The sequence below is a fragment of the Elgaria multicarinata genome, chromosome 1, assembly GCF_023053635.1.
Source record: "Elgaria multicarinata webbii isolate HBS135686 ecotype San Diego chromosome 1, rElgMul1.1.pri, whole genome shotgun sequence".
Taxonomy (NCBI): Eukaryota; Metazoa; Chordata; class Lepidosauria; order Squamata; family Anguidae; genus Elgaria; species Elgaria multicarinata.
Genome location: NC_086171.1, coordinates 7,219,653 through 7,325,239, shown reverse-complemented (window position 1 = coordinate 7,325,239; position 105,587 = coordinate 7,219,653). Strand labels below are relative to the sequence as shown.

Sequence of the window (105,587 nt, the reverse complement as noted above, 5' to 3'; positions counted from 1 at the left end):
AAGTGCTGTATGGGAGCTCGTGGTTCAGTGTATAGGTGCGTACCTATTTTCACCCAATCTGTGAGCTGAAGTGTCCCTGCCTCGGGATACCAAGGACATTGCAACCCTATTTCATTTACTAGGTCACTTACATGACTGAGGGATACAGTTGTACAACCTTGCTCTTTTAAAATTTTATGTAGCTCTTGTGCATGAAGCTTCTGCGAAGCTGACAATTCCCCCCCCCCATACTCACGATAAGGGAGCGTAGGAACGCTGAGTGGCGCCAAGGCTATTCCAGCCGATGAGCAGGGGGTTTCCTGGATCCGATCACATCGGGGTCACCAGATGTAGTAAATAACTGGCAAGGAGTCCAACTGCATGAAGATGAGGCATCCCAAACAGGCGGCCCCATCCTGGTTTTTATTAAGAACTAAGTGTTTACATTTCTTGTGTACAAGCTATGATTGGTTGTTAAGTACAGCATGTTAAATGCATGATTACCTCGTGCACAGGGGGTGCACAGGAGGTGTTGGTTAGTGTGTGTTCAGCATGAATATACCATATAAGGGTTAAGGAAATACGTGATCATAGCATACTGTATTGTATTCTGTGGCCCTTACGTCAGCACATTCCAAGGCATGGCCAGCAAGTGCCAAGTCGTTTCTTAGCAAGGCTTTATCTTAAAAGTGTTATCCTTGTGTTCCAGCACATCTCAGCATGGTATGCCAATACTGAATGTGTGCCAGAGAGGGATAACAATTTCCCCTACACAAACACCCCAAAAACACCAGGTAGATGGAGAGGCAGAGGAAGGCAGGCCGGGTGTCGTCGTCCTCCACCCCGCAATGTTGGCGTCCTGAAATGCTCCAGGCAGAGCCTTCCTTCCCACAGGAGAGTGAAACGTTTGGTGATTTCACCTTTAACAATAGAAAATCAACCAACCGGAAAACTGTCAGGGTGTTGTCTGGAGCCCTGGGGGCAACAGCACACCTTAGAGGAGGAAGTCATGGCGATCAGTACAGAATTGCTCCCTAATAAACCAGCTGCAGGCAAGGGGTGGGGACCAGGCTGGTCAGTTTCATCCAGGCGGAGGGAGAGATCCCCGAGAGAAAACCCTCCAGCCGTACCTTTCGGGTGCTGCCACCACCGCCCCTGCTTGTCCTCCTCATCCTCGCCTCATGCCCTGTCTGCTGCTGCTGCTGCTCTTCGTGCCCGGCACGCCTTGCTGCAACTGTTTCTGTGCAGTCCAGCTGGCTACCCTTCAGACGGGGCCTTTTCGCGTGCTCTTGCATTGCCAGCGAGATCTTGGCTCGGGGATGAGGTGGCCTGGCCCAGCGTGTCTAGCCAGAATTTCCTCCTTCCAGTGGCCTGGGGACAACAAGGCCAAGGACTGCCGGGCCAGGGGCGCACGCCTCCGTTTCCCATATTTCCCCGCCACCCTACACTGCCTGCGTGGCACCCCTCTCAAGTCTCCACCCTAGGCCGCTGCCTAGTTGGCCTAATGGTAGCACCGGCCCTGCTTGGCACAGCCAATTCCCCATGCCATGAGCTGTTCCCTGAAACTCCCTCCTCCTGGCCCAGAGGCCGCAGCCAGACAGAGCAGAACTAACTGAACAGGACCGCAGCCCTTTGGGGCCGTCCTTCACAGGGAGTGTGCAAGAAATCGCTGGTGTGATGGAGCCCATAAGCAGGTGAGCCAAGAGGTAGAGGAAACTGTTCTCCTCTCCGAATTGCAAAATAACATGGTCCCTCTTTTGGACTTCAGCGGTTATTTTATTTTTCATAACCCCACACATAAAAGAGACACCTTTGAATATGAGCTAATATTTTACAAAATGTCTTCCACTCAGAACTTCACAAAGTAAATAACTATCAGCCAAAATTATTATGAAAGCCAGGTTTAAATCCCTTTGCCCCCAGGCTGTATTATGATTAAGGGCATGTCTAGATCAGGCGATATCCTGGTGATCACCCTGGGATCATCCCTGTGTGTCCATATGATGCACAGGGGATCCCAGGCAGGGAGGGATTATCCCTCCCTTTACAGCTTTAATCCCAACTTTTCCCGTGGTCTTGGGATTGTCCTGAGACCATGGGATGTGTGGGCTGCCATCCCAGTTTCTTAACGGCTCCTCGCGAGTAAACGTGAGGTGCCATGAACCAGGCATGGAGATCTCCAGGTGCTCCATGCCCATAAGGGGGGCAGGGGGAACAAGATTTTTTTTAAAAAACAAACAAACACCAACAACTAACCTTTTCTATGGAGTGTTCGTACACTCATTTTCAATAAAAGAACCAAAAAACAAAAATGGTGGATGCCACGTCTCCTTCCTCCTGGGACATCATGTGCCGTGTGTAGACTGAGGGGGACCATCTCACGATCATCATATCGTGGGAACCTCCCCCTCCCCTCCCTAGGTCTAGACATGCCCAAAGACTCTGTATTTATAGAACAATAGTTTTATTAGGAAAAAAAGAATTACCCTGAGTTTAACTGCGAAACCATATATTAGTTAAAAAAAGCCAGGTTTGAGAGGGCAATCCTTTGCATATTTTCTTGGAAGCAATTGAAAGGGCTGACTCCAGGGCACTGTGCAGAGGATTTGAGCCTAAATGACTTTCCCCTTAGACTCTCAATCGATATTTGAAGTGAATATCATGAGATGGCTTTGCAGTTCCAAAACCAAAGCTTCTTATATCTTTCATAGGCATTTCTGCTTCTGCATTAACCAGTTCCATGTCGAAGTAGGCCATCATCAAGAAGACAAACATCTTCATTTCATTAACAACAAAAAATCGGCCAGGGCACACTGAGGATCCGCCACCAAAAGGCATACTGTGATACTTTAGCTTTTTCCCATTCTTATAGAACTCCTTTTTTATGCCATCTGGGGTCACAAACCTGTCGTATTTGAATGTGTGAGGGTCAGGGTGGATTTCTGGATCTGTTTGCAGTGCAAGAAAAGGCAACAGAGCTAGATCATCACCTTTCCGGAAAATATACTCTTTGCCATCGGCCATCTTAATATCCATTTCCTGCATCACGGTTCTGAAGAGAAAAACAGACCAGTTTCCTCTATTGCACTGTCCACAAGAGGAGTTTTGATGATATCCAAGGACACGTTGATGAAGGGGCCGCCTGTCTTGTCCTCCAGAACGGTCTCTCTTAGAACTCTGTCCACTTCTTCCCTCGCTGCCTTCATTGCTTCTGGATATTTCAGGAGATACAGAAGAATCCAGAAGGTAGCTATGACAATGTTAGTTTGAGATAGCCAGAGAAGCAGCAGCTGAAGTTGAGTCCACATCTTTTCAGTAATCCCAGATTGAGCCAAATGCCGAACAAGCTCAGCTACCCAATTGCTGATGCCTTGCATTTGATACAACTTTTCTACTGAGAGAATGTCCCAGAATTACTTCTTCAATCTCTCTGTCTCCTTCTTCCTCAGAGGATCGATGGTGCCGGTGACAATATGGGGCTAGAAACGGTCAAATTTCTGAAAATTTTCAGACAAGTTTCCACCTTGGGTTAATGCATTCTCCTTAGTATTTTCTTTGCTGTCTATATCATTGTGTGGCTCATTGCCAAACAAAGTCAGAAAAGAGGCTTGGAAGACAGTTTTGTAGTTGAAGTAGAGGACTCCCTCCTGCCGCCAAGATCTTTTCCCCTCACCGAATCCTGGCTGAGAAGCATCATGGACTTCAACTTCTCCATCATCACCTGGTTCAGGACAGGTAGATACTTCCCGCCGAGATACTTATCACTGATTTTTTAAAAAATATGTAGCTGAGATTCTGTGCAGTGGAGGCCAAAAACATTACGTGACACCATTGATGTAAATTTATTATAACTCAGTATTTGTTTTGATAACTTCATTAAGGGTTCATAAGTAGAAGGATTAATCACAAAATGCATGTAATTGCCTCCGAGCAAAACTGTGAAAATATCCCCATGTTTCTTCAGCATCCTTTCCAAAAACTCTTCAGGGCTCCGAATGAAACTTAGCCCGTGTCCGAGCCATGGAAGAAAGCCTTTGTCCAAGGGGGGTTCCTTGGGTTATACTTATACTTTATTTTATTACGGTCTGTTTTAAACCTTTAATTGAAAGGTAAATACAAACATTTTAAACGCCGTTTATTGCAGATAATTTCATATAGAACGTCTTCCAGCTCCCTGATCCTGTCTTTACATTCAAGTGTTAGAATTTTCCATATAAATGCAACAGAATTAGGTGAAAAATCCATGTTCTGCTACTTCTGTGTAGGTAACTAGGCAGAAGTGTCCCATGTTCAGGTGCGTTCTCAAAATCTTTATTATCCAATTGTAACATTTTTGGACGATATTTTTAATAGGGGTGTGATCCGCTCCGATTAGGAGCGTAGAAGCAGTAGCGGATTGGCCTGCTCCGCCTTACCCAGAGGCGGAGTAGGAGCAGACCGCGGACCCCCTAGAAGCAAGGCGAAGAGAAGCGGCCATTTTTCGGAGCTCCTAGTTCAGGCGGAGCGCTCCGGTCGCCATCTTGAAAACATTTCACCATAGGATTGCATTGCGGCAAATAATCGCGCATAACTATGTTCTTTTTGAAGCTATCGTTCTAGAAATTCTTGTGCTCAGAGAGTCGTGGATGGGGGTCATTTTGAGACCACTCTCACCTCTCTGCGTTGTCTGGGTCGCATGCTATATTTTTGTGAAAATCGGGTCAACCGCGCGGCTCAAACGGCGTTTTCGGCTTTTCGCCCATAGGATTGCATTGAGGGAAAGACTCGGGCATAACTGGGTTGGTTTTTAAGCTATCGTTCTGAAAATTCTTGTGCACAGAGAGTCGTGGATGCGGGTCATTTTGAGACTACTCTCAACTTTCTGCGCTGTCCGGGTCACGCGCTAGAAGTTTTTTAAAAATCGGCGGGAAAAATACCTTTTTCAAAGGGCTGAGGGGCAGAGTCAGCTCCCGGTCATGATGATCCCAAAGTTAGAGGAGGGCATAGGCAAAACAGGTAACTTGGGATTCTGGGAAACTTCTCTTTCTTCATCTGAACGGGCTTTTCCCCGTGTTTTTTAACACAGTAGCCCCACCAAATGCACAAACACAACCTGAAATCATATACTAAGCCAAGAATAAGAGATAGAAACACAGCACTGCTCCCCACCCTAACTTTGGGGAACAACTGAAAAGATGTGGTGCAAGGGGATGAGCTCCCCTAGGGCATCTCATTGTGGACGTGCCCCCACTCTCTCCTGCACTGGAAGGCCATTAGAGCCTTCCAAAGAGAGTAAAACGGTGGAGCAATGCCTATCATGAGTTGAAGTGAATGTTCACTTTTTAGTGGTGGAGCGATGCCTGTTATGAGTTGAAGTGAGCGTTTACTTCTTAATCTCAGAGCTGTTGGTGGCTGTCTTGAGTTGAACTGGCAGCTGCTTCCCCCTCCCCCGGGCACGTCCCCCTATTGCTGGTAAAAGATAGATATAGCCTTTTTAAAAAAAATCTTCTTGCTGTTTATTGAGCAACACTGCTGCTTTTAATTCCACCCCTCCTTTGTTTATTTATTGATTTATTCCATTTTATATGCATTACTGGCTTATCCTTGGCTCACTTCCTTATGCCCCCAGAAATGCCAGCTGCATGCCTGCCTGCCTTCCCTCCCTCCTCCCCTGCCCACCTCGCAGGGATGTTGTGTGTGGGGTGCCCGATTTTCAAAAATTCGCCAAAAATCAGGCGATGATGGGATTGCTTTGAAACTTGGCGTGCATGTGTATATCCCCATGAGGTGTCATGGTGCCAAACATGAGGTTTCTAACTTGAACAGAAAAAAAGTTGTATAATTTTTTAGCTTTCAATGCAAGCCTATGGGGGGGGAAACGGAGCTCCGGATCCGGATCCGGAGCTCCGGGTGGAGCGGAGCGGAAGTGGGCGGAGCGGGGGCGGGGCGGAGTGGCCCGATCCGGAAAATGGCGGATCTGCAAGTGAAGCGGAGCGGGGGGTCCGTGCACACCCCTAATTTTTAACTGTTTTAGAAGTAGGAGCTGTTTTAGAAGTATGATCAAGCACATACACAGTAGCTTAGTATGTTCTGGTTTGTGCATAATACCAATTTATGGATTGTGTAAGAAACATTCTTTATTGAAATGTTTTTTGATGGAAGAGAAGAATAGAGGAGCCTTATTGACTAGCGCATCGTTTGTCATTCTGGTTGGCACATTGGGGAACGTTCCTGCGTTATTTATTCATTACATATTTATACTGCCCAGCAGCCTAAGCTCTCTAGGCAGTATACAACTAAAACCATAAAATCCATTTTAAAACTTTAAAATCACATAAGACCAGAATAAATTACAGTTGAGGGAAGGCTTGTTTAAAAATATTTGTTTTTAGGAGGCGTTTAAAAGTTACTACATTTTCAGCCTCCCGAACCGCACGAGGGAGGGTTTTCCAGAGGGTGGGTTAATGAAGGTGGATGGAAAATGGAAGTGGTGGTGGATGGAAAGTGGAAGGGGTGAGCGGATGGGAGGCAGCGCATGGACTTGCTGCTGCATGATTCTAACTGTTAGTTGTTAGGGTCGTATTACTTGTTGTAATATGACCCTATGCTTCTCTCAAATGTACATTACACCTCTTTGATTCAAATGCGTCTGCTGTTTAAAGGAGCCCTGGAAAACTGCAGGAACTTCCACCTCATTGCCCCTCTCCTCTCATGTAATGCAGCCCATATCAATTGCACCAAAGAACCAAGGAGCACAATAGCCCTGGGTATGTTAGCAGAACCACCTCCATTTTTAACAGGAAACTGTAAAATCTCCATTGCACACCAAGCAAAATGTCATAATGCCCTGTATGAGAATGTCTCCTTGTGTGCATCCTTGCATCCTTGATTACTAATATAAACAAGAGTCCTGGCTCCAGCTGTCTGTGTCGAAGTTAACTCTCTGTAACTTACTGTCAGGCCAAAGGTATTGTTTACAGGACTGTTTAGCATAATTAGCTATGCCTCAGTGTTATGTTCTGATTGGTTAATGCTGCTACTGGGCCCTGCCCCTTGAAAGCTTTAATACTGTACCATATTCCCTATGTCTTTTGTCTGATTGCTCCCTTTGAAGAGACCAGGCCTTGATTACTAATCAATAAAGCGCTTTTGAACCCTCTGTCGTTGGAATGGTGGAGTCGTGCTTAAGGGCTGTTTGGATCTCGTCCTTGGGTGAAAAGAACATTGATCTAACAAATGGCGCCTGACTCGGATCTACCCCAAGACGGATTCATGCCTGCCAGTGGAACCTAGATTGAGGAGCGATCGCCAAGAGAGATTTCTCTTGCCTCTAGTAGGTTGACATGCACTGTGCAGACATGGAGACCGAATTGACGGGACCATTCGAGCCAAGGTTACAAAATCGACTCCACCCGACAGATGGAAGGGAACAGGCAACAACAATTTGCAATCAGACGTGATTAGAAAGGGCGAAGACGGGAGACGGCTATTTGGTGAGTGAAACCTTTAATCCCATGGACCCTGACGGGAAATGGAGGGAGTGGGTGTTCACAATTGACCTCAGAAATGGGAAGCTTATAGTTCGTATTGGAAAAGAGTCCCCGAGCCCTTTGGTTAAAGTTGTTGTCTTTGGGAAGCTTTCATTGAAATTGAAAAAGAGGAGTTTGAAACTGTAACAGTGTAACAATGAGTTAAAAATGTTTGTGACTGTGAATGGATGTCTTTTTTATGTTAGATTGTGGATTTTTTTGAACTTGATCCAAAGTTAATTTCAGCTGTGTCATTGGAATCAATTTGCAAACATAGAAATGTAATTGAGTAAATGTACCTCTCAAAGGATCGCCCTTTAGTTTTGGAATGTGAATTACAGAAAAGTTGATGTTGTGTTAAAGTGAAAGAAAAAAAAATGTCAGTTTGTGTTTTCCACCCGGCCCAAGTGAAAGAAATTTGAAGTTTTTGTTTTCCTTCTCCTCCCTAGTGTTTTTTTTGCTTCTCCTATGCTTAGCAGCTAGAGATAAGCAGTTTTATTTTCAGTGAAAGTTTTTGTTTTAGATTTTGAAGACTTTGTGTATTTTGTCTTTCACAAACCTCAGATAATTAGAAAATGTAGAACCCCATTTTCACGGAAGAAATGTCTTCCATAGCTTTGAAGATTCACGGCCTGAGTTGAAAAGCTCAAGTCCTTGTACAAATAGTTTTGCCAACCGTTTTGTCAAAATGAGAGAAAGAAAAAGTATGTTGTTAAAAGTGGATAAGAGAAATGTCTGAAAAAGAGAGAGAGAGAGAGAGAGAGAAGGCTGTGCAGAAGAGATAGTTTGAAAGACTTTTAAAAAGGTTGTTTTGGTTGTTTTGAAAAGAAGTTGATTTGAAGTGAAGTTGATTTGAAGAAGAGTAAAGTATGTGAATAGCAGAAGTGAAGAAGAGGAGAAATTGAAATGTAGTGAAAAAGGAAAGTGTTTGAAGGTTAGTGTACGTGGCATGGTTTTTGACCAGAAGGAAAAGGGGGGTGAAGAAGCCCTGCCTTGAAAAAGTTAGTGAATGGACAATCTTGTGTCCTCTGCTGATGAAGATTGGAAATACTGAATTGCTATATTTTTGTGTGTGTTTTGAACGTTGTGTTCTGAAAATTGCCCAGTGGCTCTTTTTTGGGGGGCAGAGATATTCTAACTTTGGCCTAATAGAACTTTTGAAATGCTTTGAGCCCTGAGCCTGAGCCCTAAATGCAACTACAATTGAAGCCTAAAAGCACCCCTGTGTTCTTGCATCAGTATCCTTTGAAATTAGAAGCCAGAAGAAGAATACAGCTATTGCTTTTTAAAAAATGGACTTGTGAAATGATTAAAGCAATTAAAAACTCCAGCTTGCATTACTGTGTTTGCACTACCAGCCTCAAGTGTGCTGTGCCAAAAACGTGGCACAGACCAGTGGAGTACAGTGGAAGAAGCTGACACCTGAACCCTGCCTGCCAGTCCAGATATGAGATCAACCTCTTCGTGGACCCAAGGCTTGCCTCATTGAATCCTGCCACGTTGATACCTGAACTACAAAGAAGAAGTTCCAGAGAATGCCTTGAAGTCTTGCAACTTGGCACCAAACCTCGCCCAGACCTATATGATGACCTCGAGTTGTTTACTGATGGATCCAGCTACAATTGTACAACAAGCAGCTGAACTCGTAGTATGCACAGAAGCTCTGATGCTTGTTTCAGGCAAAAGACTATATTTACTGATTCAAAATATCACATGGACAGATTTGGAAAGAAAGAAGATTTGTGACTGCCCATGGAGCAGTGACCCATGGAGAATTAACAGTTGATCTGTTAAAAGCCCTGATGTTGCCAAAAGAATTGGCTAATTTGTCTACAAGCGAGCTGCCATAATTGGAGCTAGCCCATTTCTCAGTATTTGAATCCACCTTATGAAAAAGAAGACTTGGAATTAGCACAATAACTCAAAGTTTTCAAGAACCCAGAAAGATGGGATTTGTTACCCCTGATGTGCCAAGAATCATCATGACCACCCTGTTTAAAGACCAGGTGTTTAAAGACCTCACAAGATGGACATTGATCAGACTCTTCAATGACTGAAAGACTTTTTTTTGAGAACCATGATCAGCCAAGGAATATAAATGCTCAGTGAATTGTTTTTACTGGCCTCATTTGTAAATGCATCAAAAGAGAAGCCTCTGCAGACATGGACTTGTTATCTTTTTTTTTAAGAATCCAGATTGACTTTGTTGAAATGTAAAAGTTTTTTCTGAACACCTACTGTTTTGTTCAGGCCTGAAACCATAAAATCAGATCTAGAAAGCTATTTTACTTCTTAGGTAGTGTAGAACATGGTACTTTTGTCCTAAAAATAGGCTGGCATCTCATGAAGATTCCAGTCTGGTAGGCAGATAGAGTTAATAGGACCCTGAAAAGAGACCCTAGCAAAAATTAAATTAGAAATTTCCTTGAAATGGGTGGATGTATTTCCAATTGCATTGTTAAAGTCAGAAAAAGTCTTAAATTGTTTTCTTTTTAACTAATGTTTGGCTTTTCCTCTCAGTCTTTAGTGGGGGAATAAGAAAAAATAAATAAATAGGAATTGGGGAATGTTTTATTCCAAGAATATGTAATTGCCCTGCAGTTTTCTCTTTTCCAGCTCCATCGTTACCTGCACCTTTCCAGATTGTCCTTAGAAGAACCCTGCTTGTTCCAGCCTACCTGCTTAAAAGTAGGACCCCAGGATTGAGAAAGCCCTTGCTGCTTTGTACTTGTAAGTGAAATTATTATAGACACATAAATGGACACATTGTTCTAGAATAAAACATTTTCATCAACCTCTGCCTCCTCTGAGTAGCCGGAGCTCAGAGGACACAGGCAACGATTATCTGCCTTCTGGTGCACCGGAAGCCACCAGCAACACAGGCAAAGAAACCAACACGGAGCAACCTAGGTACTCAACCCAACATTTAAAAGACACTAAAGTTATCTTACATGTGTGTGAAGATTATGTAGCTGTAATTTTGATAATTGTTACTTTAGTAGTTCTAAGTGTTTCTTTAATTGCCATAGCAAATGTTTTTAAGAAAGGATTTGTGCCTTTTACCACTCATAAGTGACTTGGCTTCGTTCCACAATTGCCAAATGTTCTTTGCAAAAGCTTATCTTCCTGCCCTGCAAAAGCTTGTGATCACCACACAAGCCAAAATATAAGATAATTAAAGGTTCAGAATTGTGTACACATATTATGATTCTACCCAAGGACTTTTAGAGCCCTACGTTAGTTGTAAAAGAAAGTTAACAAAGAATCATAGAATAGCAGAGCTGGAAGGGGCCTACAAGACCATCAAGTCCAACCCCCTGCTCAATGCAGGAATCCACCCTAAAGCATCCCTGACAGTTAGTTGTCCAGCTGCCTCTTGAATGCCTCTAGTGTAGGAGAGCCCACAACCTCCCTAGGTAACTGATTCCACTGTCGCACTGCTCTAACAGGAAGTTTTTCCTGATGTCCAGCCGGAATCTGGCTTCTTTTAACTTGAGCCCATTATTCCGTGTCTTGCATTCTGAGAAGAGATCCTGGCCCTCCTCTGTGTGACAATCTTTTAAGTATTTGAAGAGTGCTATCATGTCTCCCCTCAATCTTCTCTTCTCCAGGCTAAACATGCCCAGTTCTTTCAGTCTCTCTTCATAGGGCTTTGTTTCTAGACCTCTGATCATCCTGGTTGCCCTTTTCTGAACACGCTCCAGCTTGTTTGCGTCCTTCTTGAATTGTGGAGCCCAGAACTGGACGCAGTACTCTAGGTGAGGCCTAACCAGGGCCAAATAGAGAGGAACCAGTACCTCACGTGATTTGGAAGCTATACTTCTCTTAATGCAGCCCAAAATAGCATTTGCCTTTCTTGCAGCCATATTGCGCTATTGGCTCATATTCAGCTTGTGATCTACAACAATTCTCGTTTGTAGTATTGCTGAGCCAAGTGTCCCCCATCTTGTAACTGTGCATTTAGTTTCTATTCCCTAAATGTAGAACTTGGCATTTATTCCTATTAAGTTTCATTCTGTTGTTTTCAGCCCAGCACTCCAGCCTCTCAAGATCACTTTGAAGTTTGTTTCTGTCTTCCAGAGTATTAGTTATCCAATATGGAGTAGTTAAAAGAGGGATTTCTTGCATTGTATTTTGTTCCATTGTAATGATTTTTGTTTATCCTTGCTTTTTGCCTTCCCTGTATTTTGTCTTTTATGAAAAGTCTTGCAAAGTCTGTAATCCACCATCAAATGTATTTGTATTGTGAAGCCTTAGCCACAGATGATCTAAAAGAAGCTAGCAAGCTTGAGTTTTGTATTGCTTTAAAGGGGGGAAATTGTTAGCAGAACCACCTCCATTTTTAACAGGAAACTGTAAAATCTCCATTGCACACCAAGCAAAATGTCATAATGCCCTGTATGAGAATGTCTCCTTGTGTGCGTCCTTGCATCCTTGATTACTAATATAAACAAGAGTCCTGGCTCCAGCTGTCTGTGTCGAAGTTAACTCTCTGTAACTTACTGTCAGGCCAAAGGTATTGTTTACAGGACTGTTTAGCATAATTAGCTATGCCTCAGTGTTATGTTCTGATTGGTTAATGCTGCTACTGGGCCCTGCCCCTTGAAAGCTTTAATACTGTACCATATTCCCTATGTCTTTTGTCTGATTGCTCCCTTTGAAGAGACCAGGCCTTGATTACTAATCAATAAAGCGCTTTTGAACCCTCTGTCGTTGGAATGGTGGAGTCGTGCTTAAGGGCTGTTTGGATCTCGTCCTTGGGTGAAAAGAACATTGATCTAACAGGTAAACAACATGATATCCCTTAATATAGAGACACTCTGGGAGTATTTTTTAAAAAAGACCAGATGAAAACAGTAGCTGGCAGGCTCTCATCACAAATTGCATTTTCTAGCCCCGGGTCTAGATGTTGTCGGACTGCAACTCCCATCTCCTCTCTTGACTCTCTAAGGCTGATGGGAGTTGCACTATAACATCATCTGGAGGGCCATACATCCCCCAGCCCCTTTCCAGAGTATTGCATGAATGGCAGTTTTATGAGCATGGTCTTAAATTATTTTTAATTCTGACTGCCTATCTATCACCTCTGGTGGTCTTCAACTCCTATATAAAGTTGCAGCTTTTATATTTCATCCTTTTATTAAAGCTTAAATATTTTATTATTTGTAGCCAACACTCCTTTCAAAGAAATGCTTCAGCACTGTTCTTGGTGGCTGCTATTGGACAAAAACAAGTATGTTGCTCCAGAAAAACAATTAAGGTAGGGTGACTATATTTGGGAAACCAAAAAAGAGGACACCTAGTGTGTGTGTGGGGAAGCAGCTTTCTGAGCCCTGCAGAAAGTACGTTATTCCCCCGCCACCTTAAAGAACCCGATTGGAGTGGAGGAGGGGAAAGGATTTCATTCTGCACCACCACCATCCACTCCAATTGGGGCCTTTTCTATAATGTCCACGAATGACCCACTTTCCCCTTTAAGACCTCAATTGGAGCTCAGGGTGGGGAAATGATGTGCCTCAAGAAAGCATGTCATTCACTCCTGCCATGCTAATGGCAGCCTTAAAGGGGAAGGTGTGTCATTCCAGGACATTGTTGAAAATTATAGAAAATACCCCTGACACCATGGAAAGAACAAAAACCAGGACAAATCCGGGGAAATCCTGACAGTTGGTCACCCTAATTAAGGGCCCAATCCTATGTATATTTAGATAGAAAAATGTCCTACATCTCCCAGCATTTCCCAATCAGCCATGGTATGTAGGGGAGGCTGGGAGTTGTAGCACTTTTTTCTGTCTTAACATGTATAGCATTGTGCTCTAAATTTCATTTTATGAAGTTATGGAGAGCACAAGAAAAGATCACGCAGCTCTGGTTATACTGGAATGTAACAATTTTACGTTTAACTCAACTAACCTATATTTTAAAATGAAACAAGTATATTTTTGTAAGTTATATAGATTGACAAAGACGACAAATATTTTCATTATAGTGTATATGGCTCAGCATAAGCTAAATAAAATACAAACTGTAACACAGACATTTTAAAGATGGGTAGAGCAAATTTATGGGTGGTGGGGAAGACTTTAGGTCTTGATTCTGACTGCTGTCACCTGGCACAGCTTTACTCCTAAGAAGGAGCTGAATCATACAGGAAGTCCTCCACACAATATATTTATGCTCGGCTGGGCCCAGGCTTCTTCCCGGCACCCAGGCCTGCAGCTGCGCCCGCCACACGCGGGGTTCGCCTCGGCTGGGCCCAGGCTTCCTCCCAGCGCCTGGGCCTACAGCCGCGCCCAATGCACGGGGTGGGGTGGGGAGCTTGATTCAGATCGGCCCAGGGACTTCTGAGAATAGCTCCCCTCCCCTCCCCTCCCCTCCCCTCCCTGCTTCAAGCGGAGCCCAGGTGGACAAAGCAGCAGCCCAGTTCAGTTCATCAGGAAACAAGGTACGTGGCTGTGGCGGGCTTGCTTCCTCCCTCCTGCTTTATATGGTTTTAAATTTTGTGTATTAGTTTTTAACATTCACTGTTTTAAACTTTTGTAAACCACCCAGAGAGTTTTGGCTATGGGGCGGTATATAAATGTAAATCATCATCATCATCATCATCAACAACAACAACAACCCTGTGAGGTGGGTTGGGGAGTTTGTGACTGGCCTAAAGTCACTCCATGGCTGAGTGGGGACTAGAACCCGATTCTCCCAGCTGCCAGTCCAACACTTTAGCCACTACACCGCACTATGATGATGATGATGCCTTGGGTGAGTAAGTATTGTATTTTTGATGTTATTTTATTTATTTATTTATTTATTTATTACATTTCTATACCGCCCAATAGCCGGAGCTCTCTGGGCGGTTCACAAAAATTAAAACCATTCAAAGTATAAAACAACAGTATAAAACCATAATATAAAATACAATATAAAAGCTCAACCAGATAAAAACAAAACAGCAGCAATGCAAAATTACAAATTTAAAACCATGTTATTTAAAATTTATAGATTGTTAAACTATTGGGAGAATAAAAAGGTCTTCACCTGGCGTCTAAAAGCATATAATGTAGGTGCCAAGCGAACCTCCTTAGGGAGCTCATTCCACAGCCGGGGTGCCACAGCAGAGAAGGCCCTCCTCCTGGTAGCCACCTACCTCACTTCCTTTGGCAGGGGCTCGCGGAGAAGGACCCCTGAGGATGACCTTAGGGTCCGGGCAGGTACATATGGGAGGAGGCATTCCTTCAGATAACCTGACCCCAAGCCGTTTAGGGCTTTAAATGTTAATACCAGCACTTTGAATCGGGCCCGGACCTGGACTGGCAGCCAATGAAGCTGGAAAAGGACTGGCGTAATGTGGTCTCGGATAATGTGATATAGGCAACAATGGCAGTCCCTGTTAGTAAGCGTGCTGCCCTGTTTTGCACCAGTTGAAGTTTCCGAACCGTTTTCAAAGGCAGCCCCACGTATAACGCATTGCAGTAATCCAAACGAGAGGTTATCAGAGCATGGATAACTGTAGCTAAGCTATCTCTGTCCAGATAAGGGCGCAGTTGGTATATCAGCCTGAGCTGATAAAAGGTGCTCTTTGCCACTGAGTTCACTTGTGCCTCAAGTGACAGTTCTGGATCCAAGAGCACCCCAAACTACAGACCCGATCCTTTAGGGGGAGTGCAACCCCATCCAGGACAGGGCAAACATCACCTCGCATCACCTTTTATTGTTTGCCTTGGGGGGTGTTGCTGTAGATTTTTATTATTTTGCCTTTGGTGAGTGTGGGATGGATTTATCCCCCACCCAGTTAAGTATGTGTGGAGTTTTGGGTTTTTTTTTAGATTGTCTTGGGGAGGTTGTGGAGTTTTTTTCATGCTGGGTGTGTAGGGGTGTGTGGATTTTAATTTTTATTGTCTTTGATGAGCATATGTGAGGTGTGTATTGCTGTTGTTATTTTACCTTGAGTGTGTGTGTGAATGAATTTTTATTTTTGACTTAAGGCTCATCTACACCAAGCAGGATATTCCACTATGAAAGCGGTATATAACATGCAGAATCTACACTACTGCTTTATAGTGGTATTGAAGTGCACTGACAACTGTTGGGGCCTATTGACATGTACCATATACTGCTTTCATAACTGCTTTTATAATGTAATATCTTGCTTGGTATAGATGTGTCATGGGCCCCAACAGTTGTCAGTGCACTTCAGTACCACTATAAAGCAGTAGTCTGGCTCCTGCCTTTTATACACCACTTCCATACTACTTTCATAGTGTTATATCCTGCTTGGTGTAGATGAGCCCTATGTCTTTGAGATTATGGTTATTTTACAGTATGGCTTTCTTTTTATTGTACTAGATTTTTCTGCTTCATTTGTTAATATGAATTTTCTGCTTCATTTGTTAATAATGCTCCTTCTCTTGCTGGTGATGGTGATAATGGATGCTGATTCTAATATTAATAATCCTCCTTCTCTTGCTGGTGATGATTGCTGGTTGTGGTTGTTTATTATGTTACAAAAATAAAGAAATGGGTTTATGTAAGTGTTAATTCTTTTTTTAGTATTTAGTATATTATTATAGTAGTTGTGTGCCTTTGGCACTCATTGGTTGCTATCATTAACTTTTTGTGAACCACCCAGAGAGCTTCGGCTATTGGGCAATATAAAAATGTAATAAATAAATAAATGTGACTGAGGCCACGCCCCCTTGGGGGCCGGACATGTTGAGTTGGCTCCGCCTTGGGGGTGGGCATGCTGGGGTGGCCATGCCTCCTGAGGGTGGCCATTTTGTCCTCCTTTTTGGTTTCCAAAATATGGTCACCCTATCATATATGTTGACTTCAGCAAAGCTTTTGACAAAGTGCCCCATGATATTCTGATTAACAAACTAGCTAAAACAGGTCTAGATGGAATAACTATTAGGTGGATTCACAGTTGGCTACAGTATCGGACTCAAAGAGTACTTATCAATGGTACCTTCTCAAATAGGGAGAGGCAACGAGTGGGGTACCACCGGGCTCAGTCCTGGGCCCAGTGCTCTTCAACATTTCTATTAATGATTTGGACGAGGAGGTGCAGGGAACGCTTATCAAATCTGCAGATGACACAAAATTGGGTGGGATAGCTAATACCCTGGAAGACAGAAGCAAACTTCAAAGTGATCTTGATAGGCTGGAGTGCTGGGCTGAAAGCAACAGAATGAAATTTAATAGGGATCAATGCCAAGTTCTACATCTAGGAAATAGAAACCAAATGCACAGTTACAAGATGGGGGATACTTGGCTCAGCAACACTGCAAACGAGAAGGATCTTGGAATTGTTGTAGATCGCAAGCTGAATATGAGCCAACAGTGGGATAGGGCTGCAAGAAATGCAAATGCTATTTTGGGCTGGAGTAATAGAAGTATAGCTTCCAAATAGCAAGAGGTACTGGTTCCTCTCTATTCGGCCCTGGTTAGGCCTCATCTAGAGTATAGCGTCCAGTTCTGGGCTCCACAATTCAAGAAGGACGCAGACAAACTGGAGCGTGTTCAGAGGAGGGCAGCCAGGATGATCAGGGGTCTGGAAACAAAGCCCTATGAAGAGAGACTGAAAGAACTGGGCATGTTTAGCCTGGAGAAGAGAAGATTGAGGGGAGACATGTCAGGTTTTTAGCCTGTGTAAGTTTTTACTGGAACTAGGGACCTAAGAAATGTTAATTGGGATACTCATCTCAAGGCTTTGGAAAGAAGCCAAGATACGCAGGTGGAAGGTATCTGGGCAGAACAGTGACCAAAGGCCTAGCAACAGCAAACTAGCTGATTGCATGAGAACACTGTGATTGGTTCTTATCTGAATAAATATGTTAATGATAATGAATCAGTGTGGAGAGTTTTTGTGGAGAGTTTGCTGGAGTTTTGTTGGAGCGTTGTTCTGAATTGTTCTCTGTATATACTTGTACAGTAAACTTAGATAAGTAGTTAAAAGCTACTGTGTCTGAGTCTTCCTTCTTCATTGGACTTTTCCTTTGCTACCTGGATCCTCTGGTTCAGCTTGCGTTATTTGCACTCTGTGCATGCTCTGCTGGTGTGAAACACATCACCCTCTTGACAAGACATGATAGCACTCTTCAAATACTTGAAAGGTTGTCACACAGAGGAGGGCCAGGATCTCTTCTCGATCCTCCCAGAGTGCAGGGCATATAATAACGGGCTCAAGTTAAAGGAAGCCGGATTCCAGCTGGACATCAGGAAAAACTTCCTGATTGTTAGAGCAGTACGACAATGGAATCAGTTACCTGGGATGGTTGTAGGCTCTCCCACACTAGAGGCCTTCAAGAGGAAGCTGGAAAGACATCTCTCAGGGATGCTTTAGGGTGGATTCCTGCATTGAGCAGGGGGTTGGACTCGATGGCCTTGTATGTCCCTCCCAACTCTGCTATTCTATGATTCTATGATATATGCTATGGTGGAACATAGGAGAGGGCTTTTTCTGTTGTGGCACCTCGGCTGTGAAATGCCCTCCCCCTTAAGGCCTGACTGGCACTGGTTTCATTTCGGTGCCAGGTTAAGACATGGCTTTTTGACAGGGCCATTGATGGTGAAATCCACCAGCCTGCACACTGTCATCTTTTAATTAGATTTACTGTTTTAAAATTTAATATAAGTTTTAACATAGTAATGTTTTAATTTGTTTTAGAATTGTATATTCCTTCTATTTTATATGTATGATTTTATCTGTACACCTCCCTTAGATCACTGTGATATAGGGCAGAATATTAATATTTTAATATATAACTAAATACATAAATAAAGGAACAGGAAAACTGCAACTGCCTGTACCTGCTTAGAAATGGGATTAGATCACCCCACCCTGATTTGCCATCTGATTGGTTGATTCATATAAACCTGTGGATCCTTTTATTCTTTTGTAGTGTTACCTACAGCACATCAGCAATGACTCTATGGGAGACTATGATTTGCACTTTCTTAGTGTGCCTCTTGGCAACCCTACTTGGTGGACTCCATCAAATAGGAGCATTTCGCAAGAGGAAACCGAAGGAACCCCCCTTGGACAAAGGCTTCATTCCATGGGTCGGACACGGGCTAAGTTTCATGAGGACCCCAGAAGAGTTTTTGGAAAGGATGCGGAAGAAACATGGGGATATTTTCACAGTTTTGCTCAGAGGCAATTACATGCATTTTTTGATTGATCCTTCTACTTATGAACCCTTAATGAAGGTATCAAAACAAGGGCTGGGTTATCATAAATTTACATCAATGGTGTCACGTAATGTTTTCGGCCTCCACTGCACAGAATCTCAGCTACATATTTTTTAAAAAATCAGGGATAAGTATCTCGGCGGGAAGTATCTACCTGTCCTGAACCAGGAGATGATGGAGAAGTTGAAGTCCGTGATGCTTCTCAGCCAGGATTCAGGTGAGGGGAAAAGATCTTGGCGGCAGGAGGGAGTCCTCTACTTCAACTACAAAACTGTCTTCCAAGTCTCTTTTCTGACTTTGTTTGGCAATGAGCCACACAATGATATAGACAGCAAAGAAAATACTAAGGAGAATGAATTAACCCAAGGTGGAAACTTCTCTGAAAATTTTCAGAAATTTGACCGTTTCTAGCCCCATATTGTCACCGGCACCATCGATCCTCTGAGGAAGAAGGAGACAGAGAGATTGAAGAAGTAATTCTGGGACATTCTCTCAGTAGAAAAGTTGTATCAAATGCAAGGCATCAGCAATTGGGTAGCTGAGCTTGTTCGGCATTTGGCTCAATCTGGGATTACTGAAAAGATGCGGACTCAACTTCAGCTGCTGCTTCTCTGGCTATCTCAAACTAACATTGTCATAGCTACCTTCTGGATTCTTCTGTATCTCCTGAAATATCCAGAAGCAATGAAGGCAGCGAGGGAAGAAGTGGACAGAGTTCTAAGAGAGACCGTTCTGGAGGACAAGACAGGCGGCCCCTTCATCAACGTGTCCTTGGATATCATCAAAACTAGGGGTGTGCACGGACCCCCCGCTCCGCTTCTCTTTCAGATCCGCGATTTGCAGATCAGCCTGCTCCGCTCCACCCCCGCTCCACCTATGTCCGCTCCGCTCCGCTGCGGAGCTCCGGACCCGGATCGGAGCTCTGTTCCCCCCCCCCCCATAGGCTTGCCTTAAGCTAAAAAAGTATACAACTTTTTTTCTGTTCAAGTTAGAAACCTCAAGTTTGGCACTATGACACCTCATGGGGGTATACACATGCACGCCAAGTTTCAAGGCAATCCCATCATCCCCTGATTTTTGGGGAATTTATGAAAATCGGGCACCCCATTCACACCCCTTTCCATAGCTCCATCAATTTGCATGTTAGAAACCTCAAACTCGCCACCATGAAAGCTTATCCATGTGTCCACATGGACGCCCAGACTCAAGGCAATCCCATCATCCCCTGATTTTTGGGGAATTTATGAAAATCCAACTCCCCATTCACACCCCTTTCCATAGCTCCGTCAATTTGCACGTTAAAATCTCAAACTCACCACCATGAAAGCTTATCCAGGGATACACGCACGCCGAGACTCAAGGCAGTCCCATCATCCCCTGATTTTTGGCGGGGCTTAAACCTGCAGACATCTCAATGGGGCCATTTCAAAGGAAATCCCAACATGCCATGAATTGGAGAGTAGAGATCAACCTATGAAATCTTCTTCCACACTTGAAAAATGGATTAGGAACTTCCAAAAGTCTAACTTGAGCGCAGGAAGGACTTCTCCCCTGAGTCAAAGCCAGACACACACAACATCCCTGCGAGATGGGCAGGGGAGGAGGGAGGGAGGGAAGGCAGGCAGGTAGCAGACATTTCTGGGGGCATAAGGAAGTGAGCCAAGGATAAGCCAGTAATGCATATAAAATGGAATAAATAAATAAATAAATAAATAAATGAGGGGTGGAATTAAAAGCAGCAGTGTTGCTGAATAAACAACAAGAACTTTTTTAAAAAGGCTATATCTGTCTTTTACCAGCAATAGGGGGACGTGCCCAGGGGAGGGTGAAGCAGCTGCCAGTTCAGCTCATGAAAGCCATTGCTTCACCAACAGCTCTGAGGAGTAAACTCTCACTTCAACTCATGATTGCCCAGGGGAGGGTGAAGCAGTTGCCACTTCAACTCATGATAGGCATTGCTCCACCACTAAAAGTAGAACGTTCACTTCAAGTCATGATAGGCATTGCTCCACCGGGTTACTCTCTTTGGAAGGCTCTGATGGCCATCCAAGTACAGGAGAGAGTGGGGGCACGTCCACAATGAGATGCGCTAGGGGAGCTCATCCCGTTGCACCACATCTTTTCAGTTGTTCCCCAAAGTTAGGGTGGGTAGCAGTGCTCTCTTATTATTGGCTTAGTATATGATTTCAGGTTGTGTTTGTGCATTTGGTGGGGCTACTGTTTTAAAAAACACTGGGAAAAGTCCGTTCAGATTTAGAAAGAGAAGTTTCCCAGAATCCCAAGTTACCCATTTTGCCTATCCCCTCCTCCAACTTTGGGATCATGTGATCATGACCGGGAGTTGACTCTGCCCCTCAGCCCTTCGAAAAAGGTATTTTTCCAGCTGATTTTTTACTTTTTTTTTTTTATTAATTTTTTTTTGGGGGGGGGGCTATAATTTTTTTTATTTTTTGATTACATAATACAATTACCACATAAGAAAAATAAAATAAACAAACATACATCACTTATAATTCCAAATTATACTTATCTAGTTTCCATAATCACATAACATAACATAAATGCTCCCCACCACCTTCCGGGATCTATTCTTGCTTTCAGAATCTCATAGTTTCTTCCGGTGGTGATTTTCCACCCCCCTTAGAGAATACATATTCTAGGAACTGTTTCCAAATTCCCTCAAATTCATTTACATCTGTTATACCTTTTCTTAACCTTATATTACATGTCAGTTTGTCATTTATAGCTATGTCCCAAATTTCCTTATACCACTCTTCTATATGATAATTTCCCTGCACGTTCCAGTTCCTAGCTATAATTAACCTTGCTGCTGTCAAGAAATTAGTTATTAATTCTTGAATCTCTTTATTACACTTTAAAGTACCATATAGTGATAGAAATGCTACCATAGGTGTCTCTTCCAACTCTATCCCCACAATTTTTTTTATTTCAATATACACCATTTTCCACAATTTTTGCACACATTCCCACCACATATGTAAATACGTTCCTTTCCCTCCACAACCTCTCCAACAATTTGCTGAATTCGTCTTATTTATTCTATTTAATCTCATCGGGGTCAGATACCACCTCCAAACAATTTTGTAATAATTTTCTTTTATTCTCACAGACATATTTCTCAACACTCTTTGTCGCCATATTCCCTCCCAACTCTGCTGCCCTATTTGCACTCTCAAATCAGTTTCCCATACCATCTTCTCCATTCCCCCTATCTCTCCCTTTTCAGCCAATATTCTATAAATTTCACTTGTTAAACCTTTTATCCTTTTATTTTCTCTTATCTCAATTTCTTTCCTAAAAATCAAATCTTCAAATTTTGTCATTTTGCTACACTCCCCATTATCTCTTACCCATTTTTTTTGTCCATTGCTCTAACTGCCGACAATTTAACCAATTTAAATTCTCCCCCTTAAACACCTCTTCTATTTCCCTTCCTCTTTTCGTCTCTCTTAACCAATCTTTTAACCTCATTATTTTTTTCTCTATTAAAATTTTGTTCAATCTCTCTTTTAAATTCCGTGGAAAATTCCTTAACATTATCACCGGTGTTAACGGAGATATTTTTGAAAATAACACCTTCTTATATAGTCGCCAGATTTCCCAATGCTTTTTCAATAGCGGGTTTCCTATTTCTTCTCCGCTTTTTTTACTATCTTCTCTAAAAAATATATTTTCCAATTGCCACTCTTTATCTTTTCTTGCTCCATCCTCCAACCAATCTAGTTCCCCTACTCCTATAATTCCTTCTACTATGTGTCTTAACCTATTGGCTGTATAATATGCCTTTATATTGGGGATTCCCAATCCTCCTTTCTTCTGTGCTAAGTACCACCACTTTTTGTTTATTCTCGCTTTCCTACCTCCATTACAATAAGTACTTACCATATTCTGCCAACTTTTTATCTCTTTTTCTGATATTCTAATTGGTAACATTCTAAATACAAAATTAAGCTTAGATAAAATTTTCATTTTAACTAAAGCTATTCTGCCAAACCATGACAAATTTAACTTTTTATATTTTTCTATTTTATCTATAATATCTTTTTTCAACTTATATAAATTCTCCTTTTCTAGATCCTCTAAATCTTTAACAATTTTAATTCCCAAATATTTAATTTGTTCTTTAACTCTCATTTTCCCTTCTTTTCCTTCCCAGTCTTGCATTCTTTTTTTAAATAGTTAAATGTCATCATTTCTGATTTTTCCCAATTTATTCTTAATCCCGTAACTTCTTCAAACTCTTTCAGATGTTGTTTAATTCTTCTCATTATCCTTAGTGGATCCTTAACAGTTAACAATGTATCGTCTGCAAACATATGTAATTTTAATTCCCTTTTCAAACCTACTCCTTCTATAATCTCGTCCTCTCTTATCACATTTGCCAACAATTCCATAACCAATACAAATAGAACCGGCGAGAGTGGGCACCCTTGCCTAGTTCCTCTGGCCAGTTGTATCCTTTCTGTAATTCCATCGTTAATTACAATTGAAGCTGTACTTTGAGAATATAGTTATTCTATTATTCCTTTAAATCTATCTCCAAATCCCATTCTTATTATTACTCTTTTTAGTGCTTGCCAGCTCACACAATCAAACGCCTTAAATATATCCAACGCTAATATTCCCGCTTTTATTTTTAATTTCTTTACCTCCTGTGTCATATTTATAACTCTTCCAACTAAATTATGCATTTGTCTCCCTGCAATAAAACCACACTGGTCCTCTCCAATATAGTTCCCTATGAAAGTATTCATCCTCCTTGCCAAGATGGATGAAAATTTTTTCGCATCCTGATTTATTAAAGATATAGGTCTATAAGAATCAGGGATTGTCAAATCCTTATCTGCTTTTGGGATTAAAATAATTAATGATTGATCCCAAGATGACGGTATCCTCTCACCTCCAATTATTTCATTATATAGTCTCAATAATTTTACCAACATTTTTTAAAAAGTTTTATAATACTCAGGTCCAAGCCCATCTAAACCAGGAGATTTACCCCCTATCATTTATTATTATTATTATTATTATTTATTTATATAGCACCATCGATGTACATGGTGCTGTACAGATAACACAGTAAATAGCAAGACCCTGCCGCATAGGCTTACAATCTAATAAAGTTGTAGTAAACAATAAGGAGGGAAAGAGAATGCAAACAGGCACAGGGAAGTGTAAACAGGCACCGGGAAGGGTGAAGCTAACAGTATAGAGTCAGAACAAGCTCAAAGTTTCAATTTCTCAATAGCTTCCTCTGTTAGCAGAACCACCTCCATTTTTAACAGGAAACTGTAAAATCTCCATTGCACACCAAGCAAAATGTCATAATGCCCTGTATGAGAATGTCTCCTTGTGTGCATCCTTGCATCCTTGATTACTAATATAAACAAGAGTCCTGGCTCCAGCTGTCTGTGTTGAAGTTAACTCTCTGTAACTTACTGTCAGGCCAAAGGTATTGTTTACAGGACTGTTTAGCATAATTAGCTATGCCTCAGTGTTATGTTCTGATTGGTTAATGCTGCTACTGGGCCCTGCCCCTTGAAAGCTTTAATACTGTACCATATTCCCTATGTCTTTTGTCTGATTGCTCCCTTTGAAGAGACCAGGCCTTGATTACTAATCAATAAAGCGCTTTTGAACCCTCTGTCGCTGGAATGGTGGAGTCGTGCTTAAGGGCTGTTTGGATCTCGTCCTTGGGTGAAAAGAACATTGATCTAACAAATGGCGCCTGACTCGGATCTACCCCAAGACGGATTCATGCCTGCCAGTGGAGCCTAGATTGAGGAGCGATCGCCAAGAGAGATTTCTCTTGCCTCTAGTAGGTTAACATGCACTGTGCAGACATGGAGACCGAATTGACGGGACCATTCGAGCCAAGGTTACAAAATCGACTCCACCCGACAGATGGAAGGGAACAGGCAACAACAATTTGCAATCAGACGTGATTAGAAAGGGCGAAGATGGGAGACGGCTATTTGGTGAGTGAAACCTTTAATCCCATGGACCCTGACGGGAAATGGAGGGAGTGGGTGTTCACAATTGACCTCAGAAATGGGAAGCTTATAGTCCGTATTGGAAAAGAGTCCCCGAGCCCATTGGTTAAAGTTGTTGTCTTTGGAAAAGCTTTCAGTGAAATTGAAAAAGGGATTTTGAAACTGTAACAGTGTAACAATGAGTTAAAAATGTTTGTGACTGTGAATGGATATCTTTTTTTATGTTAGATTGCCCCTTGTGGATTTTTTGAACTTGATCCAAAGTTAATTTCAGCTGTGTCATTGGAATCAATTTGCAAACATAGAAATGTAATTGAGTAAATGTACCTCTCAAAGGAAGTACCTCTCGCCCTTTAGTGTTGGAATGTGAATTACAGAAAAGTTGGTGTTGTGTTAAAGTGAAAGGAAAAAATTGTCAGTTTGTGTTTTCCACCCGGCCCAAGTGAATGAAAGTTAAGTTTTTGTTTTCCTTCTGTGGCTAGATTGGTGTTACATCCCTCCTATGCTTAGCAGCTAGTGATAAGCAGTTTTGTTCAGTGAAAGTTTTTGTTTTCAGTGAAAGTAGTCCAAAGATTTTGAAGACTTTGTGTATTTTGTCTTTCACAAACCTCAGATAATTAGAAAATGTAGAACCCCATTTTCACGGAAGAAATGTCTTCCATAGCTTTGAAGATTCACTGCCTGAGTTGAAAAGCTCAAGTCCTTGTTGCCAACCGTTTTGCCAAAATGAGAGAAAGGAAAAGTATGTTGCTGAAAGTGGGGAGGGAGAGAGAGAGAGAGAGAGAGAGAGAGAGAGAGAGAAGGCTGTGCAGAAGAGATAGTTTGAAAAACTTTTAAAAAGGTTGTTTTGGTTGTTTTGCAAAGAAGTTGATTTGAAGTGAAGTTGATTTTAAGAAGAGTAAAGTATGTGAATAGAAGAAGATAAGAAGTTGAAACGTAGTGAAAAAGGAAAGTGTTTGAAGGTTAGTGTACGTGGCATGGTTTTTGACCAGAAGGAAAAGGGGGGTGAAGAAGCCCTGCCTTGAAAAAGTTAGTGAATGGACAATCTTGCATCCTCTGCTGATGAAGATTGGAAATACTGAATTGCTATATTTTTGTGTGTGTTTTGAACGTTGTGTTCTGAAAATTGCCCAGTGGCTCTTTTTTTTGGGCAGAGATATTCTAACTTTGGCCTAATAGAACTTTTGAAATGCTTTGAGCCCTGAGCCTGAGCCCTAAATGCAACTACAATTGAAGCCTAAAAGCACCCCTGTGTTCTTGCATCAGTATCCTTTGAAATTAGAAGCCAGAAGAAGAATACAGCTATTGCTTTTTAAAAATGGACTTGTGAAATGATTAAAGCAATTAAAAACTCCAGCTTGCATTACTGTGTTTGCACTACCAGTCTCAAGTGTGCTGTGCTAAAAACGTGGCACAGACCAGTGGAGTACAGTGGAAGAAGCTAACACCTGAACCCTGCCTGCCAGTCCAGATATGAGATCAACCTCCTCGTGGACCCAAGGCTCGCCTCATTGAATCCTGCCACGTTGATACCTGAACTACAAAGAAGAAGTTCCAGAGAATGCCTTGAAGTCTTGCAACTTGGCACCAAACCTCGCCCAGACCTATATGATGACCTCGAGTTGTTTACTGATGGATCCAGCTACAATTGTACAACAAGCAGCTGAACTCATAGTATGCACAGAAGCCCTGATGCTTGTTTCAGGCAAAAGACTATATTTACTGATTCAAAATATCACATGGACAGATTTGGAAAGAAAGAAGATTTGTGACTGCCCATGGAGCAGTGACCCATGGAGAATTAACAGTTGATCTGTTAGAAGCCCTGATGTTGCCAAAAGAATTGGCTAATTTGTCTACAAACAGCTGCCATAATTGGAGCTAGCCCATTTCTCAATATTTGAATCCACCTTATGAAAAAGAAGACTTGGAATTAGCACAATAACTCAAAGTTTTCAAGAACCCAGAAAGATGGGATTTGTTACCCCTGATGTGCCAAGAATCATCATGACCGCCCTGTTTAAAGACCAGGTGTTTAAAGACCTCACAAGATGGACATTGATCAGACTCTTCAATGACTGAAAGACTTTTTTGAGAACCATGATCAGCCAAGGAATATAAATGCTCAGTGAATTGTTTTTACTGGCTTCATTTGTAAATGCATCAAAAGAAAAGCTCCTGCAGACATGGACTTGTTATCTTTTTTTAAGAATCCAGATTGACTTTGTTGAAATGTAAAAGTTTTTTCTGAACACCTACTGTTTTGTTCAGGCCTGAAACCATAAAATCAGATCTAGAAAGCTATTTTACTTCTTAGGTAGTGTAGAACATGGTACTTTTGTCCTAAAAATAGGCTGGCATCTCATGAAGATTCCAGTCTGGAAGGCAGATAGAGTTAATAGGACCCTGAAAAGAGACCCTAGCAAATTAGAAATTTCCTTGAAATGGGTGGATGTATTTCCAATTGCATTGTTAAAGTCAGAAAAAGTCTTAAATTGTTTTCTTTTGAACTAATGTTTGGCTTTTCCTCTCAGTTTTTAGTGGGGGAACAAGAAAGAATTAAATAGGAATTGGGAAATGTTTTATTCCAAGAATATGTAATTGCCCTGCAGTTTTCTCTTTTCCAGCTCCATCGTTACCTGCACCTTTCCAGATTGTCGTTAGAAGAACCCTGCTTGTTCCAGCCTACCTGCTTAAAAGTAGGACCCCAGGATTGAGAAAGCCCTTGCTGCTTTGTACTTGTAAGTGAAATTATTATAGACACATAAATGGACACATTGTTCTAGAATAAAACATTTTCATCAACCTCTGCCTCCTCTGAGTAGCCGGAGCTCAGAGGACACAGGCAACGATCATCTGCCTTCTGGTGCACCGGAAGCCACCAGCAACATAGGCGAAGAAACCAACACGGAGCAACCTAGGTACTCAACCCAACATTAAAAAGACACTAAAGTTATCTTACATGTGTGTGAAGATTATGTAGCTGTAATTTTGATAATTGTTACTTTAGTAGTTCTAAGTGTTTCTTTAATTGCCATAGCAAATGTTTTTAAGAAAGGATTTGTGCCTTTGACCACTCATAAGTGACTTGGCTTCGTTCCACAATTGCCAAATGTTCTTTGCAAACGCTTATCTTCCTTGCAAAAGCTTGTGATCACCACACAAGCCAAAATATAAGATAATTAAAGGTTCAGAATTTATTTATTTATTTATTTATTTATTTAAGTATTTTTATGCCGCCATTCAGCCAAAAAAGGCTCTCACGGCGGCTTACAAAAGTATTTCTTGACAGTCCCTGCCCACAGGCTTACAATCTAAAAGACATGACACAAAAGGAAAGGGGATTGGGAGGGAGGAGGAGGAGGGGGAAAAGGAAAGCAAACTCAGGCACTACAATCTTAGTTGGAAAGTTCAGCAGTTACAGTTGGTAGCAGGAGGGAGGGGGCTCTCAGCTGGAGCTGGACCCAGGCACGGTGGAGAGGTGCCTGGCTGCTGCTTCCTCCCTCACTGGTGGCCTCTGCAGAGACAGTTGGTAGCAGGAGGGAGGGGGCTCTCAGCTGGAGCTGGACCCAGGCACGGTGGAGAGGTGCCTGGCTGCTGCTTCCTCCCTCACTGGTGGCCTCTGCAGAGACAGTTGGTAGCAGGAGGGAGGGGGCTCTCAGCTGGAGCTGGACCCAGGCACGGTGGAGAGGTGCTTGGCTGCTGCTTCCTCCCTCACTGGTGGCCTCTGCAGAGAATTGTGTACACAGGACTTTTAGAGCCCTACGTTAGTTGTAAAAGAAAGTTAACAAAGAATCATAGAATAGCAGAGTTGTAAGAGGCCTACAAGACCATCAAGTCCAACCCCCTGCTCAATGCAGGAATCCACCCTAAAGCATTCCTGACAGGTGGTTGTCCAGCTGCCTCTTGAAGGCCTCTAGTGTGGGAGAGCCCACAACCTCCCTAGGTAACTGATTTCACTGTCGCACTGCTTTAACAGTTAGGAAGTTTTTCCTGATGCCCAGCCGGAATCTGGCTTCTTTTAACTTGAGCCCGTTATTCCGTGTCTTGCATTCTGAGAAGAGATCCTGGCCCTCCTCTGTGTGACCACCTTTTAAGTATTTGAAGAGTGCTATCATGTCTCCCCTCAATCTTCTCTTCTCCAGGCTAAACATGCCCAGTTCTTTCAGTCTCTCTTCATAGGGCTTTGTTTCTAGACCTCTGATCATCCTGGTTGCCCTTTTCTGAACACGCTCCAGCTTGTTTGCGTCCTTCTTGAATTGTGGAGCCCAGAACTGGACGCAGTACTCTAGGTGAGGCCTAACCAGGGCCAAATAGAGAGGAACCAGTACCTCACGTGATTTGGAAGCTATACTTCTCTTAATGCAGCCCAAAATAGCATTTGCCTTTCTTGCAGCCATATTGCACTATTGGCTCATATTCAGCTTGTGATCTACAACAATTCTCGTTTGTAGTATTGCTGAGCCAAGTGTCCCCCATCTTGTAACTGTGCATTTAGTTTCTATTCCCTAAATATAGAACTTGGCATTTATTCCTATTAAGTTTCATTCTGTTGTTTTCAGCCCAGCACTCCAGCCTATCAAGATCACTTTGAAGTTTGTTTCTGTCTTCCAGAGTATTAGTTATCCTACCCAATTTTGTGTCATCTGCAAATTTGATCAGCGTTCCCTACACCTCCTGACAAATCCATGTTGGCTTCTAGTAATCACTGCATTGATTTCAAGGTGTTTACAGATTGACTTCTTTATAATCTGCTCCAGAATTTTCCCAGACTGACTGGTCTGTAGTTCCCAGGTTCCTTTTTGTTTTTTTGAAGATAAGGACAACGTTAGCCCTCCTCCAGTCGTCCGGCACCTCACCCGTCTTCCATGATTTTACAAAGATAATAGACAAGGGTTCTGAGAGTTCTTCTGCTAGCTCCTTCATTACTCTTAGATACAGTTCATCGGGCCCTGGAGATTTAAACTCATTCAGGGAAATTAGGTGTTCTTTGACCATTTCTTTATCAATCTCAAACTGCAATCCTGCCTTCTCAACTTCTGCTTCACTTTTTCCAGGAAGGAGTCATAGACCCGCTTTTAGGAGAAGACCGAGGCAAAATAGGAATTAAGTACTTCAGCCTTTTCTTTGTTGTCTGTTATCAATTTGCCTTCCTCATTAAGCAGTTGAACCACCCACTGATGATCTATTTAGATGGCTCACTAGTTATCCAATATGGAGTAGTTAAAAGAGGGATTTCTTGCATTGTATTTTGTTCCATTGTAATGATTTTTGTTTATCCTTGCTTTTTGCCTTCCCTGTCTTTTGTCTTTTGTGAAAAGTCTTGTAAAATCTGTAATCCACCAGCAAATGTATTTGTATTGTGAAGCCTTAGCCACAGATGATCTAAAAGAAGCTAGCAAGCTTAAGTTTTGAATTGCTTTAAAAGGGGGGGAATGTTAGCAGAACCACCTCCATTTTTAACAGGAAACTGTAAAATCTCCATTGCACACCAAGCAAAATGTCATAATGCCCTGTATGAGAATGTCTCCTTGTGTGCATCCTTGCATCCTTGATTACTAATATAAACAAGAGTCCTGGCTCCAGCTGTCTGTGTCGAAGTTAACTCTCTGTAACTTACTGTCAGGCCAAAGGTATTGTTTACAGGACTGTTTAGCATAATTAGCTATGCCTCAGTGTTATGTTCTGATTGGTTAATGCTGCTACTGGGCCCTGCCCCTTGAAAGCTTTAATACTGTACCATATTCCCTATGTCTTTTGTCTGATTGCTCCCTTTGAAGAGACCAGGCCTTGATTACTAATCAATAAAGCGCTTTTGAACCCTCTGTCGCTGGAATGGTGGAGTCGTGCTTAAGGGCTGTTTGGATCTCGTCCTTGGGTGAAAAGAACATTGATCTAACACCTCTACTTCACTTTGCGATATAACCCTTTCCATTAAATCTCTATCCTCCTTTATCAAATCCCTCTTTATATTTCTATCTATATATTCATCCATCTTCATCTTATTTACTTCCTTTCTTTTATACAACTCTTGATAAAATTCCTGAAATACTTTTATTTTCTCTTTCATAGTACAACATAATTTCCCCCTCTGATCTTTTATTATTCCAATTGAATTCTTAGATTTTTCTTTTTGTGTGAGTCTCGCAAGCACTCTAGAGTTCCTGTTACTGTTTTCAAAAAACTCTCTTTTCAAATAGATTAGGTTTTTCTGTACTTCTTCCAAATTTAAGTTTTCTAATTCCTTTTTCTTTGCTTGCACTTGTATTAATATTTGTTTATCCCTACTTTGTAAATATTCTTTCTCCAACTTTTTAATTTCCTCCTCTAACTTTTTTTGATTTGCTGCTTGTTGTTACCCTACCCTGTACCTGTTGGCATTCTCTTCCCCTCCTTATTGTTTTACTATGATTTTATTAGATTGTAAGCCTATGCGGCAGGGTCTTGCTATTTACTGTTTTACTCTGTACAGCACCATGTACATTGATGGTGCTATATAAATAAATAATAATAACAATAATAATTGTTGCCTCTTTAAAGTACTCATTTCTCTGATACATATCCCTCTAGTCACAGCTTTCATTGTATCCCACACCATTGCTGTTGATATTCCTCCCTTTTCATTAATTTCCCAGATTTCTGATAATTCCTTCTGCATTTTCTCCACAACCAGGTCATATTTTAAAATCCTAGTGTTCAGCTTCCACCTTTTCGCTTCTCTATAATCTCTTTTAATTGTAAAATCTAAACTAATTAATGCGTGGTCTGTTACTTTGATTACCCCTAATTCCATTTTACATACCTTAGTTGCCAAATCTTTTGAGACAAAAATGTAATCTATTCTGGAATAAGTTTTATGAACTGGAGAATATTAGGAATAGCCAGGCTCCCCACCTCTAACCAACCGCCATCCATCAATATAATCTTTTTCTTTTATTATTTTATTTAATATTGTAATATTATTCCTCATTTCCAATCTGGTGGGGTTAGACCTGTCCAACCTATTATCCATCACCATGTTAAAATCTCCACCTAAAATAACACTTCCTTTTTTAAAATCTTCTATTTCCTTGAATAATTGTTTATAAAAACCTTTTTGTCTCTCATTAGGTGCATAAACATTTATTAATGTGTAATAATTTCCTTCCATTCGACCATTTATCATTATATATCTACCTTTCTCATCCTTTTGTGTCTCCTCTATATCAAATCCACTTCTCTTTGATATTATTATAGCCACCCCATTTCTTTTTGAGGTCCCTAAAGACTTTTCGTATAGCACTGCCCATTTCAATCAGATTTCATTTTCGTGGTCCTTCCCCTGGTGTGTTTCCTGCAGATAGATAAAATCAGAACCTTCTTTATTTAGTAACTGCTCTATTCTTTTCCTTTTAACAACTGCCCCCAAACCTTTGACGTTAAGTGTTAAGACCCGTATTTTTTTATCCATATCCCTTTTCCCTTCTTCCTTTTAGATCCCTTACATGCACCCCAGTAAACAATAACAACATTTCTAACATATAACACAAAGCCCCCCTCCCCCACCCCTCCCCTCTCCCTTTCCCCCTCTCCCTTCCCCTCCCTCTCCCCCCCATTTCTATTCCCCCTCTGATCCTCCATAGGCCTAACGCCCTGGTCATAGCTATAGCCCTAAGGGGGGGAAGGTGGAACCCACTGACCCTTCCGGTGAGCCTCTATTTTAACTGTTCATACTTTATTGTTAATTAATTTTTTTTTTAAAAAAAGTTTATTTTCCACTTGCGCCAGGAATTGCATCTCCTTCTTCTTCCTCCTGGGATAGTGAATCATCCTCCATCCCCAGGCTTCTCAGCAATTCCAGTCCTTGTTCCAGCGATGTTACTCTATGATGTTTCCCATCTCGCATAAACTTCAAAAACACAGGGTAACCCCAGGAGTAAACCACACCCTCCCGCTTAAGCTTTGCTGTGATTAACTTAACACTCTTCCTCCAAGCGATGGTCTGCTGACACAAATCATTATGAATTTCGACTATTGATTCCTGAAATTTCAATGTTGTTATTGGTCTTAATTTCTTCATAAGCTGCTCCTTCTTGTAATAATTAGCAAATTTGACCAAAATATCTCGTGGCGTTGCTCTGGAACTGCTCCCTGCTACTCGGTGGATTCTATCTATCTCCATCTCTGTTATCTGGAAGTCTGGGATCAACTCTTTAAACCATTTCATAATCACCATCCTCAGGTTTTCTCCTTGCATCTCGGGGAAATTCCTAATTCTCAGATTCCCCCATCTAGACTGGTCTTCGAGGTGGATCAGTCTCTTCTCAACTTGATCAAAAATCAGATTGTGATCAGATAGTTGTTTTTCATGCTTAACTACTTGATTGGAGAGTTGCTTAATTTCTGTTTTTACTTCTTTCACATCTTTCTCTGTTTGAGCTACTGCAACAGCCAGCTCCTGCATTTTTTTAGAAACCTCTTCTTTCATCTGCTTCATCTCATTGAGTGTTGCCTCACTGTTAGCTTTAAATAGCTCTTTAAGCTCTTCCATAGCTGGATCTGGCTTCTTTCCAGCTTTGGAGGCCATTTCCTCATCTGCAAGCTCTCCCGTCTGTTTATCAAAATCCTGATCATTCTCTTCTCCACTCTCACTAGATGTAACCTTTCTTAAACATGCATGCAATTTATCAGAAGGATGAACTTTATCCCTGGCCCAAGTGTGTTTTTTATTATTCAGTTTATTTTTCCGTTTTGGCATTTATCTCCAACGTACTTGTTACTGAGTGGAAGTCAGTCCTTTATAATTCTTTATAATTCTCAAATTAGACTCTCCCTTTAGCTCAGTAACATAGACGTCTGTTATATTTCTTGCAAATGCTGATAAAAGCCTTTAATTACTATCTCTGCTCTCCGGTAGCCATAAATCACTGTTCGCAGTCCGGCTGAGCTCAAAAGTGAAACTAAGTTATTTATAGCTCTTCCAAGCCTCTACGACACAGAAACTCAACCTCCGCTGGCAGAGAAGTCTCCTCAAGCATTTAGAATAAACATTACTTAAATATCTTGCCAATTCTATGAGTTATTCATGCTTCATTCAGCTCCCATCCGGGAGCTGCAAAATTTTGCTCACCTTCGCATGGTCGTCAGGCTCCGCCCCCCGCTGATATTTTAAAAAATTCTAGCGTGCGACCCGCACCATGCAGAGAGGTGAGAGTAGTCTCAAAATGACCCCCATCCACGACTCTCTGAGCACAAGAACTTTCAGAATGATAGCTTCAAAAACAACACAGTTATCTGCGATTCTTTTCCGCAATGCAGTCCTATGGGCGAAATGTTTCAAGATGGTGATCGGAGTGGTCCGCCTGAAAGAGGAGCTCTGAAAAATGGGTGTTTCTCTTCACCTTGCTTCTAGGGGTCCGCGGTCCGCTTCTACTCCGCCTCTGGGCAAGGTGAAGCAGGCCAATCCGCTCCTGCTTCTGCGCTTCTAATCGGAGCGGAACACATGCCTATTAAAAAGTAGTCTTATACGCCAGAAAATACAGAATGTCCTGCCTCGCTTATGCAAAAGCAATCTTTCGCAGGTCTATTAGAAAATCCTCCAGGCAGATACTCTGAGCTGGGTAAAAGCATGCCTAAGAGGGCAAAAAGTAAATTCTTGCAAATAAGTAGCCCTTTTATGATCTGTTATGATCTGTTTCCTACTTGGTATACCAAGTAGGAAATCGACATTTTTATTGTATTCAGAATCTCTTTTGACACCCCTTCAAATTAGTGCATGGAAGTGAGACTCATTGCGTGGAATAGAATTTACTTCTGAGTAGACCTGGCTTGGATTGACTTGAAAACCAAGCAGCAGCAATGATCAAATGAAGAATAAAAACACACACATACACACTCAACGGAAGTAAGTTGTAACTTGTAGGATTATCATGCTGGAGGAATCTCTTCCCTTTGCCAAGGTTCCAGTCAGCTTCTAAAAGGCTACAATCCCCTACACTCTTACCTGGGAGTAAGGCCGTTACACTCAATGGTACTTACTTCTGATAGGGCATGTCTATGCTTTAGGAGAGAGCCCATTTCCTTCCTTCAACATTCTGATCTAGCTGAGGCAGGAGGGAGTAGACACGACTGAGCATACTTGTAGTATGAATTAAAACGGCCACCTTATATGTTAAATCTTTCATTTCTGGCACATGTACATTTCAGGAAGATTGGTGAAACATTTTTGATTTTATGAAAATTATCCGTTTATAATGGTAGAATGCTTTTTTACTGTACGACCTTAACTAGAATGGAACTCCCATGCCTTTATAAATAAATATGATCTCTCTACAGAACAAGGAGGCAGACGTCCAAAAGAACATTGCACTCTGCTTTAAATCAGAAGAGGGAGCTTGAACTTCACTCTTCTGAAAGCAAACCTGTGTGACGTAAGTTTTTCTTCCTCGTCTTCACTTTCTCCTTATATTCTTATGGATAAATTCCTGGAGGAGAAGTCTAGCCTGATGGCTCTGTGCTACCTCTGGGATCAGGAGCAGTAAGCCTGTATATACCAAAGGCCAGGGAGCATGGGCTGGAGGGTGCTGTTGCATAGTGTCCTGCTTGTGGGTCCCTGGTTCACAGCTGGTTGGCCCCTGTGTGAACAGAGTGCTGGACTAGATGGACTCTCGGTCCGATCCAGTATGGCACTTCTTATGTTCTTATGCTTAGTTCTGTTTGGGCCATTTCTCCCCACCCTACCCTACGCGCACATGAAATGTATTGCTCAACAATTCCAAGGGGTTCTATCCTTGAAGGCAGCCTAAAAATAATTTAAAATAATACAGTTGTCGTGTAAAATGTTCTTGAGACTTGAATCTAATCTGCTTCTGAAATAATCATGCTTAGAATCCCTATACAGTACTGTGTCATGGCAGTCTTGCCTAGTGAGCTGGTCTGCCAGCTGAACAAGAAGTCTCTTCAATATAATTGTTCTTCTCTTCGATTAATTTATTTATTGCATTTCTATACCACCCAATAGCCGAAGCTCCCTGGGCAGTTTACAAAGAAGTAAGTGATGAAAATCACAGTAAACCTGAAACAAGCCAAGTATGTGCATACTGATTTCCTGGTCAGATTTCAGTTGTGTGAATGTATGTTTTGGGTGAATCTTGTGGATGGGATCCAGCATCAAAGGCATTGATTGGGCACCTCTTCTTTGTCTTGTCATACTTCACATATTGGTTTTTGGGTTATACAACCAACTGAGCAGCAACAAAAATGTCTCATTGCCATGTGTTGCGTTTGCCACTAGGGAAATTAGGGTTGTTCTCTGCTTTGGTTTGGTTTGTAGAAGCGATATTGGATCGGCCTGATTTGCCTCTGCCAAAAGTGGAGACGGATTGGGTCAGGGTGAAGCAAAGCATGGTGAAGCGGGTCACCCATTCGCAGCGCGATCTGCTTAGTCGTGAGGCTCCACCCACCATTTTGGAATCTCTTTCTCTTAGGATTGCATTTGGCGAAAGAACACCTATAACTTCTTTGTTTTTAAAGCTACATCTCTGAAACTTACTGTGCTTAGAGAGTGATGATTGGGGGTCATTTGTATCAACTTTCAGAATTTTTCATTGTATGGTTTGTTTGCTATTAATTTTCTTATAATGGGTAAAACGAAAAGGGGGAACGGTTTTTTGAAGTGATGAGAGGCAGATTCAACTCCGAATTGTAATGATAAGTCATCACCTGATGTGAAGCATCCTCCAGTCCCAATGTTGGAGAGGGGGACTAAGCCAGAGCCACCAAGAGAGAGTTTTCCTTTCTCTCTCTTCATGGAGAGAGGAGGGTATTTCTGCAGCTGTGTTTTGGAGAAGATATAGGATTAGATCAGGTTGGGTTGTTTGTTTCTGACTTTTTACTTAGCTTTCCTTTGCTTTGCGTTTTGCCTTACTTTGATTTATATACATTTATAATTTTTCATTTGGAGTGTTTGTTTGCTTCCCAACCCCCACCCCTTCCCCCCCGTCTTTTAAACCCTGTGTTCTGTGACTGTGTTTGTATTCATTTTCCTTCTTCTATAGAAAAAAATAATACCAAAAACACCCCTATCCCCCCTCTCTCTCTCTCTCTCTCTCACTTTATGTTTGTATTTGTTGTGACTGTGTGTGGTTGTGTGACTGTGTTTGCTGTGCACTTCTTGTTAAGTGCAAAAAGCATTTAAATAAAGTTTGGGCAAAGCACACACTTGTCCCATTCCCCAAATAATAAATACATGTATTATTATTAATTATAATAATTATTGATAACGAGAAAAGGCAGCAGGTGACCGTCTGTTTTTGGACTTGGTGAAAGCAGTGGGCAACGCAATGCTGGCACCAGTAAGGAGGCAGCCCCTCCAGTTGTGAAAATCAAACGTGCAAGTCCTTGGCCGGGTGCTCATCAATAGAAAGAGGAGAAGAAGCAGGCAGACGCGCCCGCTTCTCCAACTTGCACCCGCCATTCGCTTTTTGAAGGTGGGAAAAGTGTATCTTTGCAAGAGGCAGGCAGGCAGCAGCAACATTAGTGCTGTTGGAGGAGGAGGAGGAGGAGGAGGAGGAGGAGTATCCCCAACTCCATTATTGATTGAGGGGAGCCGGCTGATGGACTTGTCGCAAGACATTATAGACGAGGTCCTCAGCACGGTGGAGGGGAAAGAGGAGGAGGCGGTCCTCCAGGATGTGGGTGATGAGAAGCAGGCCGAGGCTCTCTCACCAGTATCCAAGCCCTCTTCCTCTGTTACCCCTGCTTCTGTGGCGACACCTGAGAGCGTAGGCAGGCAGTTGGTGTCACGACAGAAGCGAAAGACAAGCATGGTGTGGGACCACTTTGACGTGGGAGTGGATTCCTGCTTTGCTGCCTGTTGCCACTGTAAGGCTTCCCTAAGCGAGGGTTCAGCTACAGGGCATTATGGAACCAGCAGCATCAGGATGCATCTGCAGTGGCAGCAGCAGTAGATCTTGCTGGGGGAAGAGGCGGGCACTTCCAAGGCGACTGGTGCCAGGGGAAAGCAGAAGGCTGCTGCTGCTGGCGCTCTAAGCTCTCCATTTTCCATCCGCAAAAGGGTTAGGCAGGCAACCCTTGAGGACATGGGGCGGGGGAAGAATGGAGCCACAAGTTGACAAGATTACTTGAAGCCAACATGGATTTGTCAGGAACAAATCCTGCCAGACTAATGAGGCCCTGGTTAGGCCTCATCTAGAGTATTGCGTCCAGTTCTGGTCTCCACAATTCAAGAAGGATGCAGAAACCTGGAGGGTGTTCAGAGGAGGGCAACAAAAATGATCAGGGGTCTGGAAACAAAGCCCTATGAAGAGAGACTGAATCAACTGGGCATGTTTAGCCTGTAGAAGAGAAGGTCGAGGGGAGACCTGAGAGCACTCTTCAAGTACTTAAAAGGTTGTCACACTGAGGAGGGCCAGGATCTCTTCTCGATCCTCCCAGAGTGCAGGACACGGAATAATGGGTTCAAGTTAAAGGAAGCCAGGTTCCAGCTTTAAATCAGGAAAAACTTCTTGACTGTTAAAGCAGTACAACAATGGAATCAGTTACCTGAGGAGGTTGTGGGTTCTCTCACACTAGAGTCATTCAAGAGGCAGCTGGACAGCCATCTGTCAGGGATGCTTTAGAGTGGATTCCTGCATTGAGCAGGGGGTTGGACTCGATGGCCTTGTAGGTCCCTTCCAACTCTGCTATTTTATGATTCTATGATTCTAAGATATATGTTATGGTGGGACATAGGAGAGGGCTTTCTCTGTTGTGGCACCCTGGCTGTGGAATGCCCTCCCCCTGGAGGCCTGACTGGTGCCAGCCCTGGCTTCATTTTAGTGCCAGGTTAAGACATGGCTTTTTTACAGGGCCTTTGATGGCTAAATCCACCAGCCTGCACACTGTCATCTTTTAATTGGATTTTACTGTTTTAAAATTTCATACGTTTTAACATAGTAATGGTTTAATTTGTTTTAGAATTGTATATTTATTCTATTTTATATGTATGATTTTATCTGTACACTGCCCTGAGATAATTGTGATATTCAATGAACAAAAAACCTACGGTTTATAAAACAACGTTAAGGATGTACACTTTTCCACCAAGCACCCAAAAGCGGGGAAATTGGGAGTTAAGGCTCGCCAGCCTTAACGCCACATCCTCCCTAAGGAGGCAGAAAGTACCAGTGAAATTCTCATTCTGCCAAAGCAGATAAACCATGAGTACAGGATGGAGAATAGGATATGCAGAGGTGACTGTGGGGTTGTGGAAAACTGATGACGAACAACTTAGAGCCACCTACTTCTTTTTTTGTTTAGAGCAGCTCTTCCCCAACCTGGTGCCCTCCAAAGGTGTTGGACTGCAACGACGGAGCAGGTAAGAAACCCCACCCCCTCCTGCCTGGCCCTGCTGCCAGGTAAGCCCCAACCCACTTACGTGTTCCATCGTCACTGGGCCCGGGCTTGAATTGAGCACCCTGGTCCATCCGGAAGCTCAATTCAAGCCTGGGCCCAGGGACAAGGGAGCAGGTAAGCAACCCCCTCCTGCTTGGGCCCTTTGTGCAGCGGTGGAAGCAGGTCCAGGTAAGGGGCCAGGTGGGGGGTGTTCTTACCTGCTCTGTCGTTTCCTGGCCCAGGCTTGAATTGAGCCCCTGGGTCCACCCAGAAGCAAGGCTGCAAGTGTGGTCTTGCTTCCCGGTGCACCCGGTCGCTCAGTTCAAGCCCGGGCCCAATGACGACAGAACAGGTAAGTGGGGTGGGGTAGGGGGGGGCTTGCCTGGAGGCGCCCCCCTACGTTCCCCATCTTGCTGTCCCAGCATTCCTGACCATGGGACATACTGACTTGCAATGATGGATCGTCGCAGTCCAACACCTTTGGAGGGCACCAGGTTGGGGAAGGGCTGCTCTAAACAAAAAAAGAAGTAGGTGGCTCTAAGTTGTTCGTCATCAGTTTTCCACAACCCCACAGTCACCTCTGCATATCCTATTCTCCATCCTGTCCTCATGGTTTATCTGCTTTGGCAGAATGAGAATTTCACTGGTACTTTCTGCCTCCTTAGGGAGGATGTGGCGTTAAGGCTGGCGAGCCTTAACTCCCAATTTCCCCGCTTTTTGGTGCTTGGTGGGAAAGTGTACATCCTTAACGTTGTTTTATAAACCGTAGGTTTTTTGTTCATTGAATTTCATGGCTTTTTGTAAAGGATGACGAGAGCCCTGCCCTCTTTTAAATGCGGTTACTGTAGTATAGCTCCTGCAGCTTTCACTGTTGTGATGAAGAGGAGATTTCACCAGGTTCTCCATATATACAAATGACACCTGGTGAAATTCCCTTTTCATCACAACAGTGCAAGCTGCAGGAGCTACACTAGAGTAATCAGATACAAAAGAGGTCAGGGCTTCTGCAGCTTGCACTGTTGTGATGAAAAGGGAATTTCACCAGATTCTCCATATATACAAATGACACCTGGTGAAATTCCCTTTTCATCACAACAGTGCAAGCTGCAAGAGCTACACTAGAGTAATCAGATACAAAAGAGGTCAGGGCTTCTGCAGCTTGCACTGTTGTGATGAAGAGGGGATTTCACCAGGTTCTCCATATATACAAATGACACCTGGTGAAATTCCCTTTTCATCACAACAGTGCAAGCTGCAGTAGCTATACTAGAGTAATCAGATACAAAAGAGGTCAGGGCTTCTGCAGCTTGCACTGTTGTGATGAAGAGGGGATTTCACCAGATTCTCCATATATACAAATGACACCTGGTGAAATTCCCTTTTCATCACAACAGTGCAAGCTGCAAGAGCTATACTAGAGTAATCAGATACAAAAGAGGTCAGGGCTTCTGCAGCTTGCACTGTTGTGATGAAGAGGGGATTTCACCAGGTTCTACATATATATATAAATGACACCTGGTGAAATTCCCTTTTCATCACAACAGTGCAAGCTGCAGTAGCTATACTAGAGTAATCAGATACAAAAGAGGTCAGGGCTTCTGCAGCTTGCACTGTTGTGATGAAGAGGGGATTTCACCAGGTTCTTCATATATACAAATGACACCTGGTGAAATTCCCTTTTCATCACAACAGTGCAAGCTGCAGGAGCTACACTAGAGTAATCAGAGACAAAAGAGGTCAGGGCTTCTGCAGCTTGCACTGTTGTGATGAAGAGGGGATTTCACCAGATTCTCCATATATACAAATGACACCTGGTGAAATTCCCTTTTCATCACAACAGTGCAAGCTGCAGTAGCTATACTAGAGTAATCAGATACAAAAGAGGTCAGGGCTTCTGCAGCTTGCACTGTTGTGATGAAGAGGGGATTTCACCAGGTTCTACATATATATATAAATGACACCTGGTGAAATTCCCTTTTCATCACAACAGTGCAAGCTGCAGTAGCTATACAAGAGTAATCAGATACAAAAGAGGTCAGGGCTTCTGCAGCTTGCACTGTTGTGATGAAAAGGGAATTTCACCAGATTCTCCATATATACAAATGACACCTGGTGAAATTCCCTTTTCATCACAACAGTGCAAGCTGCAGTAGCTATACTAGAGTAATCAGATACAAAAGAGGTCAGGGCTTCTGCAGCTTGCACTGTTGTGATGAAAAGGGAATTTCACCAGATTCTCCATATATATATAAATGACACCTGGTGAAATTCCCTTTTCATCACAACAGTGCAAGCTGCAGGAGCTACACTAGAGTAATCAGATACAAAAGAGGTCAGGGCTTCTGCAGCTTGCACTGTTGTGATGAAGAGGGGATTTCACCAGGTTCTCCATATATACAAATGACACCTGGTGAAATTCCCTTTTCATCACAACAGTGCAAGCTGCAGGAGCTACACTAGAGTAATCAGATACAAAAGAGGTCAGGGCTTCTGCAGCTTGCACTGTTGTGATGAAGAGGGGATTTCACCAGGTTCTCCATATATACAAATGACACCTGGTGAAATTCCCTTTTCATCACAACAGTGCAAGCTGCAGGAGCTACACTAGAGTAATCAGATACAAAAGAGGTCAGGGCTTCTGCAGCTTGCACTGTTGTGATGAAGAGGGGATTTCACCAGGTTCTCCATATATACAAATGACACCTGGTGAAATTCCCTTTTCATCACAACAGTGCAAGCTGCAGTAGCTATACTAGAGTAATCAGATACAAAAGAGGTCAGGGCTTCTGCAGCTTGCACTGTTGTGATGAAGAGGGGATTTCACCAGGTTCTACATATATATATAAATGACACCTGGTGAAATTCCCTTTTCATCACAACAGTGCAAGCTGCAGTAGCTATACTAGAGTAATCAGATACAAAAGAGGTCAGGGCTTCTGCAGCTTGCACTGTTGTGATGAAAAGGGAATTTCACCAGATTCTCCATATATACAAATGACACCTGGTGAAATTCCCTTTTCATCACAACAGTGCAAGCTGCAGTAGCTATACTAGAGTAATCAGATACAAAAGAGGTCAGGGCTTCTGCAGCTTGCACTGTTGTGATGAAAAGGGAATTTCACCAGATTCTCCATATATACAAATGACACCTGGTGAAATTCCCTTTTCATCACAACAGTGCAAGCTGCAGTAGCTATACTAGAGTAATCAGATACAAAAGAGGTCAGGGCTTCTGCAGCTTGCACTGTTGTGATGAAGAGGGGATTTCACCAGGTTCTACATATAGATATAAATGACACCTGGTGAAATTCCCTTTTCATCACAACAGTGCAAGCTGCAGTAGCTATACTAGAGTAATCAGATACAAAAGAGGTCAGGGCTTCTGCAGCTTGCACTGTTGTGATGAAAAGGGAATTTCACCAGGTTCTCCATATATACAAATGACACCTGGTGAAATTCCCTTTTCATCACAACAGTGCAAGCTGCAAGAGCTATACTAGAGTAATCAGATACAAAAGAGGTCAGGGCTTCTGCTGCTTGCACTGTTGTGATGAAGAGGGGATTTCACCAGGTTCTTCATATATACAAATGACACCTGGTGAAATTCCCTTTTCATCACAACAGTGCAAGCTGCAGGAGCTACACTAGAGTAATCAGATACAAAAGAGGTCAGGGCTTCTGCAGCTTGCACTGTTGTGATGAAGAGGGGATTTCACCAGATTCTCCATATATACAAATGACACCTGGTGAAATTCCCTTTTCATCACAACAGTGCAAGCTGCAGGAGCTACACTAGAGTAATCAGATACAAAAGAGGTCAGGGCTTCTGCAGCTTGCACTGTTGTGATGAAAAGGGAATTTCACCAGATTCTCCATATATACAAATGACACCTGGTGAAATTCCCTTTTCATCACAACAGTGCAAGCTGCAGTAGCTATACTAGAGTAATCAGATACAAAAGAGGTCAGGGCTTCTGCAGCTTGCACTGTTGTGATGAAAAGGGAATTTCACCAGATTCTCCATATATATATAAATGACACCTGGTGAAATTCCCTTTTCATCACAACAGTGCAAGCTGCAGGAGCTACACTAGAGTAATCAGATACAAAAGAGGTCAGGGCTTCTGCAGCTTGCACTGTTGTGATGAAGAGGGGATTTCACCAGGTTCTCCATATATACAAATGACACCTGGTGAAATTCCCTTTTCATCACAACAGTGCAAGCTGCAGGAGCTACACTAGAGTAATCAGATACAAAAGAAATCAGGGCTTCTGCAGCTTGCACTGTTGTGATGAAGAGGGGATTTCACCAGGTTCTCCATATATACAAATGACACCTGGTGAAATTCCCTTTTCATCACAACAGTGCAAGCTGCAGTAGCTATACTAGAGTAATCAGATACAAAAGAGGTCAGGGCTTCTGCAGCTTGCACTGTTGTGATGAAGAGGGGATTTCACCAGGTTCTACATATATATATAAATGACACCTGGTGAAATTCCCTTTTCATCACAACAGTGCAAGCTGCAGTAGCTATACTAGAGTAATCAGATACAAAAGAGGTCAGGGCTTCTGCAGCTTGCACTGTTGTGATGAAAAGGGAATTTCACCAGATTCTCCATATATACAAATGACACCTGGTGAAATTCCCTTTTCATCACAACAGTGCAAGCTGCAGTAGCTATACTAGAGTAATCAGATACAAAAGAGGTCAGGGCTTCTGCAGCTTGCACTGTTGTGATGAAAAGGGAATTTCACCAGATTCTCCATATATATATAAATGACACCTGGTGAAATTCCCTTTTCATCACAACAGTGCAAGCTGCAGGAGCTACACTAGAGTAATCAGATACAAAAGAGGTCAGGGCTTCTGCAGCTTGCACTGTTGTGATGAAGAGGGGATTTCACCAGGTTCTCCATATATACAAATGACACCTGGTGAAATTCCCTTTTCATCACAACAGTGCAAGCTGCAGGAGCTACACTAGAGTAATCAGATACAAAAGAGGTCAGGGCTTCTGCAGCTTGCACTGTTGTGATGAAGAGGGGATTTCACCAGGTTCTCCATATATACAAATGACACCTGGTGAAATTCCCTTTTCATCACAACAGTGCAAGCTGCAGGAGCTACACTAGAGTAATCAGATACAAAAGAGGTCAGGGCTTCTGCAGCTTGCACTGTTGTGATGAAGAGGGGATTTCACCAGATTCTCCATATATACAAATGACACCTGGTGAAATTCCCTTTTCATCACAACAGTGCAAGCTGCAGTAGCTATACTAGAGTAATCAGATACAAAAGAGGTCAGGGCTTCTGCAGCTTGCACTGTTGTGATGAAGAGGGGATTTCACCAGGTTCTACATATATATATATAAATGACACCTGGTGAAATTCCCTTTTCATCACAACAGTGCAAGCTGCAGTAGCTATACTAGAGTAATCAGATACAAAAGAGGTCAGGGCTTCTGCAGCTTGCACTGTTGTGATGAAAAGGGAATTTCACCAGATTCTTCATATATACAAATGACACCTGGTGAAATTCCCTTTTCATCACAACAGTGCAAGCTGCAGTAGCTATACTAGAGTAATCAGATACAAAAGAGGTCAGGGCTTCTGCAGCTTGCACTGTTGTGATGAAAAGGGAATTTCACCAGATTCTCCATATATATATAAATGACACCTGGTGAAATTCCCTTTTCATCACAACAGTGCAAGCTGCAGGAGCTACACTAGAGTAATCAGATACAAAAGAGGTCAGGGCTTCTGCAGCTTGCACTGTTGTGATGAAGAGGGGATTTCACCAGGTTCTCCATATATACAAATGACACCTGGTGAAATTCCCTTTTCATCACAACAGTGCAAGCTTCAGGAGCTACACTAGAGTAATAAGATACAAAAGAGGTCAGGGCTTCTGCAGCTTGCACTGTTGTGATGAAAAGGGAATTTCACCAGGTTCTCCATATATACAAATGACACCTGCTGAAATTCCCTTTTCATCACAACAGTGCAAGCTGCAGGAGCTATACTAGAGTAATCAGATACAAAAGAGGTCAGGGCTTCTGCAGCTTGCACTCCCTCGCCCGCCGCGTGCTCACTTACCTCCCTTCACTCACCGCCCGCTCCAGGCTTCGAAGCCAGGACGCTGGGGTTGGAGGCGGAGGCTTTAGAGTAACCCACCCGCGAAAAGACACTGACAATATTTGCTAGAGGAGGCAGCCATTTTCTCTCAATGTTCCAATATAGCTGATATAGTAAGAATGATGGAGACAAGCTGGAGAGGTTCAGAGGAGGGCACCCAGGATGATCAGGGGTTTGGAAACGAAACTCCATGAAGAGACTGAAACAACTGGGCATGTTTAGCCTGGAGAAGAGAAGATTGATGGAACCAGTTACTTAGGGAGGTTGCGGCCTCTCCCACACTAGAGGCCTTCAACAGGCAGCTGGAGAACCATCTGTAACGTATGCTTTAGGGTGGATTCCTGCATTGAGCAGGGGTTGGACTCGATGGCCTTATAGGCCCCTTCCAGCTCTACTATTCTATGATAAAAAATGAATTGCTGTGATTCAGGGGGCTATGACAGTTTTGTTCGTTTATTTATAAGGGTGGAAACGGTACAGTAACTTTCAGAATTGTATCAAACTTATTCTCAGCAGCTATTCAGTGCCCCAATGTATAGCTGAACACCTAGAAACTTATTCCATTGACAATGTGATCCAGACATCCCATGATAAAAAGTTGGCATGAAATATTTTTTGCAAAACTAGCAATAAATCATTATTTATTATTACATTTATATACCTCCCCATAGACAAAGCTCTCTGGGTGGTTTACAATACATTTACACGTATCATACCTCATTACTTGAATATAAGGTTTAAATAATATCTGAACCTGGCCCAATGGTGCAATCCTATGCATTTTTAGACAGAAAACTAAAAATCCTACAACTCCCAGCATTCCTCAGCCAGTCTTGCGGGTTGGGGCATGCTGGCAGTTGTAGGCCTCACCCCCTCTCAACATGCATAAGATTACACCCTTATGGATTTAAGAGTATTTCTTCATCTACCCCAGTGATGCTTCCAGTAACAGGATGCAAAAAGAGAAAATATTTTCAATGTATTATTTTAATTATTATTATGCCCAACATGTTTCAGAATGAAGAGCTCATTAACTTTTGTAAACTGCCCAGAGAGCTTTGGCCATGGGGCAGTATGTAAATGCAATAAATAAACAAATAAATTAATCAGGGGGTAATCTTTACAATCCCAAATTCTAGGAAGCGGATAAGCCAGCTTCTAGAGATGTGATCCAGACCTCTTCAGAAGGAGGAATAGTGTTAATCCAGACCTCTTCAGAAGGGGGAATAGGGTTTTGGTCAGTCTAAATTGTCTCCAGGGTTCCCTTACTCAGTTCCTCAGATCACAAAGAGCGCTTTGCCACGGATTCCTATGGACAAGTATGGTTCCTCTATAGAGCTCAAACATGTCTAAAGTGTCCTATTTTTAAAGAAAGACTGTATTTTAAAGAAAGCCTTCTCAAACCTTAGAGAAACAGCCTTTTTTTAATCTTTAAAATAAAAAAGGCTGCAAAGGGAGTCTAGAAGGATCACGGTGGTCTATGAAGTAATGTTTCCTGAAGGAAGAATATTGCCACAGTTAAAACTGAAGTTCTTAAATAAATAAATAAATAAATAAATAAATTATTTTAACTTAATTGCTTTTCCTTCACCTAAGCAAAGATGAGGTTCTAATACAATCTCCAGTGGAAAAGAAAGAAACGGCCACTATATTCCTGCATTGAGCAGGGGGTTGGACTCGATGGCCTTGTAGGCCCCTTCCAACTCTGCTATTCTATGATTCTAAATACTGACATTTCTGCTGCAAACTAATGCCTGCTTTTGTTTGTTTTAAAAAGAAAGTCTGAATCATTTTACTTAGAATAGAAAAGGATGGAACTGCAAATAGCCTAAAACTGTTTAAAATTAATATCTAGACACACAGAACCATAGAACAGCAGAGTTGGAAGGGGCCTACAAGGCCATCGAGTCCACCCCCCCCCCCCGCTCAATGCAGGAATCCACCCTAAAGCATCCCTGACAGACATCCCTGACAATGTCTTAAGAGAAATATTTTTATAGAGTTTTATCCATACACACACCCAAACTCCCCCAGTAAGACTTCGAGATTAACACTGCAAAGGCTGGAATCTGTACAATTTTCAAGCGTGCAAGCTAAATACAGTTCACACCAGCACCCATGTACCTGCTTTTGCAGTTGTCTTGCTACTGCTGCTGCAGCACAGAGCTACCAGCTTTAGACATTGTTGTTTTGCAGCAATCCTTTGCAAACCACCATGTGAGTTTAAGGGGGAAATTGCTTTTTTTTTTTTTTTGCAAATTAAGCACAATTAAAGCAGGAAGCATGAGAGTACTTCACAATAAAAGCTGATTTTAAGGTGGAAAACTTCTGAGTCCTTTGCATGCAATTTGCAGTGATTGCAAGGTATAGCGCTGGTGCAATAAAGCTCTTAAGCAGCCAGCCCCCTACATTCACCTAGCCACCATCCCCCCCACCCACCCCCCTCAGTCTTACCTTCTAATTGCTTCTTCTCCTGCTTGCTTGCAGCTTTCTTCTTCTTCTTCTTCTTCCCCTGGGCCTAGGCAGGGAGTGGGGGGGGACGCTTCCAGGAAGTCCCAGAATGCGTCCCACAGCCCCCTCCCTCAGCGTCGATGGGGCCTTGTACTTGCTCTGCACAATCTTGCAGGCAAAGTACAAGGCCCCATCGAGGCAGGGAGGGGGCGGAGACGCTGGGAAGAAGTCCCAGAATGCGTCCCCCAGCCCCCTCCCTCAGCGTCGATGGGGCCTTGCACTTGCTCTGCACGATCTTGCAGGCAAAGTACAAGGCCCCATCGAGGCAGGGAGGGGGCGGAGACGCTGGGAGGAAGTCCCAGAATGCGTCCCCCAGCCCCCTCCCTCAGCGTCGATGGGGCCTTGCACTTGCTCTGCACGATCTTGCAGGCAAAGTACAAGGCCCCATCGAGGCAGGGAGGGGGCGGAGACGCTGGGAGGAAGTCCCAGAATGCATCCCCCAGCCCCCTCCCTCAGCGTCGATGGGGCCTTGCACTTGCTCTGCACGATCTTGCAGGCAAAGTACAAGGCCCCATCGAGGCAGGGAGGGGGCGGAGACGCTGGGAGGAAGTCCCAGAATGCGTCCTACAGCCCCCTCCCTCAGCGTCGATGGGGCCTTGCACTTGCTCTGCACGATCTTGCAGGCAAAGTACAAGGCCCCATTGAGGCAGGGAGGGGGCGGAGACGCTGGGAGGAAGCCTGGGCCCAGCTGAGGTGAACTCCTTGCGCGGCTGCAGGCCCGGGTGCTAGAAGGAGGCCCTGCCCCCCCCCCGAGGATGGCCTTGCTTGCTCCCAAACTCTCTCCCACTCACTCCCTTCTCCCCCTCCCTCCTTGGAACCTGAGGCGCATGCGTGAGCTTATCGGAGTCCCATAGGCTAACATTGGACGCAAATAAATTAATAAAAAATCAACGGAAGCAGATATTTTAAAAAGAAAGGCCATTCCATCAATGAGGAGGACAGGGGAACACAATCCCATCAATGGATTGCATAGGGAAGCTTCCAATTGAGCGCTATAAGTGAGCAAAAAAAACATCGCCAACCCAGAAGTAAAACAAAGCAGATCATGACAGACATACTTTCCCCCCCTTTTCTGCTTTAAACTCCCACCCAGCCCTCAATATTGCAGAAATCTCCCTGAAACGCGCAGGGAATGTAAAGCCAGCATTTCTTTCTGGCAGTACCGCGTTTCAGAAAGATTCCTGAAATATTTTTTATTTTAGGCTGCTAGGTTGACCCACCCCCCAGCAATTCCATTTAACATGGCGGAATGCTCGTTTTACTGACGGCCCTTAACTACAGGAATGATGACTGTGATTCCTGTAATAAGGCAGGATATCAATATTTTCATGAATAAATAAATAAATAAATAATGGAACAGGAAAACTGCAACTGCCTGTACCTGCTTAGAAATGGGATTAGATCACCCCACCCTGATGTGCCATCTGATTGGTTGATTCATATAAACCTGTGGATTCATTTATTCTTTTGCAGTGTTTCTTCCATCACATCAGCAATGACTCTCTGGGAGACTGTGCTTTGCACTTTCTTAGTGTGCCTCTTGGCAACCCTACTTGGCTTACTCCATCAAATAGGAGCATTTCGCAAGAGGAAACCCAAGGAACCCCCCTTGGAAAAAGGCTTCCTTCCATGGGTCGGACACGGGCGAAGTTTCATTCGGAGCCCTATAGAGTTTTTGGAAAGGATGCGGAAGAAACATGGGGATATTTTCACAGTTTTGCTCGGAGGCAATTACATGCATTTTTTGATTGATCCTTCTACTTATGAACCCTTAATGAAGGTATCAAATCAAGGGCTGAGCTATAGTAAATTTCCATCAATGGTGTTACGTAATATTTTTAGCCTTCCTTTCACAGAATCTCTGCTACATATTTTTAAAAAAATCAGTGATAAGTATCTCAGAGGGAAGTATCTACCTGTCCTGAACCAGGTGATGATGGAGAAGTTGAAGTCTGTGATTCTTCTCAATTACGATTCAGGTGAGGGGAAAAGATCTTGGCGGCAGGAGGGAGTCCTCCACTTTACCTACAAAACTGTCTTCCAAGCCTCTTTTCTGACTTTATTTGGCTATGAGCCACACAAAGATGTAGACAGCAAAGAAAATGCTAAGGAGAATCAAATAACACAAGGTGGGAACTTCTCTGAAAATTTTGAGAAATTTGACAGTTTCTATCCCCATATGGTCACCGGCATCTTAGACCCTCTAAGCAAGAAGGAGATAGAGAACTTGAAGAAGTACTTCTGCGACATTCTCTCAGTAGAAAAGTTGTATCAAAGGGACGGCATCAGCAATTGCGTAGCTGAGCTAGATCAGCATATGGCTGAGACCGGGATGACTGAAAAGATGCGGACTCAACTTCAGCTGCTGCTTCTCTGGCTATCTCAAACTAACATTGTCAATGCTTCTTTCTGGATTCTTTTCTATCTCCTGAAATATCCAGAAGCAATGAAGGCAGTGAGGGAAGAAGTGGAGAGAGTTCTAAGAGAGACCGGTCAGGAGGACAAGACAGGCGGCCCCTTCATCAGCGTGTCCTTGGATATGATCAAAACTCCTCTTCTGGACAGTGCAATAGAGGAAACTCTGCGCTTGAATGGGTCTATTTTTCTCTCCAGAACTGTGATGCAGGAAATGGATATTAAGATGGCCGATGGCAAAGAATATACTCTCCGGAAAGGTGATGATCTTGTGCTTTCGCCTTTTCTTGCACTGCAAACAGATCCAGAAATCCACCCCGACCCTCACACATTCAAATACGACAGGTTTGTGACCCCAGATGGGATAAAAAAGGAGTTCTACAAGAACGGGAAAAAGCTAAAGTATTACAGTATGCCTTTCGGTGGTGGAACTGGACTTTGTCCTGGGCGATTTTTTGCTGTTAATGAAATGAAGATGTTTGTCTTATTGATGCTGGCCTACTTTGACATGGAACTGGTTAATGCAGAAGCAGAAATGCCTACGACAGATGTAAGAAGACATGGGTTTGGAATCACAAAACCATCTCCTGATGTTCAGTTCAAATACCGATTGAGAGTCTGAAGGGAACGTCATTTAAGCTCAAATCCTCTGCACAGTGCCCTGGAGTCAGCCCTTTGGATTGCTTCCAAGAAAATATGCATAGGATTGCCCTATCAAACCTGGTTTTTATTTTGAACTAACATGTGGGCTCACAGTTAAATTCTTTTTCTTCTTCTTAAAAATATTATTTTATAAATACAGAGTTTTTTGGCATGTCTATACCTAAGGAAGGGAGGGGGAGGTTCACACGATATGATGATCGTGAGATCCTCCCCCTCAGGCCTCACGTGGCATGCGATGTCCCAGGAGGAAGAGGATGTCGCGCCTGCATTTTTGTTTTTTGTTTCTTTATTGAAAATAAGCGCACAAATGCTCCATCGAAAAGGTTAGTTTTTTTAAAAAAAATCCCGCTCCCCACCCCCATCCCGATGGACATGGAGCTCCTGAATAGCTCCGTGCCCCATGCCCAGTCCCCTCTTCCTCATGTTTACTCCTGAGGAGCCATGAAGAAACCAGGATGGCTGCCCACAGCTCCTGTGGTCTCAGGACAATCCCAAGACATCCCTCCCTGCCGTGGGATACTCTGTGCATCATGTGGACGCATAGGGATGATTCCGGGGCGATCCCTGGGATATCGCCTGATCTAGACATGCCCTTGATCATAATGCAGTATGAGGGCAAAGAGAATTAAACCTGGCTTTCGTAGTAATTTTAGCTGGCAGTTATTTACTTTGTGAAGTTCTGAGTTTTGTAAAATATTAGCTCATATTCAAAGGTGTCTCTTCTGAGGGTGGAGTTACGAAAAATGAAAATAAGGGTGAGGTCCAAAAGAAGTGACCATGTTATTTTGTAATTATGAGAGGAGAACAGTTTCCTGTAGCTCTTGGCTAACCTGGTTATGTTGCATATGGTTCCCCTGTCAGTAAATGTATGAAGTCGAGATGAGACATACATGGCCACTAGCTTAGGGAGAGGTTCAGTGGAGCAGTAGTGAGCTCCAGACAGGCATACTACCTTGTCTGATCATTTCTTGAACATTGGACCAGAGTCTTTGAAAGTTCATGCCGTGATAAACCGACATTTCCCTAGATGCCAGAACACAGGTGTCCTCATTAAGAGCACAGTGACAACTCTAATCAGTTGTACAAATCCCCCCCCCGTTTAAACGAAAATCTGTTTTCATTCCTCATCAATGCCTGAAGTAACTGATCCTACAAACAGTGGTAATACTAAGAATAATACTTTGCATTTATTGAATGCTTCAGAGAGAGGGGAATTAACGTAGGAGTGGATATAGTCTTTGACCTGGAGTGTAGAGCCACTGTGCAGTTATGGATCTTACTGTGGATCTTGGGAATGGACGGGCGCAGGGGTGTGTGTTATCACTCTCTCCCAGGTTTACTTACCTCACAAGGTTGTTGTGAAGAAAATATAGCATACACGCACACAACTAATGACGAAGCATCCAGCCTACATCTTTTTGTTATAATAAATTTCTTAGTCTTTAAGATGCCATGTGTTTCTCCTTTTTTAATATAATCCCACTGACTATGTTGAATTGTTTTTCTAATTTTCTGGCTTTCCACTTATTTTTTGTATTTACATTTCAGTTGTTTTAAGCCTTTATCCCACCTCCACGTTCTTTCTGGTTCTCCCTCGTATTATCCCACTTCGGATATATAGCATTTATAGATCGTATGAAAACTTGCAAACTTACACCTGTGCACTTCTAAGTCCCAAGCCTCTTACATGTCTCCTGTAGCATGTTGCTATTATCCTATTGAGGATAAAAAAAAATGTGGCTGGTTTTGCCATAGCCTCTACCCATTGGTCTCCTTTGCACCTCCCCTTACAGTTCATAGGTTGGTGGTAGTCAGAAAACTCCCCCTCCATTCACCCTGTTGGAAAACCTCACTCCCCCTTCCATGAACTGCATGCAATGGTGTGATAAAGCTCAGAGAAGAAACTGCAACGCTTCTGGCTAAACGCCTCTGTTCTCACCAAGCCTGATCCCTTCTGTCTCCTTGGGATTTCTCAGAAACCAAGCAGGGGATCTAGCCAATTCCACTGCAATGTGCATCCTCAGCCTCTTCTGTTTACCTAGGCTATTGCCCCATGTGCAGGAGAAAATGCTCTTTTGCAATCCTCCCCCCCCCCCCATAAAGGTTTCTTTTTTCTTTGGCTGAAAGCTGTGAAAGCTTCCCGGCACATTGGTGTATGTGTGCGTACATGTGTGTATGTGCACGAATGCGCACCTGCCCAGAGCAATGCAACAGGGCTCCTCCGTTCCTTCCTACTAGTTGACTATGAGCTCTGAAGGGCTTGAGGGAGGAAATTTAAAAAATCATAACAAATCAACGGATGACCCAATCTGAATACAATTTGGTTTGCTGAAATATCTACTTAAGACCTGCCACTGTGTCATGATCTGGGGTGTAGGTGGCAGGGTCCTTAGCCAGGAATGCCGGTGCTAGGATGGACAGAGACGGAACTGGCGTGGGTGGTTGGAATACTGGTGGTGCAAGCTGGGGTGAGTCATGAGTCTCTGGTGGCAGAGTCCAACAGAAAGCCAGAGGCAGGAAGCAGATCCACAAAACAGGCACAAGGTCAGACACAGGTTCAGAATCCAAGCAGGGGCAAGAGACAGAATCCTCTCAGGGCTCAGCTACAGCCATCTCTGAGTTGTGTCTTCAGTCTAACTCTGTCTCTAAGAGATATGCCAGCCAGCCAAAGCCACAAATCTATCTATTTTCCTCTGGTATGCACTTCAAATGTTCTGCATTGCATCCCACAAGTGCAGTCACAAGTGTACAAAGGGAAGTGGAAGGGAAGTGGTAGCAAAGCAAAGCAAAGATATGCCAGGTTCCAACATTTGCAGCAACAGGGCATCCACAAAGAAGAGAGCCCCTCTCTCGACTGGCACCTTACTGTTGGCCATGAGAGTTTTTCTCTAAAGATGACCCTTCATCGCCCAAGATGTGGAAATTTGAGAAAAAGGCCTCTGGCCCATTCTGTTTTGCCCTGGGGGTGGCTTTGACTGACCTCTCCTTTCCCACATTTTGATTTGTGGATGCCTTGCCTCTGCTGAACTCCAGGTACCTGACTGCACACCAAATCTGCAACAGGAAAGGTGCCCTGCTTGCCCAGGACTTCTTACCTAAAGACTGGAGATCCCTTAATGCCAAGGGCTGAAACTGCTCAATGTGCAACACCCCAAAGAGGAGGTTTGACAACCTGAGTTTGAAGGATATGGTTCCAGCAGTATTAAAACAAAATAATTTTAAAACTTTGAACTTTTAAAAAAATCCTAAAGAAACACTGGATGAAGAGATCTGATTCAAACTTGGCATGGCTAAATCTCTCCTTAAGAGCTATCATTGTGCCAACTTTCAGCCCTTTTTCCTCTAAAAATGTCATTTAAAAATAATAATTTTAAAACCTCAAACTTTAAAATAAAATCTTAAAACTCAATGGATCTGTTTCAAACTTGGCATAGCTAATGTCCTTGTTAAGAGTAATCATGGTGCCAAGTTTTATCTCTTTAAAAATAATATTTTTTAAAAAATAATCATTTTAAATCCCCAAATTTTAAAAAAAATCCTAAAATCAATGGATAAATGGATCTGTTTCAAATTTGGTATGGCTAAAGAACTACCTAAAAGCTATCATAGTGCCAACTTTCAGCTCTTTATCTTAAAAAAATGATGGAGTTATAACCATTTTTGTTAATTCCCATTGGATTTGCTCTTTGGAAACATCCGGATTAAACCTCCCCCTCCCGGATTTGTCATAAAAAAACTGGGCAAATCCAGTCATAGGGTCACCCTATCCTATACTGTCCATTATATAATTCGTCCAGGGCTAAATTAATTCTCCCTTTCCAGACCACCTTAGGAGGCCAATCAGATATATTAAAATTAGATGGCTGCTGGCTGATGTGGACAAATTCATCAGCTATAGGATAGCTTTATTTGCGCTCGCTGTAAGAAAAAGAAGAGCAGTCTTTCTAAACCACACCACTGTCAAATCCTAAGGGGGGGTGTTAAACAGAAGGAATGTTCTAAATCCTGGTCATTTTATTGTATTCTTGTTTTAGTGTATCAAATGTTTCTCTGTTTTATACTTGTGTGCTTTGTGTTTGTATTGTGATGGCCATTGGCTACAAACAATAAAATCTTGAGACCTAAATTTGAAGGGGTGTATGGATTTTGTCTGAGAGCTCTGTGCATTTAGGGGCCATGGCTTTTTGTGAGTGAAGGGTTTAAGCTTCCTCCCCTCCAGATTTTTTTTTTAAAAATCCATGTATTTGATTTTTAAGGAATTTTTACTCCTTGAGTCCCTATCTGACTTCATAAGGTGACACAGCCACTTATAGAGCCTCAGAGCTGATCAGAAGTGATGCATGCTGGGACAAGAAATCCTAACTTCAAGTATAACTTCATAGCATTTGAGCTACTGGTGACTGACCAAGAAAGAGATCTTGGGGTTGTGTGGACATCTCGATGAAAACATGCCTGTTGTGAAAAAAAGAGAAGGGGAAAAAAAAGGTAAATTCCATGGTAGGCATCGTTAGGAAAGGAATTAAGAATGAAGTTCTCAATATCACATTGCCTTTATACAAATCTATGTTGACTGAACTTAGAATTAGGCGTGTGCACGGACCCCCCGCTCCGCTTCACTTCCAGATCCGCGATTTTCAGATCGGCCCGCTTCGCTCCAACCCCCGCTCCGCCCATGTCCACTCCACTCCGCTGCGGAGCTCCGGATCTGGATCGGAGCTCTGTTTCCCCCCCCCCATAGGCTTGCATTAAGCTAAAAAAGTATAAAACTTTTTTTCTGTGAAAGTTAGAAACCTCACGTTTGGCACCATGACACCCTTCATCAACGTGTCCTTGGATATGATCAAAACTCCTCTTCTGGACAGTACAACAGAGGAAACTCTGCACTTGAAAGGGTCTGCTCTTCTCTTCAGAACTGTGATGCAGGAAATGGATATTAAGATGGACGTTGGCAAAGAATATACTTTCCAGAAAGGTGATGATCGACTGCTGTCGCCTTTTCTTGCACTGCAAACAGATCCAGAAATCCACCCTGACCCTCTCACATTCAAATATGACAGGTTTGTGACCCCAGACGGGATAAAAAAATGAGTTCTACAAGAATGGGGAAAAGCTAAAGTATTACAGTATGCCTTTTGGTGGCAGACCTGCACTGTGCCCTGGCCGATTTTTTGCTGTTCTAGACTGATCTAGACATGCCCTTGATCATAATGCAGCCTGAGGGCAAAGGGATTCAAACCTGGCTTTCGTAGTTATTTTGGCTGGCAGTTATTTATTTTGTGAAGTTCTGAGTGGAAGACATTTTGTTAAATATTAGCTCATATTCAAAGGTGTCTCTTTTATGTGTGGGGTTACGAAAAATAAAATAAACGCTGAGGTCCAAAAGAGGGACCATGTTATTTTGCAATTCGGAGAGGAGAACAGTTTCCTGTACCTCTTGGCTCACCTGCTTATGGGCTCCATCACACCAGCGATTTCTTGCACGCTCCCTGTGAAGGACGGCCGCCCTGTTCAGTTAGTTCTGCTCAGTCTGGCTGCGGCCTCTGGGCCAGGAGGAGGGAGTTTCAGGGAACAGCTCATGGCATGGGTAGTACTCCAGTTTAGCTGGAGTAGCCAAGGTCATGCTAATTGGGGTGTTGATCTGTTTCAGTTGTGGAAACGGCCTGGCGAGGGAGAGGGTGCCAACGACCCGAGTGGGGCATAGGACTGGCTAAAGTGAGTCACAAGGCCTGGGGGCCTGGAGAAGCATAAAGAGGTGGGCAGCCAGGGGGGCAGCCGTCTTCTCTGAACATACGTGTACCCAAACTCTCTCCCTTGCAGTCATTCACTCTTATTTGCCTGCTACCTCACTTTGCCTATGTGTAAAATGGGTTCCCTGGTCTCCCATTTCGCTTTAACTTAAATGTTGGAGAAGTGGTCTTGTCTATAAATGCCTTTCTCTGTGTTATGACACTGCTCTCTATTGGTTCTGGGAAGATACTATGCTGCAATTACGTCACCCAAACACATTCTCTCTTGCAGTCACTGACTCTTATTTGTCTGCTGCCTGAGTTTGCCTGTTTGTGAAATGGGCTTCTTCCCGTCCCACATCCCTTTGCTTTCACCACTTGCTCTGTTATCCCCACCTGCCTTGGGAAAGAGCTGCTACTCTGTTTTAATTACGTTTTCCTGTGTATGGTTTTAGGAAAGTTCAGAAATGTCCTGTTCTGTTCTTCTGCCAGTGTTGGATTGGTGCCTGCCAAGGCACAGATCCCTGTGCAGGAGCAGGAAGCTGCATCCAAACAACTTTATGCAAGGATCTATGCATACACACACATCAGCGCTAGTTCAGGGAGCCCAGAGAGTGAAGTTCAGAAGGATGGGGTCAAGCTCAAGAAGCACGAGAAACACTGTTCTAGGCAAAACCAAGTATAAATCAAAGGTGAAAAATATTCTGGAACATCATACATAAAACCAGTGAATGAAATATAATGCAGTATGCTGTGAAAACACATGTGCAATGAACTTCACATTAAGATGTTATGTATAATAGGTTCGTCTTAATTGTGTGCTGTGAAATTAGACATGTGACCAAGGCCATGTTTGGGTGGGCACGCCCCCTTTGGGGGCTGGGCATGTTGGTGGGCACGCCCCTTTGGCGGCTGGGCATGTTGGTGGGCACGCCCCTTTGGGGGCTGGGCATGTTGGGGGCACGCCCCCTTGGGGGCAGCCATGTTGTCCTCCTTTTTGGTTTCCAAAATAAGGTCACCCTAGGCACAGCCAATACCCATGCCATGAGCTGTTCCCTGAAACTCCCTCCTCCTGGCCCAGAGGCCGCAGCCAGACAGAGCAGATCTAACTGAACAGGACCGCAGCCCTTTGGGGCCGTCCTTCACAGGGAGCGTGCAAGAAATTGCTGGTGTGATGGAGCCCATAAGCAGGTGAGCCAAGAGGTTTAATATGTGATCTAATCCCACTTCTAAGCAGGTACAGGCAGTTGCAGTTTTCCTGTTCCTTTATTTATTTATTTATTAAAATATTAATATCCTGCCCTATATCTCAATGATCTCAGGGAGGTGTACAGCTAAAATAAAACATATAAAATAGATGAAATATACAATTCTAAAACAAATTAAACCGTTACTATGTTAAAACTTACACAAAATTTTAAAACAGTAAAATCCATTTTAAAGATGACAGTGTGCAGGCTGGTGGATTTCGCCATCAAAGGCCCTGTCAAAAAGCCATGTCTTAACCTGGCACCGAAATGAAGCCCGTGCTGGTGCCAGTTGGGCTTCCAGGGGGAGGGCATTCCACAGCTGGGGTGCCACAAAAGAGAAAGCCCTCTCTCATGCCCCACCATAGCATATATCTTGCAATGGTGGGGCACAGAGAAGGGCTCCTGCAACAGATTTCAGGTCTAGGGCAGGCAGATCTAGGGAGAGGCTCTCCCTCAAGTATCGAGGTCCCAAGCAGTTTAGTGCTTTAAAAGTCAGCATCTTGAATTTTGACCGGAAACGTATTGGCAGCCAATGCAACTCCTTTAAGACCGGGGTGATATGGTCTCTATGAGATGTTCCAGTCAGCAATCTAGATGCTGCATTTTCCACTAGCTACAACTTTCGAGTCGTCCTCAAGGGCAGCCCCACATAGAGTGTATTGCAGTAGTCTAATCGGGAAGTTAGCAGTGCATGTATTACTGTGGCTAGTTTATCCCTTTCCAGGAAAGGCCATAGCTTGTGGTTCAGCCAAAGCCAACCCCATGTACCCTGGGCAACGGAGTCCACCTAAGCCTCCAGGGACAAGGATGGATCTTGGAGTATTCCCAAGCTATGCACGGGCTCCTTCAGAGTGAGTGTAACCCCATCCAGAACAGGTCACTTCCCCAATTCCTGGACTCGGGAACCACCAACTAACAGAGCTTTTCTTATCAGCTTCAGTTTATTAGCCCTCATCCAGCCCATTGCAGCCTCCAGGCACTGGTCCAGCACTTCTCACTGCCCCAACTGACTCTGACCCTTTAGCCCCCTCCCCCAGTGTTGATGGAGCTTTCTACTCGGCCTGCTCAATCGCGCCGGCCAAGTAGAAGGCCCCATCGAGGCAGGGAGGGGCAGGGACGCAGCCTCCAGCCCTGCCTGTCACCTTGCATTGCTCCGAGGCCTTTCTTTGTCAGCGCCAGCGCACCAGCAAAGAAAAGCCCCAGATGTGCGACAGGAGGCCACGGGCGGGACTGGGGACCACGCCTTTCCCTGGTAAATTGGGGGCCAATCCCGGTTGCCCCGGAGATCCCCGTTTCTCCGGAGGTCTCCGGGGTTTTACGGGTCATCTAGTCACCCTACATGGGGTCATCCCATGAAGCTGATGGGTGGTAGATCCAGGACAAATAAAACAAAGTGCTTCTTCACACAGCGCATAGTTAAATTATGGAACTCACTAACACAAGTTGTAGTGATGGCCACCAATCTGGATGGCTTTATAAGGGGGTTGGATAAATACTTGGAGGCAAAGGCTATCCATTTCTGCTAGCCCTGATGGTTGTGTGCTGTCTCCAGTATTTGAGGCAGTAAGCCTGTGTGCACCAGTTGCTTGGCATCATGGGTGGGAGGGTGCTGTTACACCCTGTCCTGCTTTGTTGGTCCTTGGTCAACAGCTGCTTGGCCACTGAGTGAACAGAGTGCTGGACTAGCTGGACCCTTGGTCTGATCCAGCATCAGGGCACTTCTTATGTAGAACAAAGTCAAATGGGAATAAAGGTGGATCCTTCTCCCAGCACACTGAGATAACGAAGGTTAACCCTTGCTGGGAAAATAGATTTCTGCTAATGTCATCTCCGGTGTCCTGCATATAAACACATTAGGTTGATGCCAGAAAAGTTTGAAGAATAATTACAGGAAACACGGTCGTGTTTCCTGTAGTTAAGGATGGTCAGTAAAAAGATCGTTCCACCATGTTAAAAGGAGTTACTGGGTGGTGGGTCGACCTAGCAGCCTAGAATGAAAAATATTTCACCAATCTTTCTGAAACAGAGTACTGCCAGAAAGAAATGCTGGTTTTAAATACCCGGCGCGTTTCAGGAAGATTAGTAAAATATTGAGGGCTGGATGGGAGTTCAAAAGACAAAACAGGGGGGAAGCATTTCTGTTTCAATCTGATCAGACATGCTTTCGGGTTGGCGACCATTTTTTTACACACTAATAAAGCTAAATTGGAAGCCTCCCCATGTAATCCACTAGTAGGATTGCATTGTGCTATCCAGCCCATTGATGGAATGGCTTTTTTTTTTCCAAAAGACCATTCCATCAATTTTTTATTATTTTTTTAAATCCCCATGTTTCCCTATGGGGAATCTGATAAGCTAATGCATGCGCATCAGCTTCAGATTCCCCGTAGGGAGGGGAGAGAAGCAAGGAGAGCGCGGCCTGCGCTCATCCCTGACAGATAAGGTAAGTGGGGGGGCTTCCCTGGAGCCGCAGCTGCAGTTCGTGCAGCGGCGGGCCCAGGCCTGGCGGCGGGGACCGGGGGGGGCGCAACTTACCTGGTCCGTCGGCGGCAAGCCTGGGTTTCAATTGAGCCCCCGGCTCCACCCAGAAGCAAGGCCGCAATTACGACCTTACTTCTGGGTGGAGCCATAGCGCTCAGTTGAAACCCTGGCCTCCCATCAATGGAGCAGGTAAGTGAAGTGTGTGGGGGGTGGGCTTTATTGGAGCCGCCACCGCAGCCACAGTTCATGCGGCAGTGGCGGTGGGTCCAGGCAGGGGGGCACTGGGGGGGCACGGGGGTCTTGCCTAGAGCTGCCGCTGCCGCTGCAGGTCGTGCAGCGGCAGTGGTGGGCCCAGCAAGGGGGGTGGGGGGTGGGAGCAGTGACCTACCTTCCTCTCCAATGGCAGGCCCGGGTTGATATGGAGCCCCCGGCTCCAACCAGAAGCTAGGCTTTGGCCTAGCTTCCAGTGAAGCCAGGGGCTACATTTAAACCCGGGCCTGCTATTGGAGAAGGAGGTAAGTGACGTTGGGGGGGTGGCGGTGGCGGTAGGGATCGGGGTGGTTGGGACTGGCCCGGGCCCACCGCTATCGCCGCAGTGAAATTTCCTCTTCATCACAACATTTAAAGCTGCAGGAGCCCTGCCCTCTTTTAAATGTGGTCACTCTAATATAGATCCTATTTAAAAGAGGGCAGGGCTCCTGCAGCTTTCACTGTTGTATAGATAAGGGAATTTCAGCAGGTGTCATTTGTATATATGGAGAACCTGGTGAAATTCCCTCTTCATCACAACAGTTAAAGCTGCAGGAGCTATACTAGAATAACCACATTTAAAAGAGGGCAGGGCTTCTGCATCTTTAAGTGTTGCGATGAAGAGGAAATTTCAGCAGGTGCTGCATGCATACAAATGACACCTGCTGAAATTCTCTTTTCTACGCAACTGTTAAAGACACAGGAGCCCTGTCCTCCTTTCCATATGGCTAGGGTGACCATATGAAAAGGAGGACAGGGCTCCTGTATCTTTAACAGTTGTATTGGAAAAGGAAATTTCAGCAGGTATCGTTTGTATATATGGAGAACCTGGTAAAATTTCCTCTTTGTCACAACACTTAAAGATGCAGGAGCTATACTAGAGTGACCAGATACAAAAGAGGGCAGGGCTCCTGCAGCTTTAAGTGTTGTGATGAAGAGGAAATTTCAGCAGGTTCCCCATATATATAAATGACACCCGCTGAAATTTCCTTTTCAATACAACTGTTAAAGATATGAACCAGGTAAGTGAAGTGGGTAGGGGGTGGGCTTGCCTGGATCAGCTGCCACCGCACTCTGTGAGGTGGTCGCAGAGCCAGGTGAGGGGACAGGCCGGGGTGGGTGGTTCTTACCTGCTCCGTGTCAGCCGGGTGCAGCCTTGAATCAAGCTCATGCAGCCTTGCTTCCTGGTTGACCAGGGAGCTCAGTTCAAGTCCAGGCCCGACAGGGACGGAGCAAGTAAGTGGTGTGGGAGGGGCGTTCTTTTAAATCTCAGATGTGCCTATTACATATGACTTGGAAGTCACATGTAATAGCCACATCAGGGATTTAAATGCATTTTAAAATAGTGCTTCCAAAAACTGCATCTGCCTTGTATGCTGCAACCTTACACTGTTAGCTCACATTGAGAAACTCATCCAAAAGGTTAGCTTCTTTCCACCTGCCTATTGCAAAGTACATCCAAGTCATATGGGACATGTGCTTTGGAATAGCCCCTCACAATGCCAGCTTCACGAGGGCTGCATTTTCCTCCCTCTAGTCAGTGTGGAGAAAGGAACTCCAGTCAACAAATTATGAAAGGCGAAGAACATATTATATGAATAAGGCAAGTTACTGTAGTGGGGGAAGTGAAACATTTCCACGATTGATCTCGGTTAAGGCGAAAGTAATAAATAAATAAATAAATAAATAATAAAATAGGACGCATCGAAATTTATCCTCACTGTATATTAAAGCTCCTTTTTTGTGCTTTTTTCCAAGCAGAAAATCCAGAATTGGATTTATTTATTCATTTATTTATTGCCTTTTTCATACCACCCAATAGTTGAAGCTCTCTGGGCGGTTCACAAAAATTAAAACCATTCAAAGTATAAAACAATTGTATAAAAACATGATATAAAATACAATATAAAAGCACAACCAGGATAAAATCAGCAGCAGTTCAGGAATCTAAATTGAAAACAGCAAATTTAAAACAGCAAAGATAAAATTAAATTTATAGACTGTTAAGTAACTGAGAGAATAAAAAGGAGGTTCACCTGGCATCTGAAAGAATATAGTGTAGGTGCCAGGAGAACCTCCCAGGCCCCCTAACCGGTGGCTGCTGCAATACTAACTGGCATTTGTTTTTTGCCTTAGTGAAATGGGGAGAGAGGTATTTCAGACAACGTCCGAATCATGAACCGGATTTGGGCTTTCCCTTCACAGACTATTCCGCTCATGGCTTGTGTGTTAGTGGCCCCATTCAGGTGGATAGCCGTCTCGCTCATCACTTGGTTGCCATGGTTTTCATTGGGTTTGATCCAGATATAATTATGTTTAAAGTAGTAATTGGTAATAAATCTATCAGTTCCCTTATATTTCAGCCAAGAACATTTAATCTCAGTACATTTAAGCAATCTCTATCTATTATTTAGAGTGATGTTTTATTCATTTTTGTAAATAATTCCCTTAATAAACAACTTGATTTTGTTCATTTTCTGAGGCTGTGTTAACATGACTGGTTGGTTACACCAAGTCACCTTAAATAGTATATATACTTAAAGGTGTGTAAAAGTAAAAGGTTTTAACGTTGTGTTGCCAATGGCGGAGGTATGCATTATACCGTGTGCCCTTTAGGTCAAACTGATTTGTGTGCCAAAATATTTTCTTTTGTATTTGCGAAAGATAATCAAAAATTGATTATTACTTATTCTTGCAATTTGTAATAAAATTAGCAGTTTCAAGTTTTGTGCTTTTTATTTTTTCTACAAAACATCTGTTCTTAAAAATCGAAGTAGGCATTTTTTTTAGGGGTATGTGAAAGTAGCACACCTTGCCTACGGTGAAAAAATTCTGGCCCTGGCCCTGGTGCCAAGCCCTCCCTATCTCCTGGAGCAGCACCTGTGGGTTATCAGTTTAGCTGGAGTAGCCAAGGTCGTGCTAATTGGGGTATTGATCTGTTTCAGTTGTGGAAACGGCGTGGTGAGGGAGGGGGTGCCAATGACCAGAGTGGGGCAGAGGATTGGCTAAAGTGAGTCACCTGCAGGACATGGCGACAACAGGAAAACCCGGCTGGGTACAGCAGCGGCAGTGGCGGCAGCGGTGGCAGCGGGACAGTGCAGCTCGGAACATCGGCGGCAGCTGCGGGACATGGGGGGCAGGGGGCAGTGTTCCCTATTATTATTATTATTATTTTTAAAAACTACCTTTTCCGGTGGTGCGCTCCTGCGCACGTGGCCCCTTTAAGGAGAAAAAAAATGGCGGATGCGAAGGGGCTTCCCTCGGCCCCGTTGCATTTTACGTGTGGACGGGGCCTACAGGACACGCTACTTCTCGTATGGCCTGGCCCCTCCTCACATACGGATTATCAGGTAGGTCTAGCAAGGCCCTTAGAGTGAGAGACAACAGAGGCTGCACAGACAACCCAGAGACACCTATTTTAACTTAGCCTGATGGTGCTGGCATGAAACTCAGGGCATTAGGAAGAGGGTCTCAGTGTTGCGTGTTTGTGCAGGAAGGAGACAGGAGTTCAAAGTCTGGATGTGCGAAGTGGTGCCAGCACACAAGCCTTGAGAAGGTAATGTATATAAGTGAGGAGTGTGAATGGGCAAAGTAGTGTTCACTGCCACAACACCCACCTTAATGTTAGAGTAGAGAAACTTGTGACAATCATACACAAGCTTTTTTTAAAAATTGAAATTTTAAAAAGCCAGCCATCCGGCTGGTCAGTATCAAACCCTGATAACAACCACAGCAGCTTGCAATGAGTGAAGATACAGTCAGAAAAGATATTTGAGGGAAGGGGAGAATGTAGCACACAGAGTATAGCAAGAGCTTCAAAGTACAGCAAAACCTACAAATATAGAAGCGAGTGAAGTTAATTTCAGATACATTAAATCTCTCACTTGTTCTTTATTTCAGTGATTTTAACATTAAGATGTTATGTAGAACAGATTTGTCTTAAATGTGTGCTGTAAAATCAGACATGTGTCCAAGGCTATGTTCGGGTGGGCACACCCCTTGGTGCTGGACACGCCCCCTTGTGGGGCGACCATGTAGCCCTCCTCTTTGGTTTCCAAAATATCGTCACCTTAGTGTAGGATAGAATGTACGAGATCTTCAATACCGTATTTTCCGGCGTATAAGACGACTGGGCGTATAAGAAGAATCCCAACTTTTGAGAAGATCTTCCTGGGTTAAAAAGTCATCTTATACTGGGCGTATAAGACGACCCCCAACTTTTGAGAAGATTTTCCTGGGTTAAATAAAAAGTAGTCTTATACGCCAGAAAATACAGAATGTCCTGCCTCGCTTATGCAAAAGCAATCTTTCGCAGGTCTATTAGAAAATCCTCCAGGCAGATACTCAGTGGACATTGTTTGAAATCTGAGCTGGGTAAAAGCATGCCTAACAGGGCAAAAAGTAAATTCTTGCAAATAAGTAGCCCTTTTATGATCTGTTTTGATTTTGGTATACCAAGTAGGAAATCTACATTTTTATTGTATTCAGAATCTCTTTTGACACCCCTTCAAATTAGTGCATGGAAGTGAGACTCATTGCGTGGAATAGAATTTACTTCTGAGTAGACCTGGCTTGGATTGACTTGAAAACCAAGCAGCAGCAATGATCAAATGAAGAATAAAAACACACACATACACACTCAACGGAAGTAAGTTGTAACTTGTAGGATTATCATGCTGGAGGAATCTCTTCCCTTTGCCAAGGTTCCAGTCAGCTTCTAAAAGGCTACAATCCCCTACACTCTTACCTGGGAGTAAGGCCGTTACACTCAATGGTACTTACTTCTGATAGGGCATGTCTATGCTTTAGGAGAGAGCCCATTTCCTTCCTTCAACATTCCGATCTAGCTGAGGCAGGATGGAGTAGACACGACTGAGCATACTTGTAGTATGAATTAAAACGGCCACCTTATACGTTATAATATTTCATTTCTGGAACATGTACATTTCAGGAAGATTGGTGAAACATTTTTGATTTTATGAAAATTACCCATTTATAATGGTAGAATGCTTTTTTACTGTACGACCTTAACTAGAGTGGCACTCCCATGCCCCTTTAAATAAATATGATCTGTCTACAGAACAAGGAGGCAGACTTCCAAAAGAACATTGCACTCTGCTCTAAATCAGAAGAGGGAGCTTGAACTTCACTCTTCTGAAAGCAAACCCGGGTGACGTAAGTTTTTCTTCCTCATCTTCACTTTCTCCTTATATTCTTATGGATAAATTCCTGGAGGAGAAGTCTAGCCTGATGGCTCTGTGCTACCTCTGGGATCAGGAGCAGTAAGCCTGTATATACCAATGGCTAGGGAGCATGGGCTGGAGGGTGCTGTTGTGCAGTCCTGCTTGTGGGTCCCTGGTCCACAGCTGGTTGGCCCCTGTGTGAAGAGAGTGCTGGACTAGATGGACTCCCGGTCCGATCCAGTATGGCACTTCTTATGTTCTTATGCTTAGTTCTGTTTGGGCCATTTCTCCCCACCCTACCCTACGCGCACATGAAATGTATTGCTCAACAATTCCAAGGGGTTCTATCCTTGAAGGCAGCCTAAAAATAATTTAAAATAATACAGTTGTCGTGTAAAATGTTCTTGAGACTTGAATCTAATCTGCTTCTGAAATAATCATGCTTAGAATCCCTATACTGTACTGTGTCGTGGCAGTCTTGCCTAGTGAGCTGGTCTGCCAGCTGAACAAGAAGTCTCTTCAATATAATTGTTCTTCTCTTAGATTAATGTATTTATTGCATTTCTATACCACCCAATAGCGGAAGTTCCCTGGGCAGTTTACAAAGAAGTATAGAAGTAAGTGATGAAAATCACAGTAAACCTGAAACAAGCCAAGTATGTGCATACTGATTTCCTGGTCAGATTTCAGTTGTGTGAATGTATGTTTTGGGTGAATCTCGTGGATGGGATCCAGCATCAAAGGCATTGATTGGGCACCTCTTCTTTGTCTTGTCATACTTCACATATTGGTTTTTGGGTTATACAGCCAACTGAGCAGCAACAAAAATGTCTCATTGCCATGTGTTGCGTTTGCCACTAGGGAAATTAGGGTTGCGCTCTGCTTTGGTTTGGTTTCTAGAAGCGATATCGGATCGGCCTGATTTGCCTCTGCCAAAGGTGGAGACGGATTGGGTCAGGGTGAAGCGAAGCATGGTGAAGCGGGTCACCCATTTGCAGCGCGAACTGCTTAGTAATGAGGCTCCACCCACCATTTTGGAATCTCTTTTGCTTAGGATTGCATTTGGCGAAAGAACACCTATAACTTCTTTGTTTTTAAAGCTACATCTCTGAAACTTACTGTGCTTAGAGAGTGATGATTGGGGGTCATTTGTATCAACTATTAATTTTCTTATAATGGGTAAAACGGAAAGGGGGAACCTTTTTTGAAGCGATGAGAGGCAGATTCAACTCTGAATTGTGATGATAAGTGATCACCTGATGTGAAGCATCCTCCAGTTCCAATGTTGGAGAGGGGGACTAAGCCAGAGCCACCAAGAGAGAGTTGTCCTTTCTCTCTCTTTGCGGGTTTGGAGTTTGTGGAGAGAGGAGGGTATTTCTGCAGCTGCGTTTTGGAGGCGATATGGGATTTAGATCAGATTGGTTGTTTGCTTGTTTGTTTCTGACTTTTTACTTAGCTTTCCTTTGCTTTGTGTTTTGCCTTACTTTGATTTATATACATTTATAATTTTTCATTTGGAGTGTTTGTTTGCTTCCCAACCCCCACCCCTTCCCCCCTGCCTTTTAAACCCTGTGTTCTGTGACTGTGTTTGTATTCATTTTCCTTCTTCTATAGAAAAAAAATACCAAAAAAAACCCTATCCCCTCTCTCTCTCTCTCTCTCTCTCTCTCTCTCTCACTTTATGTTTGTGTTTGTTGTGACTGCGTGTGGTTGTGTGACTGTGCTTGCTGTGCACTTCTTGTTAAGGGCAAAAAGCATTTAAATAAAGTTTGGGCAAAGCACACACTTGTCCCATTCCCTAAATAATAAATACATGTATTATTATTATTTATAATAATTATTGATAACGAGAAAAGGCAGCAGGTGACATGTGTTTTTGGACTTGGTAAAAGCAGTGGGCAAGGCAATGCTGGCACCAGTAAGCAGGCAGCCCCTCCAGTTGTAAAAATCAAACGTGCAAGTCCTTGGCTGGGTGCTCATCAACAGAAGCAGGAGAAGAAGCAGGCAGACGTGCCCGCTTCTCCAACTTGCACCCGCCATTCACTTTTTGAGGGTGGGATAACTGCCCCTTTGCAAGAGGCAGGCAGAAGCAGCAGCATTAGTGCCATTGGAGGAGGAGGAGGAGTATCCCCAACTCCTTCATTATTGATTGAGGGGAGCCCGCTGATGGATCTTTCGCAAGACATTATAGATGAGGTCCTCAGCACAGTGGAGGGTCAAGAGGAGGAGGCGGTCCTCCAGGATGTGGGTGATGAGGAGCAGCAGGCCGAGGCTCTCTCCCCAGTATCCAAGCCCTCTTCCTCTGTTACCCCTGCTTCTGTGGCGACACCTGAGAGCGTAGGCAGGCAGTTGGTGTCACGACAGAAGCAAAAGACAAGCATGGTGTGGGACCACTTTGACGTGGGAGTGGATTCCCGCTTTGCTGCCTGTTGCCACTGTAAGGCTTCCCTAAGTGAGGGTTCAGGTACAGGGCATTATGGAACCAGCAGCCTCAGGATGCATCTGCTGTGGCAGCAGCAGTCGATCTTGCTGGGGAAAGAGGCGGGCACTTCCAAGGCGACTGGTGCCAGGGGAAAGCAGAAGGCTGCTGCTGCTGGCACTCTTAAGCTCTCCATTTTCCATCCCCACAAGGGTTAGGCAGGCAACCCTCGAGGACATGGGGCGGGGGAAGAATGGAGCCACAAGTTGGCATTTTCCCACGCCCACCAAGATTACCATCTGCATCAGTGAGATTGTGGCATTGGACGACCAGCCATTCAGCCTCGTTGAAAACGCAGGCTTCAAGAGGATGATGGCACATGTGGTTCCATTCTCCAAGCTGCTGTGTCGCACCACCCTTAACAGATTGGTGGTGCCTTCCCAGTACTGTTCATGCAGGGAGTCAGTGCTGGGTCCACACGTGGCACTTCCACTGTCCAACATAGGCCTTATTGCGGTTTTAAAAGTTGGGTTTGAGGCTTCCTTCCTGGAGCAACATAAAATGTGTCCCCTCAACTGTCCTTGGATTTCGCTTCACCAAGGTCAATTGCACAGAGTCAGGTCCTAGGGCTGCTCCTATGTAGACTCCTGGCTTTGAGAAGCTAGCTCACACTTCAACTCCTGACACTAATGGACTTCACCAGTGCTTTTGCATTGGGCTGTTGTTCTCAAACAGGAACAGGAAGTACACTCCCCCAGAGATCTATGGCTTACCTGTGCAATGTACCTAGCCCATTTATGCCTGCCTGCCTACGCCCACCTGTCCCCGCCTCTCTGCCTGGGTGCCATCATTGTAGGGTAGCTGGATCTGCTGGGACTGACTCCCCCAGAGATCTATGGCTTACCTGTGCAATGTACCAACCCCTTAATGCCCGTCAGTCTTCTTGCCTGCCTGCCTGTGCCCACCTGTGCCTACCTGTGCCCGCCTCTCTGCCTGCTTCCTCCGCCTGGCTGCCATCATTGTGGGGTAGCTGGATCTGCTGGGACTTACTCCCCCAGAGATCTACGGCTTACCTGTACAATGTACCAGTCCCTTAATGCCCTCCAGACTGCCTGCCTGCATGTGCCCGCCTCTCTGCCTGCCTGCCTGCCTCCTCTGCCTGGGTGCCGTCATTGTGGAGTAGCTGGATCTGCTGGGAATTACACTCCCAGACACCTATGGCTTACCTGTGCAATGTACCACCCCCTTAATCCCCGCCAGCCTGCCTGCCTGTGTCCAACTGTGCTCACCTCTCTGCCTGCCTCCTCTGCCTAGGTGCCATAATTGTGGGGTAGCGGGATCTGTTGAGAATTATTCCCCAGAGATCTATTGTTTACTTGTGCAATGTACTGGCCCCTTAATACCTGCCTTCCTGTGCCTGCCTGTGCTCGCCTCTCTTCCTGCCTCCTCTGCCTAGATGTCATCATTGTGGGGTGTCGGGATCTGCTGGGACTGACTTCCCCAGAGGTCTATGGCTTAGTCATCGTACATTGTGTAGCCGCTCTCTGCCTGCCTCTCTGCCCTCCTGGTGCCTGGGAGATGTAGATTTATTTATTTATTTATTTATTTATTTATTACATTTTTATACCGCCCAATAGCCGAAGCTCTCTGGGCGGTTCACAAAAATTAAAACCACAGTAAAACACCCAACAGTTTAAAACACAATTACGAAATACAGTATAAAAAGCGCAACCAGGATAAAACCACACAGCAAAGTTGATATAGGATTAAAATACAGAGTTAAAACAGTAAAATTTAAATTTAAGTTAAAATTAAGTGTTAAAATTAGGGGTGTGCACGGACCCCCCGCTCCGCTTCACTTGCAGATCCGCCATTTTTCGGAGCGGGTCGCTCCGCCCCGCCCCCGCTCCGCCCACTTCCGCTCCGCTCCGCTCGGAGCTCCGGATCGGATCCGGAGCTCCGTTTTTGCCCCCCCATAGGCTTGCATTGAAAGCTAAAAAAGTAAACAACTTTTTTTCCGTTGAAGTTAGAAACCTCACGTTTGGCACCATGACACCTCATGGGCGTATACACACACACGCCAAGTTTCAAGGCAATCCCATCATCCCCTGATTTTTGGCGAATTTTTGAAAATCGGGCACCCCATTCACACCCCTTGGGATAGCTCCGTCAATTTGCATGTTACAAACCTCAAACTCGGCACCAGGGCAGCTTATCCATGTGTCCACATGCACGCCAAGTTGCAAGCAAATCCCATCATCCCCTGATTTTTGGCGCGGCTCTACCCTCTAACGCACCTCCCATAACCCTAATTCACACCCCTTTAGATAGCTCCGTCAATTTGCACGTTAGAAACCTCAAACTCAGCACCATGATAGCTTATCCACGTGTCCACATGCACGCCAAGTTTCAAGGCAATCCCATCATCCCCTGATTTTTGGGGAATTTATGAAAATCGGGCACCCCATTCACACCCCTTGGGATAGCTCCGTCAATTTGCATGTTAGAAACCTCAAACTCGGCACCAGGAGAGCTTATCCATGTGTCCACATGCACGCCAAGTTGCAAGCAAATCCCATCATCCCCTGATTTTTGGCATGGCTTAACTCACCCCAAATTGTCCCATTCTACAACTACGTCAATTTGCACGTTAGAAACCTCAAACTCAGCACCATGATAGCTTATCCACGTGTCCACATGCACGCCAAGTTTCAAGGCAATCCCATCATCCCCTGATTTTTGGGGAATTTATGAAAATCGGGCACCCCATTCACACCCCTTGGGATAGCTCCGTCAATTTGCATGTTAGAAACCTCAAACTCGGCACCAGGAGAGCTTATCCATGTGTCCACATGCACGCCAAGTTGCAAGCAAATCCCATCATCCCCTGATTTTTGGCGCGGCTTAAACTTTTTAACTCACCCCAAATCAAGTCCCATTCTACAACTACGTCAATTTGCACGTTAGAAACCTATCCTTTGGTCCCATGACAGCTTACCCATGTGTCCCCATGGACACCAAGTTTCAAGGCAATCCCATCATCCCCTGATGTTAGGGGAACTTTTGAAATTTGAACACTCCAGTATGTCAGGGATTTAAAGTTGCAATTGCAGACAGCTCAATGGGGCCAGTTCCAAGGCAATCCCAACATGCCACGAGATAACCCTAAATCTTCTGGCACATTTGAAAAAGGGATTATTGAATTTGATAAAGTCTAAGTGAGCGCAGGAAGGACTTCTCCCCTGAGTCAAAGCAAGACACATACACCATCGCTGCAAGGCGGGAAGGGGAGAATTATTATTATTATTATTATTTATTTATATAGCACCATCAATGGAAAGCAGGCAGGCAGCATGCATTGTAGTGCCGCAAGGATGGCTTGAGCACTAACGCATAGCAAACCAACCCATAAGTGGGCGCAAAGTGAGGCAAAGATGGCTGGTTGTTTCTTTCTAAGCCAGCAGTTACGCCTTGAGGGGCACAGAGGAGGACGATTGGGAGCAAACCAGGCACCAGGCGGGCAGAGAGGCAGGCAGAGTAGGCGAGGAGTCAGTCCTGGCAGATGCCCCACCACAGCAGCACCCCGGGGGAGGCGGGCAGGCAGGCAGGCAGGCTGCGGGCATTTCTGGGGGCACAAGGAAGTGATGGCTGGTTTCTAAGCCAGCATTGCAGTTAGTCACGCATTGCAAACGCAAACCATCCCAGCGAGTCGGTCACCGAGGAGGACAGGCTAGCAGAGGGGCAGGCAGAGTGACATGTCATAGATCTAGTATTGGGGAGGAGTCAGTCCCGGCAGATGCCCCAACACAGTAGCACCCTGGGTGGGCATTGGAAAACGCCATCTTGTGGGTCAATACTTCCCCCACCCCATGTCCTGCAGGGTTGCCTGCCTAACCCTTGTGGGGATGGGAGATGGAGAGCTTAGAGTGGCAGTGCCAGCAGCAGCCTTCGGCTTTCCCCTGGAACCAGTCGCCTTGCCCGCCTCTTTCCCCAGCAAGATCGCCTGGTGCTGCCTATGAAGATGCATCTTCATGCTGCTGGTTCCATAATGCCCTGTCGATGAACCCCTGCTTAGGCTGAGTTTGCAGTGGCGACAGACAGCAAAGCGGGGATCCGCTCCCAACTCAAAGTGGTCCCACACGATGCTTGTCTTTCGTTTCTGTGGTGACACCACCAATTGCCCGCCTGAGCTCTCTGGTGTTGCCACAGAAACAGGGGTGTGGGATGAGACTGGGGAGAGAGCCTCGGCCTGCTGCTGCTCCTCCTCAGCCCCCACATCCTGGAGGCCCACCGCCTCCTCCTCCTCCCCCCCCTCCACTGTGCTGAGGACCTCGTCTAGGTCCATCAGCGGGCTCGTGGGCTGAAAGGAGAATGAAGGAGTTGGGGATACTCCTCCTCCTCTAATGGCACTGCTGCCACGTGCCTCTTGCAAACGGGCACTTTTCCCATTCCCACCCTCAAAAAGAGAACGCCGGGCACAAGTTGCAGAAGAGAGTGGCTCTGCCTGCTGCTTGTCCTGCTTCTGTTTTGGAGCAGTCAGCCAAGGAGTTGCCCGTTTGAGTTTCACAGGAGGAGAGGAAGCCCTGCTGGCAGACTGAGCCTTGCTGCTTTCAGCACGCCTGCTTTCTCTTTTCATGATGACTAACAAAATATTAATACTACTAATACTATGTATAAGGTACTACTAAGAATATGTATAAGAAGAATATAATATGTTTAAATGTAGGGAAATGGGACAAGAACAATAAAATATACTACTACTAATATGTATGAGAATATACTACTAAGAATATCTACAAGAATATAATAATATGTTTTAGAATATTACTAATAAATGTAGGGAAATGGGACAAGAAATGGGACAACCACTACTATAAGAAGAACAAAATATGAATACTACTACTAATATGTATGAGAATGTATACTAATAGACTACTAAGACTATGTCAAAGAATATAATAATAATATGTTTAAGAATAGGGAAATGGTGTGCGTATGCTTTCCCCAAAATGCTCAATCTGTGGCTGCCTGTTGAACTTGACAAAAGCAGCCCACTCCGTCGAAGTTACACAGAGAAGAAAAAGAGAATCCAATTTTTTTGGTATATTTGGTATATAGAAGATAGAAGGAAACACAATCAGGATTTAAGAGAGGGGAGGGGGAAAAAGAACCAACCACTACTATAAGAAGAACAAAATATGAATACTAATATAATATGTATGAGAATATATACTAATGGACTATGTGAAAGAATATAATAAAATATGTTTAAGAATATAAATGTAGGGAAATGGGACAAAAAGTGTGTGTATGCTTTCAAAAGAAAGCTTTCACAAAAGCAGAACAGTCAGGCTTTAATACAGGGAAGGGGGGGGCAACCAACCCAACCACACACTCCAAAATTCAAAAATAAAGTTTATATTAAATCAAAGTAAGGGGAAAACACAGGGCAAACTAAGCTACAAGTCAGAAAGAAGCAAACAAACACACACACGCGCCAAACTAAACCTATATTAAATTAATCTATCTCCAAAGCAGGAGCACTAGCTAAGTAAGTGTTCCCTCCACGAACGCCAACCCACAAAGAGACACAAAACAGAAAGTTCTCAGGGTGGGTCTGCCTTAGTCCCCCCTCCAACGCTGGGATTGGAGGAGGATGCTTTCTGAGGAGATGAATTCTCATCAGGATTGGGAGTTGAATGTGCCTGTCATCGCTTCCAAAATAATAATAATAATAAAAAAAAAAAACCCAAACCCCGATTTTTAAAAAAATATTGCACGTGAACCACAGCACGCAGAAAGTTGAGAGTGGTCTCAAAATGACCCCCATCCACGACTCTCTGTGCACAAGAATTTTCAGAACGATAGCTTAAACCCCCCCCCAGTTATCCCCGATTCTTTCCCTCAATGCAATCCTATGGGCGAAAAGCCGAAACGCCGTTTGAGCCCTGCGGTTGACCCGATTTTTAAAAAAATATTGCACGTGAACCACAGCACGCAGAAAGTTGAGAGTGGTCTCAAAATGACCCCCATCCACGACTCTCTGTGCACAAGAATTTTCAGAACGATAGCTTAAACCCCCCCCCAGTTATCCCCGATTCTTTCCCTCAATGCAATCCTATGGGCGAAAAGCCGAAACGCAGTTTGAGCCCCGCGGTTGACCCGATTTTTAAAAAAATATTGCACGTGAACCACAGCACGCAGAGAGGTGAGAGTGGTCTCAAAATGACCCCCATCCACGACTCTCTGTGCACAAGAATTTCCAGAACGATAGCTTCAAAAACAACGTAGTTATGCGCGATTATTTGCCGCAATGCAATCCTATGGCGAAATGTTTTCAAGATGGCGACCGGAGCGCTCCGACTGAACTCGGAGCTCCGAAAAATGGTCGCTTCTCTTCGCCTTGCTTCTAGGGGGTCCGCGGTCCGCTCCTACTCCGCCTCTGGGTAAGGCGGAGCAGGCCAATCCGCTACTGCTTCTACGCTCCTAATCGGAGCGGAGCACATCCCTAGTTAAAATACTGAGTGAATAAAAAGGTCTTCAGCTGGCGACGAAAGCAGTACAGTGTAGGCGCCAAGCGGACCTCTCTGGGGAGCTCGTTCCACAACCGGGGTGCCACAGCGGAGAAAGCCCTCCTCCTAGTAGCCACCTGCCTCACTTCCTTTGGCAGGGGCTCATGGAGAAGGCCCCCTGTAGATGATCTTAAGGTCCGGGTAGGTACATATGGGAGGAGGCGTTCCTTCAGATAACCTGGCCCCAAACCGTTTAGGGCTTTAAATGTTAATACCAGCACTTTGAATTGGGCCCGGACCTGGACTGGCAGCCAGTGAAGTTGTAAAAGGACTGGCGTAATGTGATCTCGCCGGCCAGTCCCTGTTAATAACCTTGCTGCCCTGTTTTGCACCAGTTGAAGTTTCCGGACCGTTTTCAAAGGCAGCCCCACGTATAACGCATTGCAGTAATCCAAACGAGAGGTTATCAGAGCATGGATAACTGTAGCTAAGCTATCTCTGTCCAGATAAGGGCGCAGCTGGTATATCAGCCTGAGCTGATAAAAGGTGCTCTTTGCCACTGAGTTCACCTGTGCCTCAAGTGACAGTTCTGGATCCAAGAGCACCCCCAAACTACGGACCCGATCCTTTAGGGGGAGTGCAACCCCGTCCAGGACAGGGCAAACATCACCTCGCCGGACAGAAGAACCACCCGCTAACAGTACCTCCGTCTTGTCTGGATTGAGTCTCAGTTTATTAGCCCTCATCCAGTCCATTACCGTGCCCAGACACTGGTTCAGAACAGCCACTGCCTCACCTGGGTTTGATGAAAAGGAAAGGTAGAGCTGGGTATCATCCGCATATTGATGACACCTCAGTCCACATCTCCGGATAACCTCCCCCAGCGGCTTCATGTATATGTTAAACAGCATAGGGGATAAGATAGAGCCCTGTGGAACCCCATGGCTTAGGTGCCACGGCACAGAGCAATAGATGCGATGTGTGGGTAAACCCCACAAGCCTATGGCATGCTTGCTCCCAGCGCGTCTGGGGCATAGATGCCTGCTGCCTCTCCTCCTCTGGGCCCACCTCAAAGGGCCAGTTTGTGCGTGTCTTGCTTTGACTTGGGGCATATTTGTGGACTGTCCAGAGAGCTTCATCTACTGGGTGGTATGAAAATGTAATAAATAACAAAATAGTCCTTCCTTGTGATGAAAAGGCAGCTGCATTGCTGCTGCGCTCACCCTGTTTAAGATTTCTTGAAGTTCCGTGTTTCCATTTTTGAAGTGTCTAACCTGAGATGAAGATTTTTATTTAGATATATCTTTAAAAATTCCCCAAAATCAGGGCATGCTTTGATTTTCTTCTAAATGGGCATGGATAAGGATCAATGTGGAAGCTATGATGGTGCCCAGTTAGAGGTCTGTATCTGGAAAAAATGACAGAGATAACTGCATTTCTGAAAATCGTTTTTTTAAAAAAATCCCCAATATTCAGGGCATGCTCAGATTTCCTTCAAAATGGGCATAAATCTGCATACATTTAGAAGCTCTTGTGGTGCCCATTTTGACGTTTCTAACTTGAAAATTAAAAAAGTTAGAGGCGTTTAACATGTTCAATGCAAGTCTATTGGGGGGGGGAACACGGAGCACCTATCTGGATCCGGAGCACCGCCTTCTCTTCTATAGGCTAAACAAGCCTGGTTGTTCCAGTCTTTCTTCATAGGTAGGGTGATCATATGAAAAGGAGGACAGGGCTTTAACAGTTGCATAGAAAATAGAACTTCAGAAGGAGTCATTTGTATATATGGAGAACCGGGTGAAATTCCCTCTTCATCACTACAGTTAAAGCTGCAAGAGCTATAATAGAGTGACCAGATTTAAAATTGGGCAGGGCACCTGCAGCTTTATCTGTCGTGATGAAGAGGAAATTTCAGCAGGTTCTCCATATATACAAACGACACCTGCTGAAATTCCCTTTTCTATGCATCTGTTAAAGATACAGGAGCCCGGTCCTCCTTTTCATATGGTTGTCCTATTCATAGGGCTTTGTTTCTAGGCCCCTGATCATCCTTGTTGCACTCCTCTGAACCCGCTCCAGCTTGTCTTCGTCCTTCTTGTAGGTGTGGTGCCCAGAACTACAAGTAATACTCAAGATCAGGCCTAACCATGGCCGAAGAGAGAGGAACCAGTACCTCACGTGATTTGGAAGCTATACTTCTATTAATGCAACCCAAAATAGCATTTGCCTTTCTTGCAGCCATATCTCGCTTTTGGCTCATATTCAGCTTGTGATCTACAACAATTCCAAGATCCTTCTCGTTTGTATCCCCCATCTTGTAACTGTGCATTTGGTTTCTAATTCCTAGATATAGAACTTGGGCAGTTTCACCTATCAGGAGAGCCCCCACCAATCCGTGTAGACGATACAGAGGTTGACTTCCGGGAAAAATGGCGTTGGAGGCTGCAGTGCTGTGTGAGTCTCCGTGACTCATATAATTTATTTTAGAAGTTTTACTGTTTTATTGACCTATTTTAAGCAGTTTTATTGTTTTACTCTTTCACTTGCTCTCACTGCCCTCTGCATTTCCAGTTTGCAGTTTTGTAGCTCTTCGATGTGCTGCCTCCTTCCTTGAACTGCAAACTGCAGTCCGCTTTCTATCAAGAATTTAATTAACACCCGGCAGCTCTCGAGTATCAGTCACCACTCCCTGAAAGGAGTTTTAAACTTTTTAGTAGTGTGGACTTTTTTAGTTTGCTTATCTCTAGGTCATTTGGCTGACTATGAAAAGGAAAAGAGTTTTATCACCTCCACAAAATACGAGTAATGCACCCCGTGCCAAACAGTGCAGGCTCGACAGTTTTATTGTTCGGCAGCCTCCTCATGCCGTCTCTGCTGCTTTTCCGACAGATGAAATCATTTTGTCTAACAGGTATGCTCCTCTGGCCGAGGGAGGCAAAGTTACTGGTGAGTCTATCTTAGGAGATGCTGGCGTTTCTCAAACAAACCGTGCAACTGGCAAATCCACGGAAAACTCCCAAAGTTAAGCTTTTTCCCTTGAATTACTGCTTCCTAACAGCGAGGACACTCCAATTGATTAGTTCTAACTTAGAAATTGTGCTTAGCTCTTTAAATAAACTGCTGACATGGCTCCCAGAAAAGCTTCTCAGCCAAGGCATCCAGGCTCAACCTCCACCACGCCCTCCCCGTTTAGACCCGGTAATCGAACCTCACTGCAATAATGGAGGCCGTTGTGGTTCAGATATTGGAATAATAGAGCAAAATAATGGTGGTCTGGTTCTTCAGCTTTGCTCGGTGGTTATTGATGTACATCCCCATGGAGGCCAACACCCATTCTGGAGATCGGTTCAAAGTGCTAACTTAAACCTCAAACGGCTGCTAAATATTCAGCCATCATATTTGTTGGCTGTGGAACCTCTTTTCTCTTCCCCTGTTTATAAGAGGTACCTATTGAAGTTTACTAAACCTACCATCCCAAATTTACTAATGAAGGAAAAACTTTCCCTGCATACTGTGGGGATCTACCCGTCACGGCTTTTTAAAGATCTCCAGGTTAAACCATTTATTATTATTATTATTATTATTATTATTATTATTATTATTATTATTTATTTATTTATATATTGCCATCAATGTACATGGTGCTGTACAGAGTAAAGCAATAAAATAGCAAGATCCTGCCGCATAGGATTCTTACATTCTAATAAAATCATAATAAAACAATAAGGAGGGGAAGAGAATGCACCAAACAGGCACAGGGTAGAGTAAAACTAACAGTATAAAAGTCAGAACAAAATCAAGTTTTAAAAGCTTTAGGAAAAAGAAAAGTGGGGGGCGGAGCTTGGCAGCCATGGCGGTGGCAGGTTTCTTCTGAGGCTCTGAGCGGCGTTGCCGGAAAAAGCAATTATCTATTTTTTAATGGGCATAAATCTTTGAGCAAACGACAGGAAATGATTATAAAAGCTATCGGAGCTGGAAAGTGTTGAGAAGAGCCGATGGGATGAGGTGAGCTTGACGGAATGTCTTTATAAACTGCAGAGGCGAAACCGAAAGTAACATGATTGATGTTGCAGTTTGAAAAGAAAGAACTTATGCTTGTTAGACGTTGATCTGATTTACAGCGATCCTCACTTCTCATCCTTTATTTTAAGTTGGAAAGATTGAAATACTGGCTTTGAAGTTGTTTGCTGTAATCTTTGTAAAGTGGAAAGTGGAAGCTGTTTGCGGTGTGCCGAGAAGGGGGGGTGAAGGGGAAGAAACAGCATTCTGTGAGGGAGATGTGGGATTTTGAGAAACTGTGAATGATTGGATCTGATCCCCTCTAGTGAATGCTGTTGTGAACTGAATATATTTCCTCCCCCTCGGGAAGAAGGTGGTGTGTTTGGCACATAGAAGAGAAGCCAGTAAAAGTTGCTAAGGAAGTGGGGGCTCTAAGATTTATGCCCTACTCAGAAGGGTCCTATGTCCAACATTAAAAAAAAGATTAAGAAGTGGGAAAAGTTGAATATACAAAAAAAGAAACCTTCAAATCATAATTTAACCCACCTCTCCCACCTGGAAGATACAGCCCCTGGAACAGACCAGGAAGACGAAGTTATAGACCCAGTTTCTTTGGATACAGTACCAAATAAAGAAAAGAATATGGCTGAAGGGGGAAAAGCAATGGACAGCAACTTTCCCTCCCTAGCAGAAATTAAGGCAGTTATTGTAGAGAATAATATCATCATTTTTAAAAAAATGGATCTGCAAATGAACGAATTTAGACAACAAATGCGTGTTCTTTCGGATAAGACCGCAGAAAACTCGGATAAGATCAAAGAGATAGAGGCAAAAGCGGAATTGGACCAGAAGAAGCAAGAGGCTTTTGAAAAATCAACAAATATTCAATTTAAGGAATGGGAATTACGTCTGATTGCCTTGGAAGACCAATCTCGTAGATCTTCGATTCGAATAAAGCAGCTGAAGCAGATACAAGGAGAAGATCTTAGAGAAATCATTCTGAACTGGTTCAAAGAGCTGATGCCTGACATACCAATAGATGGATCGGATCTGGACCGAGTCCACCGCGTGGGGGGGCAAAACTACAAAGGGACTAGAGATATTTTGGTGAAATTTGGTAACTATTATAAAAAAGAGCAAATCATGAAAGAATTGAGATCTTTGACCAAGTTACAATATAAAGGCAAAGCAGTGCAAATTTATAATGATCTTTCTCAACATACATTAAATTGGAGACGGAGTATTAAACCAATAACTGGAATGTTAATGCAGAACAAAATTCCATACGCATGGGGTTACCCGGTTTTCTTAAGATTTACATATGGGAGGAGGGAACACAGAGTAACCTCATTGGATCAAGGTAAAGAATTGCTGAAGAGGCTGGGTCTGGATGGGGAAGCAAATGGGGCTGGAGTGGGTGGGGGAGGGAATGAGGCTGGGACATCTGGAGAGTAAGAGAATTGTTAATTATGTTTGGAGATAATTGCAAATAGAAATGCTAATATAGAAACCTGCCGGCCAGGCGCAGCACTGCCTCCCCCCCCTTTAAAGTAGATGGCTGGAGTACTAGACTCACGGGGATATGGGGGGATTAGAGTGGGGGGGTGGGGAGGGGGGGAAGGTAGGAGAGGAGGGATTGGGGTAGGAGGGTGGGGGTTTTATGTATGGAGTTTGTTTTTTTATGTAAGCAAGTTTGAACTGCTGAGCACAAGGGATCGGAAGAGATTTCAAAAGGGTGATTATGGATAAAAAGATAAAGGTATCAACACTCAATGTTAAAGGTTTGGGGGCAGTCGTGAAAAGGAAGAGAATAGAACAAATGCTTAATAAAGAGGGATCAGATATTATAATGGTCCAAGAGACACACCAAGGCTCCGAGAATTCAAATATGATAAAATTAAAGTGGTTAGCCTATTATGAAAAGTCATTAGGGACATCGAAAAAAAATGGAGTGGCCACTTTGATTTTAAAAAAAAGTGGGTTTATATTAGAAGAAGTAAAAAAGGATGATAAGGGCAGATATCTTATGTTAAAAGGTAAAATTGAGGGAAAGGTCTATACTTTGATTAATGTTTATGCCCCAAATGAGAGGCATAGAGAGTTTTTTATAAAGTTGTTTAAAGAAATAGAAGAATTTAAGGAGGGGTATGCTATATTAGCTGGGGATTTTAATATGGTTATGGATAATAAACGGGACAGGTCAAATCCCACTAATGCTGAAAAGAGGAACAATATGACTATATTGAATAAATTAGTAAAAGAAAATGATTATTTAGATTCGTGGCGTTTACTTAACGGGAATAGGCCTGGATTTTCATACTTTTCCCCAGTTCATCATACATACTCCAGGATAGATTATATATTTGTTTCAAAAGATTTTGTAACGAGGATTTGTAAAATGGAAATGGGGGTAATAAAAGTAACTGATCATGCCTTGTTAAGTCTAGAATTTACAGTTAAGAAAGATTATAAAGAGGCATATAGATGGAAGCTGAATACAAAGATATTGAAATATAATAAAATAGTAGATAAAATTCGGAAGGAACTGTCGGAGTCATGGGAAATTAATGAAAAAGGAGGAACAGCTGGGTCAGTCATTTGGGACACCATGAAGGCTGTAGCAAGAGGAATCTGTATTAGAGAAACATGTAGTTTAAAAAGACAACAACGTGCAGAACAGGAAAAGTTAGAGATAGAAATTAAAAACTTGGAGGAAAGATATTGGCGAGTTAAAGATAAATATAAATTAGTGGAAATACAAGCTAAGAAGAAACAATTAGAAAATTTAAATATAGAAGAGATTCAAAAGAATTTAATGTATATGAAAAGGGAATATTTTGAAAACAGTGATAAGAACTCGAGGTTGCTTGCCAAGCTCACACAAAAAGAAAAAGGGAGGAATGGGATAGAAACGTTGAAAGATAGCCGAGGGAATTATTGTCATGCAATGAAAGCTAAAATAAAAAATTTTCAGGAATTCTATCAGGAATTGTATAAGGGTAAAGAAATTCAACAAGAAAAGGTGGAGGAGTATATTGGAAGGTTTATAAAGAAGGGAATAAAATTAGAATATAAGGAGTTAATGGAGTCAGTAATAACTCAAAGAGAAGTTGAAGAGGTTATTGATAAGTTAAAAGTTGGTAAATCACCGGGAGCAGATGGTTTGGGTCCAGAATATTATAAGGTCTTCAAAGACTGTTTAGTTCCAAAATTAATGGAACTTTATAATAGGATATTATCAGGAGAGAAGATACCTGAATCATGGGAACATTCAGTGATAATTCTGATCCCAAAACCAGATAAAGATTTGACTAATCCCGATTCTTATAGACCTATTTCTTTAATAAATCAGGATGCTAAAATTTTTACATCTATTATGGCCAAACGGCTAAATAAATTTTTGGCAGAATATATAGGAGCAGATCAATGTGGGTTTGTGGTAGGAAGGCATATGCATAATTTAGTGGGTAGAGTTTTAAATGTAATAAATGTAATAAAAAAAGCAAATATTAAGGCAGGTATTATGGCATTAGATATTTTTAAAGCTTTTGATTGTGTGAGCTGGCAGGCACTAAAGAGTATTATAGATAAATTGGGATTTGGAAATAAATTTTAAAATGTAATAGAACAGCTATATTCCCAAAATACGGCGGTAGTGGTGGTAAATGACGGACTTACTGAAAAGATACGACTAGCCAGAGGAACAAGACAAGGATGTCCGCTCTCGCCGGTCCTGTTTGTAATGGTTATGGAAGTTTTGGCGAAGGCACTAAGGGAGGATGAAGAGTTAGAAGGAATTGGAGAGGTAAGGGAAATAAAGTTAAACATGTTTGCGGATGACACTTTATTGACCATTAAGAATCCATTAAGAAAATTAGAAAGAATTAAATATCAGTTGAGGGAATTTGAGGAAATTACAGGGTTAAAAATAAATTGGTCTAAATCAGAGATGATGTTGTTTAACTATACCAAGAAGGAAGAAAAGGATTGGGAATTTAAGGGAATGGAATTGAAAGTTAAGAATGAGATTAAATATTTGGGAATTAAAATTACAAAAAATTTAGAGAATCTTGAAAAGGAAAATTTAACGAGGTTAAAGAAAGAGGTATTAGAGAAATTGGAGAAATATAAAAGATTAAATTTATCTTGGTTCGGAAGAATAGCCTTAATAAAAATGAAGATATTAGCTAAAATTAATTTTGTATTTAGAATGTTACCTATAAAAATATCAGAAACCGAGATAAAAAGTTGGCAAAATATTATTAATAAATATTGTAATGGAGAAAAGAGAGCAAGAGTGAATAAAAATAATTGGTACCTAAGCCAAAAAAAGGGGGGAATGGGTCTCCCAAACATAAAATTATACTACGTAGCAAATAGATTAAGACATGTTGTAGAAGCAATTATGGGAGTAGGAGATTTATATTGGATGGAAGAAAAAACCATAAATAAGGTAGAGATGAATTTGGAGAATGTTTTTTTTAAAGACGGAGGAAGAAAGTGGGTTGGAAGTATAGATAATCCACTCCTGAGGACTCAATGGGAAATTTGGAGTAAATTTAAAGGGAAGCTGCTTCCGAGCAACTCTCCCTTAGCACCGATAATAATGTTAAAGAATTTCCCAGAGGATCTAAAGGGTAGATTATGTAAAATATTAAAAGAGAAAAATAAAATAAGATTAAAGGATTGGGTAAGAGATATTAAAACAAGAGAGGATATGGAAAATTTGTTAAAGGAGAAGAAGCTATCTTGGTTAGAATATGGTCAATTAGAGCAATGGAATAAAAAGTGGATTAAAGATAATAGAATGTGCAGAAAGATGACGAGGTTTGAAGAATTAGTAGTAAGTAAGGAGGAAGGGAAAGGAGGGAGTATAGTTTCAAAAGGATTAATGAGTGAAATATATAAAATATTGTTAGAGAAGGAGTTTAGAGAGAATACAGAGAAAATGGTTTGGGAATCAGATTTGAAGATACAAATAGGGCGACAGAGCTGGGAGGGACTATGGAAACAAAGAGTGTTGAGAAGTTTATCAGTAAGAATAAAGGAGAATTATTTTAAAATCCTATGGAGGTGGTACCTAACCCCGGTTAGATTGAATAAGATAAGTGATCAACATTCAGCAAATTGTTGGAGAGGTTGTGGGGAAAAAGGAACGTATTTACATATGTGGTGGCAATGCAAATATGTACAAAGATTATGGAAGATGGTGTTCTCAGAAATTGAAGAAATAGTGGGAATGAAAATAGAACAAACACCAAAAATAGCATTGCTGTCACTATTTGAAGATATAAAGTGTGGAAAAGGAACTATAGAGCTGATATCGAATTTGTTGGTTGCAGCACGACTGATGGTAGCTAGGAACTGGAAGGTCCAAGGGGAATATTCTATTGAGGAATGGTACAAAGAAGTATGGGACATAGCCATTAATGATAAACTGACATGTAATATTAAGTGGAGAAAAGGCGTAACTAAAATAAATGAGTTCGAAGGAATTTGGAAACAGTTCCTAGTGTTTGTGTTTACTAAGGGAAGTGGGAAACCACCAGCAGAAGAAACGATTAGATTTTGGACTCAAGAATGATCCCGAGGTGGGGGGTGCACTTTTATGTTAAGAACGAAGATGTTGTAGTATGATAAGGTATATGTAATAGTTTTTGATATTTGTACTCAACAATCATTCAATATGTATGCAGCAGATATTTGATGTTTTTTTTTTCTTATTGTGTTTTGTTTCAGTTATATTTTGGTAATGTTTATCTATGTTTATATAGTGTTGAAAATGAATAAAAATTTAATAAAAAAAAAAAAAAGGAAAAAGAAAAGTTTTTAGCTGAGCTTTAAAAGCTGCGATTGAACTTGTAGTTCTCAAATGTTCTGGAAGAGCATTCCAGGCGTAAGGGGCAGCAGAAGAAAATGGACGGAGCCGAGCAAGGGAAGTAGAGGCCCTTGGTCAGGTGAGAAACATGGCATCAGAGGAGCAAAGAGCATGAGCGGGACAATAGTGTGAGATGAGAGAGGAAAGATAGGAAGGATTGGTCTGTTTGAATTGGTCTGTTTGAATTGCAGCTTCTGCTCCTCCCCCCCTCCTTTTCAGGTACTTCAAGCCTCCAGTTTGCTGGAGGCGCGAGCCTTCGGCGCGAGCACAAGGGCTCTCGGCCTGTGGCTCTCAGCCGTGGGGGCGAAGCCGGTCAAGCGGATCCTCTACTCCGGAGGAAAAACCCCAACCATGGTCCGGTCGCTGCCACTTTCTGATTCAGGTCACGATCTTCTCATTGTCTCCTCTCAGTTCTTTTCTCCTCATATCTGTTCCTTATGGCTCGTTCCAATCTCGTCTCTCCTAACTTAGTTCCTATCCGGTGTCTCCCCTCTTCTCAGCTGCCTTTTTCATGTTCCTTATGGAACTGTCGCTCTCTTGCTTCTAAGGCCCCTGTCATCCAGGACTTGTTTATCTCTAGGTCTCTCCACCTCCTTGCTCTTACTGAAACCTGGCTTCCTGCCCATGATACTGCCATCTCTGCTGCCCTCGCTCTTGGAGGACTCTCTTTCTCTCACACTAGTCGCCCAGAGGGTCGGGGTGGTGGTGTGGGTCTTTTATTATCTAGTTTGTGCCAGTTCCAGCCTCTTTCCAATCCACCTTCACATTGCTTCTCCTCCTTTGAGGTACATGTGGTGAGGCTCTTCGCTCCACTGCGACTGCGGGTTGCAGTTCTGTACCGCCCCCCAGGCTCGTCCTCAAAATTTATCTCTGATTTTGATTCGTGGCTGTCCTTTTTCCTCTCTGATAACTGTCCTACTCTTATCTTGGGTGATTTCAATATTCATGTGGATGACCCTCAAGATGCTGCAGCTCTACGATTTCGCTCCTTATCTTCCTCTTATGATCTTAAGCTTTGGTCTGATGCACCCACACATTCCCTTGGACACTGTCTGGATCTTGTTCTCACTCGGAATTGCTCTGTGTTGGACTTTTCTACTGCTCACTTTCCGTTGTCAGATCATCACCTAGTTTCTTTCAATATTACTCATAATCCTCCTCCTTCACGTCCCACTTCTCGCTCTTGTCGTGACTTGCAAATCTATCAATTATGAGGCTTTTTCCCAGTCTCTAGCCTCCTCCCTTCCTTCTGTCTGTTCGGCTGTCTCCTTGGACTCAGCTGTCTCCTTCTTTAATTCCTCCTTATCTTCAACTCTTGATAATCTTGCTCCATCTACAACTCAGATAGTTCGCCCTTCTCAACCCCAACCATGGCTCACCTCTTCCCTCCGCTACCTTCGCTCTTGTTCCCGGGCAGCTGAACGCCTTTGGCGTAAGACCAGGGACCGGGCAGACTTTGTCCATTACAAATTTGTACTCTCCTCTTTCTCTTCTGCCATCTCACTGGCCAAACAGCAGTACTACTCAACGCTGATCCAGTCAAATGCTAGGCATCCCCAGCGGCTCTTTGCATCCTTCAATTCTCTTCTGAAGCCTAATCCGCCATCTCTCCCCGCCTCTCTGTCTGCTAATAACTTTGCCTCTTTTTTCAATGCTAAAATCCAAACTATCCGCTCTGATCTGGCCAGCTCTGCTCCTCTTCCAGTTCCTGTTCCTCATCTGTCAGCTCCTCCTGCAAATTTCTCTGCGTTTCCTTCGGTCTCTGCGGATGAACTGTCTACAATACTGCGCTCTTCGAAGCCTTCCACTTGTTCTCGTGATCCGATTCCTTCTCGCGTCTTTATTAATCTTATTCCTGCTATCCTCCCTTCCTTGCTACATATTATTAATCTTTCTCTGTCCTCTGGTTCATTTCCTTCTGATTTTAAACATGCTACAGTCTCTCCCATTCTCAAGAAACCTACTCTTGATAGGCTATCTCCGTCTAACTACCGACCTGTCTGTTTGTTGCCGTTTGTTTCAAAGCTCCTGTAGCGTGCGGTCTACTCTCGCTGTCTTGACTTTCTTTCTAGTAACTCTGCTTTGGATCCATTTCAATCTGGATTCCGTCCTCTGCATTCCACCGAAACAGCCCTTACTAAGATCACCAATGATCTCCTTACTGCCAAGTCTAAAGGCCATTATTCCGTTCTTATTCTCCTTGATCTAACTGCAGCCTTTGACACGGTTGATCATGATCTTCTCTTAGATTCCCTTCATGACCTTGGATTTTGTGGCTCTGTCTATAACTGGTTTGCCTCCTATCTAGCGGGTCGCTCTTTCAGCGTGTTGGCTAATGGCAGCTCATCTTCCTCCTTTCCCCTTTCAGTAGGGGTTCCGCAAGGCTCAGTGCTTGGCCCGTTGTTGTTTTCCTTATACATGTTGCCCTTGGGCAAGCTTATTCAATCTCATGGCCTCCAATATCATCTGTACGCCGATGATACACAACTATATCTGTCATCTCCGGAACTTTCTCCTGACGTTCACGATCGTATCTCGGCATGTCTTTCAGATATCTCAGCTTGGCTGCTTCATCGTCGCTTGAAGCTTAACATGGCAAAGACTGAATTGCTTGTTTTTCCTCCTAAACCTTCTCCTCATCTCTCATTCTCTCTTACTGTCAATGATGTTACACTTACTCCGGTCAAGGAAGCTCGTAGCCTTGGCTTTATCTTCGACTCCTCGCTCTCCTTTATTCCTCATATTGAGGCAGTAGCTAAATCTTGTCGATTTTTCCTTTATAATATTGCCAGGATTTGATCATTTTTGTCTGTCTCTTCTGCCAAGACGCTTGTTCATGCACTGGTTATTTCACGGTTGGACTACTGCAACCTTCTTCTCTCTGGCCTTCCTTCTTCTCACATCAGTCCGTTGGTTTCTGTTCACCACTCTGCCGCAAAGATCATCTTCTTGGCTCGCCGCTCCGACCATGTTACTCCGCTTCTGAAATCTCTTCATTGGCTTCCAATTCACTTCAGAATCCAATATAAACTTCTCCTGTTAACCTTCAAAGCTTTTCACAGTCTAGCTCCTTCCTATCTCTCCTCTCTCATCTCACACTATTGCCCCGCTCGTGCTCTTCGCTCCTCTGATGCCATGTTTCTCGCCTGCCCAAGGGCCTCTACTTCCCTTGCTCGGCTTCGTCCATTTTCGTCTGCTGCCCCTTATGCCTGGAACGCTCTTCCAGAACATTTGAGAACTACAAGTTCAACCGCAGCTTTTAAAGCTCAACTAAAAACTTTTCTTTTTCCTAAAGCTTTTAAAACTTGATGTTGTGCAGACTTCTACTGTTACTTTCTACTGTTAGTTTTACCCTACCCTGTGCCTGCTTACCCTACCCTGTACCTGTTTGCATTCTCTTCCCCTCCTTATTGTTTTACTATGATTTTATTAGATTGTAAGCCTATGAGGCAGGGTCTTGCTATTTACTGTTTTACTCTGTACAGCACCATGTACATTGATGGTGCTATATAAATAAATAATAATAATAATAATAATAAGGAGCGAAAAGCTTTGTAGGTCAACAGGAGAAGTTTATATTGGATTCTGAAGTTAATTGGAAGCCAAGGAAGAGATTTCAGAAGTGGAGTAACATGGTCAGAGCGGCGAGCCAAGAAGATGATCTTAGCAGCAGAGTGGTGAACAGAAACCAACAAACTGATGTGAGAAGAAGGAAGGCCAGTGAGAAGAAGGTTGCAGTAGTCCAACCGAGAAATAACCAATGCATGAACAAGAGTCTTGGCAAAAGAGACAGACAAAAATGATCGAATCCTGGCAATATTATACAGGAAAAAATGACAGGATTTAGCTACTGTCTCAATATGAGGAATAAAGGAGAGCGAGGAATCAAATATAAAGCCAAGACTATGAGCTTCCTTGACTGGAGTAAGTGTAACATTATTGACAGTAAGAGAGAATGAGAGAGGAGGAGAAGGTTTAGGAGGAAAAACAAGCAATTCAGTCTTTGCCATATTAAGTTTCAAACAACGGTGAAGCAACCAAGCTGAGATATCTGAAAGACATGCCGAGATACGATCGTGAACATCAGGAGAAAGATCCGGAGATGAAAGATATAATTGTGTATCATCGGCATACAGGTGATATTGGAGGCCATGAGATTGAATAAGCTTACCCAAGGGCAACATGTATAAAGAAAACAACAACGGGCCAAGCACCGAGCCTTACGGAACCCCTACTGAAAGGGGAAAAGAAGAAGACGAGCTGCCATTAGCCAACACGTTGAAAGAGCGACCCGCTAGATAGGAGGCAAACCAGTTATACACAGAGCCACAAAATCCGAGGTCATGAAGGGAATCCAAAAGAAGATCGTGATCAACCGTGTCAAAGGCTGCAGTTAGATCAAGGAGAATAAGAATGGAATAAAGGCCTTTAGACTTGGCAATAAGAAGATCATTGGTAATCTTAGTAAGGGCTGTTTCAGTGGAATGCAAAGGACGGAGTCCAGATTGAAAAGGATCCAGAGCAGAGTTACTAGAAAGAAAATCAAGACAGCGAGAGTAGACTACACGCTCCAGGATCTTTGAAACAAAAGGCAACAAAGAGACAGGTCGGTAGTTAGACAGAGATAGCACATCAAGAGTAGGTTTCTTGAGAATAGAAGAGACTGTAGCATGTTTAAAAGCAGAAGGAAATGAACCAGAGGACAAAGAAAAATTAATAATATGAAGCAAGGAAGGTAGGATAGCAGGGATAAGATTAACAAAGACTCGATCACGAGAACAAGTGGAAGGCTTCGAAGAGCACAGTATTGTAGACAGTTCATCAGCTGAGACCAAAGGAAATGCAGAGAAATTTGCAGGAGGAACTGACAGATGAGGAACAGGAACTGGAAGAGGAGCAGAGCTGGCCAGATCAGAGCGAATAGTTTGGATTTTAGCATTGAAAAAAGAGGCAAAGTTATTAGCAGACAGAGAGGCGGGGAGAGATGGTGGATTAGGCTTCAGAAGAGAATTGAAGGACGCAAAGAGCCGCTGAGGATGCCTAGCATTTGACTGGATCAACATTGAGTAATACTGCTGTTTGGCCAATGAAATAGCAGAAGAGAAAGAGGAGAGAACAAATTTGTAATGGACAAAGTCCGCCCAGTCCCTGGTCCTACGCCAAAGGCGTTCAGCTGCCCGGGAACAAGAATGAAGGTAGTGGATGAAAGAGGTGAGCCACGGTTGGGGTTGAGAAGGATGAACTATCCGAGTTGTAGATGGAGCAAGATTATCAAGAGTTGAAGATAAGGAGGAATTAAAGAAGGAGACAGCGGAGTCCAAGGAGACAGCAGAAAAGACAGAAGGAAGAGAGGAGGCTAGAGACTGAGAAAAAGCCTCATAATTGATAGATTGCAAGTCACGACAAGAGCGAGAAACAGGATGTGAAGGAGGAGGATTATGAGTAATCGTGAAAGAAACTAGATGATGATCTGACAAAGGAAAGTCAGCAGTAGAAAAGTCCAAAACAGAGCAATTCCGAGTGAGAACAAGATCCAAACAGTGTCCAAGGGAATGTGTGGGTGCATCAGACCAAAGCTTAGGATCATAAGAGGAAGATAAGGAGAGAAATCGTAGAGCTGCAGCGTCTTGAGGGTCATCCACATGAATATTGAAATCACCCAAGATAAGAGTAGGACAGTTGTCAGAGAGGAAAAAGGACAACCACGAATCAAAATCAGAGAGAAATTTTGAGGACGAGCCTGGGGGGGCGGTACAGAACTGCAACCCGCAGTCGCAATGGAGTGAAGAGCCTCACACATGTGCCTCAAAGGAGGAGAAACAATGTGATGGTGGAATGGAAAGAGGTTGTAACTGGCACAGACTAGATAATAAAAGACCCACACCACCACCACGACCCTCTGGGTGACTCGAGTGAGAGAAAGAGAGTCCTCCAAGAGAGAGGGCAGCAGAGATGGCGGTATCATGGGCAGGAAGCCAGGTTTCAGTAAGAGCAAGGAGGTGAAGAGACCTAGAGATAAACAAGTCCTGAATGACAGGGGCCTTAGAAGCGACAGATCGACAGTTCCATAAGGAACATGAAAAAGGCAGCTGAGAAGAGGGGAGACACCGAATAGGAACTAAGTTAGGAGAGACGAAATTGGAACGAGCCATAAGGAACAGATATGAGGAGAAAAGAATTGAGAGAAGAAAATGAGGAGAGAGAAATAGCAAGAAGCCAGACAAGTAAAACAAGCGAAGAACAGCATTAACCAGAACAAGCCCGGCCACGACCAGTAGCAAGCAGTTGCAAAACAAGAACAAGAAGGCAGGCACAGAAAAAAGCAAACAAGTAGGATATGTAAAAGCAGTCACAGCGCTGAGTAATAACCAAACACTGTAGAAGATCATGTCCTGAATCAGAAAGTAGCAAAGACCGGTCCGAGGCTGGGGTTCTTCCTCCGAAGTAACAGTTTGATATCCATCAAAAGCCGTTCTAATTCTATCCTCCAGCTGCAGTTTAATGCCCCTAAACTGAGGAGCAGCAAATCCATGGCTCTTTCAATTGCAGCGATTGAAGAAGCAGATCTACCACACAAAAGCTTTATATCTTCTTCCTGCCCACTGTGGGCTTTGCTAGACCTACCGGGTGTTCCGTCGTTGAGGAGCGGTGAAAGCGGATTTTCCTGTTCAGCCGTGACGCCTCATCATCCACACCGTCCTTCGATTTGTTGCGGAAGTTTGCGCCGGTTGTGCTGTTGACGGCGCGAGCACGGTTGCGCAGCCACACCGGCCTGATTTCCGCGGCTTTTTTTTCACTCACCGCACGGTTTGCGCAAGTCTGGAGGACCGCAAACAGCGCCGATCGCTTGCACAGCCGTCAGCGCTGCTGCCGCGGTAGTGGCGGCAGCGCCGGCGGCGGCGGTGGCACCGGCAGTGCCAGTGCCAGCTGAAGTGGGGAGGGGATGGAGAGGAGCCAGTTGCCATTGGTGGATGGCTCACAGGGGGCGTGGCCAGCAAGCGCTGGTGCTGAGGGTCAACATTGATGCGGTCACTTCCTGATGGGGGTCGTGGCGTGTTTCATATGACCCGAGGTCAGTCGTCTGCATGGGCACTCTGTGCCTACATCTCCCATCATGCCTCTGAAGTGTCGGCGGCGATGACCGCCTCTGTGCCCTCTTCCCCCATCCCACGGAGCCAACCCACATCTGGCCGTAGGCATGGCAGCAGCCCAGAAACAGCTGTGCCCTTTTCCAGCCGTGTACTCACACCAACAGGCACACAGCCCTTCATGCCTGGACTGTCCTCCTCAGTCCCCGCTCGCCTTTACATCTTCGGCGCACCATACAGCACTGCCATTATGCGGCCGCGGTGGCTGCCCACCGCGAGGAGCCACCAGCTTCCCATGACTGTGGGATGCCCGCCTTTCTGAAAAGTGACCCACGCAAAGATTGAAATAGGAAAAGCAGCCGCACATTCCCCACCCATCCCCCACACACCCCCAGCGGCACACCAGCCACTTTTGCGGTCCTCCGTTCCTGTGCAAACTGTCACTTAGGAATAATTAAAAAAAGCCGCTCTGCCGCACTGCCCCAGCTGGCGGACTGGGCGCAAATGGCGGAGGCGGCTTGACCGAAGCCGCTGGCCACTCCCCTTAGCACACCTTTTCCTGCCCAGTGAGGACCGCAGTGACCTCACATCCTCCCACACGTACTCCAAATTAGTGCGGGACGGCAGGAAAAGGCGCACTAGAACTCACTTTTTTAAAGACGGGATAAAGAGGCTTCACCGCAGGATAACGGCGGATCCTCGTGAACGTCATCTGGAAGCCTCGACGTGACTGCGGAAGGTAACGCACGCTACAGCCTCGTCTAGTAACGCCCTTTGTGAAGACCAGCCTCAAATCATCCAGCAATCTCCGAGCAGGCCCTCCAACTCCTTTATGTTGGAACAGGTTCTGTCTCCCGATTCACTTCATTCGGGGGTGGAGGTCGATTTCTTTTGCGCTCAGCCCTTGGCCGAAGGGCAACATACCATTACTACCTTGCAAGATCTGATAACTTTTGGTCAAGACACTCCTGTGAAAGTTGACAACACTCGTCCGACGTCGTGCCTCTATCCAGGAGTGCTGCATACATCGGTGGGGAGCAAGTCATCGTCCATCCCATCCTGCCAACTGCCACAGCTGTCTGGAGGGCTGCCCAATGCTAATCAAGTAGGGCCGACATCAGAGTTAATATCGCCCAGTATCATCGATTCCGACCCACAGCTTCCATCGAACCACATGACAGCAAAGGGGAATGGCTGCATTCAGAGGGACATGGATGGATCATTGGTCGGGATTACCCCACTGGATTGATGCCAGTGGCCCCAGGGTGATTCCTATCTCAGGATCATATCCTGGAATATTGCGGGCTGGGCGAACAAATGTTGGGATAGCTGCTTTTGTCAATATATCTCTTTCTTTGATGTGATCCTGCTTCAGGAAACTTGGGCCATGGATACTGTTGTTGTTAATGGATTTTCCTCCTACTCTTTGAATGTTCACCAGGCAAATAAGAAAGGTCGCTCGAGGGGGTGGCCTTGCCATCTTGGTGTCCTCTTCACTGATAGCTAAGGTAACTGAATTAGAAAAGTATGAACAACTGGCATTTGGAATTTGTTTGGAAATTAATGCTAGTCATTTTATTTTTGTGACTGTTTATATCCCTCCTGCTAAATCCAATGAGCAGATCAAGAAATTCTGGCATAAAGTAGAGAGCTATATATCCACTCAAATTATTAGGTTCCCTGATGCATATTTATATATTCTGGGTGACTTTAATGCCAGGATTGGCTCCAATAACAACAATCTAGAAGCAAGATACCCTATCTTGAGTGAACTCAGGGAAAATCGAAATTTTCCACACAGAAACTCAAAAGATCAGTTTCTGAATTACGCCGGTTTTTGCCTGGCTCAACTTCAGCTCAGTCTGGATTTAATTATTTTAAATGGGGTGGACCTTTGGGAAGGCTCAGGTGAATTTACCTTCTCAAATTCATTTGGTTCGAGCACAATAGACTATGGGCTGGCGTCTAGAAATGCCTTCCAGTTAGTATACCATTTTTATATAGGTACAAGAACCTGAAGCGATCACCAGCCCCTAACCCTTACTTTATGTGCCCCAACTTCTAATCTACGACTACCCCATACCCACTTAACTGATGTCCTGCTCTAGTGCCCACACAGAATAAGGGTAAAATGGTCTGATAAATCAAGCAGTCTTCTAGAGGAAAGATTAAACTCCGATTCGGTAATTCGATTAAGATCAGCAATTTTGTCGAAGGAATCAGCTGCATCCTCTATAAAAGCGTATGATGATCTAATCGGCTCTTTCCAAGATGCTTTAACTCATACAGGTAAGTCAGGGCCAGATAATACTACCCCTACGATCTATAAGGGTCCTATTTGGTTTGACAGAGAATGTTACCTGAAGAAAAATGAGATAAGGGAGTCTTATATAACCTACAGAAAACTGGGCTACAATTATCTCCCTTTGACCTATTTTCAGCTAAAAAAGCAATACAAGTCCCTCATAGCCCAAAAAAGACGCCAAGCTGAACGAAACTCCTGGTCCTTGCTGTTAAATGCCTCCTTGAATAATGATTCAAAAATGTTTTGGCAGATTGTGTCGGGCGCCTTACGATCCAACTGCCAAGCACCCAGTTGCACAATTCCAGCTCTGGGAGGATAATTTCAGAGCCATTTTTACCGACCCAGACACTATACAATCAGCTCAGGCTGATATGCAGGATGTCACTTTCTCCTCCCTCCCCCCCTGGAATTCGGTCTCTAAGTAGGAAGTGATTGAATTAATCCAACAACTTAAAGGGGGTAAGGCACCCGGCATAGATTTTATCCCTGCTGAATTTATTAAAATCAATCAGGATTGGTGGGCCCCTTTGTTAGCCGCCCTTTTTACCATTATAAATCAATCTGGAAAAATCCCTGACAGTTGGAGACACGCAATTGTGGTTCCGATATACAAAAAGGGACACCCAAAGGACCCAGGGAATTTTAGACCTATTAGCCTGCTCTCAATAATAGGCAAGCTCTATGCTCGATTTCTATATAATAGGCTAACTGACATCCTCGAGGCCAATAATGTTGTCACTGAGGCCCAAGCTGCCTTTAGAAAGAATCACTCCACCTCTGATCATGGTCTGATTCTTTTTCACTTAGCGGAGAAACATCTTAAGTTTCTACGTAGCAAACTGTTTGTCGCCTTCATGGATCTGAAGTCCGCTTTCGACTCCATCCCTAGAACTAAACTATGGGAGAAATTAGATAAAATCCTGGTGGACAAAAGACTTCTTAATCTTATAATGGTTTGTCGCCTTCATGGATCTGAAGTCCTCTTTCGACTCCATCCCTAGAACTAAACTATGGGAGAAATTAGATAAAATCCTGGTGGACAAAAGACTTCTTAATCTTATAATGGTTCTATACAGCGACAGCAGGATGCAAGTTAGATGTGGCACACAGGGACAGCTTTCAAATGAAATTCCTATGTCTAGAGGAGTAAGACAGGGCTGTATCCTTGCACCTACGCTATTTAACTTATACATAAACGATATTGAGGAGGCCCTGTCTGACCATGAAGAACACTTGCCCAAACTTGGCACAAGGAAAATTCCTATTCTACTTTACGCAGACGATGCTGTTATTCTCTCCCGCTCTAGACCTGGTTTGAAACATCTTTTAATGAAATTTTCCAACTTTTGTTTGACCAATGATCTGAAAATTAATTTTGAGAAATCTAAAGTCATGGTCTTTGAAAATAGATTTTCTCAACGTCGGTGGTCCCTTGATGGGCATATCCTGGAACAGGTGAAAAATTTCTCCTACCTGGGGCTGTTATTCCATCATACCCTGTCCTGGAGAGCCCATAGATCGGCCACCCTTAACAAAGCTTCAGTCAGTTCAGCCGCAATAACACGCTTTTTCTTTACTAAAGGGGGAATGTTTATACCGTCTGCCATCAAAGTGTTTAATGCCAAGTCTGTAGCCCAGCTTTTATATGCCTCCAACATCTGGATAGGGGGATTAACATCTGAGATAGATAGGCTACAGACAAGGTTTTTGAGGACCCTTCTTCAACTCCCAAAGTGTGTCCCTAATTCGGTACTTTTGTTGGAAACCAGGGAAAGCTCTCTTTCACTTAGGGCTTGGTGGTCTGCCTTAAAATTTTGGATGGAAGTTAGTATTTTTGGGAGGGGCTCAGGTCTGCTTCCATGTCTGGCTCAGGACAACTATGTGAACAATTGGTCCAAGCTTCTTGCCAGGAAGGCAGCTTCAATAGGTCTCTCCTCTTCCCTCCTCCTTAATCTGGGCTTGAATTTTGCTATGAAAACTGTTAAACAAAGACTGTGGGATATAGCCTTCTGCGACTTACGCGTTCGCTCTCATGTTTCTTGCTCTCCCAGTGCATTGCACATTCATTACGTTGGGCCTCTTCAGCTGGCTGACTATCTAAAGAACTTGTCGGTCGCTAAATATCGTATTGATTTCTCCAAGGCCAGATGCAATGTTTATTCTATTGAATTACTTCAGGGCAGATATGCTGGTGTCTCCTATAAAGAACGACGGTGCCCCTGTAGGAACATGGAAGTGGAGACGATGGAGCATATCCTTCTGTCCTGTAGCTTTTATAATCAGGCCCGCCATCTTATGATCACCCCATTGTTGAGTAAACTGTCCAGAAGTTCAGGCAAATTTTATGTTAAGTTTCTGTTGGAAGATAAGTCCTCAAGAGTAACTTTGGCTGTTGCTAAATTTCTTACAGTGGCGGCCAGGATTAGAACTCTCTATGTATTAGACATAAGTTCATAATAGCTCTAACTGTATGATTTCATGTTTGATTCTTGTTCTTTGTTTTTTTCATGGATCTATAGATCGTAATAAAGAAGTATAGTATAGATATAGAACTTGGCATTTATCCCTATTCAATTTCATTCTGTTGTTTTCAGCCCAGCACTCCAGCCTATCAAGATCACTTTGAAGTTTGTTTCAGTCTTCCATTGTATTAGCTATCCCACCCAATTTTGTGTCATATGCAAATTTGATAAGCATTTCCTGCACCTCCTTGTCCAAATCATTAATAAAAATGTTGAAGAGCACTGGGCCCAGCACTGGGCCCAGGCCCACTCATTACGTCCCTCCAGTTTGAGAAGGTACCATTGATAAGCACTCTTTGAGTACGATTCTATAGCCAACTGTGAATCCATCTAATAATTGTTCCATATGGCCCACTTTTAGTTAGTTTGTTAATTAGAATATCATGGGGCACTTTATCAAAAGATTTGCTGAAATCAAGATAAATTACGTCCATAACATTCCCATCCATGAGTACCTGGAGAATACTTTCTACCCATAGTCTTTATTTCCTTTTTGTTTCTTCCTTTCCAATTGCATTGGAATGGCCTGTGCTTTGTCCAGCAAAATGCAGCAGCTGCATTGCAAACTGGAACAGCTCATAGAGACCATATCACACCGGTCTTAAAGGAGTTGCACTGGTTGCCAATACATTTCCGGTTGGAATTCAAGATGTTGGTAATGACGTTTAAGGCCCTAAACTGCTTGAGTCCTAGATACTTGAGGGAGAACCTCTCCCTATATCTGCCTGGCCTAGACCTGAGATCTGTCGGAAGAGCCTTTCTCCCTGCCCCAACAACGCAAGATTACTTGAAGCCAACATGGATTTGTCAGGAACAAATCCTGTCAGACTAATGAGGTCCTGGTTAGGCCTCATCTAGAGTATTGCGTCCAGTTCTGGTCTCCACAATTCAAGAAGGATGCAGAAACCTGGAGGTGGTTCAGAGGAGGGCAACAAAAATGATCAGGGGTCTGGAAACAAAGCCCTATGAAGAGAGACTGAATCAACTGGGCATGTTTAACCTGTAGAAGAGAAGGTCGAAGGGAGACCTGAGAGCACTCTTCAAGTACTTCAAAGGTTGTCACACTGAGGAGGGCCAGGATCTCTTCTCGATCCTCCCAGAGTGCAGGACACGGAATAATGGGTTCAAGTTAAAGGAAGCCAGGTTCCAGCTTTAAATCAGGAAAAACTTCTTGACTGTTAAAGCAGTACAACAATGGAATCAGTTACCTGGGGAGGTTGTGGGCTCTACCACACTAGAGTCCTTCAAGAGGCAGCTGGACAGCCATCTGTCAGGGATGCTTTAGAGTGGATTCCTGCATTGAGCAGGGGGTTGGACTCGATGGCCTTGTAGGTCCCTTCCAACTTTGCTATTTTATGATTCTATGATTCTAAGATATATGTTATGGTGGGACATAGGAGAGGGCTTTCTCTGTTGTGGCACCCTGGCTGTGGAATGCCCTCCCCTTGGAGGCCTGACTGGCACTGGTTTCATTTCGGTGCAGGTTAACACATGGCTTTTTGACAGGGCCTTTGATGGCTAAATCCACCAGCCTGCACACTGTCATCTTTTAATTGGATTTTACTGTTTTAAAATTTCATATAAGTTTTAACATAGTAATGGTTTAATTTGTTTTAGAATTGTATATTTATTCTATTTTATATGTATGATTTTATCTGTACACTGCCCTGAGATAATTGTGATATAGGGCAGGATATCAATATTTTCATGAATAAATAAATAAATAAATAATGGAACAGGAAAACTGCAACTGCCTGTACCTGCTTAGAAATGGGATTAGATCACCCCACCCTGATGTGCCATCTGATTGGTTGATTCATATAAACCTGTGGATTCATTTTTTCTTTTGCAGTGTTTCCTCCAGTGCATCAGCAATGACTTTCTGGGAGACTGTGCTTTGCACTTTCTTAGCTTGCCTCTTGGCAACCCTACTTGGTGGACTCCATAAAATAGGAGCATTTCGCAAGAGGAAACCCAAGGAACCCCCCTTGGAAAAAGGCTTCCTTCCATGGATCGGACACGGGCTAAGTTTCATTCGGAGCCCTGAAGTGTTTTTGGAAAGGATGCGGAAGAAACATGGGGATATTTTCACAGTTTTGCTCAAAGGCAATTACATGCATTTTTTGATTGATCCTTCTACTTATGAACCCTTAATGAATGTATCAAAACAAGTGCTGAGTTATAGTAAATTTACATCAATGGTGGCACGTAATATTTTTAGCCTTCCTTGCACAGAATCTCTGCTACATAGTTTTAAAAAAATCAGTGATAAGTATCTCGGAGGGAAGTATCTACCTGTCCTGAACCAGGTGATGATGGAGAAGTTGAAGTCTGTGATTCTTCTCAATCACAATTCAGGTGAGGGGAAAAGATCTTGGCAGCAGGAGGGAGTCCTCCACTTTACCTACAAAACTGTATTCCAAGCCTCTTTTCTGACTTTATTTGGCAATGAGCCACAGAAAGATGTAGACAGCAAAGAAAATGCTAAGGAGAATGAAATGACACAACGTGGAAACTTCTCTGAAAATTTTGAGAAATTTGACAGTTTCTATCCCCATATGGTCACCGGCATCATAGACCCTCTAAGCAAGAAGGAGACAGAGAACTTGAAGAAGTACTTCTGGGACATTCTCTCAGTAGAAAAGTTGTATCAAAGGGACGGCATCAGCAATTGGGTAGCTGAGCAAGATCAGCATGTGGCTGAGACTGGGATGACTGAAAAGATACGGACTCAACTTCAGCTGCTGCTTCTATGGCTATCTCAAACTAACATTGTCAATGCTTCTTTCTGGATTCTTCTGTATCTCCTGAAATATCCAGAAGCAATGAAGGCAGTGAGGGAAGAAGTGGACAGAATTCTAAGAGAGACCGGTCAGGAGGACAAGACAGGCGGCCCCTTCATCAGCGTGTCCTTGGATATGATCAAAACTCCTCTTCTGGACAGTGCAATAGAGGAAACTCTGCGCTTGAATGGGTCTATTTTTCTCTACAGAACCGTGATGCAGGAAATGGATATTAAGATGGCCGATGGCAAAGAATATACTCTCCGGAAAGGTGATGATCTTGTGCTTTCTCCTTTTCTTGCACTGCAAACAGATCCAGAAATCCACCCTGACCCTCACACATTCAAATATGACAGGTTTGTGACCCCAGGTGGGATAAAAAAGGAGTTCTACAAGAACGGGAAAAAGCTAAAGTATTACAGTATGCCTTTCGGTGGTGGAACTGGACTTTGTCCTGGGCGATTTTTTGCTGTTAATGAAATGAAGATGTTTGTCTTATTGATGCTGGCCTACTTTGACATGGAACTGGTTAATGCAGAAGAAGAAATGCCTACGACAGATGTAAGAAGACATGGGTTTGGAAACACAAAACCATCTCATGATGTTCAGTTCAAATACCGATTGAGAGTCTGAAGGGAACGTCATTTAGGCTCAAATCCTCTGCACAGTGGCCTGGAGTCAGCCCTTTGGATTGCTTCCAAGAAAATATGCATAGCATTGCCCTATCAAACCTGGTTTTTATTTCGAACTAACATGTGGGCTCACAGTTAAATTCTTTTTCTTCTTCTTAAAAGTATTATTTTATAAATACAGAGTCTTTCGGCATGTCTATACCTAAGGAGGGGAGGGGGAGGTTCACACAATATGATGATCGTGAAATCCTCCCCCTCAGGCGATGTCCCGGGAGGAAGAGGATGTCGCGCCTGCGTTTTTGTTTTTTGTTTCTTTATTGAAAATAAGCGCACAAACGCTCCATTGAAAAGGTTAGGTTTTTTTAAAAAAAATCCCACTTCCCACCCCCATCCTGATGGACATGGAGCTCCTGAATAGCTCCGTGCCCCATGCCCAGTCCCCTCTTCCTCATGTTTACTCCTGAGGAGCCATGAAGAAACCAGGATTTTTTTGTAATTTTAATTCCCAAATATTTAATCTCCTCCTTAACTTTCATTTCTATTCCCTTATGTTCCCAATCCTTTTCTTCCTTCTTAGTATAATTAAACAACATCATCTCTGATTTAGACCAATTTATTCTTAACCCTGTAATTTCTTCAAATTCCCTCAACTGATATTTAATTCTTTCTAATTTTCTTATTGGGTTCTTAATGGTCAATAAAGTATCATCCGCAAACATGTTTAACTTTATTTCCCTTACCTCTCCAATTCCTTCTAACTCTTCATCCTCCCTTAGTGCCTTCGCCAATACTTCCATAACCATTACAAAAAGGACCAGCGAGAGCGGACATCCTTGTCTTGTCCTCTGGCTAGTCGTATCTTTTCAGTGAGTCCATCATTTACCACCACTACAGCTGTATTTTGGGAATATAACTGTTCTATTATGTTTTTAAATTTATTTCCAAATCCCAATTTATCTACAATAATCTTTAATGCCTGCCAGCTCACACAATTAAAAGCCTTAAAAATATCCAATGCAATAATTCCTGCCTTGATATTTGATTTTTTTATTACATTTATTACATTTAAAACTCTTCCCACTAGATTATGCATCTGCCTTCCTGCCATAAACCCACATTGATCTTCTCCTATATATTCTGATATAAATTTATTTAACCATTTAGCCATAATAGATGAGAAAATTTTGGCATCCTGATTTATTAACGAGATAGGTCTGTAAGAATCAGGACTAGTCAGGTCTTTATCTGGTTTTGGGATCAGAATTATCAATGAGTGTTCCCATGATTCAGGTATCTTCTCTCCTAATAATATCCTATTATAAAGTTCCAATAGCTTTGGAACTAAAAATTCTTTGAAGACCTTATAATATTCTGGTCCTAAACCATCTGCTCCCAGTGATTTACCAACTTTTAAATTATCAATGACATCTTCAACTTCTCTTTGAGTTATTACCTTCTCCATTAACTCTTTATATTCTGGTTTTATTCCATTCTTTATAAACCTTCCAATATACTCCTCCACCTTTTCTTGTTGAGTTTCTTTACCCTTATATAGTTCCTGATAAAATTCCTGGAAAATTTTTATTTTATCTTTCATTATATGACAATAATTCCCTCGATTATCCTTTAATGCTTCTATCAATTAGAACAATGGAATAAAAAGTGGATTAAAGATAATAAAGTTTGTAGAAAGATGACGAAGTTTGAAGAGTTAATAGTAAATAAGGAAAAAGGAAAAGGAGGTAGTATAGTTTTAAAAGGGTTAATGAGTGAAATATATAAAATATTATTAGAAAAGGAGTTTAGAGAGAACTCAGAGAAAATGGTATGGGAGTCAGATTTGAAGGTACAAATAGGGCGACAGAGATGGGAGGGACTATGGAAACAAAGAGTGTTGAGAAGTTTATCAGTGAGAATAAAGGAGAACTATTTTAAAAATTTATGGAGGTGGTACCTAACCCCGATTAGATTGAATAAGATAAATGATCAGCATTCAGCAAATTGTTGGAGAGGTTGTGGGGGAAAAGGAACGTATTTACATATGTGGTGGCAATGCAAATATGTACAAAGATTATGGAAGATGGTGTTTTCAGAAATTGAAGAAATAGTGGGAATGAAAATAGAACAAACACCAAAGATTGCATTGCTGTCACTATTTGAAGATATAAAGTGTGGAAAAGAAACTATAGAGCTGATATCGAGTTTGCTGGTTGCAGCACGATTGATGGTAGCTAGGAACTGGAAGATTCAAGGGGAATATTCTATTGAAGAATGGTACAAAGAAGTATGGGATATAGCCATGAATGATAAACTGACATGTAATATTAAGTGGAGAAAAGGCGTAACTAAAATAAATGAGTTTGAAGGAATCTGGAAACAGTTCCTAATATTTGTGTTTACTAAGGGAAGTGGGAAACCGCCAGCAGAAGAAACGATCAGATTTTGGACTCAGGAATAGATCCCGAGGTGGGGGGTGCACTTTTATGTTAAGAATGATTATGTTGTAGTATGATAATGTATAGGTAATACTTATTCAACATATATGTACTCAACATTTATTCAATATGTATGTAGCAGTTGTTTGATGTTTCTTTTTTATTATTATTATTATTATTATTATTATTATTATTATTATTATTATTGTAATGTTGTATGTTTATATAGTGTAGAAAACAAATAAAAATTATTAAAAATAAATAAATGAAGAAACCAGGATGGCTGCCCACAGCTCCTGTGGTCTCAGGACAATCCCAAGACCTCGTGAAAAGTCGGGATAAAAGCTGCAAAGGGAGGGATCATCCCTCCCTGCCCTGGGATCTCCTGTGCATCATATGGACACACAGGGATGATTCCGGGGCGATCCCTGGGATATCGCCTGATCTAGACATGCCCTTGATTATAATGCAGCCTGAGGGCAAAGAGAATGAAACCTGGCTTTCATAGTAATTTTGGCTGGCAGTTATTTACTTTGTGAAGTTCTGAGTGGAAGACATTTTGCAAAATATTAGCTCATATTCAAAGGTGTCTCTTTTGAGGGTGGGGTTACGAAAAATAAAAATAAGGGTGAAGTCCAAAAAAGTGACCATGTTATTTTGTAATTATGAGAGGAGAACAGTTTCCTGTAGCTCTTGGCTAACCTGCTTATGTTGCATATGGTTCCTCTGTCAGTAAATGTATGAAGTCGAGATGAGACATACATGGCCACTACCTTAGGGAGAGGTTCAGTGGAGCAGTAGTGAGCTCCAGACAGACATACTACCTTGTCTGATCATTTCTTGAACATTGGACCAGAGTCTTTGAAAGTTCATGCCGTGATAAACCGACATTTCCCTAGATGCCAGAACACAGGTGTCCTCATTAAGAGCACAGTGACAACTCTAATCAGTTGTACAAATCCCCCCCCCCGTTTAAACGAAAATCTGTTTTCATTCCTCATCAATGCCTGAAGTAACTGATCCTACAAGCAGTGGTAATACTAAGAATAATACTTTGCATTTATTGAATGCTTCAGAGAGAGGGGAATTAACGTAGGAGTGGATACAGTCTTTGACCTGGTGTGTAGAGCCAATGTGCAGTTATGGATCTTACTGTGGATCTTGGGAATGGACGGGTGCGGGGGTGGGGGTGTTATCACTCTGTCCCACATTTACTTACCTCACAAGGTTGTTGTGAAGAAAATATAGCATACACGCACACAACTAATGGCGAAGCATCCAGCCTACATCTTTTTGTTATAATAAATTTCTTAGTCTTTAAGATGCCATGTGTTTCTCCTTTTTTAATATAATCCCACTGACTATGTTGAACTGTTTTTCTAATTTTCTGGCTTTCCACTTATTTTTTGTATTTACATTTCAGTTGTTTTAAGCCTTTATCCCACCTCCACGTTCTTTCTGGTTCTCCCTCGTATTATCCCACTTCGGATATATAGCATTTATATATCGTATGAAAACTTTAAAACTTACACCTGTGCACTTCTAAGTCCCAAGCCTCTGTACATGTCTCCTGTAGCATGTTGCTATTATCCTACTGAGGATAAAAAAGTGTGGCTGGTTTTGCCATAGCCTCTGCCCATTGGTCTCCTTTGCATCTCCCCTTACAGTTCATAGGTTGGTGGTAGTCAGAAAACTCCCCCTCCATTCACCCCGTTGGAAAACCTCACTCCCCGCTTCCATGAACTGCATGCAATGGTGTGATAAAGCTCAGAGAAGAAACCGCAATGCTTCTGGCTAAACGCCTCTGTTCTCACCAAGCCTTCCTGATCCTTTCTGGCTCCTTGGGATTTCTCAGAAACCAAGCAGGGGATCTAGCTAATCCCACTGCAATGTGCATCCTCAGCCTCTTCTGTTTACCTAGGCTACTGCCCCATGTGCAGCAGAAAATGCTCTTTTGCAATCCTCCCCCCCCCCATAAAGGTTTCTTTTTTCTTTAGCTGAAAGCTGTGAAAGCTTTCCGGCACATTGGTGTATGTGTGCGTGCGTGCGTGTGTGTGCACGAACGCGCGCCTGCCCACAGCAATGCAACAGGGCTCCTCCGTTCCTTCCTACTAGTTGACTATGAGCTCTGAAGGGCTTGAGGGAGGAAATTTAAAAAATCATAACAAATCAACGGATGACCCAATCTGAATACAATTTGGTTTGCTGAAATATCTACTTAAGACCTGCCACTGTGTCATGATCTGGGGTGTGGGTGGCAGGGTCCTTAGCCAGGAATGCCGGTGCTAGGATGGACAGAGACGGAACTGGCGTGGGCGGTTGGAATACTGGTGGTGCAAGCTGGGGTGAGGCATGAGTCTCTGGTGGCAGAGTCCAACAGAAAGCCAGAGGCAGGAAGCAGATTCATGAATCAGGCACAAGGTCAGACACAGGTTCAGAATCCATGCAGGGTCCAGAGACAGAAGAGAAGTCCAGTCAACAAGCAGCCAAGGTCCAGGCAGGGATCAAGGCAAGAGGCAGACTCCAAGAGGAACAGAGTCCAAACAAGGGCCAGAGGCAAAAGTCAATGGTCAAATGCAAAGCTAGGGTCAGGCACGTACGAGGTAGCAAAGGGGCCAGAGGCGTGGTTGAGATAGGCAAGAGGTCCAGCGAGTCAAGGCAAATAGTCAGGAACCAGCTGCAGCTAGCACGAGAGATCGTGTTGCTGTGGCAAAGGCTAAAGGAGAAATGCAGCTCTTATATAGGCCTTTCCTGGCAGCTCCCAGCTGTTCCACAGGAGTCCACCTGGGAGTGTCTGCTGGTCTGGGCCTGAACCCTGTAAGGCTTTACCAGCCATGGCTCGCATCCTGCGAAGCCCTGTGGCTGGTTATATGGAAAGCTGCCACCAGATGGTGCTGCAGGACAGGACAGATCCTGACACACTGTGCCAATTTGGATCTCTTTACTTTATTCAGATGTAAGCATTTGTTTAATTTCTATTTAAAAAATCATAACAAATCAATGAATGATCGAATCTGATTATTTATTTATTTATTTATTTATTACATTTCTATACCGCCCAATAGCTGGAACTCTCTGGGCGGTTCACAAAAATTAAAACCATTCAAAGTATAAAACAACAGTATAAAACCATAATATAAAATACAATATAAAAGCTCAACCAGATCAAAACAGCAGCAAAGCAAAATTACAAATTTAAAACCATGTTATTTAAAATTTATAGATTGTTAAAATGTTGGGAGAATAAAAAGGTCTTCACCTGGCGTCTAAAAGCATATAATGTAGGTGCCAAGCGAACCTCCTTAGGGAGCTCATTCCACAGCCGGGGTGCCACAGCT

At 43.5% G+C, this 105,587-nt stretch overlaps 1 protein-coding gene and 1 pseudogene across 3 annotated transcripts; one reads left to right on the top strand and one right to left on the bottom strand.

The window, feature by feature from the left end:
* Positions 1–2,607: 2,607 nt before the first annotated feature.
* On the bottom strand, positions 2,608–33,805 carry LOC134413406 (5-beta-cholestane-3-alpha,7-alpha-diol 12-alpha-hydroxylase-like; annotated as a pseudogene).
* A 1,218-nt stretch (positions 33,806–35,023) lies between these two features.
* LOC134396270 (7-alpha-hydroxycholest-4-en-3-one 12-alpha-hydroxylase-like) lies at positions 35,024–102,386 on the top strand. Of its 3 annotated transcripts, XM_063122693.1 has the most exons (3): positions 35,072–35,097; positions 65,574–65,668; positions 98,252–102,386. In XM_063122693.1, exon 3 carries the CDS (start codon positions 98,274–98,276, stop codon positions 99,813–99,815), a length of 1,542 nt encoding a protein of 513 aa, XP_062978763.1. In that variant the 5' UTR covers positions 35,072–35,097; positions 65,574–65,668; positions 98,252–98,273; the 3' UTR covers positions 99,816–102,386. The 3 variants fall into 3 exon arrangements, with proteins under 3 accessions (XP_062978773.1, XP_062978780.1, XP_062978763.1); XM_063122703.1 differs by lacking the exon at positions 65,574–65,668 and having other exon boundaries at positions 35,024–35,097; XM_063122710.1 differs by lacking the exons at positions 65,574–65,668; positions 98,252–102,386 and adding an exon at positions 49,183–50,875 and having other exon boundaries at positions 35,025–35,097.
* The last annotated feature ends 3,201 nt before the right edge of the window (positions 102,387–105,587 follow it).

What these genes read in the sequence shown, in the direction of transcription:
- LOC134396270 (XM_063122703.1), top strand. Translation starts at nt 98,274, where the DNA reads ATGACTTTCTGGGAGACTGTGCTTTGCACTTTCTTAGCTTGCCTCTTG.